Raw genomic sequence first — 144,179 nt, forward strand, 5'->3', positions numbered from 1 at the left:
AGGGAGGGGATTGTCTGTCTGTATTTCTTGCTGCCAAGTTTGGCTCCAGTCTGGGCTCACATTGCAGAGAGCTGGAGAAAATGCAGAGAAAGCCCCCCTCCCCCCCCCCCCCCGATCATTTTTCTGTCTGGGAGAAAATGCCTTCAGATTTTGAGGCATGACAACAGCGCAGGGCTGAAGAGATTATGTAAAAAGATGATCAGGAGGTGTCTGGGTGACAACTTATAGCTAGATCTATCTCCAAAAGCAACTATCATATACTCACTATTTGAAAGCAAACCAGCATGAGGAACCAGCGGCTGCCAGCACACCAGTTTCTTTGTGGACATTTTCAGGTCTAATCCCTGGTAGCCGCACCTCCCCAGGGCTGTATCTGTCCCAGGCAGGTCATTTCCCTCAAGAGCTTGGACTACGTGTGCCACCCTGAAATGCCTGAGATACATGCTTTGGTGTCTTCTAGCAGGAAAGCAATAAAGGCTTCAGTGCTAGAATAAAAACAGAGTGAACAATTTATAAGGCAGAAGTATTTCCAGGATGGAGCCTGGCTTGATTCTTGCAGGAGTAAGTGCATCTCAGCTCTCACAAGGTAGTGCCGCAGCATCCCCGAACTCTGCACCGACTGAATCGCACTGGGAAACAATGAACACTCCCTCCGGCTTTCTAAGGAGGTTTTCAATAAAGGCGCAATTTAGCTGCACCAGTTGGGTGCTTTATACTGGGAGGACGATGCGCAGGACTGTAGGGTAAATAACGGGGTGGTGGAGGGAAGGATGGAGGGAGCTGGCAGCAGGAGGTGAGCCCAGGGGCGGCTGCAGGTGGGAAAGCGGGGCTCAAACGGGGGGCCAGGCTATGAAAGGGGTGCTGTGGAGGTGGAGATGCTAAACATCAGCCTCTGCCCTCCAAAAAATGTTTGCAGGAAGGCGGCAAGGCAGAGTTGGGAGATGGTGTTCCTCCCCACCGCTGCCCCAGGCGCCTCTGCATTCCTCCGGGAGGCCTGCCCTGCCTGCTGCCTGCGCTGCCTGCGCATTTAACCCCCAAGTTGCAGGGGCAGGCTGGGGACTGCAGGCAGGCCAGTGCCGTCCCTACAGCCCGCCTGCCCACCCTGCAGCCTTGGTGCATGTGTCCCCTCTCCCCACGGTCAGGGCAGAAACAGGTCCGGACTTGGATGTTTTGCTTCTGTTGCAGTACGACTGCCTGTTATGGGGCATGATCTCCGCAATGAGTCACGCTAAGAATCATTTAATTAACACTGATGGCACAGAAGGGCCAGGGCAGCACTGGGACAGTTTTCCAAACTGCCTTTCTGGGGTGGCATGGATGCTTCACAGAAAGGCTTTCAAGGTTGTGTTCCTTAAATGCCTACACCCTGCAGCATCAGTTCAGCGGGGTGCCTTAGCCCCTGCTTGCAGGTGGCTAAACTCAGTGAGGGAAGGGTCACCTGGCAGGGCACATTGTGGGGAGGGGAGAGCAGCCACAGGGAATAACCCGAGATCCCAAACAAGAGCCCAGGCAGCAGCAGCAAAAAAGGCTGCAAAATCCCTCAGCTGCAGCGGTTTGGTTTTCCCGAGGAAGGCCAGAGCCAGGTGCCAAACGTTTGGCTGCCGCTCTGGGGCAGAGAACGCCCTTCACCTTCCTCTCTTCAGTTTCTCCAGGTGCCATCAGCGGTGACAGAGACCCTGGTCTCCCTTTGCCGTCTGTCCAACAGGCCAAACACTTGCTTTTAGTGGCGCCAAAATAATGCAGGTGGCTTTGGTGGTTTTCCTACCCCTGCTTGAAAGACTATGGAATAGTTTGTTTTCTCCGTTTTCTACTAAAAAGAGCCTTTTATAAGGACAAGAACTTGCCTGGAGAATTTTCCAGCTCCATTTCCCTGCCTTTTTATCAGCACATTAACACAAACAGCGCCATGACCTGTTTAACCAACATACATGGCCTTTAGTAATCCTCGGCTAGAAGCACTCTGCAGGTCAGACGACATCCTGCTGTCAGTCATTGGCCTCACGTGGCTTCATGGCCTTTGAGTGGACTTGCCAGATGCAGTCAATGCACCCACCCCATTCTTCCCTGCATGTCCTAGGAGAAGCTCTCTGACTAACAGATGTTTTAAAATGCTCTTTCACATGGGAAAATTGGGAAGTATATATTTTTATTGCACCCTTGCTATTTCATCCAGCCACATGGATCTCCAGGGATGGAGACGTACTTAAGAAAAATATTCATTTCTAAAAGCTTCTACAATTTTTTTCACAATACTTTCCTGGCTTAGCCAGCCTGACAACACATGCTCACATTTCTGTTTTGCAGAAATTAGTAAGATCTGCTAATTACACTGCTGTGTATTTAAAGACAATTGATTTCCCTTTTAGCAGAAAACAATTTCCTGTTATACCAATTCTCTTAATCTTCATCAGAAACAGACCCAGGCTGCCAATGCCAGCAACATGTTGTGCTCCTTTATTAAACCACTCTCTTTTCTGCCCCAGTTACGTGTCCCGTTTATTATTCCTGATCAGTGCACTGGATCACCTACAGCTGTTATGAATATATGTATTTCGATTCACATATTGTTGGCACCAAGCACGGTTATTGGAGAGCAAGTCCCCTTAGTCAGCAGCTCGTGCATCTCTTCTGGCAGCGGGAGGTGTGTGTACTGGGAGAACCTTGGACCTTTTATGCTTGGTTTTGGCACATGTAAAAAACTACTGGTAGATAAGGAAGTTCAGAGCCTTAGATATGACTGAGGGCTTTTTCCTTGCAACCAGCCCAGACAGCATGCTTGTATCTAAGAGAGCAAGCACAAAGGCATGCAGTTCATGTAAATGTATATTTCTCCTTAGAGTTATACTGAAGAAGATCAGGTTCTTCAAATAAAAGAACTTCTTATGGCTGAGTGTCACAAGTCCAAACAGAAAGAATATGGATATTTTGCTGATTATACTTAAGCCTTTCCAATTAACATGTTCCTTTGCTGAATGAGCAATTTGGCAGCTTAAAATGGTATGGCACAGGCAGGTGAGCATCCAAGGAAATGTCCTGGTTGTTCAGTATCATGGGGTATTTTTGATGAGATTCCTGTGATCAGAATCTCTCACGGGTTTGGGCCGTGTTCACCTCACAACAAATAGAAGCATCCGCTTGACTTTGACCAAGTTTCCAGTTTCTCACTGCCAACGTGAAGGCTGGCAGAACAAGAGCCACCAGGACACCTCTCTGCCACGTTGCTACACCCAGGCAAAAATACTCCCATTCATAGACCCCAACAACTTATAAACCCAGGACAACCTGCTCAAACCCTCTGACTACACATAAAACTAGAGCTAATTTTATACGGAAGATGATGCTGGCTTGCAACTTAATGGGGCTAAAAACAGACCTGAACTTATCCAGCCAAGGCTTACGTGAGTGAGAGAAGTGCCACGAGACACAAAGGTTGTGTCTGACTCGGGGCCTCCTGGGACAGATGTGGTTAGTGAATCGCAGAATGCTTTGTGGTACCGGAAAGCCACTTTAATCAGGAAAGGGAAAAAAAATCCCACCTTTCCTCTGTGTGTCAGGCAAGATCTCTTTTATCATCTGGGCTGCAGACGAGAGCTCTGATCCTGTTCCCTCCTGTGCGGAGATAATGCTCCAGTTCAGCTCTTCTATTGCTATGGCTGGGATGTGCTGAATAATGCCTCTGATCTACTGTGATCAGCTTCATTCTTCTTCTTTAAGCCATAAACCCCATTTCCATAAAAAAAGTAACACGTCTGTAGTTCCAGCAACATTTTGTAAAGTCAAAAGTGGACATTACCTGGACTGATAGAAATCATCAGGCTAGTAAGTATATTCACTACTCAGGTTCTGGTGATAGACCTGGCTTCACATGCAAGACTTCTCTTACAGCACAGTCCTTTGAGACAAAATTAGCTCAGAACCAAACAGAAGGGAACTGAAGAAATAACGCAGCAGAAAAAGCATCCAGCAAAACCAGCGTATGTACCGTTCCAGGTTGGTAAATATACATAAATAAAGCCAATCCCCACTCTGTAAACTGCAATAAGTATTGCAAAACTAGAGAAAAACCCAGTGACTTCTCCCTGTCCTCATTTATAGTCAAGCGTTTAGAAAAATCTTACATACTGCAAACTTCCCTAGGAAAGAACAACCAGCAAAGTGCTAATTAACATTCTTTCTAGTTCACGTTGATTGTAAAAAGTTTAGAGAAGAGGAATAGCTTTCTGTGAGGCTTTACACTGAAGAAGGAGAGACAAAGAAGAGAGGCTGTGTGACCTGCATTATCTGTGGAATTTCCCCCTCCACAAGAAACAAGCAGGCTTTTACAAAGTCCGATCAGAAAAAGCCATCATTAACCAGATGTCAGTTCTGAGGCATTACTCTAATCCGGTAAACGGCAGAGAGAGAGAGAGCACAGATTTTATTTTGCACTAAATCTCCATTTTTGGATTCTGGTGAAGGACCCAGAGAAATACAGGCTTGTTCAGCAACACCGTCGTACAGGTTTGTCTGAAGCATAGGTGGGGCAACGTGGCCAGCAAGTGGCCTTAGCTGGTGCCCTAAGCTGTTAACGTTGTTCCTTAATGTGATGCAAAAAGCCCCACTGCCTTGCTGCAAAGCAGCATTGGTGTGTCCGGGTCATCTTAGTCACTGGAGGTGGCTACTAAACAACCTACATCTGATAACACATTTTTCTACCCTGTGGTTTCTTCCAGCACATTGCACTGCCCCCATCCCCCCAGCATCTGAGATCCTTTGCATGAAATCAACAGCATCAGAAAAGTTCTTAGTAACCTTTCAGAACTTTGCCAATTTTTATTTTTCCAGCATCAGTGTTTGAAGGCTGGACATTTTGGAAATTCAGTTACATGAACGATTTTGGGGTAGAAAGCATAATCGTAATTCTTTTTAAAATTTTGTATTATTTAAAATAGAAACCTGATACAGACTGGATCAGTGCCATGACCAGTCTTCTATCACCATGAGCGACAGGATGCAGGGAATACCCCTTCCATGTCGTGGATCCGTTTCTTGGGGTAGTTCGTCCTGGGTCTATCCCACTGGGTTTAGCAAATCTCCCACATCATCTTTGGCTTATCACTTCATGGACTAAGAACAGTGGCACCATATCCATTTCAATGTGCGTGACAAACAGTGCAATTTGATTGATTGCCCGTCAGTGCTTTTCCTTTTCACTCCTCAAGTATCCCTGCCCAGATTTAAATCTCCCATACTATTTAGCTCCTGAACTCCTCAAGGAGTTCTTGACAATCTGTGACAACGCTTTATTCCACCTTCAGGATAAAGATGCATCTGTACTGTGACGGAAGTAACAACTGTTAAATAAGCAAGAGGCGTCTGCAATATGTTATTTTAAAAAGGCTTCGTAACAGGCTACAGCCTGTGTATCAGTGTCGGTCCCATCCAGGCACAGACCAAACCTGTGAGTCACAATTATCGTTAGACAAACGGCAATTGTGCTTCAGGGCAGGTCAACCTTATGAGACGTGTCAGCAGCTGTCAGGACAACTGCACAACCCCACCGCTGGCGCCTCTGCCATCTTTCAAACATACACTTACCAGGGGATGAGGCTCTGTCAGACTTACTGCATCATCTCACTCACTTTTTCACCGCCTGTTTTGTATCCTTTAGACCACACCGAATCTCAACTTGCTGTAAACGCGCTGGTGTGACTTCTGATCATACACTTTTTGTGCCACTGCTGTTCACTACCTTTCCCTTTTTAGCACTTATGAGTCCATTCCTTATTTTGATTTTTGCCTGAATCACCAAGTGACATCCACAATTCACTTCCTCTGGCAAGAGCAAATACCGGCCAGTGCTAACAGCAATAAACTCTGTGGGCTGCTGCTCGGCCCTGGAGTGACTGCAGTTTTGTTTAAAGGCACCATAGGGCTGCTGGACTTACAACATCTTTCTTCATCCTTGCAAATTTTAAAAGGTTTTATTTACACTAAACATGTCACCTTCTGCCCCCAAGAAAAACGCTGTTAAAATGGCTCCACAGGGTGTGTTAAACTTTTATACAGAAAAAAAAAGCAGGACTGTGCTCTGCTACAGATTTTACTTTAAAAGATCTCTTTCACAGTCCTTTTAGGGGCTTCTGAACAGGAGTTCTATGAATTTATAACAACATATAGGTCAGGCAGACACTGGAATTCAAATTATTTTAACTCCAACTAAAGGCCTGTGTTTCAATCTCTGAATGCATTCCTTTGTGGCTAAGATTTTTGGAGTCTTAAAACTGCGAAGACCGTATCTCCATTATAAATATTCCATTTCTTAGTCATTCTTGTGTCAAAGGACTGCTGGAGAGAAAATCTGCACAAGTGCGGTCCAGGAGGAAGCAGAAATCAGAGGAGTTTTGTTGCAGAAGTAGGGACATGTAGAGCTGAATCTGGTCGCTGAGCCTCACATCTCTGTTACGCAGCTAGATCTTCGGTACCAAAACTGCACAAAGCCAAAATGGTAGATCACACTGCAGTGTGATCTATCTTGATCCTAGCTGCTTAGAATCTGTTGGACTTATTTACTGTTACATGGGATATTTTTGTTGATTTCCTTTTAATCTAATACACATTCTGGGTGACTGCTGGGCTGGAGGGTTAATATAGACCTCTGTATTTGCCTAGCTGGTTCCTATTGCCGACTTCGTAACTGTCAGAATGGCTCATAAATGGCTGACTTATTGGATGACTTAGTTTAATGGCTGTTAAAGAAAAGAAATTCTTACACAATGAACCCTGTAATTGTCTCTTTGGAAACCCTTTTTCAAGCATTTGCTAAATACACTAAACATTTCCATGTGGATATAACAGCAATAGAGTGTACAAATAAAATGGCTGAAATGAGGCATGAGAATGGCTTTGTGTTTTATGAAAGTCTGATTGATTTTTAGAAACATGATGTCTATTTCCACTTCATGAAGCCCTCGAAAAAAAGAAAGAATTTTGATTCACGTTTTATGATCTAGGCACTACAAGAACTAGGAGTAGAGGCAAAAATCATGCTGTCTGCCTTCACTGCTGCATTTCCAGCAGCCAACTCATCCCTTATTTGAATCCTCCCCAAAGGTCTCTGAGGTGGCTCATGCGTAGGAAATAACTGCCATTCTGCTCCGTGCAGAAGAAACAGCCAGCACTTTGCTGAAGCTGAATCATGTATGAGCCAACAGAAATATGCCAGTGAGGAAGGAGGATCCTGGCTAAGGCAGGGATTGGCTAATTAATCTGACCTTTTTCTTGGCTTGGCTCTGAAACGTAGGTGACATGCATCAGACCACCCTAATTCTGGATACCTGCTGTGCCAAAGGCCACTGGCCAGTGCTAAACAAATCCTTTTTAAAATTAACACTCTGTAGTAACATTTTCTCACAACTTAAAATGTTAGTTAACGGTACAGTACCCAAACATGAGATATAGGCAGCAAAGACTGATTGTAGCACACCTAAATTTTGGTGTAGCACATACTCAGGGCGGTTGTTTAGTCCTGGAATCATATTTAGGGCTTTGCATTTTAGCCAAGCCAACTTTCCAATAGGATATATTCCTGAGGCTGACACTAAAACCCCTGCGCTTTGTATAATTTACATTCTGTTACAATCGTTTAGTTCTTCTGTGCCTCCTTCTCATTCTCTCAGAGAATACGGGAGAAACAGCATCTCACTGTGACCCCATAAAGAAACTTTAATTTTGTCCATTTCTTCACGCCGGAACGAAGATTTAGCAGCGACCTGATTTTAATAACATTTCTTCCCCACCGTTACATGAGATTTAAATAACCATAACTGGTATTTTTGAATGGGTTTCATCTCGAAAGATTCCAGTTCCCTTTAACAGCCCAGCAAAGCCTTTGCTATTCTTGCACTAAGAAGTTGATAAGGGCAGTTCTGGGAGACAGAAAGGCCTTTTTAATGGTTCGTCCCTGGAGATGCTTGACTCCAAGTTCACTTTGAAGAACTAGTTCATGGACTTCTTCAAAATTGCGGGCTGCTTGCTGAGGCACAAAAACTTTGCCACAAGCTTTGTTATTGATCTGAAAAAGACAGACATGAAAACAAGAAAAACAGAAGTTACTAGGCTGATGTGCCCCATTTCATTTCCTGAATCCAATCCATCTCATTACACATGGGGAGAAAATATGGATCAAACTCTCTTCTCCAACACCAGACTTTCTAAGCAGAAGATAAAATTCTCCATACCTCCTGTCCCTCTACCACTTAATAAAGAGAATGAAACTCTGACTCATGATACTCAAGGAAAATTGAAGAAGTGGCTGAAGGAAGTCTCAGTTTTGAAGATAGCAAGCAGCATGTGACTATGCAATGTGGCCATCTTTTCATCTTTTAAGTTTAAAAACATGATAGCTACACAAACTGAATAATGATAGTGAACATAATGGTTTGTCAGGTGGGGATCTTGGTTTGTACATACATCTAGGCTGCAATTTGGATTCCTTACAGCTAAGCGATTCCTTACTGAGATTCAAATCCAAGATTTATTAAAATAAAAATATTTGTGGCTGAAAAGATATCTGAAAGATTCATCATCACTTACTTTTACAAAAACAGGCATTAGCTCGCTATAGGTTGCATTCGTACTAAATGCATGACTCATTAAGCCAACACCGACCACAAAGACGACAACCACTCATAAGGTAACACCTTCCTGTGTGTGGCTGGTTTTCAGAGCAGCTTCCATACTGGTTTTGCATCAGCAGGGCAGAATCATGTAAGAAAGCTGAGTGAGGCCTTCAGTGGGAATCACCTTAATTTATAAAATGGTCTTACAAATCTTTTCTGTCATCCAGCAAGGGTAGATAACAGACAGAGACTACAGAGCCTTACTGAGTACCTTTCTGGAATTGGCATAAAATTAATTATTACAAAAGCTTTCAGATTTATATGGAGTACTTTCAGTGGACTAATGAAAAGAATATCAATCCCACATTTTAGCAAATGAAATAATTTTAATTTTTTAATCCAGGTCAGTCAAATTGCTAGCATAAAAATCTGCTGTGGGTACAGCAGATCCTTGATCGTTAGACGTCATTGTAACGAGCTTTCAATCATCTAAAAGGAACATATGTTGCTTCATACAGCTTAGACATAAAAAGGCACATAGCTTAGTTTTCACCTGGATTTTTTCCAGGATACAGGTATGCAACATACCATGAATGAGAGACCTACTTCACTTACCTACTTTGTATTTTATTGAAAATAAAATAACCTGTGCAATTCTCAGAGAGTGGAAGTTGGGACAGATTTTTAAGGAACAAGATGAAGTCTCAAATGCAGCTGGGATGAGTCATTTCTGTTTTTTGACTAGACTTGGCATCAATTTGCAATGATAACATAGGTAGGCTTTTAACTATTCCTACATGCATCCATAACCTGGCTGTGTTAAACTTTGCCTTTAGGACCTCATGCAAAGTAAATCCATTGGAAAACACAGAAGAGTTCATTTTTAAAGCTTTTGTGAAAAATAAATACGAGTAGTTCTTTTTGATAGGTCACTTCAGAGAAGAAATACATTCCACAGGAAAAAGAAAACAGTAAAATCCAAATGGATACAGTTTTAGTGAGACTATAAAGCAAGCTTGTGAGTTTGCTGCTAGGACACACAGCCTACAGTTCAAAACTATGCCTGCTTAGTTAAAATGTCATTCACTGTCCTCCACGATGCAAATTAATATTTCCCAGTGGATGGATGTTGCTGGGGGAAACTTGCCACAAGTAGCCTATTTGGTGCTGTTCTCCACAGAAAAGCCAAGCGGTTTAAATCAACTTCTTAAATAAATGACTGCTAGCGGTTGTGTTTTCCTAGAAACCTAGGCGACCTGACACTATGTACCTTCCCACAACATCTCTCCTGATCTTCCCACACCGCACTGCAAGCTGAGTCCAAAAATCCTATCAAATGGCAGATTGGTTATGATCTCAGCACATGTTTGCAGAATGACTTTCATTGTATCGTAGGTACCGTGATGCAAAGCCAAGTGTATTAATGCCATTCTTAAAATAAGCATCTGCAGATTTAATCACACACTGTACGTAACATGCACCCTATTCACATACTCTTTTAGTCGAGGGGTTAGATTCTCATCAGGACAAATATCTTCTGCTATGCCTCCATCTCTCTCTTTGTATGAGCATAACCCTTGGCAGCTCCACGTAAAGGTGCCAGCACAAGCAACTTGGGCGCTGGCAGCCTTGCTTCTCTGAAAAACCACAGCAAACTGCAGTAAATGAGGCTTGGGTCCTTTCTTCCCCTGAGGAAGAAAGCTGTTGCTTTTTCATTTCTTCTTTTTTTGTTTTGTTTTGTTTAATCATTTGACATTTTAGACTATTTGGGATCTAGAGGGAGCTAGAGGGAACTAGAGAAGTTATGAAGGATGAAATGAAATCACAGAAGACTGAGAAATAAGCACCTGGAGGCTGCAGAGCGGAATTTTTAGCTCAACTCAAATATTTTTTTACCATTGATGCATAATCCTTCTGAGAAGTAAAAAGGAAAATAAATATCTGTGCACTTTTAGGCCTTCCTCATATGCCAAAGCAAGAAAAATGACACCGACTTTTTTTTTTTTTAAATTTTATAAAAACATCAGTTATAAGACCACAGCTGCTAACAGTTCTGTGCCACCTAGAAAATGTGAGGAATGCTAGTCAGAAGTGTGTTCATAGGATGAAATGCATGCTGTATTCAGGTCAGATTTTTCACAGCATTAACAATATACAGTATGATTAAAAAATATTCAACTTTGCAATAACATTTATAATGTCAGATACCCCACATATCCAGTGAATTTAGATGTCTGTCCTGTAGGCAATCTGTATGGTATCAGCCAAGGATGCAGTGAGTTGGTTGCTTTTGCTGCTTTGGGTTAAATATGGAAAGACATAACTCCAGCACAGACAGGAAATAATGAAGTATTTTGTGTCAAGAGAAATAAAACCATAATGTCTCAGCAGGCAAATCCCTGGCAGCCTGAGGCAGTTTGATGTCTTGAGAAGAATAGGGTTGTGGCCCAAAGAGTCTGTGTGACTGTGCAGCCTTGAGAAGAGACACTGCCTCTTTGCAACAAACCAATTACTCCATATGTCGAGTGTTTCTTGGTTTAATGAGGGTAATTTATTTTTACAGCCATACAAAAACCTACAGTGTCCACAAGACTTTAAAATATTCACATTTATGATGTCTTCGTCCTGCTCCTCTGTATTTCCCTTTTGCTTTACTCTTACAGTAGAAAGCCAGGCACACCCCAGGCACTATTTTTAAGAATTATTCCCAGTTCGAAAAAGGTACTTGTCTCTCTGGTCTTCCAGTCACTTCTTTCTCAGAACTAAGGGAGGTGTTTACCTACAACATACTTTTCCATGAATATATGACTGAGAACGCTGGGGTTGCTTTTTCTCTTATTACAAGACTCCTACACAAGGCTTACGGCTTTGACAAAGTCAACCAGGAAAAGAAACAAAAATAACTTTCATAATGGTTGTTTAAAATGAAATTAAGTTCTATTCTTCCGATTTCTTTTTCTGAGAAGGAAGTTAACGTTAGCAGAAAAATATCAGTGAAGTGTTTAAGGGGTTTTATGTTCAGTTCTATAGACTTAAAAACATTGAGTTCAGAGTTTCCCCTGTATTGCTGAAGTTTTTATTTTAAAGATATATTTAATAACATGTTTGCTTTAACCACAATTGCAAAGAAGTTTCTATAATTATACAATTTCTCATTCATGACTTCCTTATAAACTGAACACTGGAATTTAAGATGCTTGCTAGCTGTGCTTGAAGGTGAAGGTTTATTTTAAGCTTGAGCAAAGTGATTATACCTGAGCAAAGATTTTTGTGGAGATATGACCTTTTTACTGGTATAAATAAATACTTATCACTTAAGAAAAAAAGAAAGAAAAAAAGCAATAAACCCACAGTGAATATTAGGCTAAGTCTGCTATTAACCCCAGCTGGCATTCCAGTCCTTCTCCTCGGTTTGGGAAAAGATGCCAATTGAAAATTTCCTCCAAAAAGACATACCCTGTGGTCTCTGCTAAATGTGTTTGCTGAACGTTAGAAAAATTAGGTTTTTAGCAGCATTTCTCATTCTGTTCAAGTGGACTGTGACTGAGAAATCTAGCAAGATATTAAATCATTTGCAAAGATACTTTGATTAAGGAAATCTGCAGCAACACAACTTCCCTTAAATCCAACCAGACTCTTCCCTCCTCAAAAACCCCAAATGAACAAAATCAACTGAGCTTATTCCTCCTACCGAAAGCAGCTAACATAGTAAAATAGGTAAAATAGAGCTAAAATGCATTGCTTCTGTTCCCTTACGTACACCCATGCATGCGCACACATACGAACACAGAGCATGCAGTTTTACATGATCAAATGACATTTCTTCTAGAGGCTCCATCTCAATGTCCAGAAACACAAAAAGTATTTAAGCTGAAACATTTAATTTAAGTTAAAACATCTACATTATAACGTCTGCGTGGTATATGAAAGGTTATTCTTTGGTGAGCAGTGAAAAAAGCAGAAGTCCTGCAGATCTAATAGTATGCAACTATGTAATTACAGACTGCCATAATGCCTGAGCGTGAAGCATTTGAATGCAAGTTACCCACGAGCCAGTCGAGGGAAGAGCTGAGACAATACTCATGGATCCCACCCTCTGGCTCCAAGCCCCCCCATCTCTCTATGGCCTACAGTGGCACTTGCTGCTACTGTGCCCCCTGTAACGATAAAGCTTGATGATGCTGAATACAGCCTCGTTGATTAGAGATGCAGGAAAAAAGACGGTAAACTACACTGTGCATGCACACACACGCATTTTGGAAAACTGCAGGTGAACTAAATGTGCTTTTATGTCCACTCTTCTACTGAATTGCCAGCTCTTTCCCTAGACAACAAAGGTGTTAGAGCTCAAAGAGAAAGTGGAATGCAGTTCTAACATTAGGAAAGATACCTGTTTTTCCTCAGCCTCATTCCTGCAAATATGCTCTGCTGAAATGTGCCAGAAGGTCAGCCTGAGGCAGATGGGAAACATTGTTTGGCAAAAACCACAGCAACTTAACCCAGCTTATGGTAAGTTGTATTAGGCAACCACAGCACTACAGATACCACAAGAAATGGCACCTAATTATCCATTTTTGTACAGGGCCAAGATCTGGCAGGCAAAAAATGTCTGGAGAGACCTGTATTTTGATCACAGTTTGTACTGACCTTGCCCACAGCTGTTCATTGGTCAAATCTCCACAGGTACTAATATGCAGACACTCAAAAAGATGTTCAGCTTCTATTCTATCTGACCTTTCACTGAGCCACCTGAGGAGGGAACTTACTTCCACAAAAGCCAAAATTTTGTCATCCACTGAGCTTGTAATGCATTAATTGACCATCACTGAAAAGAAATGAAAATGCTCTCACCAGAACAGACATCTCCACAACATCTGATGGCTGAAGGTACTCTGGGTCTACTTTGGGCCAGGACTGATGCAGCACATCAACATCCCAGTGATGATGAGTACAAAGTTTATTCTGCATGTGTGCCAAACCTGGAAAATGAAACCAGTCAAACTTTCAGCTGTACTGTAACCAGAACATTCAATCTCTGGAATTTGTTTGTTAAATAAGATGAGAATAAAGTTGACTTTAAAAGTAAGTCCCTTAGGAGGAAATAACGTTGTTTAGATTAGCATACAGCACATTATAAACAGAAAGATACAAATCTTTGAAGCACTTGTTTTACACCATGTGTAGGGATGCTAACATGAACAATGTGGGCACATTCTAGGTTTGGATTAGCACTCCAAAACTTTGACAAAAACACAGAAGACTGTTGTTTATTATTTTAAATTGTAATATTGCAACACAAAGCTGACCTCTACTTCTAGAAGTCAATCTTAATACTGCGTTTTTTCAGTATCACCACCAGTTCGATTAAAATTTTACTAACAACTCAATCAAAATGATACACAAGTATGGCTTATTATTTTACCATCTGTAACATGCTGGGTAGTTTCTAAATTTGCAAGCCAAGCTACTGGCAAGATTTTCTCATCTTTTGTGAAGTATCTATTTTCTCACAAATGAAAGGTGCTGTGTAAGAACACTTCGCACAGCTTGCTCTCCTTCTTAAAATACCTACATTCGGAAACGCTTTGTGCTTTGATTTTATTTTAAAAAACTCCTAAGATGGCTGTAAATGATCTTTTATTAAATAGGCTTTGGTCTCCCCAAGACAATTAATTCCTGATTTGTTTAAGTAATAGGGGAATAGGATGCAATTCACTCTGAAGCTGCATTCTTTAACTGAATAAAAGCTTCTGCATGGGATTTATGATGCTGTTTACTCCAGCTGTAGGACAAAATAAAAAGATTTCACTTAACAAAAGGCTGTCAATTGTGATCAATATTGATGATGATTGCTCTTGTGATTCTCACAAAGCCAGGGGATTTTAAAATTAAAACATCCTTTGTGTATGAACTAGAATACAGACTAAAACTTTTTATAAGCACATGCCTCATCCAGAACTGCAAAATGTATCCGAAATCTCATCTGGTTTAGGGAAACTCCAGCAAAAGCATACAGAAAACTCATCAACACAAGATTCACTGTTCAGGTTGAGGTACATGAAGCTGTTCAAAACACAGCACAACCACAGACACAGGAGCAAAACCAATCCATAAATATTCATTAATACATACATGAATTTACCTAGCTGGATTGTTTAGACCAATACAGTGAATAACAACAGAGACATAAAGAGAATGCAACTTCCCAGAAAAATCTGCCAGATTTTTGTCAGCACTTTTTCAGACAAAGCACTTAGGTAAAATGACACACAGCCTTGCTATTTGCTGAATGATTCAGAAAGGGGCAGTGGGGTGGACCGGTGGGAGCTATTTCTAATTGCAAGCAGGAATGTGCACATTTCCTAAGAATAACAACTAGGCCACAATCTGATTAGGTAAATATGATAGGTGTTGATTAAAACACTTTAAGGGATCCGGATTTGTGTTTTTTTTTTTCTCTTGCGACAGTAGCTTAAAAACTGAAAGAGGAAAAGATAGGAACTTAAGCAGAAAAAAAAAATCTTTGCATTGGTGATTCACTATCACGTTGACTTTAAAGACAACAGCTGCTAGATTCTTCCCTTTCTGGCTTTTGAACATCCACATGAGCTCATTTCTTTCCAACTGATCACATGCCTTGTGGCAGAAGCACGCATACGGGCCACTCCTTATTTTCCTGTTGAAGTGGATTCTTCAAACTATTTAAAAGCCACTTTCTGATAGAAGTCAAGAGTGTCTGTCTATGAAAGCAAAACCAGGGTCACTTTTAATCCCTGTGGAGGCTGCCAGTCCTAATAAACTTACTACTAAAAAAAAGTTAAAAGGTATTCTGAAGCAGATAAAGTGTGACTAAGAAAAATGTCTACCGTTTGATTAATTTTCTTCCTACAAAATAAGCTATGAGCTCATCCATACTAAAAAAAAAGTGCAAAAGTCAACAGAACTAGGTGCAGAAAGCAGAGTTTGACAGGAAACCAAAACGAAGGTTTTAGTTACATTGCCTGTTTGGCTTCCTGCCTTAATTCACATTTTCTGAGCTGTACAACACGGAAAATGCAATAATTTGGTTTGCATTTTGAAAATGCAACACACAAAACCAGAACCTTCATCACTATCATTAGAAATGGCAATGGTCCACTTCTCAGGACCTAAGCAGAACCCTCCTCCAGCTTTCCCTCTTGATTCTGAGATGGTACACAAAAGTGCTGTTCAAGAAGTCAAGAACCAACAATTTCACAGGCTTTTATTGTGAAGACATAAAAAACCTGATTTACTGTCTTACTGTACTGGAAAGCACCCAGTGAAGTGCACACTATGAAGCACTGTGTGTTTTCCTTTATATTTTTTAACATATTTCGCTTTTATGGCTATAGATTCTTTTGCAGACATAGGACAGAAAGCCACCTGAGGACATTTTTACTTACTGTAAGCAGTTTACTTATATGTACACATCTGTACATCCATACAGGACAGGTCAAGAGCAACACTTGTGCTCAATCTGAAGCACTGATCCTGCAATTGGATCTGCTTCAATGGACTTTTACTGACTAGCAGGCTAATACTAAAACAAGATTTCCCTAACGAGTAACTCACAGCATTGGAGCCCAAGTTGAAACACCAAGTTAAATGTGTATTGCTGGAGCGTGTCCAGAGAAGGGCAACGAAGCTGGTGAAGGGTCTGGAGCACAAGTCTTATGAGGAGCAGCTGAGGGAACTGGGGGTGTTTAGCCTGGAGAAGAGGAGGCTGAGGGAAGATCTTATTGCTCTCTACAACTACCTGAAAGGAGGTTGTAGTGAGGCAGGTGTTGGTCTCTTCTCCCAAGTTACTAGTGATAGAACGAGAGGAAACATCTTCAAGCTGCATCAGGGGAGGTTCAGATCGGATATTAGAAAAAATTTCTTTCCTGAAAGAGTGGTCAGACTTTGGAACAGGCTGCCCAGAGAGGTGGTGGAGTCGCCATCCCTAGAGGATTAAAAAAAACGTGTAGATGTGGCACTTCAGGGCATGGTTTAGGAGACATGGTAGTGTTGTGTTGACGGTTAGACTTCCTGATCCTAGAGGTCTTTTCCAACCTCAATGATTCTATGAGTGAGTTGAGAGAAGAAGGGGACAAGTCTAACAATGTTTCAGCTCGTGGCAATGTTTTATTAGCATTACATTAGTATTTCATAAGTGTAATACTTCCCCTAAGGTGTTATTTGGGGGGAAAGAGCAGATTCTCATTTTAAAGAGATTTAAGAAGGAAGATGTGGAAGCAATTGTGTATCAGCAAAGTAAATCAGGACTTCAAGGTAAATTAGGACAGCAAGGTAATTCTAGTCTTACAGGAAAAAAAGCACTAGAAAAAATTATCTGTAAAATTCCAGCAATAGTCCAGCTAGGTTGACCCAATGTTATGTAGGCAAGAGAAAAAGATGTAATTATGGAGTAAACTGAGTTAAGAGCTGGCATGGGACAAGAGCCAGCACAGTGAGGTTAACAAAGCAGAAAAGGCAAGGAGGATGGAAGGCTTAATGGGTGATAAAAGGAAGTTAATGAAGGCCTCTGAAGCAACGCCAAGTATCAGCGTTTAGGACTAGGGATTTTCTAACAGGACATACAAGAAGATCAGAGCAGGCAGTATAAGGTGACTATAAGGATGCATTATCCAAATGCCGATAACTTTTGGATTTAGCTAACTCAAAACTATAGAAATCTGTGTTGAGTAAAAATCCACCACACTAGCACGCAAGCAGATAAAGTTTTTAAAAAGCTCAGAGCAGGAGTGTGTAAGGCAAAGTGGAGATGCATTCTGTGTGAGGCCTCTGCAGCCTCTTCCAAGCACAAGATTGTTACCATGTTACTTTGTTCTTGATAGGCTTTTTAACTATTCAATGAATCTTCCTGTTCGACAGATTCGGGCAGGTTGTGTATCCAAAATACTGTTCTGCAGTCCAGGAGGACGATGTCTCTCAGTCGTATGTGAAATAGTCTCCAATCTCAAAGAAATTATAGCAATACAATAACAGCTGCTTCCAGACAGCTCTGAGGAAAAACTGTACTGTACTGTTGGTAGAGTAGTACAGAAATGGGCGAAGTCAAGAAAATCTACATTTACTCAATTCAGTGCTAGGCAATTCATTTTATACGTTCCCCAGTGACAGATGTGGAGCACCAAGGAGGGTTGTAAAAAGCCTGGGTTACTAAAAACTAACTCTAGAGCATGTTTCCAATTCAGCAAACTCCAAGTGAATCCTTTTAACATTCTGAAAATGCTCTGTCTTCTTCCATTTGTACAGACTTACTATCCTTCACTTTGGGTTATTACTCCTGGATGAGAAAAATATTTTTAATTCCAAATAGTGTTTCTTCTTGGATTTGTGAAGGGGGATTTCTGCATTCAGATTTCCAATTAAAATCTGCAACATGAATTAGCTTCTATTCAGCTCTGTTCTTTACAGAAGCCTTCTTGAGCAAGCACTGAATTCAGAAGAAGAGATTCTTGCAATAGAGCTATTGTAATGGCAGTTAAAATGTTGCTAAGACAATTATACATTACAAATTCCAATAATTAGGTTTCATTTCAATACATCTTAAGATGTGTTTATCATCAGTGTATATCTTTCATGTGCCATCTCTAATAAAAATTTAACAACTCACAATAAGCAGTTTCATATCCTTGTCTGGACAGCGAAATACTGTACTACTACAAACAAACTAAAAAAAAAATACGTCTCAAACGGTGTTTGTATATTCCTCAGATACAAGGTTTCAGGAAGGAAACAGATTTCCTCATCCTGTTAGTGTTCATAAACTGCCAAGATATCAGCCGGATGAACTCTTCCCACACTGAGGGGCTACAGTCGCTTTTTACGCTATTAATCGAGAAACCAGTGTATTCACTGCACAATGAAGACCATTAGGTTGACACACCAAAATACTGAAAACTGTTCCTCCTCTAAGCAGGAGAAAGAACTACTTCACACACAAAATAAAGCACTGGGTTACTATTGTTCAGCATCTGAAAGGTGAGGCACTTATCAAATGGCATTCAAGTAGCTTTTCCCTTAACTCAATCTGGAAGTATTTACTGCCCATAATGAAGTATGCTCTTCAGTATCCAGCTCACAAAAGCACCAAACTCTTCATTCCTACCTGATGCTTGAAAACAAGATGGTTACATACAAACTAAACCCCATGGGAGAGTAATTCTTCAGCTGCACAAGAACAAAAATTGCTCTATCTTGACTGTACCTAATTTTACTTTAATTGTACTTAAAAGTTGAACATTAGATCAGAAGCATCCTTAGGATTTCAAACAGGTTCTGAGTTTGCAAAGTTTATCAACAAACTACCAAATAAAACATAGTGGACTAAAAAGCTAAAATTCCAAACAAGCTCTGATGCAACTCCCCTGGAGCAGGATAGCATTATTACAATCAAAATTTCTTATACCACTGATGCTAGTCATTACTTAAAATGTCAAGCAAAGCATCTTTAATTAACACTCTAAAATTATCTTTATAATATTCCCAATATTTTTATTAGTTGGCAATCATTAAGATAGACTGATTTGCAGTTAAATCCAGCTGCAAAGAACTTTTTTGCTAATCAAGAGGAAACCTACATATATATTTATACACTTACCCAAGTTTTAATTTTACAGGCTATTGTATTAGAATACACTGATTTGCATTTTTTAATATTTCATTGTAAAGCATTTTTTTTTGCTATTTAAATATAAACGTATTCAGGATACAAGTATTTAAGAAAATGTTTTAGATACTTGAAATTTATCATACCAAGTTTTGCAGTTAAATGTGGGTTTTTTGAGCAAAGGAGACTATTTTATGTAATTACTGAATAAAACTAACAGTATCAGATATTTTTGGACAACAGATCATTCAAGATTTTAATGTTTATAGATGCTAGCCTCTTCTGCCTAGCTTTTTACTCCAAAACTAGAAAAGGTAATAAGGTTGGTTGATTTTTTTCAATTTCCAGCACACGTGTCATTTAAACTGAAAAAATACTATTTGCAACTGCAGAAAAGCTTCCAGTTGTCAGAAGTTATTAGCTCCACAAAGCCTCATTCCAGGTGCTTAGCCAGGAAGTTTTGTAGCTCCGTGGTTTAATTGTCTTCAAATCTTTGGCAGAATTAATATAATACAATACATTAAGTCAGGGTCTTATTGTAGGTTGTCATTATTACACATTCAGTTTTAAATTCCATTCTAAATTCTTCTTAAATGTTTCTTGGTCATAATCAGTGATCAGCATAAAAGCATAAAAGGAGAGATTACAATGCAACAGTAGAAGTATTATTCATCCTGTGAAGCATAATGCAAACAGTCAAAATTAACGAGAATGCTCTTTTCTTCTCTCTCTCTTAGGGCTGTAGTAAAATTAATATCAGGCATATATGACTATGTAGTAAACTTTCTAATGAGAAACACTAATAAGAAAGCAAATCCTTTTTCTTCCACCCCCAAAAAAAAGCTTAAATACACATGGAAGTGCAATGTGGTTCAGGGTGAACACAAGTTAACACAGGGTTAACGCTGTTCCTATCAACCTTCCTACTCAACAGCAAAATTATCTGTTTAACTACAGGGCTTCCAAATTTCCCAGTTTTATTTTCCCCTGTAGAAAGAGAAATGCTCCTTGTTTTAATCACTAAGCCAAACAAAATGTAAAGGCTGCATACAAGTTATTTTAGAATGAAATGTCAGTATTTAATTATAAATAAATTGCTTATGCATTCTTTATTATTGGCATTACAATAGCAGACAGAGGCTTCTATCAAAGTGTGGAGGTCTGCTGCTATAGGTGCTATTTATAAAGCTAATAGTATACAAAGTCCTTTTCCTGACTAGTTTCCGAGAGAGGAAGCAGCACCATCCCTACATTTAGATGCAAAGCCAAGGTGCAAGAAGAGAGGCTTACTCTGAGTGTGTATGGAGAACTAAAGCACAAAGAAAACTAAATAGAGTATTTAGAAAGCTTAATTTTTATATTGAAATTATTTAAAATAAGGAAGCATCATTACGTATGCATAATAAAGTTTAAGAAATTGGTTACACCAGAAGAACAATGAGACTTGGTGGAACCAGAGTGCAATTCAGAACATTAATTTGGGCAATCTCTGTCTAGACTACAGTTGGACATCATGACCATTACTTCCATTTAAGTATAATTTCAATTGATGGTACTTCATAGTGTAAGAGAATACTGACCAGAAGTAGCTGTCTCCAAATGGATCATGTCTGATGCCACTCTTTATTCTAAATAATTCAGCTTTTATTAAGACAGCTTAAAAACACTGTAAATGAAAACAGAAAAAAACCCACTCTCCCTAATACATCTTGCTGTTTCCAGAGTCTCTGCCCCTATGCTATTGCTTTGAACAGGAGCAGACTTTCTTTGGCAGTGAACATTATGCCATGCACAGCTCTGAAGTAGAAGCAATTTAGTAGCTCCGCTCTGTAAACACTTGAATACACAAAATGTTAGGATGACTGTTGAAAATAAAGCTGTTAAAACAGAATCCAAAAGCTAACATTAGGTCTAAAACCACACAGCAATCTGTGGCCAGTCTTAATGCAGAATATATTCCTATCTTCCCACATACATCTTGGGACTTCTCCCAGTAAACCTTAAAAGCAACTGCTGAACTCTGGCATGCACATCCCTTATTTCACAGGCTTGAACTGTAGGAGCACCGTGCAACTTAGCCCACCTGGGATTCAGACTTCAAGGTTTACAATTGTGATAGATCTTAAAAAAAGATTTCCTGTCTACCATTCTCACTCTCTGTGAGAGGTTAATTTTCACCATAACATCCCTCAGTCTCTGGAGAATTTAACAAGAGTAGGATTTTTCCTGAAGACTCCTTTAGTCTTTTTAGTATACAGCCCTCCGACATGGCCCTCTCTGCCTGAATTCCTGAAAGAAAATATTTGTATCCCAAAGACTCTGAAACAGTTGTTTGAATAAGGGCTGTTTCTATCCTCAGGTTCAGCTTTAAATACTACCATCCACATACAGAAGCAGCTAGCAGCTGACATACAAATTCCTCATGCAAGTCCTGTCTTGAACTTTTCCTCCTTCTCCCTTTCTCTGCCTAGCCTCAAGAAACCCACCCTTTTATGCAAAGGGAAAGAAACTAAACGCAGGCAGATATGGGAACACCACAAGGTCCAAGTTTGTTTAGGAATTATGACAGAAGGCAACAAGAGAGATGCAGAATTGAGGGATAAATGACACATGTCTTATATTAACTTTTTGTCTTTTTTCCTGCAACATCAGTAAAAAGCGTGTTTCTAGAAATACCTTTCCACATCTCTGATGCAATGTGCGGAGCCATAGGTGCAACCATGATGCAGAGCGTAGCCAAGGCATCTTCAAATTCTGTGCTGTGGAGAATAAGAGGCTGAGAAGCTTGCTAAGCAAAAAGACAGAAGGAAAGAAAATAGTTAATATAAATATTCTACGGTGTCAGGGAAAGTAGATTAAGAAGAAAATGCCTTAATAAAATAAAAAATCAATGTCTATGCTCAGGACAGCATAATTTCACAATAAGTTAGAAACTTATTAAAAGTTCTGGAGAATTAAAACCCAACTCTTGGTCACAGAGTGCTCTCTAAAACTTGGAAACTAATCCTGAAGGGGCTGATACAGACCTTTGGGGATCTGCTCTGGTACAGGAGTCTGAACACAGACCCATGTGGACCACACTGGCCCTCAAAAAAATTGAGTGCTGCCATTTCTAGAAGTGCAATCTTAGATAAAATCAGAACTATTTGAGAAGCAGTGAAGTACTTGTCTAAAAGAGTCAAACTGCTGAATGCAGCATAATTTTTGTTGGGATAAGGTTCAGTTGTATGGTATCCTAGAATGGCTTAAGTAAAACTGAATTTAGTAACAAAGTGAGGTTTTAGAGCTGAAGGAAGGTTTGGGAATGAAAAGTGCAGCACAGCCTTTTAACAATTCGGTGTTCAGATTGCTTTTCAGCAAAAGGTGCCGGACTGACAAAATTTGAACCTTCATTCCTCTTTTATTGTATCTAAATAGAAAAGATACAACACTAAAAGTAGTCGGATAAACTTTTCCTTTCTTTGCCTCTGTTTTGACTCATAGAGATTACATCCCACAGTAAGTTCAGATTCTGCTTTTATTTTGTAATTCACCTCTCTAATGAAACAGCACAGAAGAATGTCAAAACACGTCAGCTTATGAGAATTATTTAGTGGGTGTGATGAACACCCACTCCTGTCTACTAGAAAATTGTCCAAACCCAGATCTTTGTTTGACACAGACCACAGAAGACCTGTCAGATGGCATCTTCTTATCACTGATACTAATGAGGTCAGTGCAAAATAGATTTGACTAAGTTTTAGTAACTACTACCTTTTTTTCTATATTTAATTTTCATCCACCTCCCCACTTCCTTCTTTCAAATGGGACTGAAAGAGGAAGTTGTCAGCATGCTATACGGAAACTTGTTCTTGAAAGATACTGCACGGAGTTCTGTGGTCAAGAAATATGTCAGCAGTCAAACATCTGTGGGACCCTGATTTTTATTTCTTTATTTTTTTAACATTCACTCATCACCATCCACCAGCCCAAAATGCATATGAATCACTGAGCTGGAGATAAAGAACTGTGTGTCACATTCCTAACGCCACACGGTATCCCAGACTTAAGTTGTTTCAGTGCAGCACTTCTGGACACCTTACTGATCATTTTGTTAAGTTCCTTGACTTTGCCAATAATGCCCTTGGAATCCATAAGATATAAAATGGAGTTTCAATAAATAAGTTGAAAAATAAAAATTTTTATTTGATTTCTGGTCCAGATCAGGTTACCATTATACGCCTGAAGGATTGCTCAACCAGATCCAAGAGCAGTAATAAAAATAATGACAATAGTTTATTGTATTTGATGTATCTCCACTGGCTGCTAAATAACATAACCTAAATAAAAAATGCTGAAGACTTCAGTTATTTTTATGTTTGTTTTAGAAAGGTGAATTTGCAAACTCTATTACTAGCAGCCAGTTCAGTGTCTGAAGCTAAAGCTGTCTCTAAGGAATATAAGATTATGTGTGATTTTCCTTGTAAAGAATAACCCTTTCCTTTAAATCAGCATGTCTGGTAATTCTATAATGTACTACTATACCTAGCTACCTATGCAACTTGTTTTAAAAACAAAGAGAACAAAGAACAGAGCTCAACAAAATGCATCCTTTTGAAATTACAGGACGCAGATGTAAACATTAGAACACAGGGGTTCTAATACCGTCAAGCTCATCCTGCAAAACAATATATTTCAGGGTTACGGTGATACTAGAATGTACTGCTTTTGAACTGAATAATTCAATGAGGCTCTTGAGTTAGTAGCAATGTTGATGACAGTAAATGACTTAGAGAAAGCTGGACCTATAGTTCAGGCACCTCTTGCTTTGTATAAAGACTTACAGGAACAGAGTCTGAGAGAAAAATGCCTTCATTCATATCGCATACTTACATGGAGTACGTTAGTGAGGCTCATCAATCGAGAAATAGCTGCATTGAACAAATAATCCTTTGTGAAGTACTCTGTTACCTTGTATTAAAAGAAAAGGTTTGTCAGTAATTACTTAAAATTCTCAAACATGGAATATTGGGTTTTAAAATGAAAAATAATTATTGCTAATCCATTCAATTTGTGAAATATACCCATCTTACCTCTTCCATGAAAATCAGTTCAGTGTGCAAACATCATACATGGAATCACGTGTGGATGGGAAAATAATAATAATCATATAGAAATCCATTTAACTAGTTCCCCCCGTTTCAGAGTTTTGAAAGTTTCAATCAATGCCAATTAGAACTGTGTATTAGTAATCACCCTCTATTTCCTTTAATAAAATAACTTCCCTTTGCCCCTGAAGAGGCCTTAATACTTGTAAATGCAGTTATGCTGGTGACAGCTTGTCTGCCCATGACAAGATTACAATTCCAAAGTTTGTTAAAACACCTGGAAGGTCCCTCATCACAGGATTTAAATCAGGAAAGTTTTTATTCGTAGGAAAATATTTTAAGTTAATTTTGCAGGTATTTATGTCTCCTTCTGAGTCTTAGATAATCGAACTGACACTAATCACAGCATGAGACAACACATAAGAAGAGATAAACGAACATTTCAATAATTTTTTTTTAGGATATGCTAATATATTTTCCCCAACAACTTCTTTTCATTCTATACGAATATCATGATAATGAGGTGTGAAGCAAACAGATCAAAAGGTCTTGTTAGGGATAACCAGCATAACTCACCTATAGCTTTGCTACTGGAAATGGAGTTACTCCAAACTCAGACTGATAATATTTTAATGCCGTAACACTTCGGCCTTTAAAGGAGGTACACAGCAGAGAAATCTTGCCAATCCAAATTTTACTATATTGCAGGAGTTCTGTCCCATAAGATTTGTAGGAAAATAAAATTACTTATACAGATAATTAACTTTAAAATTATTTTATGAGTTACTCATCTGAGGAACAACTCTTGACTCTCTAATGGAAGCACACAGTTTTAGCATGAGCAGCATGTTATTTAGTCATTTACAAACTACATAAGTGGTTTTTTTTAACCTCAGATATCACCAGATTCTTCTGATCCCAGATCTTTCTGGCTTCAGCCTTCTCTTTCTTATTCAGAAGCCCAGGATTGGGCACAGCTCCTGTAGCCCTTGCTTCAATAAGTTTGGTTACAAGCATCCAGAGGCGTGTCTGCCATCTCAGAACACCTGGCATAGCATCGGCTGGGATTAATGAAAGATTGCAGAAACAAATTTCAGTTACAATGAACAAATCCAAAACTTTAAAGAAAAGCAAAAAGGAAACTAAACGCTAGGGTTAAACTTTTTTAAAAAATACCCTGGCTTTTAAATGAAAAATGTCAATGCAATTAAAAATGCCTTTACACATGCCAGGTTGCCTTAATGGAAAAAAATCAGTAAGATAAAACAAAAGTATTTTCCTGCAATGACTTTATAACATACATATAGCAAGAATATTTGCTAAATCAGTAAAGTAACCCAATGTTATGTCACTGTCAGAATGTTCATCTCGTGTTTTAATGACTCATGAAAACTGTTGTTCTACATGCTCTCATTTTTCAAACTCATGGAAGAATACAAACGTATATATATTCACACACACGTATGCACAAATTTTTTTTAAAGAGAGGTTTCTTCTAAAATTTGATTTTAGAAATTACATGCACTTTTAGAAATTACATATACTTCTACAGAGGATGCTACTGTGCTAATGAGTATATGCTCTGATCCTTGATACCAACCTCTGACACAGCTTAGTTTGGAATGGGGACATTATAAAGCCGTTCACCCTGACCCTGCAGGCATCAATCGTGCACCGTGGATACTCTAAGAATGTGTTTCTGTGACCTAGGAACCATCCTACAGAGAGACCCAAGCTACTGCTGGTCACAGCCAGGTCCTCTGCATGGTTTGAGCCACTAGGGAAGGTATGGCTTGAGGTGTGGCACTGATATGGCTTTAGCTTGCTCTCCCACTTGTGTTGTGTTTATACTTGACTGCACAGCACTACATCACACTGCACTGCACGGTATCAACATATCCTAACATGTTCCAACTGGCAGGAGCTTCCAATTGTGCTCCAGCAACTGGGCTTGAAAAGACCGCCAGGCCTACTACTAAACTGGGAGAAGTGAAAGACGTGACTGCAATACAGATGGATTATCTGTCTGATTGCACTAGATGAAGTACTACATGCACGTCTAGGAACAGCAAAACACAACCTGATTGACTATGTCTCCATGATCCTCATGAACTCTCCTGGGTGGTACTGGGATTATGATGCTCTCCCCAAACTTTACATCTCCTGTTCATACCAGAAGCATGTAGATCATCTAGACACAGTAGGCTTGTCATTATCCAGACTGCAGTAATGGTGTAATAAGCTGCTGGGTAAGTTTGACCACATCTAGTCTTGCATAGTCTGGGAGATTGCTTGCCCACACCAGGGGAGAGGGGGAGAGAATGGCATGAGGCCCTGCCTATATGTCCACCACTGAAAAGACAAAGAGTCTAGTCTGGAGGGCAATCCTCAAGAGGCTATCAAAACACATTCAGTGAGAAGAAGGATCATGGCAACTGAGAACCAGTATTTAATATTCTCCAAATAAGACAATTATCTGTACTGGGTTTGCATGGCAAGGTTTTGGTACTGATGGGGCTAGAGGGGTGGCTTCTGTGAGAAGCTGCTGGAAGCCACTTCTGGAAGTCACATAGAGCCAATAAAGCCAGCTCCAAGTCAGACCAAGGCCAAGGCCAAACCCATCAGCAACAGTGGTAGCACCTCTGGGATGACATATTTAAGAAGGGGAAAAAAACCTGCTGTGCAACGGCAATTGCAGCTGGAGAGAGGAATGAGAATATGTGAGAGCAACAACCCTGCAGACACCAAGGTCAGTGAAGAAGGAGGGGGAGGAGGTGCTCCAGACACTGGAGCAGAGATTCCCTTGCAGCTCATGGTGAAGACCATCGTGAGGCAGGCTGTCCCCCTGCTGCCCATGGAGGTCCGTAATGGCACAGATATCCACCTGCAGCCCAATGAGAACCCCATACCAGAGCAGGCGGATGTGCCCAAAGGAGGCTGTGACCCCATGCTGGAGCTGGCTCCTGGCAGGACCTGTGGCCCCGTGGAGAGAGAAGGCCTCGCTGGAGCAGGTTTGCTGGAGCAGTCTGTTCCTGAAGGACTGCACCCCATGGAAAGGACCCACACTGGAGCAATTAGTGAAGAACTGCAGCCCATGGGAAGTACTCACATTGGAGAAGGTTGTGAAGGACTGTTTCCTGTGGGAGAGACCCCACACTGGAGCAGGGGAAGAGTGTGAGGAGTCCTCCCCTTGAGGAGGAGGGAGCAGCAGGGACAATGTGTGATGAACTGACCGCAATCCCCATTCCCTGTCCCCCTGTGCCACTGGCAGGGAAGAGGTGGAGAAAATTGGGAGTGAAGTTGAGACTGGAAAGAAGGGAAGGGTGGGGGGAAGGGTGTTTTTAAGATTTGGTTTTATTTCTCATTATTCTACTCTGATTTGATTGGTAATAAATTAAATTAATTTCCCCAAGTCGAGTCTGTTTTTCCTCAAGATGGTAACTGACTGATCTCCCTGTCCTTATCTCAACCCACAGGCCTTTCGTCATATATTTTTCTCCCCCTGTCCAGTTGAGAAGAGGGGAGTGATAGAGTGGCTTGGTAGGCACCTGGCATCCAGCCAAGTTCAAACCCACCATAACTTACTGATTTCTTCAATTTAAACATTCACTGTTTTGTTGCCATTAAAAAATTCAGAACAAATTAAAGACTTAAGACATGTTTTACACCTAATTTCCACTTTTTCCCCCTCAAAATATCTTTAGGCTGCTAACATCTCCTTTTGTTCATGTTTTTCAATACACTTTTAACATGACATGACTCCAAAATCTTTCTTTGTATTTCTCAAGTGGTAAACAGATTGGTTTGAATGACTAAATGCATTATTGCGAGCATTATACCTGCACATGCTTAGCTTTCTTAAAGAATGTTTAACCACCAAGCTCTAGTATACTTTGCAACTACGAATTTGTACCCACAGTTCTCATACTAATTTAGTTATTCCATTTTCAAGATGGAAAAATAGAGCAAAAATATTCTGTATCACTGAATTAGCAGCTTCAGAGGGAATTAAGTACCCATATATGTTAGGGACACAGGAATAACAGCCTGATTCCAAGTGGTTGGTTTTTTTAAGAGGCATTACCTCTTCATATGCCTAGCTCTGTACTGTTATGATTAGATGATAACAGAAAGCCAACTGAGAAGAGTCATATAGCACACTCCTCCAGAACATGCAATAGTGCAATAATATGTAAATAAACACATATGAATGTAAAGGGTGACAGATACCGACTGAAATAATGCTTAGTGCAGGCTGAACTAAGTAGCAAGAAGCTAAAGCAAGAAAGAATGAAGAAATACACCTTTTTAAACCAGGCTTTAGCCTTATGCAACAAGAGGGTTAGATTTAAATGTATGCATAAGACTACATTACAATGTATGAACCACAGTAGATAAAAGAAATGAATATCTGTCAGTATGACAAATTGCATGATGGCAGTAAATAAGTGTGTAGGAGGGTAAATCTTACCTTATTCAAGAACTAAGCTCATAAAAATGTCACGGGTGTACAAATATTAGTTACTAGGAACTGCCATTATTTTCTAATGAGATTCTTCTGAGAGGTATTTCATGGTCCAGCTTACAAAAGCCATTGCATAAATGTGTAAAAAAATGGAAATAATAAAAATTGCAAAGTTTTATCTGTCATCTGATATGATTAGAAAAAACATCTTATAATGAAGAAAATAATCTTAAAATAATAATTTTTAGTCAATGAATCATAGCTAATAAAAGCCAAGAGAATGAGGTCCAGGTTTACTCTATTATTTCAGAAGAAAATACCACTTGAGAATTACTTTTCATACACATGCTTGTAGCTTGAAAGAGGTAAGCTACTTGCAGTAATCTTGCAAGCTGCCTCTCAGTGATAGCTTTGTGACACCCTCTTCTTTAAAAGAAACAAACAATAAAACCTGCTCATTATACTTTTTTGATTCAATTGTTTCAAAACTTGGGCATTAAGAACTGTATTAATTTTGCGTTTAAAATATAACACACTAGGAAAAAAACCCAACCCAAACAAACAACAGAAACAATTTGACTTACTTTTAGCATCCCACAAAATATCTTGTTCTGGAGGAGCAGCAAACAGAATGTAAAGACGTAGGGTGTCAATGCCATATTCTTTCACTAATTCTTTAGGGTCTATTCCATTGTGCTTAGATTTGCTCATTTTTTCCCAAGCAACTTGGAGCTTCTCACCAGTTTTTCGGTAAACTGGTTCAGCTCCTAAATATTAAGACATACACAAAACATTAAAACAAATTTTGCTTATTTGTAACAGCAATGAATTTTGTTCCCCAAGTATAAGAAGAAACAACTATTTCTGGTAGCTTTTTTTTTTTTTTTGGTTTCCAAACAGTTTAAAGAGGAAGAGCTGCTGCAAATGTAATAAACCTTTTTCCTCCCAAATTCTTCCTACTTTGATGTTTTAACGCAATGAATATCTCAATGCTTCCATTGCATCATGACAAAGTCTCTTTATACTGTTTGGAAGCTGTACCTGGCACCCATCCTCTATGCTATCTTGATAGCCCCTGAGACTTAAGCATTGTTATAACCATGACATTTAAAACCTCCCAGATAGGTGTACTGATTTGGTACAATTTTGACCTGCACTTAGCTTTTATAAATACCAGATTTCAATTCATAGGTTTCAATTGCAGTAAGTTATCCTGACAAGAACCTGCCTTCTGATGCATGAACTTAAGAGATGGAAAGGGGCATTTACACTGATAAGGTGCAACTGAGTAAAACCACCTGCTACAAAAAAGCCCTAGATTTTCTGGAAAAAAATAGGATAGCAGACAGTGGTAAATATAAGGGTTTTTTTGGTTCGTTTTTTAACTGGCTTTTGGGGTTTGTGTGCAGGAGAAGAACAGGGTTGCACGAGAGGAATGCTTAAGGGAGGCAAATATGACCAAGCCACTCTCGTTGCTACAGCTCCCCAAACAAGGGCTGCTGCTTTGGCTTATGCAGTGAAGGCACTGGACAGAACCTGAGAAACAGCACTTTCTCCTATACCTGTGTAACACATGCCTAATGTCAACTGAATACACCAACATCAGTGTAAGCTTTCCCATGGTGTTATTGTAGGTTGTCTCTTTGCTGGGAGTCCTCGCTCTGATCAGCAAGTTGCTGAGCACTGTTGTAACAAAACTGACTTCTCGTCCTTTGGACTACACTGGAGCTAAAATAACACCATAGCACTGTTTCTGTGCTTGGATGCAAATAAAAGCTGCTAGGTTAGTAGGGTCTCTGAGCACTCGGAGTGGATATGAATCCAGAACTCACAGAGGCTGCTCTCCGGTTTAAATATTACAAGGATTCCTTTTCTCTTCCAAATTTTCCCATCACTGAGACTTCTATGCCAAAGCAGTCCCTGACTTTCTGGATGCACCTGTGCTGGTCTTCCCATGCAATCTCTCTTACCAGTGAGATCAACCTCCTCTCTCTTCAAACACTGGCCTGTTGTTGTTAGTCTGAACGTCTGATTCTTGATAAGACCTTGAACCAAGAGCTTATGGAAAGGCTCCCTAAGGATGGAAGGAAAAAGAAACTTGGTTGTTGAAAAGAGCTGTCAAAAGCATACCTTATGATAAGCCTCAGGAGTTGAGCCAATCAGGCACAATTATTTAATGAAAAAAGATTTCAAGTTGACTACACATAAATGGGTGTCACCTTTGAAAGAACATTTGTGCATTTATTCATGGTGGCTGGCTGGCAAGTATAAGTATTTATTTGTATTCTGCACACATTCCTGCATCCTGATTTAGTACTGCGTTATTCTAAGATCACTTTTCAAATTAGCCTGTGGATAATACACAAAGTTCCTTGGCCACCTGTGCAATTTCACTAACTTCAAGTTAAATCTGCATTTGTAAAAGAGTTCAAGTACCTGGCCTCACTGTCTTACAAATAGTTAGTCCTAATTTCTCTCTGAGGAGCACAGCATTTTGAACAAATCAAAATCTCGCTGCACATTTCTTTCTATAAATGGAGAAGATAGTTTCTCTAACTTAAACACTCGCATGCCCTGTCCCTTTGCTGAACTAGCCATGAAGACCTAGTTGTAAGAAAAAAGAACACTAGAAAAATGGCAACGCTAGGAAGTTCACATCAGTGGATCAATTTTTTAGCATCTTCAACATTAAAAGTTTACTTTTCTATCAAAATTTATATCAGGCAGAGTAAACTCTCATCAAATGTGTGTATGACAAAGCTAAAAAGAGCCTTAAAAGGACCAAAGCTAAGGGCAATGGTGCACTCAGCAAGAAACTAAACACTGCTCTGGTTGACAGATACATTACTGCTGCCACCTCCTTTAATGATCTTACATTTCTAATTCATTGAGTCAGCTGTCTGCCATTGTTTTCACTGAAAAAAAGGCACAAAATTAATCTCTAGAGGTTTTGGTCCCCACTTGATAGGTCAGGAAAGTAAGGCAGTTCTAACAGCAACCCCAAGAACGCTAGGGGCCAGGGAGGAGGTATGCAGCCAGACCCAGAAGGCTTACATAGTCAAGGGAGTCTTCTCATGGGATCCTCCAACACAAAGACGTTTGTGACCACCATTTTGGAGGACATGCTAATCGGCACTTGTTACTACTGACTTGCTAATCCTAATGCTCACATGTGTGCTCAGCATTAAGCCATCTGAATCCTCCCAACCTCCACCTAACAAAGCCCCACATATTTACCAAAACAACTTATGCAAAAAGTACACATCACTTATGTTTACATATTTTTCAAAAAGCTAGAATAAATCCATCCATCTAAAGAAGTAAAAATAGGCTTCCACATTTTACATCACACGTACAAAAAAGTCATAATCCAAAACACTATGCACTTTTATGAAGTTATTTTTGTATTTTACATTATTAGGCAATATAAATTATATGGCAATTTATCTCATGATTTAAACCACTTTAATGTATTTAAAAATATAGTTACAGTATTATTAAATTATATAACACTTATGCATGTTTTAACTGTATTAAAGCAGGTATCTTCCAACTACTACTCTTTAAACCCTTTTGATGACTCTGAAGTAAAGAGATATTTGAAATAGAAGCTTTAAACTGGGAGAGAGAAAGTGACAGGCTTCATACTTTATCTTCAACATAATCATACCTGAACACAAGTTTCCTTCCTCGCATATTTTGTATACTTCTAAATATTGTAAAAGAACTGGCACATAGCGTATCATTCAGTCACCAGGCAGCACTAGTCTCTACTATACCCCCTGGTTTTATTAGCAGTGTTAAGAGTAGCAGTTCAAGCATCTCTATAAATATTTTTCTAAACAATATTTCATAGGTTCCCAGAAAAATCCTGTTGTTTAGAAATAAATTCAAGGAACTTGAGATGACAACTGAAGTAAAATTTAGACAGTACAAACAAGAAAAGGTATTTTAAAAATAATTATCTAAAATCTCAAATAATTTTCTCATATTATCCAAGTGAATTAGAAGATGAAAATCAGAAACAAAAACCTTGTAATCCTATCATCAACAAATGGTGTAAAAATGCTTCAGGAGATAACTATTCAGGATGTGTTTCTTCTACAAACTAAAGACATTACACCAAGGAAGAAGAAAAATACTTTCCCCCCTCATCATTCAGACTTCAGTCTGGTTAAGATGTTAAACAGTTATTAAAAGAGCTTACACTTGCTGCTATCTAGAATAAAGCTAACGAGGTCGTTAGAACATCCAAACCAGACAGGGCTCTTCACAGGAAGTGATTTTTCAAGTAACACTTATTTTTACTGACAAAGAGTTAGTTTAGATCATACGCCAAGATATTAAAAGCTGAATGCAGGAATGAGCATTTCCTATTTTTGTTTATGCTGACAGAGACTACAAAAATGCGACGCAAAATACATTACCAAGTATGGGGAAAAAAACCCCACGTGTTCCTAGTGGGAGACCGCAGGAGAATGGAGACATGCCCAAAATGAGGAAGCCAGAGCCCGACTAATAAACACAGTGCTCAGAAACAAACTGAGCCGCGTACTGCATTTCCCCTGAAGTGCACAGTGATTTTGTCAGCGTTGTGGTGGCTCCACCTCATGGTCACATGCAGAGTTACACATTTATTTACATTAAAACCACACACCTAAAACCTTCCCCTTCGAAGAAGGTGATGTGTTTCTTGACTTCGGAAGGGAGCTGCCAAGATGCTGCAGCTCATCAGGTGTGATGCAATTCTGATCTAAATACTGCCGCACCCACTCATGGCCTGGCATCATAAATACCTCCTGAGCCATACCACTGCGAACAACTGAAACTCAGCTATGTTCGGACAGACGGACACTTCTGGCACAGGAAGCAAAGAGGTGGCTTGAGTTTTTCTGAATGCTCAATCACATTTCAAGCTGTAAGGATGCTGGAATGGAATATGCCTTCACCTGCCCATAAGCCTGTTTGTGCCCACGCAGGAGTATGGGCACTGTGGCCTTAGCCGGGTATAACTTTTGACCATATTTTACATCAGATGGGACCCCACCTGTGAAGTCTGCCTGATGCCTCCAAGAAGGATCAGCTGTGCTAGCCATGAGCTGTGGAATCCATCTTCTTCCTTTCAGCAATGTTCATATACAGGTTCATTTCTATGATAGAGCAACGTCTCTATATAGGAGCTCGCAATGGATGGAGGGGCAAGCGTGACTGACAGATCAGGAACTCCTGCTCAGTGCAATGTTCTCAGGCTCCCCGCTCTGCTCTGTGCAAGGTGACTAGTGGGACGTTCAATCCAATTACAAATGACCTGGCTGGAAGGACTCTGTGGAGCCTTCAACAGTGATAAACAGTGGATTCAGAAGAAGGGATAGCTCTATCAAGGGAGCTCGCTGCATGTATTTGCATCCCACACTTCCAGAAAGGCTGAGAGAGCCCGACACTGTGCCTTGGAGTCAAGTGGTCAGTCACTGTGAGATGAATTCAGGTGCTTGTGAAACCTGCAGCTAGATCTATCTGTAACAATCTGGCAATCCTGTAGAATGGCAGAAGTGACTAGGGGATGTGGGAGATGATCATTTTAGGCAGAAAAAAGATCAAACAATATTGAACGTTCGGATTTTACGCAGTCAATAGCTGAGTGCTTTTACTTAAAATTAACACTAGTGATAAAGTCCCTACTGAACGTAGAGAAGCTCTAACATCCCTCCTTTACAGAATAGGCTATTTCTGTCACACACGTCTTCTTTTATTCTATAATGCAGCTATGTAAAAATAGTGCCTTCTTACTCAACAGATTTGCTCTCTATCACAGTCAACTTTGCTGACTTAATGGCAACAATAAACTTTTTTATTGCTTCATAATCCTTCAGAGAGAGTGTGCTAGTTCCATTTAGAATTATTCATCAGACAGGACTGATTATACTAAAGTCTAGGAAAGAGCCAAATTCCATGTAACTTGTACTTGCAATAGTATAGTTGAGCAGGTGTAACAGTGTGTCAGCACACGCTTGCTATGATGGATTAGGCTGGAACAGATGAGGAGGTTGCTGGCCCCAGCTGCCTACCTGGCCCCTCTCCCAACGGTGGTCACAGCTGGGAGAGCTGACTGGCTTGTAAATTAATTCCAGAAGCGATGCACTTTACAGACCAGATTCCTAAACCAAAATGACATCGAATGTGGGCTTAATCTGTTGTCACATGTACCAATACCCAGAGGGTGCTATTTGTCCTGCCTTGTCATTACTGATGAAATGAGCAGCACTTCCCACCATCTGCAGGTCAATGCATTTAAAAAATAAAATAAAAGATCATGCCCCATCTTCAGGGGATATTTAAACTATATTGACATCTTTACTATTTTAGATGCCTATGAGCATTGCATCTTCTATGAAAGCATGTCTGACATTTGTAAATGAATGGCCTATAATATTTCTATTGCTATAATGTATATCATGTGAAGAGATTGCTTTGAAACTCTAAAGTATGAAATTCTGAACTTTTGTTTCCAATCTCGTTATTATATTAATAGCCATTAGTACAGAATTAAAGACTAGCAGGAAATATTTCAATGGATTTCAAAGCTAGTGGATAGGAGCGAAACAATGAAAATTTCCATGAAGAAAAGCTGTCAAAATGAAAAATTACTACAGATTAATAGGAGAATCATAAAAATGTGTCAGGATACTAGATAACACTTTAAATGGTGGCAGCACTCATTAAGTGAGATGTAGCAGAATTTTACTAATTTATTCAGTGAACAAGACCTGAGCTACTAGAGAAAGATTGAAAATGCACAAGAGGGCAGTGTTTTTTAACATTTTAATGTTTTCCCTTGGAGATGTGGGCTTCGACACCATGACTTTAAGCTTCCTAACAATAAGCTTGTTGTTTCTAATCACCCTTTTCAGATCTCTCAGACCGGCCCTTGAGCAGCCCTACCAGAAGACTAAGCAAAAGTGCCTTCTGACCAATGCTAAAACATATTAAAGACACGTGGTAATATTTACAAAGGAGCTGAGATTTCCATATCAAAACAAAATCCTAATTTGACTTCATGCCTTAAAAGCACTTAATGCTTTAAGTGTGTAAAGCTAAAGCAAGTAAACAATTTTGCACATGATGATGAATTTGTTACAGTCATCTTGAATTCTAAACACATGTATAAGCAGTACATACAACAGATCCTAGGGGCAACGCTGTAACCTATCTTCACATGTGCAAGAGTTCTTGAGATTGTATATGGCCTCTAGTCTTGCAAACTACTTCTAGAGAAAACAACTTTGATTTTATCTTCTATTGTCACTAGACATAGTCAGTGCTTCTTCAGCATTTTTTTCTTTGAAGTTAAGAGGTTTTTTTCTGCAATTTACCGTATTTAGACTATTCTGGGCTCCGTGCTTTGGTGCTACTGTTCTGTCACAGCAGAGTATGAACCAAAAACATTCCAAATTCATACAGCTACAGAATCATGGACTCTTAAAATAATGTAGGTTGGAAGGGACCTTTGGAAGTCATTTGGTCCAACCCCTTTCTCACAGCAGACCTAAATTCAAGTTGCTCAGGGCCTCATCCAGCTGAGTTTTGAAAATACCCAATGATGGAGATCCCACAATTTCTCTGGTCAAACTGTTCCAAGTCTGACTACCTTCACTGTTCAAAATTATTTTCCTTTTATCCAGCTGGACTTCGCTGCAATCTGTGACTCATTTCCTTTCTCTGTACATCTCAGAGAAGAGTCTGGTTTTGTCTTCTCTATAATCCTCCTGTTGTAGACTGCAATTAGACTCCCTCCTTAGCCTTCTCTTCTCTAGGGTGAACACATTCAACTCCCGTAGCCTCTCCTTGTATGACACATGCTTCAGCTTGTATGACACCTGACCATTTTAGTGCCCCTTCACTGGACCCTCCCCAGTTTGGGGAAGTCCCATACTTTGGGGGGCCTCAAAACTGGACACAGTATTCCAGATGTGGCTTCCTGAGTAATGAGCAGAGATAATCAAAGCTGGACATGCTTTTGCTAATGCAGTGCAGTATACTGTCAGGCCTACTCACATCTGACTTGGTGTTCACCAAGACCCCTACAGCCCTTCTCTGTTGTGCTCCTCCTCACACAGTTGGCCCAGCACTGTCTGTTTCCATGGGTAATCTGCTCCATGTACAGGACTCTGCATTTGCCGTTGCTGAACTTCATGAGACTCCTGTCAGCACTTCAGACTTGCTCCTCCAACTTATCAAAGTCCTTTGCATTGCAGCCCTGCCATCCAGAACATCAATGGCTTCTCCCAGTGTGCAATGAACTTGCTGAGGGTGTGCTTTGTTGCACTGCCCAGGTTGTTGATGAAGATGTTAAATACAGTTGGCCTCAGCAGTGACTCCTGAGGAATACCAGTTGCAAACAGCTGCCAGTCAGACTTTGAACACGGACTCTCTGAGCCTGATGGTCCAGACAGTTTTTCCATCCATGCTGTAGTCCACCCTTTCACGCTGCATTTCCATAGTCAGACTACAAGGATGCCATGGGAGAACTTGTTAAAAGCCTTGCTAAAGTCATGGTAAAAGTCATGGCACAGCTCTCTCCTCATCCACAGAGGGAATCATCTCACCACAGAAAGAAGGGAGATTAGTTGGGCATAATTTATCACGATAAATCCTTAGTGGCTGCTCCCAGTCACCTTGTCTTTCATGTGCCTCAAAATTACTACCAGGATGATTTGCTATAAATATTCTTGGGGACCAATGTCAGGCTGACTGGCCTATAAGCACTTTTTGCCTCTTCTTGAAGATGAGTTTTGCATCTGCCTTTCTCCAGTCAACAGGGACATTCCCTGATCACCACGACCTTTCAAAAACAATTGACAGTAACCTCACAATGGTAAAGGCCAGCTCCTTCAGCACCATTGGGTTCATCCCATTTGCTCCCATGGACTTGTACCTGTCTGGTTTAATTAAGTGATCTCTAACTCAGTCCTACTCTACAGTGGGTAGTACCTCTCTCCCTCAAACTCTCCTACTAAGCACAAACCTTGACAGCAAAAGCCAAGGCAAAGATTGTCCTTTGGTATTAGGCTCTTCGTCTGATTTTGTATGAGGCCAACACTTTCCTTGATGTACCTGTCAATGTATCTGCAGAAGTCCTTCTTACTCCTTCACATTCTTCACTAGTTTCAATTATAGATGAGCTACAGCCTTTCCTAATTTTATGCTGCCTACCCAGTAATGCTTCCACATTCTTCCAGGGGTAGCCCATCCCCACTTCCCCTTTACATGCACTTCTTTCAGTGCTTGAGGTCACTCAGGAGGTCCGTTTTCAGCCAACCTGGCCTCCTTCCTTACCTCCTCATTTTATTGCACACCAGCATGGACCACTCACTTTGCAAGCAAAACTCCCCTTCCTTCTGGTCGAAGTTTACAGTGACAATACTTCAGCCACCATAGTTAATGTTGTTTTGGGAGGTGGAAGAATTTGACTAGCAAAAGAACATTTTGCTGCTGTGTGTTACAGCTCCACTAGATGGCTGATAGACTGGGATTGTAAAGTCGTTTGTAGAATTGATAGCCTTGAAATTGCTTGCAAGGAAAAGCTCTGAAATTCTTTGCTTAAAGGAAGAGTGCCAATGACAGAAGGGATCTGCTCTGAGCGGCCCACTCCCTCAGAGAAGGAACAGCCTTCCTGCTGCAGCTGTGCAAGCTGGAGACAACAGGGTGAGACACAGGTACACAAATCATCCACATCCAAAATCTCAAACACAGCTTTCACTGCAAACTATTTTGCAGGCAAGAATGAATGATGAAAACACATCGTCTGTTTTCATCAAATGAGTATGAAATAACTCAGGGAAATATTCTGCTGGCTCCACTAACTAGTCTGTCCTTTTTCTGGTACGTAGCTACTTAAGTTCTAGTTTTGTAGCAAAACTGCATTCAAGAGAGTTCAGTGCTATGTATATGTGGGTTCCTCTTTTACATCAAGTTTTTAGAGTGGATACTAGTAAAGAATGAATGCATACAAGTTGCCAGCTGAGAAATTACTGAGCAGTTCCTCTCATGGGATCACTCATTTTGACTCGATCTATTCAAATGTCTCTGCTGATGGGAGAACTCGACAGACCATGGTGCAGTATTTCACTACTCTGACACTAGTACCTTCCCTGTTGAGGCGTACCTGTGATGGCATTTTAAGGTAAAAAAAGGGCAGAATTTCAGTGGAAATGGGTACATCAAGCTGGGAACCTGAGAGGACAAAGAATAGAACATCAGATGACTCACCTTCCTACCTCACACTTTACCTCTACCCAAAACAGAGGATACTGAATTAGGCTACAGCAGCATTAGCAAAAGAGTAGTTAAAAGTAATTATATTAAAGTCATTAAATAAAAAATAAATTGACAGCAGACACATATACTGCTTTTGCTTATCAAGAATTGTTTTGCACTGTTCAGCTCCAATACTGCAGTGAATTATAGGAGTGCTTATTTTTCTACATATGCATGGTTCCACTGAAATTAATGGTATTACTATGCATAAAGTTACTTAATTTGAAATAATAGTGCTACTCAGAATACCTGAAGTTACTAGTTTATGCAAGCTTTTGCAGGCTGAAAATCTACAGCAACATTTTATCACTTGCTCTGAGCCAGGTAATACTCATGTAATAAAAATGCTTTGTATGTTCGCATACAGAAAATGCAACTGACTGTGAGCAACCAATTAATTAGCCAAGACTGACAAGCAGGAAAATTCAGGCTTATTCAATGTAATGCTCTATCATCATAACAACGTCCACTAACGCTCTTGCTAGTCAAATCAAATATGAAAGAATTTTTTAGAAATATGTAAGTCTTACTTGTGTTTTGTCATCTTTAGGTCATGGCAAAAATGGCTGAGAAACCTTGCATAGAATAAGTGCATAACTGCATGCTCCTTTCCTCCGATGTACAAATCCACAGGCATCCAGTAGTCTGCTAAGTCATTACTAAAGGGTCTGAAAAAACACAATTACAGAAAAAATATAATATGGAAAAGAAAGATCAGCTCTACTAAAGAAACTCATCATACTTGACTAGACACTATTTACTGAGAGCTATACATATGGAATAAAACTTTGATTTTGCTATCAGATCTCAAATTTTTAAGAATTGATATGCTTATTAAATTATAGACAGAATTTTAATTGCTTCTGAAAAGCAGGTCCACAAAAATATTATTTTCGTATATTTTAGGGAAGCAACTAAGATCTCACAGACATTACCTGAAAGAGTGATAAAAATAGAAGCTTGCTCTTTAAATGATTTTGTCATAAATGCCCTGTGGGTTAGCCTTCAAATTTTTTAGTAAATATCAAGTTTTACATACAAATATATGACATGAAAGACAAACTACATGCCCACTCAAAACTAGGGTTTTTTAAATCAGAGGTTTGCATTGTTGCCATTAGGGGGCAATGAAGCAGTTTACTATAAGGTTGCAAAACATTCTGAAGAGTCAGATGGGTCATCATCCTCCAACTGAAGAATGCTCTATGAATTTACAGTAAATTTGTCATTTGGAACATATTTACTATGCTGCAAATGCTTACTGCTTCATTAAATATTATTATGTCTCCTGTAATGGGCTCCTGTCTTCAAAATACCATTTGTATGTATGCTCTTCTTTAATGTAAGCTTTATGGCTCTAACAAATCTACTTGTTTTGTCAGCCTGTTTGATTATTCCATGTGTAACTTTTGTTATAGCAACACTTTTTTCCTCACAGATGAGCCCAGAAGTAAATCATGGATCTGGGATTCGTGTCTTTAGTGGAACAAATCAAAACTAACTTGTTCACAGCATTCCAAAATCAACAGGTTTTCTCCCAAATTCTAGACCTGTGAAATACAACTTATGGAAATAAAGGGTTTACATATACCCAGCTTAGCTAAAAATAACCCAAATAAATAAATTCAATGGAGGTAGCAATCTAGTGCAGAAGTCCATCAAAATGTTATTTCAATATAAAATATATTTAGCTACACTAAGCTGTTACTTTGACAGCTGGATGTTACGTCTGACTATTTAATCTTCAACTTCTGGAAAAGTACCTCTTGGCCATGCACAAATATATATTTTAAACTGTCACTGAAGAGGAATGTGTCCACATAACTTAGTAATATTCATAATAAATGCACAGTATCACTAGTAAATAATTAAAATTAATGAGAAACAGAAGTGTTCACAGATTATATTTCTTTAGTTTAACTAAAAAGGTGCTGCCAATATAAAAAATATAATAATTGGCCCAGCTACAGTAAATCACTTGGTATGTAGTACATACTCAGACAATGCTCTGGACAACAAATAAATAAATAAATCCCCAAACAGCCCTGCATGTCGTATCAATATTTAAAAAAATACAACTCTTTCTATCTTCCTCAGGCTACATAGTAGAGCTGTTCCACCAATTCCTCTTTGGAAAAAACAGTGCTATCAGCAGTGCTACTACAGGCAGACTATGAAGCAGAAAAACAGCTAAATAACTACATCTATCTTCCCACACTCTCCATGCTGCTACACAGCACATGAAAAATCTCCTTTCATTAATTATGCATATAGTCAAAGTGCCGACCCAGCAGGAGCTTGCTGCGATGCAACTTCACTTTAGGTCTGCGCATGAGGAAGTAGCAAGAGTTACCAGAATTCAAAAGTAGAGCAATGAGGGTGCTGTTCGTGGCAGCTGGATGTTACACCGGACTATTCCTCTTCTTACCGGTAGAAAAACACTGCCTGTCTGCATGTGGAAATACTCAGTGTATCGCCAGGGAGGGTACGCTCCATGCAAATTACCACAGTCTCAGGGAGAGTCATGGTAGGCTGTCATTCTTGACAGCATCCTCCACTAAGGGCTATCTTCAGGTCCCCAGCTGAACATTTCCTCTGGGCCCTGCGCCCATAATCCCCTTTCATGCCAACTTCTGCCCCATGCCTCATAGCTCCTGTGCTTACACAGCTGTGTCTACACATCCTGCTCTTGTAGACCTCCTGGGATGGGAGCAATCAAATGCCACATTTTTAGAGCAATTCCTAGTCTACCCTGAGCTGTGCTCAGGCCAGAGCACGGGTACAAAATCAGGGCAGCCCAGGGGTTTACTCCACCTTCTGCAAAGGCAGTTAGAAGCTAGAAGCACCAGAGTGTCCAGCCTCTTCCTTCCCTTCTGTTCTGGGAAGCAGGCTGTCCCACCCGATGGCCCTGCACCTGCAGCCCTCACCTGTCCGTGTTGTGAGGGTCAGTATACCTCAGGTAATACCAGGCAGAATCAACAAATGTATCCATGGTATCGATTTCCCGCCGTGCTGCTGCCTTACATCTGAGCAAGAGAGAAGGAGAAAAGCTATTTTTAGATAAGTGACAAGCTTGGAAAAAAAAACAACCATGTAGGTTCAGAGTGGCCATGAAGCTATTTAGATTGAAAACTGAACGGGTCTGAACAGTCTGAAGAGCGATATGTTTAGAAGAAGCCTAACACAAGAAACAGGGCCCACTCTCCTTCCCTCTCCCTCCCAAACCAAACAAAATGCAAACCAAAAAGAAGCCTGAACAGCTATAAGGAACATCCAGCAATAGCAGAAAACGGCACCGCACCGGACAGCCCTCTCTGTCGTATGTTCGTGGATTTTTTTAGAATTGTCATTTTGAAATAAATGAAGCAAGTCTTAAAGCACAGACAAGGGTACTTTGCCATAAAGTTAATGGGAACTCAATGTTGGAATGGGAAAATATACACTATCACGCTCATTAGGTACTAGCAGACAAATAATTTTATAAACATTCAGCAGATGGAACAGGTGCTTGCCTCACTGATTGTACACAAAGGTTTCTGCAGATTCTGTTTAACATCTCTAGAAAAAATGACATCATCTTAATTTCAGCTTTCTCTGAGATGTAGCGAATCTCTTCTAGACCTCGTAGCACAATTTTTGTTTACTGCAAATCAATTTTTGCTAGGAGTTATATTGGCAGCCCTGAGAAAGTTTTCAAATAAATTTTAGAAGCTCAGGTTACTCTCTACTAGCTTCTCCCTGCATATACATTATTTGTTTGTAGGAGCCATTAATTGCATTTAATAAACTTCCACTTGTTCTAAAATGATCCCTCTTTGAAACTCTTATTGTTAAAACAATGGGATTTTTCTAATATAAATAAAACTTTGCAACCTGTGACAAACTTGCACATAAATACCACTGGCTATGTGTAACAAATGTATGCAACTTATAAATGTATGCAAATTTAAATGTATGTATATGTGTCATAAATATACATGATAAATGGACCCCAGCTATTTCATATTTTCCAACTGCATATTTAGTCTGTGATCAGGCTTGATAACTGAGCTGCAACATGTATCTTCCTGTCTGCCTGATACTTCTGCCTGGCTTGCTGAGGCAAGTTTAGGACAGTATCACCAATTAACATTTTCCTTCTCTCTGTCTCTGCCCCAGGTCTTTCATTAGTCTTTCAGTGGGAATAATGTAGTGAAGAAATTTTACTTCTAACTGCTTTTTAATATAGATTAACATTTTATTAAATTTTACATACAAGCACAGACTTGGCCAATGTAAAATAAGACTGTATTATATTGAAACAGAAAGGCTTTTCAGTCAAAAGCAAGAATACTTTACAGTCATTGAACCATAATTATACCTGCTTCATGCCTCTGATGTTGCCTGTACTCTAAATGGACATGGATCACTGAGACACAGACAGCATGGGCATCTTTCAAAATTTATACAACAGAAACAATACTGTAATCTCATTAGACGATCTTCAGACAACTCACACAATTACCTGGACCTGTATAACAATTAATAACTTGAGCATCTCCTCCCATTTATGATTGCTTACATTATTGTCACTCAAACGCTCACAGACTTTGTATCTTTCCATCTTGCTTTCCTTATTAATTTTAGATATTAAATGCAACCAGTGAAAAAAACCTATTACTGGAGAGAAGGACTGAAGGAAGGGATGACATAATTTCTCAGAGCAAGGAAAACCAAGGAAGACTGCACACACAAAGGCAATAGCTCAAAGGATTTGAAACTGTAGCAGACATATGGATGAGCAATACTGAAGACAGCTGTCAAATAGGTGAGAATTAAGCAGCCAAATAAAGGTGAAAATTAAAAAAAAAAAAGTGAATTTCATCAAACTACCACATTTTAGGCTAAGAAACTAATCCTGTATGACTATTTCTGACTAAACAAATGCCCTTGATTAACGTCTAAGAAGGGCAGTCACAGAAACCATAAGGATTTGCTATACATCAAAAGTACCCTGTTGCCTGGTAAACAACAAAACAATTTTTGAATTAAGGTCAGGAGGAAGCCAGAAGCACAGACAGTGACTTTCAGTAACATCAGGAAAATTTTTCAGTTGAGATTAGGAATCGTAGACGAAGGCATTTCTAGGGATTTTACTGAACCTGTGGTTCTTGTTTAGTAAGGCTTCCCTGCAAGGGTTGCACTTTAAGATACACTAACTATATGTAATTTAAATAGGCACATCTGAGAAGAAATTTTCTATGTGGAAATATGGAAGTAAATGTGTGTTTTACATAAAATACACGTTATCAGCAAAGGCCAAAATACATGTTCCCAGAGAACCACAAAACGAATGTGCATAAGCGACCTAATTAGAAACAAAAAACACACTGATACTCTACCCTGCAAATGTTAAAATACAGTGAGATGTTATGAAACTGCTGCATTATTAGTAAGAGTCCTAATGCCATTTATATATCTGATCCCCCTGCGTGGCAGCCTGATAACGTACTTTCCCCATTTGGTCAGTCTGTTAGCAGCAGCACTGCATTGCACTGCTGCTGAAAAACTTCTGGGATAACTCATGATCTACCAGTTCTTCTGCAGAACCTGTATGCAAACTCCAGTGTACAGAGTATCTAAGCAGTGCTCAAGATTAGTCAACTGATTTTCATGACATATCTCTCACTACTTAATTTAGACTGTCTTATTTCTTAAACAGCTCAACTACAAACAAATATTACAATACTGGCAAAATGCATATACTTACTATCTCCTTCAGAATTAATGTGCTGTCATCTCTAATATACAGTGAATGTGATTCTTCATGATAAAGAATTATATAGCTGATGAAACGCTTTATTGTTGGACTATTGCTAAGAAAATGAACACCATGTTAGTTTACTTAACAAAATTGAATACTTCAAGAATCTTTATAAGCTTTATATGAACTCTGCTGGTGAAAGATAATGAAAATTCTTGTAGTAAATGAGGGGAATTACTCTTAAGAAATGGAGGGCAGGAAGAAAATAATTCTCTTCTCCATTTTTTCTTTCCTCCAACTTAAAAACAGCGAGCATTGCTTCAGCTTGTTCATGAAGAAATAACAGTGGGTGTCTCGGTTGCAAAAAAGGAGTTTTACAGAGTATATCAGAAAAAAACCCTATGCTGGGTCAGACTAATCATTCTGGAGTAGTATCCTGGCTCAGAGTGGTCAGTTGTCAACACTTAAAGAGCACAAGAAACAGGCTGGTATAATGCGATCTCTCCCAGTCTGCAGTAAATGCAGCATTTGCTTACCTCGGACAGGAACAGTTCACCCATTCTGGAGCAGTTTCTAAAGGTGAGGCTCCCTTTCCTGTGAAGGTGGTTACGCTGGGCAACACCACAGGTAAGTCTTCATAAGGTACCGGGACAGCACCACATTTCTGGCAGTGAATGATAGGAATAGGTGTTCCCCAGTACCGCTGTCGAGATATTAACCAGTCTTTTAATTTGTCACTTGTTAGGTCTCCACCTATTCCTTTATTTCTGGCCTGCTGGGTAATAGCTTTTAAAGCCTCCTGACGAGTCATGCCTGTTATCTGATTAAAACAAAAAGAAGCAGAAGAAAAGAGAAAAATACATATTTGCTGTCAGTGAAAATGCAAGAACAGACAAAAAAGTCACAAATGCAATTTCTGAGAGTCAAAGTTTGAGCTTCATATTAATTTTCCCCTTCCTGCTGCTTAACATCCTTCTATCCAAGAGGCTATTCACATACCAGTTACCTGATTCATCTAAACCCTCTTAATCAAAGGGTAATGTTCTTGATGGCCTGAATAGAACAACCCTGAGAAAGAGCCCTGTAGACCCCTTCAGCCTTTATTGGCTCCTATTTGCATTTACTGCCAATATTTTAATGACCTGCTGTATGCTGAAACTTTCAGAACATTACCAACACAGGGCAGAGACTGAGGAAATGTGGATGGTGAAACAGCTTGCTTTCTCCTGTGTTCTTCTAGTCTTGCCTTCAGATAACATCTTAACCACTTGGACCCTACCTGTCATGTAACAGCATATGAGCTTTGTGCCTGCTATCAAATGCATTTTTTGAATACCTGTAACAGCATATATGTTTCATATTTAAATATACAATTTCTTTGTCACTTCATGCGGATATGTTACCAGCAAGGCTTATGCTACATTTCAATGAATATGTGGAGGCTAATATATGAATATTTAGCTTAAAAATTATTGAGATGATGAAATAAGAGTCAACTTTTAACATGAGATCAATTACTCAGTTTCCATTATAAAACTTGGACCAATACTGTAGCTTCTTCTCCTGCACAAAAGGGAAAAAAACCTCATTTTATTGCTACAGAAGAGCCAACATATTTCATCATTAAATTAGCCATAGAAATTTGGTAGCATCAGCCTGGCTTGATTCTTTTTTAAAAAAAAGGGGGAAAAAAAAGACTTTAAACACACAAATCTTTAGGCACCATCATGGTTTTAGCACTCCTGATTTAGTCTGCATTGTTATTGTAAATTGAAAATAACTCCCTACTTGTATACCCACCTGCCCAGAATTAATGACTTTCTCCAAACCATTTGGCAATGTTTCAGTGACTTCAGTGAAAGAAATGCCCAGATTCTTAGCTACTGCAGCATCTTCTGCACTTGTACTAGGTATTCCTAGTGGGGGGAAATTAAAAAAAAAAATTAGTTCTGGGATTGCCTAACATGGATATCAATCATCAATTTGAGGATGAGGATAAACCATTTTATTTCTATGACACTCTCTTTATGATGACTTACGTTTGCCCAAAGGAGTTTAAATATCTAAGAACAATAAAAATGTTTAAATGCTCTTTAACCAGTGAAATTCAAGCAGCAATAACTACAAACACATTTTCTCAGTTTCTCTGTAGACCAAGTATTACTCAATGGCCCACTGCAGAAAAGGTTGAAAATTAGATGGTTCAGAAAACGCCCATAAGTAAAGCTACAAATTTGGATAAATAATAACGTTTTCATTACAATTATATTATCTGAATATAATATATTTAAATAATAAAAATTTAAATTATATTTGCTAATATGAGAAATAAATTCTAAAAAACCAGCCTAAATAGTTGTCTTGTTTCAATAGTAAATTTAATCTCTTTCTAATTTCATGGTTTATTAAAACATACCACACTACAACAGTCTCTATCATTACTATCCCTCTAACTTAATATGAAAGATATTATTTGTTTATAATGTCAGGAAAACAATTCAAATAACGTCAATTTTCTATTTGGAATATAACTACTGAGAGCACTTCCTACTGCTGTTCAAGTCATCCATAGAAGTCATAGGATTTAAGGCCCCTGATGCTATCTCTCCTTTTGCATCTATTTATTTGGGACAGTCATACATCTTGAATGCAGGTTCCTCTTCTAAGCCACATAGGCTTCTTTTTATTATAGCAATTTACCAAGCACCATAAAATGACACATTATCTTTAAATATTTCTTACTCATATTGATAGATGATGACATCTTCCCTCTGATTTTGCTGCATGTATTTTGAAAGATACTTTGTTCTACTTTGGAGAACTGCCTCTCAGGGCCAGTTAAGAAATTTCTTAACTTTATTACCACATGTATTCTGAAATAACATTAAGATACTAACAGATTTATTATCTCCACAGGGAGATGCATCTTCCTACATATTTTTTTTCCTTTCAGTGATAATTTATTTAATATTGTGAACAATCTTGCACACTTGCTGTCATCTTTAAAAGGCAAAGAAGCTTATTTCAACAAAACAATGCCAATGTTATGTTGGTGGAAACTACAGACAAAACTCTCAAAATATTGCTGAGCACATTAGAATTATTAACATACGAAGTACTTCATTCAAAACCAGTTTAACAATCGTCTTTGTTCAGGCAATGAAATGCCTGCTATACATTAACTCTGTCAATATATGGAAGTTTGGAAGCAGGTAACTAAAGAAAACCAAGCAAAACTGCCCCATGACAAGTAAATCCCCAACTAGCAAAATATGGAATCGCTATTTTATCTTTCCAGCACATGCATGCTCTTGCCATTTCAAGGCCCTATTATAGAATATATATATCTTAATTTGTCAGAGAGCCCTGCAGCCTGCAACAGGTGCCTTCACAATATGCTGTACAAATGGGAAAAAAGCAGGCCCCACTCTTTGGTCTTCCTTTTTCTGAAAAGATGATGCTATTAATGTACATTCACAAAGCTCAACAGCTGGCATCCAGAACTTCCTGGGAAAAGCTGGGCTGTTTCCAACAGACATAAGGCCAAGATACGTGCCAGTGAGCAAGCTGGAAGCTTTTAATGAAAAATGTGGTTAGTTATCTCAATTATTTGGCTTCTCTTCCATGAGCAGAGGTTCCAGTTCTCAAAAAGATTCATTCCTGAAGTGTAAGATGCAGGCATGTTTTAAGTAAGGTATAGAGCCCAAGTGAATAATTTCTATCAGCCTTGTGAGAGTCATCCAAGACATTTGTGCAGTGTCAGCTGGTTTTACTCAGTCCAGTTGTTGTGCAGGAACAGCCAACATTGGCAGTGGTGTAGAGGAGAGAGGAGTAGCTGCAGGGCAGGAAAGAAGTATCAACAACAGGGAAGCAAGAAAAGGGACTTCAGGGGGAAGAAGAGATAACAAATTATTTCCTATTAGGACTGGCACAGAACGTTGCCTACTCATTGCAGCTGAGATGAGACCACAGCAAAACACAACAGCAAACAAAAAGCTTGGTGGGTGCTACTTATGAAGATACACTTTGCAGATCAAAATGGACACAATTTTTAGAAGTTAGTAAAATTTCTGATTTTAAATGAAGCACAGTCACATCGTCTAACCATATGTACCTTACTGCCTAAGTTGAGGGGCTAGGCTTCCTACACAGGAAATAAGCTGTGTTCCCCAGGGCTCAGTTTTTGGGCCAGTCTTGTTTAATGTCTTTATCAATGATCTGGATGATGGGATCGAGAGCACCCTCAGTAAGTTTTCAGATGATACCAAGCTGGGTGGGAGTGTTGATCTGCTCAAGGGTAGGAAGGCTCTGCAGAGGGATCTGGACAGGCTAGATTGATGGGGCAAGGCCAATTGTATGAGGTCTAACAAGGCCAAGAGCTGGGTCCTGCACTTGGGTCACAACAACTCCAGGCAACGCTACAGGCTTGAGGAAGAGTGGCTGGAGAGCTGCCTGGCAGAGAAGGACATGGGCGTGCTGGTTGACAGCTGGGTGAACGTGAGCCAACAGTGTGCCCAGGTGGCCAGGAAGGCCAACAGCATCTTGGCTTGTATCAGGAATACGGTGGCCAGCAGGAGTAGGGAAGTGATCGTGCCCCTGTACTCGGCACTGGTGAGGCTGCACCTCAAACGCTGTGCTTGGTTTTGGGCCCCTCAGTACAAGACAGACATTGAGGTGCTGGAGCGTGTCCAGAGAAGGGCAACGAAGCTGGTGAAGGGTCTAGAGAGCAAGTCTTATGAGTAGTGGCTGAGGTAACTAGGGTTGTTTAGCCTGGAGAAGAAGAGGCTGAGAGGGGACCTTATCACTCTCTACAACTACCTGAAAGGAGGTTGTAGAGAGGTGGGTGTTCGTCTCTTCTCCCAAGTTACTAGCAATAGAACGAGAGGAAATGGCTTCAAGCTGCATGAGTGGAGGTTTAGATTAGACATTAGGAAAAATTTCTTTCCTGCAAGAGTGGTCAGGCATTGGAATAGGCTGCGCAGATAGGTGGTGGAGTCGCCATCCCTGTAGGTATTTAAAAGATGTGTAGACATGACACTTCAGGGCATGGTCTAGGAGACATGGTAGTGTTAGACTGATGGTTGGACTTGATGATCCTAGAGGTCTTTTCCAACCTTAATGATCCTATGATTCTAAGCTGCTTCATAGGATGACTTTGAGAAAAGAAGCCCACTCCAGGCGATGCAGAGTATCCTCTTGCAATGCCCTTTCCCCTCCACTTATGGATGCTCAATCCTATGTTAGATGCCTAAATTATGGGAACACTTCCTTTAGAGATAAAGGGTCCAAGATAACTGTCTAAGACTACCTGAAAAGAATTACTTCCTATCTGATTTTACTGATCTCAAGATAAATAATATCAGATAAAAGTCAAACTTGGAAGTTTCATATATTTACTGTCTGAAACATTTCTCTGTAAGGATTCATATAGTTTATGTAAACATAAGACAAAAAACAAGCTAAAAGTTTGGGCTGTTTGCAAAATGTTTATTCTGTTTTGATTAAGAATGGTGAGAGACAGCCAAATACACACTTACTGTAGGTAATCAATCCTCTTAAAATATGCAGATCCTCAAATTATAGCTCATTAAACATACTAATTTTATGATATTTCCATTAAAATTTATCATCCTGTAAATCTCTCCCCCCAGCCAGATTCCACATAGCTACATTTCCCTTCCTTCTTCTCTAATGAAGAACAGTAATGAAGAACAGGATTCCGAAGTCTAGAAGAGAGCCACCATATTCAAAGATTTGCCACAACAGTATCTGGTGCTCCAATACAGCAATTGAAAACTGTACTATTTCACTTACACGTTATATGTCACATACCTATTTTAGTATCGAGAAAATTATCAAAATCGCTTTTTGCTGAGATGACTACTGGAATCTCCTGATTGGTAAGCAAATTCACAGCTGTCACTGAAGTAAGCGAGTCTGAAAACAAATTTAATGATCACAGTAAGTAAAATACGATAGATAATGCGCTAACAACATTACTTACTACTAAACTCTGTTTATCTTAAACATGTATGAAATTTAAATTAGAATTTTGTCCAATTAAGAAAGAAAATGAAAAGCCTTATCACATTTCTAAAAACTTCGGATGTATTAAAATCTTCAGCAAGTCTGACTGATAGATTTTTCATATTTAGAAAACATACTTATAACAAATACCTGAATACAAATGGAATAAGATTTGGACTATAATAACAAAAATAGTGAGCCCTTGACCACTATTTGTGTGCTGCAGAGTTGTATGAAGTGGCTCTAGTAAGCCTGGGATTATATATTAGCAGACATTTCAAAATGAAGGGGAAAAAAAAATCCAGTTATTCAGATGAAACTGAAGAGGCGCATATATACTACACTTATGATTTGGTTTCTTATAGAAGAACTACAAAGCAAGAGAAATATTGACCAGTGTAAACAAAGAAGCCTAAATAACCAATTGATTTCCAAACAGAATATTCATATTCATGTTAGAGATAAGGAACCTAACGTCCACAGGGAAGTGGATAGAGGAGAGAATCAAGGGTGATAAACTGAAATTGATTTACAACGTGTAGTTTTGGTGGCTCGGCAAGAAAAAAGTCAAACTTGAATACTGCAAGTTTTGAGAATTGAAAGCCCATATCTCAGTTTGAACCTGTTTCTAACTTTTCAGGTGCCTTTAAGTTGCTGATAATTTAAATAATTAAATAATCAACATAATTAAAATACAGACTGCTAAGAGCTTCCTTTCACCTATCTCCATAGCTAAGCTGAGGAAAGTCTCAATCATGTATTGCTATGCATAATATCTTGAAATAAAATAACAGCATTTCAGAGATTAGAACTAGTATATCTCATCAGTCTTGTTAATGCAAACAATATATTTATTTATTTATTATTCTACTTTTTCAAATTTCAGGTCTCTGAGATACCCGTATGCTATATAAAATTTCGCACATTCAAACTGCATATAGCTTTCCTCCTCTGTTTAAAAAAATGTACAAAAGAAATTATTTCACTCTTTAAAAGCAACTAAGCAAAAAGCCTCGTGAACAGGATGGTGAGTGGGTAGGACAGTCTGCTTTTAAAAATAACTTCTCTCTTCCACCCAGCAATAATTTTAGTTTTATGCTGGAACCCAAAATAATAACTCCAGTTTATGAAGTCACTATTTCTTTTGCACATTTGCTCATATCATTATTGTAATAGCTGTAAAGAGATGATATTACAGTTAAAAATATAAGAGAGCATATGCATAGTATTATCATGAGATAATGAACAATGTAAGGATCAAATCTTTATCTCAGATACCTCACACTGTCAAAACTAGACTTACCAGATTCTAAATTAACCTAAATTTTGCTAGGCTAAAAAAAATTATTGTTTGAAAACTGGTTGCTCACCTCTATTTAAATAACAATAGCCTAAAATACAGAGGTGTACTCCAAGAATAAAGGTATTAGAACTTTAATCTATTTTGCCATGCATCTTTTTTTCCCTCTCCTAGAAAACATGAAAACATACTCTGCTAATTATTTAAATGAGAACACAGTGAAGAAAGGGAGTTACAAGACTACCTCTGCTGAAAAGAAAACAAAATTTTAATGTCACTGGTGAATGTTTTAAAAAAAATCTTGCTTAATGTGAAAATATGGTGTATCCAAGGCCATCAAAAATTCCTTTTTACTTAAATGCCATTGTTGGCCCTTCACATGTACCATGGCTTAAATGCAAATCTGAAAGTCCATGTAGAAATTCTCCTTTACCTTATCTTCTTTGGAAAATACCAATCCGTCCCTTTGAAATGCTCAAGAAACAGTAAGAAATATCAACCAATTTCAACTGAAGAATGCATAAAGGCATATTTACGAGTAGCAGGAGTACACAACAATAGCAGAGTTACAATTCTGGAATGGTGTCCACTTTAAAGCCTCTTTTTCAAGGTCTTATGGATGTCATTATTCCGGATGAGAGTTTCGTAATTTAGCTCAACCAAAAGGTGACATTTATTGCTAACAGACACAGAAAAAGCCTTTCAAGTATTTTCACATAAAAACAATATACAAATATATTGTAGTCCTTATTAAAAACAAGTTTTGCACCTGTGTGATTTAGCTTAAAGCACAAGATCCAACAAAGACACAGGCACGTACAAGGATGTGCATTTCTGGGGTTAGTGCCTTGATTTGACTGAATTGTAAGAACTGCAAATTTCTTCCTTTGTTCCTTAATAAAAATTCTCCAAACTTTGCTCAACTCTGAGACAAGGGCTCTACATACTCAGCACATTCAGGCTCCATTTTTTTCTGCTAACAAGCAGACTTTATTAAGGTAATAGAAATGAAGCACTGAAAAATAAAGCAGGTTTTGTTCAACCGTCATAATTTCCCACAAGATTCCTGCTGCGTTGCTGTTGACATCAGATGTTACATACACAGTGAAACCACATGTTTAACAGTTAGGAGAAAGTAAATATTGAACACCAGCCTGAAGTGGAAACAAAAAATTTTTCAGTATTGTTGTTATATTTACCCTTATAATTTTCAGGTTTTCCAAACAACAAAAAAATAGTTGGCCTGGGATGCTAAATAAAGGCAGAATTGGTGGTAGGAGACTTCAGGACAATCAACACCAAATTAAGAATTACCTCTTATTTGTATCCTCCGTACAAGTCAGGACCTGCCACAGGGCTACTCTGAATTTACTCCGTTAGAATCTTGTATTAACTAAGGACATGCACAGAAGAGTATTGTTTTGCTATTTATCAATGATACACTTTGCTATGTATTAATGATCTCTTGCCCTCTTTATACTGCCTATGACGGGAAGAGATCATCGTTGGTTCAAGAGTTGGTTCTCCTGTCTTTGTGCTAACGACAAATTACTGTTTAGCCATGCAATTTTCCAATGGGCTGACATAGTCAAGAGTTGGGCTGTTCACTACTGCTACATGAGGAAAGAAGAATCTGTTCCATTGCTTTTATATACTATGATGTCTTACAGCCATTATAAAAGGAGGAATTCTAATGTAGCTGCTGTTACGGTAACTGAAGCCAGGACAGGCTGATGTGATACTGTTTGACATATACGAAGAATCAGAAGACCTGTTCCCTCTCAACAGGAACAGCTCATGCTCTCAGCTTGACGCACATTCTCTGAAGAGAATTCTCTAAAATTGTTACTCTTCTACAACAAAATGCAGCATGAGAAAACTATCACCTTTCCCTGGGATGAATTCTCTCTGAAAGACTTCCTTGAGGCTGCTATTCCCATGCAGCAGTCTGTGAGTCGGTAAGATATACAAATGGGAAGCTCCATAAATGGCTTCAGGTGTATAGGTGTAAGCTGCTAGCTTCTCTTCTGTTACTTTACCATTAACCTGAAAAAGAGCAGAAAATATCTCTGATGAACTTATTTTTTTCCTCCAGTGGAACTGCAGTGGTTTTAGATTCCTCTTCCTTTTTATGCAACCAGCAAATAGCTATCACCCTGTAGAAATACACAATTCTGAATAACAAAGCCAGATGCATTCCCACTGTAGGGAGCTTCCAGAATCAAATCTTGACAAAATTTACTTTAAGACCTTGAGAAAGTTTCTTCAGTTTATCCAAATATATATAAAAATATTTATATTCTAAAATAATTTATAATATTACATTGTGCTACTGAGCTAGATTCGATCCCTGGTTAAGTAACCTGGAATCCTTCTGTTCCCTTTTAATATGCAGCCCCTGTTTCCAAGAAACGGAAATGAGATGTTACCTCTGAAACCTAAAGAGAATTTAAGGTTCTCTCAGCTTCCACACTTTCCACCACACTTCTCTGATTAAGTCATTGCTGCAACTTATGTACAGGAATAGAATAATAAAAGGCGGGACAACATTAAAACAACTGGACATAAAATGAGAGTAAAAAACCCAGAAGACTGCTTAAGAATTATCACCCAGCACTATCAACATGCTTTATATTTTAGGCCAATTAACTGTGGAGTGTATGGGGGTCTTAGGAGATTTTTCTACCACAGGTACTGATATACATTTTCAGAGACAATTGACAAAAACAACTTAAACACAAAAATGCACCTTCTAGCGCTGTGCAATTCAGAGGTATTAAGGAAGTTTAAGCTGTCTCAATTTGAGGTTCCCAAAAATTCAGTATTTTAAAATAAGAGGTCACTTTTGAAATGTTAGACCATAGTATATGAGCACAATAAAGCTTTGAAGCCCAAGGGCTGAAATTCCATCAGGGTCTCTGAAAATCTCTTCTGTCAGTATGATATTCAAAAAGCTTTTTGCACCTCTTCTGAAGGACTACAGATTTTACCATGTTTCTCTAGATAGTTATAATTCTCCTAAGGTTTCTGCTTCCTTCCTCTCCCTTCTTTCTATCCAGACTTCTCTGTAGCTCCATCACTGCCTAATTGTCTGGTTTTCATTATTTTAATTACTGTATGTAATAAATGAAGTAACGGACAAATATCAGTAAAGTGGCTTGCCTGAGGTCAGACAGAGAAGGTGCTGCGCAGAGCGGAGCTAAAGCCCATTTAGATCCCAGCTGACTTGTGCAATGCCACTTGATACTGCTCTTGGTACTGCTCCCCTAAATGTCCTGGCTTTCAGGAATGCTTATTAGCTGGTGTGTATTTTGGCACAAATACACACAGCTAATTTGCATCCGATGTTGCACTTAAACACACAAACCCTTTTCTAAGGAGGACAGCAGGGAGTATCTCTTCAACCCACAAGTGGTGTTCTTCAGGATCTGTACTGATCTGGGCATGAACATATAATAATCTTTTTCAGTAGGTTTCAAGCTTTTTAGATCTGAAAATCCATTCCCATCACACCTTTCAGGGGATGCAGTTAGCCCAACCAAGACAGCAGCATTGAAATTTCTGATTTACCTTTAGCATGAAGTCAAGAGAGCATCCAACACAGTCACCTATCCAATTTGCTTGCATTTCTTTTATACCATACCACTCAGGGAGATCGGACAAAGCATCAAACATAGCCTGATAGAATAAAAGGAAGAATTAGAACATTCAGCTTTTGTCAGCATACAAATTAAAACTATAGGCTTAATTATAACTAACAGCAAAATGGTACGGTGCTGGTAAAAACATAGGAAGAGGTGTTTTTATACTGCTACTGCCTCAAATTCATCTCTCTGAGAACAGAATTAACATAGCGCAAGCCAGAGGTATGACATCTCCAACAGAAAACCTACTGTTATTAAAAGAGGCCTTCCTTTTGAATGGACTAAACTTTAAACAAACAAAACCCTTCGATGAAAACAAACACAGAAAATATTCCCAGTGGGTGTAAATTGTGGGAAGCGTAAGTGACCTAATGAGCTGAACAAAACTTCTGACACATAAGCGATGTGCTTGCAGGTATGAAGCCTGCATTTGGATTAGTTGCTTGAGACAATAGGCTGGAGATGGCAGTCTGACAAAAGACATTTACATGTCCTAAAATTTTCAAGCTCTGACTTAAAATGGCAAAATAAGAGTTTTCAGCTGCCTATCTGTTTTTCATATTTCATACTGATATTTTACCAAGCACAACAGGCTGTAAAATTGGGTGGGTTCTTTAAGTGATATCATCCTGTAAAAAAAAAACACAACCCAAACCCATATCATAATAGAAGGGTTAATATTAAACTTAAAAAATATATTATAATAATAGTATAATACATTATGCAGCAGAGAAGAAATGGTGTTGGCTTCTTCATTAGTCAACCTGTAACTTCTACGTATATTTATACTCAGCAAGAGATATATCCATACATTTACATGCTTTCTAATGTATGGCATAGAAGCATTACAGACTATTCCGAGTCAACTAGTATTTGCCTAAACCATTTGCAGAGTATGCTTTTAATAAAAGAAATCCATAAAAAGGTGAAGACGTACAAAGGAATTGATAACTCAAAGCTCATCACATTTTTCACTTCATAACACTTCACATTTGCATTGTGAGTACTCCATGACTGTCCAAAATCTTCACTTTGGCAGAAGTGCCGCCAGAGGCATGAGTCACTCAGACAGATGGTGGATACGCAGAACAATTACAGTTAAAAACTAAGAGAAAAGCAACATGGTGAATAATTTTTCTTTCAGCTGTGACTCTCAACCTCAAATGGGCAAGCTCTTTATTATCTCATTAATTGGTAACAACCTGCAAAGATGGACAGTAGCTATATTATGTGCTGCTCAAATTAAATAGTGGGTAGTTAGATAGTTAGCAAATATACAATTCATTCTTTTTCAACCCTTGTGTTTTAACCACATTCTTAAATATTTTCAGAGTGAGATGCATAAAAGATGTTACTTTCTAGTTACTGCTCTATTGTATATCTATCATTCAAAACACAACAAAGCGCATGTCCTTTGTAAATCATAATATTACACTACCACTTGGGATTAGTATCGCTTTCTACACCCTTAAGAATCAAGTTCATTTTCTGATGATTTATAAATAAAAGAATAGTAAGGTTTTGGAAGGTTTTTAATCATACTGTAACTCTAATCAGCTGTAGCTCACAACTGCAAGTATACTAAATCAGAGAATTCCAAGTTCTCATTATTAATTTTAGTGTTCTAGAGACTACTGAGATCTATCTGTCATGAATAATCCATGTACATATATACCTACAAAAGAATAACAATTAACGAGAGATATATATAGATATACAGATATATATAGACACAATATTTGGATACATTCTTTGTAAGAATTTTATTCATTTTAGGAAGGATAAAATTATGCCAATACACACAGACCGGCTGGACACATTAGCAGATTTTTATAAATTCTCCTGGTTGGATATCCATCCAAGTCTACATTAGATTTTGCTGGCAGAAGCAGCTAAACGTGCATGTGCTCTGCTGAAACTGTACAGTCAGTAATTGCCTGCCAGCTAAACTTTCTAGATGTTTTCCCACTGCAGGATTAATACATCAAGATCCTTAATACCAGTGTGATAATGATTTTAACTCTAGTTAGTTGGCCTTATTAGAAGCTATAGGCTACAGTTTGACTTAGCCCAATTCTTCTCTTGATAACGCAATTGCTTCATGCACCTAAATACAATAAGAGGCAAATTAGCTTCACCTGAATGAAGACAACAAAACTTATTCTGCATGAAGACACAGCCTAGCAGAGTTTGCAAATGCAAACCCTTCACATCTTAATATGAACAGTTGTATAACATGATTAAAACAAAACAAAACAAACTTAAAAATTTTCAGTATGGATTTATGATTTTCTCTTCTTTGTAGTCAACACACTATTTTGGTTTCTTGTCAAGGCTATGAATAAAAAGTGAAGTAGAAAATGAACAACATGTAAAATACAAACACTTTACATCGTGTTACAGAGGCAAAAAATACACAGTATGTATAGCGCTAGCATGTTAGTAAGTGTTCCTGGATGGTAAATTAACTTAGGATACTCACTAACAGGAAAGTAGAACAGCACATTAATTCTTACACACATTAATGCATTGTACATTCAAAATTCATCCATGCAAAGTAGGAGGTTTTTAAAAATTGCTTAAGGGAAGCCTTTTTTAAAAATGTAATTTTCAAATCCAATTGTGCTACAGCCTGCAGCAACATAAATCTATAAATATACATTAAAACTATTATTAATTTTAAGAAGTTATATGTAGTCTGTTTGGACATATGAAACTCTCAAATTGAAGCTGACCAATGCTAGCATAGAAATTCCTGAATGTTATAAATTAGTCTTTGAAAAGTTAATACTGAGCTCCATGAATTTTGCGTCCACGTTCTTTTTTAAAATCACTGCCATGTTTGGTAAAACATTTTATGAATCATTAAAGTAGTCCCATAATTGTGCTCCAATTTTTATTCTGCAATTACTGATAGGATTCCTTAAACAAAAAATTCTGACGCTTAAGGGCATGTACATAATTCCTAGTCTTCTGTGCCACAAGTTTGTTAACTAGGTAACACAGAAAAGACAATCAACAAGAAGATTCCCAGCACATAGGCAAATAAACAAAAGTAAAACCATATTGGATTCTGCAAGGGACAAAGAACAAGAGTAATTCAAGACCTTACTATCCAGCAAGCAGAGAGTGATAAACTTATCGAAGAAATTCTATTTTCAAATTTCTGATGATGACTTAACAGTGAGAAACTTGGAAGCATTAGGTAGCAGAGTCTTTCTACTTTCACTTTTCATGTCTCAGGAAGAGATGATAAAACTTAAAATGCAAACATCTAATTACAGGAGAAATTACTCCCGTTTTAAACAAACACAAGTCAAGGTAGAGCATAAATGCATTTTGGCAGTCTTTCAGATCTGAAGATAGACAGGCTCAGGAAAAAGCTAAAGAAATCAAAGCTACATTCAGGGATGAGAATGACTTCAAGGCTCTTATAACCTTTAGGAAAGCTTGACTTAAGTGCTGGGGAAGTTGAAGACTGAGGATAAAGTAATGTTTCCCAGGACTTCTTTAGTCTTCCAGAACACTTAGAAAATTCTGGCACAGCTAGAAGATGAAAGTCAACCAGTCCAGATGATCAGAGTCACAAAAACCAAGATGAGTTTGCTGAAAATTCATCACACACGATGACCAAGCCTGAAACTAGAAGTAAAGCATCTGGAAGTGGAAAACTGAGCTCACATATCCAGCAGCTTAGTCTGTTGAAGATTCATAGAGAAACAGAACTTCAGTTTAGCAATCTTCACACAGAAAAAAGTATATAAAATCCAAGAACAGGAGTGCTTTACAATTTCCCAAGAGTATCTCAGTCCCCTTCCTGCTTGTAGTTCAAAGGAGGAGAATTCTGCTGAGCATCTAAAACATTCAGTCTCTGACTTTGGGAACTAAAATTTTTAGTATGATCAATGGCTGCCACTAATTTCATACTTAGTGAGAAGATTTCAACTCCTCCATGATAGTAAATGAAATATAGTGAAAAATTGAAATATAAACTATCAAGTCAAATGATTAGTCTTTTTTCAGTAAAGACACTTTAATGAAGTTTGACAAATTTGCAACATAACAACAAGATAAAATAAAAAGCTCAGCCAAAGATTTAATTTCAAAAGCATTCAATTAATTAGCGAAATAAAATTTTCTTCACTAAATTGAAATAAAATTAAAATAAAAAGCTCTGCTTCTGAGGAAGAGTAGAAGAAATATTCAAGATCTGTTTGGATTAAAATGAAATTCTTCACTTTATTTGATCAAGCTCCCAGAAGAGTAACCTAATATAAACTAAAGATTACACAAAATCATTTAATACAACTTAATATATTAACTAAAGTACAGGAAATTAAACTTAGGCTGGCCACTTTTTTATTTTGCACTCTATTGCACAGTTCCAACTGTGATTATACAGTACAGCTTCTGCTGGTATTTAATCTCTTCTTGTTTCTTTTCTTTTTTTTTTTTTACCTTCAGTAGTTTCTGCCTGTACTATCGTAAGTCACTCTTGACTCTTATTTCCCATGTGTGAAGTATACTGAGAACGTACATTAAAAAGGAGCAATAACACAGATACTGTGTGTGCTTAAAATTATTTTTAAATTCTTTCTCATAAATGTCTGAACACTTGGAGTTTTTCCCTTTCTTTGTCATAAAATTTATGGTCAACAAACACCGTTGGTTTGACTATGTCAATTGAGGCAAAGAAATTAAACCTCAAAAGCAAAAAGTAAAGTCAGCGTTCCTCTCCAGATTTGCTCTCCAGAGTTGTTCTCATTGTAGCAATTACCAAAGAGAAGATATTGCCTTTCCAGTATAATGAACCATATCTTTGGGATAAATGAGTAATTGATTCCATAAATACAAAAGCTCTTTAAAACATTTGTTATAATTTTTAGTAGCAATGAGCATTCACTGTTTTGATTAATATTATACTAACAGGAACTTAAATTTATATTGCTGTAGCATCAAAGGAGATACTGCATTTAAACTAAGGTGAAAAGATCAGCCTGGTCTGGATATCCACAAAAAGTTTCCTGTCTTGCCAAGCTGACAAAACAGGTGTAATTTTTTTTTATTAATGAAGTACGAAGCAAGCTGTGGAGACAGTGCTTTTGGTCCCTGTCCACAAGAAAGCCCTCAGCCTGACTCAACAGGAAGAGTTTCAAAGCGAGGTTTATCAGACCCGTTCTGTTGGAAGAAGACAACTATGATCTAGACCACAAGTGTGGTAAATGAAAAAAATCACACATCAAGCATGAAAAACTAAACAGCCAGCATTTCTGTTGTCCTCAGTGATGAGGCATTACCTCATGCTATGAAACCCAAAGTACTGTCAAGACTCTTAATACCCTAAAATACAGTACTTCAGTTTCATTCCATTTCATTACTGTTCTGTTTAATATCTCAGAAATATAATAGAAAATAAAAAATCAAGCAAAACATTATTACCGAATACAATTCCAATTCTATTCAGACCAAACAAAGGGGCTGCCAGATGCAGTGCAAACCAAGATAAAACTGGTACATCTGTCACTGTTTTCCCTTCACAGAGGTAGCACCATGCTAAACATCTAAGTTCCTGTGCTTTGCAGAATGTGAGAAATATTTGTCTCTAAAAGTCTCTATGAAAAAAAACCAAACTATTAAAAAAAAAAACCAAAAGTACTGCTTATCTGTATGGCAACTGTAAATTAGAGTGGCAGAATTTTGTAGGCCTTTCCCCAGTATTTAAATTAAACATACATATACTATCATACTGCTGTGCAAAATAGGGAGATGACTTTAGGCAAAACTTGAAGTTTCAAAGTTGTTTCTATTTTATTTTGTTCAGAAAAAGATTATTTTTTGTTTATTTGGGTGATTTTTTAAAAGTAAAATATGGAAAAAATATTGTATAAAATTAATTTAGGAAGGACAGGGACTATACAAAGACTAACCTTACAGATTCTCATTTGAGGACTCTGTTGACTATGCATTAAAAAACATAATAGCAATTTACAGGTACACACAGAAAATACTAACATTTACAGATAGATTTTTCCAATGAATCTGCCTACAGATTCAGCTGGGTAACCATGGCAACTAAATGTTTTAGCTTAAACATCTTAAATGCACAGACAACAATTTGAATAATAATGTCATCAGTTAAGGCATTATACTTTTATCAAAGAAATCTGTCAAAAGAAAAATGACAATTAAAATGTCCTTTAAAAATCCATAAAAGCTGCTAGACCATTTCGTATGTACTTCACTGTTTAAAAAATGGGTCATGATTACTTTAGTACTTTACATAACCAAAATGCTTTCTGCTAAGTGTTTGAAGCATGGTCAATATTTTTGCTCTTTGAAAAAGATTCATTGCCAATGATAAATTGCCATGTGAGCAAACACTGCTTCGTTTGTTTGCATTTTTTATTTCAAGAAAGGACTATGAGCTGGTGCAGTAACAATAAAGAAATCAAAGCAAATCCACAGAATATGATTCCTCTAGACACAACAGAAATGTAAAGAACAGTATGTGTAGGAATGAAATCACACGAGGTGATTTCACAGCCCATTACTGATCATGTAAGTCCTTGTTGCTATTTGACTAGTAATTTAAGCATTGCAGATGTATTTATAATATTTATTTTTATTAAGGTTGTGAGATAAAGGAAAAAACATAAAATGATAAATGGGTGAAAGAGAGGAACACAGGTGACTAGAAAGATTATCAGTATGCAGTACAAAGAGGTTGAATAATTACAACAAAATAATTTGTGGATGATCCAAGTAGAAAATAAGTTGTATGCATACATTTTCAGCCATTATTGCTAGCTGGTAATTTGCATGAACAATTAAGGGATAGCAGATTCATTAAACATATTTTAAATGGAACCTTGTCTATGAAACATGGTTATGAAATAAAGACTTCCATTTTCCTCTAAGCCACAAGGAAAAACGTCACTTACCAGAAATAAAGCTTTTTTTTCAACATGCTTTCCCACTACATCAACTTAAAGAAAATTCAGGGATAACTTCTGGAAGGAATAAGGAACAGATCTGCAGAGAGCCTTGTTGCAGAAAAAGGGCAAGGAAGGTGGAGCTTTCTGATATTTGGTCTTGAATTTCTGTAAACTTTTCAGAATAAATAATAGTCACCATGGAAGGTGCAAGCAAAAGGCGACCAGAATCAAATGGTTTTCCTCATGAGACAGCAAAACCAGATTAAGACCTCACTGGAGAAAGATGAGTGGGAGAAGTAGAACACACTTAAAGAATACTAACCCTCTTAGTCTAAAAGTAGCCAAAGTGGGAAAACCGTCACGTCTTCCCCAAAAGGCGCAATGATTAAATTACTATCAGATAATCTCTTAGTGCCTCCCATTTTTTAATTTCAAAATAAAAAGCAGTGAAATTTCAGTGGGTAACAGAAATCTAGCCATAAAACTCACTGAAAGACTGATCCACTTAGCGCTCTGCCTTTTCCCAAACCTGGTAAGAACATCTTGCACAAGGAAGGAATAAATCTGCTCTGTGCCTATGAACTTGTCCAAGCTGTGAGACACAGGAAATAGAAGGCCAGGTGAATTCTGATATGAATTCTGGCAGTATGGCTCAAAGACCTAAAAGCTACTCTATACTGACAGAAAGTGTAAGTCTTTGGATCAGACTGATTTTGACCACGCTAATCTGGCCCCATCTTGCCTTAGCCTTAGCCTTCTGGAAACCTTCAAAAGAAGCAGAACTAGAAAAAAAGATGTTCTACAGGCAATTGACTCAGAAATAGGGAATAAAGACCTCAGGGCCAAGCAAGTTCTGGAATGGCAAACTTCTATTTCTATTGTTTTATTAATACAAAAAAAAAAGTTGACTGAGGATTTGAAATCCCCAGTGCCATTAAAGATACTCTTTATAATGTCCTCTCAGTTTTCGCATTTACAGGAGTCTGGCATATAGAGTACCATAAGTAACCTTCACCACATAAACCCAGCTCGGATAAAAATTCTCCTTATAGCTGTAGCATCCTGAGCTTTCAGGTACCTGAAAATAACTGCAGAGAACATGGTATACACATATTCATGGTGAGCCCCAAACAACTGAAGAAAAAGCAGAGGGATCTATAAAGAACCTGGTATTATTCTAGAGAGGTATGTTCATTGGCAAACAGTCAGATAAGGATAAAGAAACCTAACTGTTGTACTCATTTATCATTAGAAGCACAAATACATGAAGTCTCTGAACAGCAAAGACCTTCAAGAAAAGGAAGTTGTACTGGTATTGGTTCTGGTTCGTGATGTAAGCCAGGTAAATCTCTTTATGGAAATGAGTGTCTTCAAGATCAAGAGACATGAAATATTCCCCCCTGCTGAAGTGGAGATATTATCACCACTAATGTTATCATCCTATGGTCATATAAGTGATTAAAGATTTTTAGTTTCTTAACGTTAAAGACATGTCTCTATCCTCCATACCTATTAGTACTAGCTCTGTAAAATCTGGACCCTCCACTCCGAGATGAAAGGCTCTGTAAATCATATAGGTAAATGAACATTCCTCTCTCAATAAAGCCCAGTCTCCAGGCAAGGGTTTTTGAAAAGAGGTCAGGACGAAGGCTTGAGGAATAGGCTAGGAAGAATGACGGCTGTAACCATGGTGTTCAACACTATGCTATTTAGGACAATATGGATTCAGCTCAATGTCAATAGCTTGAATCCAAAGAAAAAGTATACAAAAGAAACAGATTTAGAAGGAGGGACTCATGTCTCTTACCACTCCTTGAAAAGTACTGGGATGACTACTGTAAGGCGTGAAGAAATGTGTGCAAAGTTGAGTTCTGAGGATAATTAGTCAAGATATTCAGAAAGAGGAGCCAAAGTTGTAGCATTTAAGATCTGGCTTCTGTCAAAATGCTGTTGTGAAGCTTCCTGGTTATGTCAGGGTGGGCACTAAGTCTCTAAGAGATTGAAGCACTTGTCCAGTGTTAGCTCAGAGAGCCTCCCTCTGATGGACAACCTTCAGTTGCGGCTTGCAGTTCATGGGCTACTCAGAGCTGTACGGCCAAAAGACTCTTCTTCAGGAAGTAAGACACAAAATGCTGTGTTATCTAGCCTCTTGTAACTTCAAAGAAAAATTGAGGACCAAAAAAGGGAATTTATTTATCTTCACTTTCCAAAGCCAGAAATCCATCTTATATCAGATATTGGACTTAGAATAACAGAGCCTGGTAATCTTCTATTCTCTTTTGAAGGTCTGGGGCAGGGGGAAGGGGTATTTTTTTCCCCTCTACAACCAAATGTTTAAAGCCCTTGCCAAAAGAAGCAGAGTGAGACTGTTCAAAATGTGCCAGAACCACAGCAACAAAAATGGGAAGGGTGAGTAAAAAGGAAAATCCAAACCACCTGCTGATACTTGGTAGCATCTGTCACTGTACAAGAAGTGGGAAGTTGGCAATGCTTGCCAAAGCACTTGAGTTGGAAGCAATATCGCATCATTCATTGACCTGGTTGTATCAGCTAGCATAGACCCTACAGAGTATCAGTCATTCACAGAAGAAAATTTTGGGGAACCTTTGCAGAGATCTGGAGGGTAGCCAATGTCACTCCAGTCTTCAAAAAGGGCAAGAAGGAGGACCTGGGGAACTCTAGGCCAGTCAGCTTCACCTCCATCCCCAGAAAGGTGATGAAACAGTTAATCCTGGAGGTCCTCTCCGGGCATCTACAGGAAAAGAAGGTTATCAGAAGTAGTCAAGATGGATTCACCAAGGGGAGATCATGCTCGACCAACCTGGTAGCCTTCTATGATGGCATGACTGGCTGGGTAGATGAAGGGAGAGCAGTAGATGATGTTTACCTCGACTTCAGCAAGGCTTTTGACACTGCCTCCCATAACATCCTCACAGACAAGCTAAGGAAGTGTGAGTTAGATGAGAGGACGATGAGATGGATAGAGAACTGGCTGAACAACAGAGCTCAGAGCATCGTGATCAACAGGGAAAAGTCTGGTTGGAGGTCTGTAACTAATGTGTTCCACAGGGGTTTGTGCTGGGTCCAGCCCTGTTCAACATATTCATCAATGACCTGGACGAACGGATAGAGTGTACCCACAGCATGTTTGCTGACGATACCAAGCTGGGAGGAGTGGCTGATACACCAGAAGGCTGTGTTGCCATCCAACGAGACCTGGACAGGCTGGAGAGCTGGGCTGAGGGGAAGTTAATGAGATTCAACAAGAGCAAGTGTAAGGTCCTGCACCGGGGGAGGAACAACCCCATGCACCAGTAACAGGTTGGGGGTTGACCTGCTGGAAAGCAGCTCTGTTGAGAAGGACCTGGGAGTGCTGGTGGACAGCAGGTTGACCATGAGCCAGCAATGTGCCCTTGTGGCCAAGAAGGCCAATGGTATCCTGGGCTGCATCAAAAAGAGTGTGGCCAGCAGATCGAGGGACGTTATCTTCCCCCTCTACTCCACTCTGCTGAGGCCACATCTGGAGTACTGCATCCAGTTCTGGGCTACCCAGTTCAAGAAGGATAGGGTACTACTGGAGAGAGTCCACTGGAGAGCTACCAAGATGATCAGGGGACTGGAGCATCTCTCTTATGAGGAAAGGCTGAGAGACCTGGGTTTGTTTAGCCTGACAAAGAGAAGACTGAGGGGGGATCTTATTAATGCTTATAAATACCTAAAGGCTGGGTGTCAAGAGGATGGGGCCAGACTCTTTTTCAGAAATGCCCAACGTCAGGACAAGGGGCAATGGACATAAATTGGAACACAGAAGTTCCACTTAAACATGAGAAAAAACTTCTTTACTTTGAGGGTGACAGAGCAGTGGAACAGGCTGCCCAGAGAGGTTGTGGAGTCTCCTTCCCTGAAGACATACAAAACCTGCCTGGATGCAGTCCGGTGCCCCCTGCTCTAGGTGTACTTGCTCAAGCAGTGGGGGTTGGATGAGATGATCTCCAGAGGTCCCTTCCAACCGTTGCCATTCTGTGATTCTGTGATCTGTAGAGTACTCAGCTGTCCTCTGTAGTAATGCTTAAATGTTTTGTACAGGTTGATATAAATGCTCATCCCCAAATGAAAAGTAGAAGCAGCATGAGAGCTGATGCCACTAAGATGCTCAAGAACAAAGGGTTTGCACTTTTGCCCTTCATGTAGGCAGGGGATATGGTAGTCTCCTGAGGTGACATCTTTGGGGGGAAAATGAGGGGATGCTGTGGAGGCACAAGTTCTTTCTTGCCATCAGCTGATCCTATTTACTGCAGATGATGTGGGAGACATGATCATCCTAAGAGCTGATTTCCTGTAACAACATTTCTTAGGTCAGAGACTAAAGACAAAAGATAAATCCTCCTCCCCAGAAGAGGGTGGATATTGAGCAAGAGGCAATAATCCCATAAGTCAAAGGTGTTTTCAAGGTTACTGAAAAGCTCCTCAGTCTTGTCTTTTGGTCTTTATGAGTAAAAATTTAAGGCTGATTCACCTCTCTTAGAGAGACTTAAGTAAACACTGATCTGGTGCAAGCATGGATACAGCCCAGAAATACTTGTCATTATTTCTTACAACCTCTATAAAGACAATAGACAAAAGATGTATCAGTAAAGGTAGAAAGTGTAATGAAGCTCCAGCCTCAAACTGAGGGAGACAGTCAGTTGGGGCAGACCCTGAAATATCACAAAGATGATCATGAAATCTGGTGACAAGAGCACCAAGAAAAAGCTCATAACGTGGTGATTGTTTTGTGGTTGTGCAGACATACTCCATTTTTCCTTCAGTTATAGCAAATGTTCCCTCCTTACTGGCAGAACAGGCAGCATAGTCAGAAGACATGCATCTCAAGTACCCTCTCTGTGTATGAGGAATCAAAGCGTCAGGCAGGATATCTAAGGTTTTTCTCTTCATTATGAATCAATCTAGAGTGAGACCTGGATTTCTTCTCCCTGGATGATGATGGAAATTTGGCTTCTTGAATCTGAGGCTCAGAAAAAGGGTCAAAGGTGAATTTTTAATATTTTATTGGGAATAACTTTCTCAATCTGTACTTGAAGTCTCAAGACACGGACATTTGGATGGAATAAAAACTTTACCCAGACAAAACAGGAAGTTGATATTTTCATCTCAGAGAGCATAAAGCCAAAAATGTTGTTGAAGAATTTCTAGGTGCGGAAGCTATGCTGTTCCATCACAACCAAAATTTGAGCTCATGACAAAAAAAGATGTTTAAATAACTTGAAAATATTTTTAAAATTACAGATAATCAAATACACTATGAACTATAATAGAAGATCCAGATGATCTTCAGTAAAGAGCAGTTAATCATAAAGTACTATGGTTTAGATACATGTGGAAATAAACGCCAGGTGACAAGCTGTACTCCATTGCTTATACTATGCCCATTAAGTCCAACAGGTTGACTAGGTAAACAAGTTTCTAGTTCAAAAGATTGCACAACTGTACGCTCAAAATATGCAGAAAAGCACTTGATGGTAAATATGGGATGACAACGTATGAATGGACAGTTCATTCATTCACCTATAATTTAAGGTTTTTTATTTCTTCAAAACTTAATCCCATACCAACTACTTAGAATTCTTAAAGATGTGAACAGAAAGACTTCAGGGATAATAATTTTTTATACACACATACACAGGGAGAGATCACGTATGTTATTATATAATTATGTAGTACACAAACATGCATATAGAAAAGACCGCATTCAGCTTGATGAATAGTTCTGGATGAAAAGTCACCTCTTTTAAGTACTTTTCCATAGCACCATAATTTCAAAGAACTGTATTCTCATACCTTTGCATAAGCAGTAGTTTTGATAAACCACTGTTTGAGGTATTTCTGTTCCACTTTTGCTCCTGAACGCCACGAGCAACCATTGTCATCCACCTGTTCATTAGCTAGAACAGTCTGATCCACTGGATCCCAATTAACCAAGGCCTAAAAAAAGTTGCAGGAAGAAAAAATATTTTCAGCAGCCATTTCCAAACCAGAACCTTACTTTTCAGACACTAAAAGAATTATCTAGAAACATTCCTTAGGCCCCTGAGTTTTCTACTTTTTATAACATCCATTTCAATCAGTGACATGGCCTGAACTGAAGATGGATTGAATAATCATATTCTCAGAACTCAAAAAATCCAAGAATGCAGTTGGCAGCATTTGCCTTGATTGATCATCCTAAAGGCACAGGCTGACACGTGAATATTAAATAGGTAAGTGTTCCAATTGACCAAGCTGCAAACAATGTAGTCTGATGCTTAAAAACTGTCCACCACTAATCCAAAAGTGTTGAGTCAGACTGAGGGGGATGAATAACTGAGGATCTGCGACTTGAGAGGACAGAATCACAAAGAAATTTTATAGTGGTCAATTCTATTTCAATTGAAAAAGCTGATATTTTCTGCACATAACTTCTATCAACTGTGTGAATTACTTTTGAAATCATCTTTCCTTATCAATATAAATAGATTTAAACAAAATTTAAAGCCAAGTAAATGTTGGTGTTCAACTCTACAAACCTTGTTGTTTGAGGGCTAACTGAAATACCAGACATAACATAATGGGGAGGGAGCAAAAATGAAACTCACCCCGCCCTACTGCTGAACAATTTAACTGATCATTTATCATACAGGATCTAAGACCACAAAAGAATCCTAATGGTCATTCCAGAAGTAGTATTCAGTGCTAGACATTAACTTGAAAAACTGAACAGAAAGAAAAAAAATAAAAATCATAGCAATAAGGAAGAGTGATCCATTATTTTAAGTGTTATGCAGTATTTGAGCTAAATCAAAGTTTAATCAGCCTGACTGAAAAACAGCAGCTCCAGCTCCATAGCATTCTATTACATTACATATTATTTGAAAACTTCAAATGTCTTCTTTGGGTATGGGGAGGCCTTAGTACGTCAATTGAAAAAACTAATCACTGCCTTCATATTACTCACTTTACATTTTATCTATCACTGATCACCTTCTGAAATGCTCCATTTTCCAAACAACTGATATTGCTTAGTTTTAAATAAGCTACATATTCTTAGCAATAGTAAATATCACAACCATTTAAAAAATCTTACAGTGAGGACAGCAGAAAGACAGATGCATGGATTCTCTTCCTTAGGAATACTGTTGCTGGTTTTGTTATCATTGTGTGGTATATGCGTGTGTGTGCGCAAAGTCTGACTACCTACATCAATCTATAAAAAATTTATTATAATGAAACAAAAGAAAGTCATTCTTTGATAAAAACAAACTCACTTTCAAATTAAGCTTGTGTGGATTCACCATGTCATGGCAATTCAAACTCTTTACAGTTTGCCTACCTTTTATCTGTTACCTACCAATGACATCACAATGGTTTTTATAAAAGGCTTCTGAAAATTCACTGGGAAATTAAAAGCAATCAATATATTCTACTATTACAGATCTACTTTGTAGAATTTAAGAACACACAACTTCTTCAGTAATGATATAACACATTATGAAGTTGGGTCTAAAGTAATGATCTTTTGATTTGTAAGTTCTGAAAAAAACACCCACACCACTACAAATTTAAAATAACAGCTAAAGAGAGATAAATCAGATAATAATAATGAGAAGAAGTAATAAAATGCCAGTTGCATAAAGCAGTATTAGCATGTGCTTATATTAAACTGGCTATGACTCAAAGTTGAGAAAAAATACTATTTCTGTTTTGATGATACTGGATCAAATTTATGATTAAAATTTTCAAAGGTAACTGAACTGATCTATATGAATATAATTATTTAGCATAACGTATTCTCGTTATTCACTACAGGAAGATTTATCTAAACTAATCATGCAAAACAAAGCAAATACGTATTTAAGAACCCGTAGCTGAAAGGTTTTATCTGTGAATTTCTAGAGTTGCATTTTGTTCCTTCCATTTCTCACAGCCTTTTAACTAATATCCAGAACCTGGATATTAAATTAAATGCTTAGTTCCTACTTGTACCTCACACAGGCAACTTCTTGACAATGACAGCCTCTGAAACTATGGACCCAGGAAGCCACTAAATGTCATCTACACAAAGAGAGTACAGCGGAAAAGTGTATAGAAAACACATTATTTAGATCTCCTCACTACACCAATGTAGACCATATGCTTTTAAGACAGCATTAATCTCATCTAACTTCAGGTATCTATAGCATTAGTATCTATCCCCAGGTTTGGTATCTATGGTTCCACTACAGTCTAGATACCTAATCAAAATAACAGAGTCTAGGCAGAAATTAATCTCAACCTAAATAAGACACCCACATCTGTCCAGGTCAATAACCTCTATAATATATTGACTAAATCAGTATTGCAGGAATAAGGAAAGGATTTTGCTATGGTGAATAAAGACACCTTCTGTGGATGCTGCAGCACCCAGACAGTCATTGTTAATTCTCACTCATTCCAGCTCCCAGATATAGTGAGTCTGTGTCTCCCTACCAGGGTAATTTCTTGCCAGACACACATACTCCTGGAACAGAGCGATAACTAGACTAACACTCTACATATATTATTCTTACCACCACAGTAAGGCTATGAATTATCTATCAACTTGTATCCAAAAAGAAATTGTAAGACAGAAGACTTCATGCTGTGCAGAAGCACTGCCTAACATATATTGCAAGTAGGCCGAAGACATGGGATAAATATATGCTTTAAGTATATATTACTGTTTGAAGGGACCCAGGGTTACAGGCTATCTCTGCCATCTGTTTCCTGCCAAAAAGCAACTGCTTTATATCCACCAGAGATTATATCCCCTACAAGTTGACAGATGCTGATTTAAGTCCTCAGACTCATCCTTGACTCTTAAAGAGGGAAGCAGATCCAATCACTGGTACCCAAATACCTCCAGGATCCCACAGTACTGGGAGCCCACACGCAAAATTTTTGTATATCGTCACTGTTTCTAATGAAGCAGAAAGCCTTCTGCTTTTCAGATTCACCTGGGATCACTCATCAAGGAAATTTACAGATAAAAGTGTTTGTTATGGCAAAGCCAGGGATTTAATTTTTTTATTAAAAACACAGAAAATAATTACGGGGGTGGGGGAAAGAAAGAATACCCTCGCCCAAAGCCAGCATGTTAGGACATATCAAACATTGAATCTTTTTGCTGGTTGTCATTTAAGATCTCTGAATATATCTTGCCTATGAAAATAGAAGTAGTAGTTCAGTAACACCCTGCCATTCCAAATACTACCTTTCACCATCAACCAGAGAATAATTGGAGTACATCCCTAATTATATCCTATGGAGTTTCCTGGTTTCTACAGAACACAAATAAAACATCAAAGCATATTTAAGAAATCTTAGTTTCCATTTTAAGTTAGAAACATTCACTAAACTGTAGCTTGGTTTAGGTGCAGCTGTTCAGGTGTTTTGGAACTGCGTTGCCTTGGCTATACAGAGAGTTCTTTGGAATGCTCATTTAACATCTTTGTTTCATCTCCTAATGAAATTGTTAACTGAACGCTTCCCTTTTCAGATAGCCTGATATGTATTGTTTACAAAATCTTATAAGGTCAATATTTTCTTAATGTACTCTAGCAGAAGAACATCTGTGATAGTCTTATAGTATCTAATATTTCTGTAATATTTTAGAGATCACAAATAGGGTCCAGGAATTGGACGATTAGGCACACAATCTCCAACTATCCTATCCAATCCTATCAGTTCTGAGACAGCATCACAGTGATGTTATACAGTTAGATAATCTTGCTGCTGAACAGACTCCTCATGATCACATTATCTTACATGTTTTCATGAGAGGGAATTTAAGACCTAGAAAATTCTTTCTTAAAATCATCAAATAAACTAACAGTAGCTATATTCTGATCCTGCAGTCCAGTGGAAATTACTAACAATAAATATTTCTGATTTGACTTGCTACAATACCCATTCATGTTAGTTAGTAACATGTAAAATACATCTATATGTAAAATTCAGTTATATATAAAATTAATTATGATTGGCAATGACTTAAAACCAATAGAGCACAATAAATACTCATCCACTTAATGAATGTGAAGGGATGATCCAGAAATGTGCCACTGACATAACGAGTGAGTTGAGTTAGTGCAACTGGAAAGTATTAAAGGTCAAAGTTTGTACCTACCTCTTTTTGATACACTATCCCAGCCTCGAAAAGCTTAAGAAAGAGATATTGTGTCCATTTGTAGTAGTCTGGTAAGCAAGTGGTTATTTCCTGCAGAAATGAAATAAAATAAAAATTCCTGAAGCTACTCGTAGAATTTTCTTATGGTGTTTTAACTTAACTAACTCGGGAGTGTATAATATATGCCACAGAGAAAACATAAACGCAATTTTGGGTAATGTTTGTAATGAGTGATATTCATCTGTACACAAAAACAGAGAACATGGGCTTTGTGCGGGTTTGATGTGCAAAGAAAAGTTTCCCTGTTAACACGGAATATAAGAACCCTGTAAAATCAGTGCTGATAGATCCAAGAACAGAAGACAAATGGAAATGACCACAGTTCAAAGAGCACTATGGAACTACTTGCGAAGTTCCATATCTCAAATGTTTGTTCTTAAAAAAACCAAATTTGAAATAAACACCTCAATATGTAAAGATGACTAAAGGATTACATTATTAGACTCCTAGTTTTCTCCATACAAACTGTGTTTTACAGGCAGAATTGATACACATACACTTTCACCCACATATTTTACAGTTTGGCCGAAGTGAAAACAACTGTGTAACTCAGTATTTAAGCTCTAATTACATCATAAATATGCAACAATAAACAGATCACATTTGCCTCCTCAACAGCTTTCTTGTTTAACTTGCATTTGTTTGAAAAAGAAACATTTCTAGAAACTTTGTTTGACCACATTTGTACTTATTGAAGTGGAAGATGACTCCTACGCCAAATTTCAAATCAACAAGAACTTCTCCTGATTTTAGAGTTACAGGGTTGACAGCAAGCCACTGATAAAATTTGTTGCATTTGCAAATAGTTGTCAGCTACTTGAAATAGCTTCAAATGTGAAATGACTTTCACCCAGGCTTTCCTATCATCTAAGTGTCTCACTACACATGCCATCAGCAATATCATCTGCTGCTCAAATGAGATCTGAAACACTCTAGCATAAAATTTTTTTTCTTTTTCTACAACTTTATACTCCAGGGCTGAAATGTTGCTTTGAACGATTACTATGACCTTTGAACAGATATGCCTTAAATGTGTGTATAAGAGGCTTTCAAGACCAGAACGAGACATTTAATGGCAAGTTTTCAGCACAGCATGTGAAGACTTAGTAATGAAAAATAGTTGCTTGATTAAACCCCTGTGCTCTGCACTGAAAAAAAACACTTGATAAAAGTCTGATTTCCATCTCTCCAACTAAACACTCTCCTGTTAATCATTTCTATTTTTTTCCCCCTGCTTCTCCACACAGTGGAGTAGTTCTGCCAGTGTGATGCCACTACAGGCAACAGAGCTTCATCACTGTAATATGAGAGGCACAAGAGAGACAATCCCTTTTGGTACAAGATAAGATTATGTGAGCAACAGGCAAACACGTAGGACGACTGCAGTGAGTTGTCAAATGAAAATAGTAAAATGGACTGAGATTTGTCCTTTTGGCCCTGAATGACAGGTGTCTGTTAATTGAAACAAAAAGAGATGACGTTTCTAAGTCTAAACAGGTGTGCTGAGGACACTGTACAAGCTAACTCCTGGGAACAGATTCTCATGTCCGTGCTCTCTCACAAATTGTACATTGACCTTTTTTAGAAAGAAATGCAGCAGACTGTTATCGCTGAAGAAAATTTGTTGTGTGGTCATTGACCTGCAAAAAGATCACTCAAGCTCATCATTTAACTTTATAACCATGAAGATCTGAAGTAACATTTGAAGATAACAAAGAAAGAGAAATTACATCACTTCCAAGTGAAATGAGCTGCTGATGACAAGCCAGCAACCTCTTGTCAATCTCAAAATGTGTTTGGTTTTTTTTCCTACCATTTAGCACATTAAGACTTACAGTGACAAATAATTTTCTGTGTATGCCAGTTACTGATCTTGATTAAATAAATGATGTCTGGTAAAAAGTTTCCATTAGGCTGCTATCATGCTTAAATTAAGGTGAATGTTAACATTTCTATTTATACTTTATGAGCATGGCAAAGATTCGCATTGCATTAACAGAATGCAATGACTTAACTCAGAAATACAGAAAAGGATTTATAAAAGGCTTTGCAAAATAGCATGATGGAGCCCTTCCACCCTGCCAAAAACCGTAACTTTCTGCTTCTCATTTGTGAGATGAGACTAGCATTACAGAACCCCATATCACAGAGCAGTTCAGTGAATAAACAGGATATTAGCATGTTTTCTTCAAAGATAAAATACATACTAAAGATCAGAACCCTTTTTACAGATACGAAATACGCTGCTCAGCTGTCCACTGCATGTCTCTTCAGTGCTCTGTGGCAGGTTCAGTGATACCCCATCACCCCAGCATTTCAGAAGGTACTATGCAACGGGAGGGACAGCACCTCCATCTTCCCCCCAACCATTTTCCCTTCTCCTTTTGTCAGCTTACTAGTGAAAAGAGCATCTGATACTGTCACCAAAATGCATCTTTATCATTGGTTACTGTTACTGCTCCTTATTCCTACAGAAATGACGCTCATTCATTAAAACAAACCACCCTTAAAAGTCGCCTGCTTTTAAAAATAGCAGATATTGCCGAGGTGTGTAAGAGAAGAATCCCTCCCTTACCAAAAACTTCCTTCCTTAATCCCTTTATCGCAGCACAACACTCTGTTCCTAACAAACTGCATGATGGAGGGTTTAGTAGCTTATTTATTTTTGCAAATAAATTCTCAGTTACAGACTAAATAGCAGTATTACATTTTATATTTGACAGCAGTGCAACTTGGGAAGCAAACGGTTCATGTTAAGGTTAAAGGGATGTTCATTATTTGAAAATCTGATAAAAAAACTCCAGCTACCAAAAATACAGAAAAACCAACAGTAAAGAATCCTGGATAAACAAAAAAAAAAACCCCAAACTGGATGGAAGATTTTGGTCACTAATAAAACAAAAACTAATTTACAAATGCCTTGTTTTATAAGTCATCATTTGTTCTGAATTTGTTCCATTCTTACAACTTCCTTTTATGTAGCTCTGAACCTAAAACTGGGTTTTGTTTGTTTTTTTTGAGAAGGTTACATCTTGAAACTACTTTCATGTGTATTTTTTTTAAATAAGAGTAACATTTACAGGCTGCGTATAACTAAAACATATAACAAGACTAGAGAGAAGTAATTTCCTAGTTTATTACTAATAATTTTATTTCTAGCACAGTCTTACACTATCCTGAAGACAGCCACGTTGCACTTGATACTTATTAAAAAGGTGATAAGGAGAAAAAGTCTGAATGAATTTTTTCAAAATGAGGCAGGGAAGATGAGGCAGTCTTTATTATTTGCCTATTTTGGTATTAAAGGGCATGTACAACCTCATCTGGAAGTATAACTACTTGATTTTCAGAGCTTTAGAGCTAGACTAAACTACATTTCTAAATTCATTTGAATATTTGTATTTCAAAGGCCCTTAGTTTCATGCTTTACTATTTACAAATACAAATACCATTCAATGCCTACACTTTAGAGCACTAATATCTTTCCTGGAAAAAAGTAGCCTTGTATCAATGGTTTCCTTTTTTATTTGATTACAAGCAAGGTGACTGATTATCAGTGATACGTGGATAAAAAGAAAATGTAATAGGTAATGCTCTCTATACTGTTACAGTTTTATGCGCGCTCAGGCAGTGCACAAGAATGACAACTTCAAAACTAAACAGGAAAATATCTGCACAAAGAAAACGTACCAAAGATTTCATCTTTTTTTAATGTACAGAGTAGAAGGGGAACATTACTCTTATGCAAAAAATTATGTCATTTGGCATGCATGAATTGAAAAGACTAAAAAATGTTGGCAGTACGAGCTACCTTCTAGAAGCAAGTTACAGATTGATAATACCGTGGTGAACTGATGGCTTACTGCGAACATGCATTCAGTCTGACGGCACTCTGGAGCAAAGAAAGGAAAAATATTATATGTTCTCCATCCCTTGTTGCTGATGATATGAATCTTTGAAAATTATATTGCCTAATTCCCCTGAAAATAATGTTTAAAAGAAGTGGCAGGCAGTTTGCTATGCTGTCTGGGATGGTATTTTGGAGAAATCTCATCAGGAGGAATGCCCAAATTATTGTTATCTCAAAACCAAAACATAACCACACTGGCTTTTTTTTCTTTATTTTCCATGTGTTTTTAATGTCTCTCAGAGGTATTTCTTCCATCCTCAAGCTGCAGCTTTTTAACCCTGGATTTGACAAACATAAATGTTCAGAATAGAAACGTTCTCTCTCTAATTATTTTTAAAAAATCTCTCCCCCAAATCACACCATTTTCAAAGTGATTTAAAAATATAACATTTATTACTTGAGGCACTTAAAATACCTACAGGTTTCAGGGAAAAAATATCAGATCATTATTAGTATTCAGAACTACTCTAAAGCAAAGTACTTACAGAACTATTTTATGCATTTAATTACATTTTTAGTTTGCTTACATTTTCTATTTAGGAGAATAATTTTCAAGTGTCTTTGTAACCTGGCTTTCTGAAATAATCTAATTAGCTTTTAATAAGACCTTATTTGTGATGCCTTACCGGTTAAGTAATTTCACTGCTACAACATAAAAATACTTTTGCATTTTGATTTGTAAGACAGAGAGAATGATGGAAAAAAACCCAGATAAATAAATGGAAACTTCTAGTGTCCCAGATGCACTGGGATTTGTTCATAATAATTTTACCAAGCAATAAAACTACAACTAGTCTTCATATTCCTGGACAGGACTTTCTTGAACACCAGACATGACTTTAAAAGCAGTCAGCTTCTTCAGCACAGCTACATGCATGAGGTATTAGAAATGTATTTTTTATTATTCTCCCACTTTTTTTTCCTTAACATTTGTAAAATGATAAAATTTAATTAAGTGTCCTCCACATCATCTAGCTGGCCACAGAGGACAAAGACAGTTAACATAAAAGGTTCACACTTCAAAAAGCAATTCACTACACACTAAAATAGGGAACTAAGGTAGGGGAATGGGTTCCCTCCAGTATATATTTGCTGGGTACTATATGCTCTAGCACAATGAAGGAGCACATTTAAGCAACATCAATGAAAATAAATTAAAACCAAAGTCCCGTTTTATACAATAGTTCTCTGTTAATTAGACTAACCTGTATAAAAAGTGGGTTTCTTGCATTTTTCATAGGAGTCACTAACACTAGTGGGTTGGTTTGCATTGTCACAGTATTTTGTAAGCCACTGATTTAGTGCCATACTAGTACAGAATAATAAAAAAAGATATTCCTTACCTCAAAGAGCTCACTTTTAAGATAAGTACCTGCACAGTGCAGTGCATTGCTGTCCAAAGATGTTTGAGTTAGCCCAGAAGCAGTGCAGCTGAGGCAGTAAGATACTCTGCCCAGCCTAATTAGCCTTGCAGAGAAGCAGGCTTTATCAGCCTGGAAAATACACTCTGCCACAGCTTAGCCATTCCGCTTCCAAAGGTAGCTCTTTCACAGCTAGCTCAAATATCCATGCATTTGCAGATCATGTAATACAGATATATTTCAGGCATCATATATTTTTTGCAATGAATAAACATATCTATTTCTAATGGTTACCATTCAGGTCACTCTTACTCCAGTTAATAAGGCAGGCTCTCTAGGTAAAATAAAATTTAACTAATAAGCTAAGGAGTGAAAACTCCAAAATTCATTGTGTTTCAAGGAACACTTTTTAGCTGTTTTAAAGTCTTACCTTTCAAAACCACAATGTACCCCTAGACTGTTCTAAATTATTTTAATTACACAACTGTTCAAATAAACTTAATTGTACAGTGTGAAAGCCGTTTCCACAAGTATCCAGAGACTTCTGAAAGCTCAGTAACCAAAACATGGCTTACTAGAAAAGTGAAGGCAAGCCTCAAAGAACAGGCACAGAGATGAGAAATTACTTTCCCTTGTATACTTATACATCCTGCCATGGTTTTCAGTACTGCCAGTTCTCCCATCTCTTCTTCAGAATGGAAGGGTTAAAGGAAAGTCCACATACAGAAGTGAATTTTCTCAATTTTCTTGAAAGGCCCTCTGCAACATTCAGCTCTGGTGTGCTCCGTAATACATGTAGACTACACGTACAATTTCACTGTTTTGAAGTATTGCTGTATTACATACACAGCAAATCTCTGAGATACAAACAGTTTTAAATATAAGAAAATAATTGTCAAAAATGTGTGCAGTAAACCTTCCACAACAAACCTTTTCTTTTCAGAGCAACTTTTTGGCTATCAAGAAAACTAAAATCATACTAAAAGGCTTATACTGAAAAGCTTGCCATACATATGACATAATGAAATATGGTTTTTAGATGTAAGACATACAAATAAACAACTTCACCTTCAAGATTAAAGAAAACAGATGGCAGGTCTCAGACTGCCAGAAGACTAATCCTTTTCCTTTTCAGATCTACAATACTGCTATAAAAATCCAAGATTAGCATCTCCGTCACTCTATGCAGAATCATATTAAGGTGATAAGCAAGAATTATTCCTGAGAATATAAAGGTAGTGACTGACTTTGATTCACTGGTAAATGCAATAACCTTACATTTGCTTCAAAAATCAATTTCGTTTTATCTTGAAAATGACATTAGCTTATGTCTGATCATGTTGGTAAGGTTTTTAAGGTGAACACCTGATTCTCAAGCATTAGTGCTTTAAATAACATTTCTATTTTCCAAAACTGTCATGGTATGAACACCTACAAAAATGCAGACCTATGCGTCAAATTTAGAATAACATAACCAAACCACTATTTCAAGTTACGACCATTAAACTCTTCGCTATATTATAAAAACATACACACTGAAGAAAACACTCCTCAAAACATATATATACCTTAACACGAACACATGCTGCTTCATAAATATCTATTTAGACTATTGCCTAAATTCTAACACAGAAAATTGCTACTTTGAAAGAGCCGAAAAAGCAGAGACATAAATCGAAGCGCAAAACTGAAATTACTTTCAAGAAAAGAAGGATTCTCCTAAACCTTGAGATTATCAGATGATGTCAGTGTATCAAAATTAAGAGAAGTTTGACAAGAAGCTTGAAAGAAGCTCAATTTCCCAATTTTTTAAAGTGTAATTTTAGTGTTTAACAACTTGAACTGGTCACTTTCAAAGACTTCTATATTGTCATAAATAAAATGGTGAAATTCCGTGTTTTCCAATGTTCCATCATACAATAAAGCAGCATCCCTTAAAAAATGAAAATCTTACCCTTTCCCATGTAAAAGACAGACCTAGTGCATCAAACTGTTCCCTCATGTGTTGAATATTACTGTAAAATAAAAAGTTAAAAAATTTATTAACTTAAAAATATTTCTATGACGAGATCGTATTCAAAACCAGGTGCTTATAAATTTCTGAGAAATCAAAAGCACTAGTTAACCTCTAAACACTATTATCTCATTAACAGTGAAACTCAAAGAACTGTCAGAATACTCAAATAATAATTTTAAAAGTCATTAGTGTATTCTGGTTCAATTTCAATGTCTGTGTGTACATGACACTGATTTTTCTCCTCTTGATTCCAGCACAACTGAAAAGCAAATATGGCACTGCAGTTTGAGAAAACCATTTCTGAAGCATCACTTCTCATTATTTTCTGTTATTTTTACAGCAATTGAGCCAAAGGGCACTCTGAAATCTTCACAACGCACTAGGATGTACTTCCACAATTGGTTTAATCCTGCTCTATTCTGGCAATGCTATCTTGGCTGTATTTTGCTTTGACTCTGGTGATCGTGTGGCTATAGGATGAGTTGAATCAGCTTATCCATTCAACTGAAGACGTCTTACAAAAAGTTCTCCAAAAAACCCTTGCCTGTTTTCTTGCTTCCCTCTGATCAACAAGCTGATCACACCAATACCGTGAACACAAAAACAGCTGAGCAAACACAAAGGAGGTGGTGGGAACGTATATCCTGAGGTGACAAGGAACCCCACTAAGCTTCTGGTGGCAGCACAGCCACAGAGAAACTGAAGTCAGCTGTGAAACTGTAGGGCTAGACCATGTCTCAAATGGATTATATTCAAAATGGAAAACAAGATATATCAGAATATACAGTGAAGCTTTAGTTTGAAAATCTACTAAATACAGTTTACTAAAATACTCACACCTACACAATATTAACTAGTGACCCAGTATGAATTAATTCACATACTTCAAAATTGCTTTAAATTTCTTATGGACTTTTAACTTCCTACTAAAATGCATTATGCCAGATAAAGTATCATCTATCCTCCCACAGTGGCTAATTTGACAGTCATGAAACCAAGCATTTAATTCTGATCCAGAACAAACTTGCACTGCTGAATAACTGCGTAATGCCAGTATCCCGTACTAACAGTTGCAGTGCTGCAGTTACACTAGACAAGGCCTGCCAGTGGGGTCATAATACTATAGGAACCAGGAAATCCTCTTATGGACTTACAGCTTCTGCTGGGAGAAACTGTATTTTCAGCAGTACTGCTTTTATTGAAGTGCCATTCAAAACGAACTGTACTAATAAAAAAAGTACAAATTTGAGTGCATTTTCACACAGTAAGAGTTACTATAGTGGCACAAGCTAACAAAAATTTCTGTGTGTTTTGTATAAGTAACTCTGTATTCAATTTGTTATATGGTTTTCTTCCTAACTTTAAGAATATAAAAAGTAATAGTCAATTGGTACTCATTTTAAATCACCTCTAGAGAAAATCATGATGCTCTAAAATTTGGTTGTTCACTCCTGAACCAAGTAAGTTGAAATGGGTGGCTGGCTCTGCTCCAGGGATGACTAAAACAGGTCAGGTTGCTATCACACCATCACAGCTTCACATTCAGTTCAGTCATCCCTGCTGCAGGCATGAGAAACATTCAGGACAGGGACAATGGAGAAAACGAGAGACAGCAATTACTTCAGTGGTCAGAATTTAAACAGCTGGTATGATGAACCAACTCCCCTCCTTAGCATGATAAAAAACAAAGGAGTATGCAAATAATTTTCCTATTTGGTTGTTATTATAATCAGTCTCAATGATGATATGCTAACTTGTCTCAGTTGTTGTAATATTATTCTTTAACTCTTAAAACTAGACAATTACTTTTTTCAGTACTAGGGAAAGTTTCAAAGTAAAATTTTCTTCCAGTATAAAACGTCTTGTACTTGTAACTACCAGCTGAACTGTTTTAAATGTATGGAACAACATGCACCTATTTAAAAGAAAAGAGAAAAATAGCAGAGCATGGGAGGTAGCAGAAGAGAATCAGCTCAGGCTGTGCCCTGCCACAGGCTTTTTGATATGACCCAGACAAACAGCTTAGATAAGACAGGCTGAGCTGATATGGCACTTTGCTATCACAGTCTTTCTGCCCCACACACTCACTGCTTTTCTGTTGAGCCAGTTCAACTCAGATTGCAGAGCAGCTTTCTTCTGAGTTAGCAAGCTGAGTCAGTTCAACAAGATGTCCTACCAGTGCCAAAGCTAGTACAATAGGTGAGGAGGGACCATGTAGTAGAGAGGAGGGGAAAACACTGACCCTTTTGTAGTCACAAGTATTTAATCTCAGCCTCATTGTCTCAAAACTACAACCTTCAGCTCTTTGTGCCTCATTTGTCATGTAGGTAAGGATCACAGTAACCCTCCATCTGGTGAAGGTTCCATCAAGATAATCAAGGCAAAAATGAGGCACTCAGATAAAATAGATCTGTGAATTTGTTTTACAGCTGAGCTTCAGTAGGCTTATTGAAGGCAGAGAGAAATCATCAGTTTACTGACCATGCTACAATATAACTGATGGCGCACAACACACTGTACAGTGATGTTTCACACTCTCAAAAGAACAAAACCAGGTTTTTGTGTCTTGATGGTAACTGGTTCTTACACATATTCTCATATAAACCATACATGAAGGAAGTTTTCTACTAACTCGGAATTTGTATGTAGTGCACTCATGCATTCTCCCTAAGTAAAATCAGTTGCCATCATATTTTAGGTGGAAAAGTATCAAGTATCTAACATTGGAGCAGAAGCATGAAAAAAATTTAAAAGAAACAGCATTATCAAAGAAAGAAATGGATCAAGGTTCAAAAAGATACCACAGCTGGATTACTGCACCCAGAGCACAACAGCCAGCTTCACTTAAGATTGGTTTCTGAGTAATTTATAGAAATTAATGTTTACTTATATAACTTTCTACTAATTTTAAAAAATTAGGGGAATACGACACCCCATTCTGTGGTCTAAAGCCCAACATTTTCACTAAAATCAGCAGCAATAATGGCTGCTTATCACTTCCCAAGACCCAGTCTCAAAAGAAAAAACAATCTTCCTCTTTCGCATGGTACTGAAAACTACTTGTAAATCTAACCACGTAGCTCATAATTTTCAACTGTGTATTCTATACTAAGATTTAACTCACCATAATGAAATTCTGATTTATTCCTTACTCACTGATTTGGGTGTTTGGGAAATGTCACTCTTTCAATAATCTACCTTTTTACAAGTTAAAAGTAATTGAGATGAAAACCTTGAAAATCATCCTGATACATTTATTTTTTGAAACTGAATCACCTGCACAGTCTCATAAAACAATGGCAAATAACCCTGGTTCTTTCTGTACCATCGTTCTTCTACTTCTACACTGCTTTTGGTCTGTTTTGCTGGTTTATGTGGGCCACAGCATAGGCATTCGCAGTGGAAATGCCGCATTACTTATATTCATTAAAAACTACCTTTGTGTCCAGCTTGCAGGGTGAAGCCCATGCTCAATTGCAGCATTTTCTGCCGGTAAGCCAAATGCGTCCCATCCCATTGGATTTATCACCTGCAAGCAAAAAGGAAAAACACAGTCTTATGTCACTTTCTGGAATGGCATCAACAACACACACAGGCCTCTAAATAATGAATGGTGTTTTGCATCCAAATAATGAACAATGTTTTGCATTTCAGCACTTGCTTTGTCTGAATTGAACCTCTTCAAAATATGCCGCTATGGCTAGGTCTGCTTTAAAAAATGAATATGTACACTTGCTATGTACAATGTGATGTTAGAGGGAGCTTAAAGTATTATGCGATAAATCCTCATGACTATTTCAACACCAGGTTAGCCATGACAAAAAACAATCCTTTGCAAATTTGTCTGGTGGTCAAAATTAGCAGTTGATGCTAAACAGAATCAAATATTCATCCTAAAGAAGGAGAAGAAGAAAGTGAGCAAAACTAATTGAATCAATGGTTTTATAACTGTACTTGATGTATAGCCTACTTTTTTTTTCTTTTTGTTCAAGAAAAAGAATACCCTCTGATAACCTTGAATCCAACAGATAAAATGAAGAGAGTGGGGAAAACTGTTTTAGTCAAATTTTAATAAAACATCTTTTGTAAATATAGACTGCAGATAGACAAATTGTATTTCATGACCACAAATAAATAAAAGTGGAAAAAATGTTACTATAAAATAACACGTAATTTATCTTGAAATAAATATATCCATATTTCCTATTAACATCCAAATTATTTAGAAAAATAACCTAGCAATACAGTAAATATTCAAAAACCTGTTTAATAACCAGGGAAAGAAAGGCTTGTGCTTAAGACATTGTCATTAAACTCACTTATGTTGGATACGTGATAAAACCAATCCCATTTCTTACGCCTACAAATGTCCTATAAATTCAATAACTATGATTAAAGTTACACAAGTTTAACAATAGCAAAACATGATTGAGGAACATTTTACGGGTTGTAAGAAATCAAAATTTTTACCCCTAGAAATATATAGAACTTGTTCTTTAGCAGCATGCAAGCAAACAAGCAATAACAAAGCAAGCCCAGCAATACTAATCTCATAAGCTATCTGCATGTGAAAAACCTGTTCGTTTCTGAAGCATAAGAGCTACTTTTGTCACTGGTTTCAATTATTTTTATTCTTCTTTGCCACAACCTTCCAATCCTCTGACTTCAATGGATTCCTTCATAAAAAAAATATTTTATAGACAGGTTTATGAAGGTGCCCTAGGCACCAGCTCAATGTAAAAGCAACAGAATTTAACAGATGTGACTCCTCAGCATTCTTGTTTTCAATACTGAGCTAAAACTAAACCTGCTGTATATCATTACTCTCCTGGTGCAGCAACAAAACCAGAAGTATTAACCTGTGATCAACTGCGATTCAAGCCAGTACAGTAAGAGTCCATGCACAGCACATTTTTTATGTATAAATCTAACAGAAACCAGAACGCTATGCTGTGTTACGAATTTTTGCTATGATCAGACAGATTATTGTTCCTCGTATCACAGTGTCAGAAAATATGAGAGTCAGATTTCCTAACTCCCTACTTCCTCACATTATAAGCTTTACATGGAAAATCTCATCTGGAGCCTAAAGCACTAGTCAAGGCCCTGTTGAAGCACACCTCTCCCCAGCCCTTCTCCTCTCCCTCCTGGTACCAGTAATCAAAATTATTGGTATAGAAGAGAAAAAAGAAAGGTAAACTTTACATAAAATCTCAATAGAATTTTTTAAGGACACACAAAAATATTAGTTTCTGCAGCTCAGCTCTTTCTGACCACTACTATTGCTGACCACCTGTCTCTGGACAGAAATGACGAAATAAACCAGATTTTTTTTCCCCTGTATAATACAAATTTTCTCTTATTTAAACCTGTTTGTTTAGACAACTGCCCTACGTCGGCATCCCTACAAATGCCTTATTTTACTACAAGCTGATGCACATTAAGTGAGATTAAAAAAAACAACTCTTGATTAATTTTTATAAAATTTGCCTTCTGAAGATCTCCTGGATACAGGTAGGCAGCCAAGGCACAATCTCATTCCTCACACTCATGATCAAAAGGATGTGGGAAAAACAGCTTCGCTACCAGCTACAGGCTCCCCAAAAGGGCTGACTGATGCTCCAGACAGCTAATGTGCAGACATTTTATCACTGTACCATCAGCTCTAGCAGGAGTTATCTGCTCACGCAGATCTTCCCAGTTCTAGCATGTATATTAAAAATATCATACATTCACTTCTTACATTGAAAAGACAGTTCAATTTAACAACCAAGAGCATCCCTCAAGTTAAAGGGCTGAAGAAATATGCTAATTCAAGTTTCAATCAGAAACCTGAATTTAAAGAGACATTAAAAATATCCTCAAATTAATCTCCAGGATAGATCTATTTATGTAGTTGCTATAGAGATGAATGTAACATGCAGTGGTTTAGGAAATTATTTCAAGTTTATTGTCTCTTTTACTTCTCTACCGTGAATGGATTTGAAAGGTTTGTGAAATGCATTTGTCTAAACAATAGGTCATCTGCTTCTGGCTGGAATGTATGTTACGGATCTACAGTTAAAATGCCACCGTCTCCACAAAGCACTCGGTGTTACATCTTAACTCTACTTAGCTAACGTAAAACAAAAGGCTGAGATTAACTGTATAGTTCTAAAAAACATCAAAAATCTCAAGACACATGGAAGGTGAGAAGAAAATATATTACTAACATGTCAGAATTTGGCACAAAGAATAAAGGAATAGTTCAACCATTCAAAACAAAGAAAAATTAGGAAGAAAGCAATTTTGAAGACAGAAGGGTATTCCTTGTAGCTCCTTGATGGGTTGATCGTAGGCTAGCAGAAAACACAGCTGCCCTCTCCAGCATTACAGACAAGCAGAAGAAAAGGAAAAAAAGTCATCCACTTTCTTTAATGCTGACTTGATTGCTTCTGACAGCAGTCTCTAAACCTTATGCAACTTAGGGATCAGTTCTGCTCACTAGAGCGACCATTCTCCCAAGCACTGCTTCTCTTACAGACAGTATTTTCTCTAAGCCGCAAGGAGAAAGAAAAACAAATAATGAACATGCCTTGTAGAGAGAGGAGGCCTGCATAAATCTGAGGATGATGTCCATACCTGGTAAAAGGAGGCAGGCTATAATTTTCCAAAGGCAGCTGTGTGTTTCTGGTCTTCACAATGAAGTAGACAGTTAAACTCTTCCCAGTTCAAACTAGTAAGGTTAGTCTTGAACACAGAGGGCTTAATATCCTCAGAAGTTCACATGATCTGGCAGGATCAGCTATGAAAGACTAGCATTTTCTACCGCTCAGCATACTATGTTTTGCACAGAAACATGAAGTTGCAAGGAAGTGATTTATTAGTGTATGGGGAACAAAGTGCTTGGTAACTACCACACTGAGCGGTCTTTTCAGGAGCAGTTATTAAAAACAGTTGCATCTTGAAACATTTTAGATCCCAAAGACTCTGACTTCATATTAGCTTGAAGCACCAGTGTAAGAATCATTTCACAGCATGGTCAAAAATCTGTCATTAATGATGGCTAGAGCTCTTCATGTGACTGAGGGACGAAGCAGAGGAAGAAACAGCAACTCTGTTAATTAATTTCTGAGATCTCAGCTCTTCCTTTCAGATGATTTTCAACTATTCACTGCTGTAATAATCAGCTGATCTCACTGACATTAGTAGGCGAAATCAGCAGGTACTATATTACATAAAGTTGACAATGATCTCGTAACACTCAGTTCTTTGCCTCCATCAACATAATTAGGACAGATGATTCAGTGAAATTTCCTTAATGTTTTTAAGGAAACAAAGAACTTGTTTGCTCTCCTGACGTTCTCAGTATGTCTCGAAACTATGACCAGGGAGCTGACGTGTCTTTCTTACATGCAGATCAATGCATTCTGAATTTTAAGACAGACAGCAGAATCAGTGTCAAAAATGCCTGTAAATGAATAGATTTGTTTCAGAGAATGTGTGATAAGAGAACCAAAAATGAAAAAGGTTTGCTGACAGATTACTGTTTTTAATCAATACAGTAAAGCCTACATTCTTGTCTCTAGTTATATCCCCATGACATACTCAAAGTGAACAACCAAAAAAGGCTGACAAAATAGGTGACCCATGGTCACAAGTTCCAGCTGCCAGAAAACACCCCTGGCTCCAGCAGCAACTTTCTGTCATCCTCATTGCACTTGACCTCACAACTGCAACCACACACAAGTGAGACAGTAAGGACACATGCTTGGAGAGGATGAAGGACAGAATGGCTGCTCCTTCCATTGGCCACCTACAATTAGGCTGAACATATTGAAAATCTCATTTGTACCTTGATAGATTACAGACACAACACATTTTAAATACAAGATGTCCACCTGAATGCAGCCTAGATTGTCTTTTAAGTGTCCTAGGTAACAAACACTGTTATGCAGCAGCTAAAAATTACCACCACCAACAACAACCAAAAAAACCCCAAGCAGGCAAGGCACACCTGGAAATAGATGAAAATAATGAATTTTTGACTAGCATGTACATTCTAGCAAGGACTATTTCAATGATCCTCTGCAACAGAATGCTGCATATTTGTATTCTGATGAGGCACTTTCAAATTAAAAAATAATCAACGCACACAGTTTTCTATCAAAACATAACTCTGCTTATAAAATGCTCTCATTTATTTCATGTTCTCACAAGATATAAAATATAAGAAATTATTCTACATGCACACACTACTACATTTAGAAAACAAACGTGTCACCTCCTTAATTTCACAAATTCTTTTATAACATAATTGCATTTAAAATAATATTTTGCTCTCTCTTCCTTTCAAAATGAAAGAGTGAGCTAATTAACACTTTCAGTACTTGCTACTGGAAAACTAAATTTAAATAAGATTCAACTCACATAAGATACTTGTAATATTCTCCACTTCATTTATACCACAGAAAATAACCTGGCAAAAGGACACAACGGCTTCACGAAAAAAATGGTGGAGAATAGCAGCTAATGATGATTGGAAAATGGAACTGTATTAAAATAATTCATCCTACTGATGAGCTCATTATAAAGTTTAATTAAAACTTGCCTGTCTTTCTTCCATACCATTCACTTTTGCAATTTCTAGAGTATTACGATTCACTGCTGAAAGGGAAAACAATGAAAAGACATCCAATTTAAAAAAAAGATGTTCTGAATAAAACAAAAGTGCTCTTTAAGTAATTTTGGGATATTGTAGAAATACCACTGACAATATTCCAATCCCATCTATCAGGAGCAGTTTAAGTATAAATTAAGCAATTTGATCCTTGTGTACAGGAACTTCACCCTGAATTGTCCAATGATCATTTGCATTTCTGCACAAACTGCATATGCCAGCCTTGCTGTAGCATCAATTACAATTCAAAATTTTATTAAAAAGGTATCACAGGAACGGTCAAACTGAATCACTCTGTTTACTGATTGCTAAGGGAATTCTTCTCAGTCCTCTGAGAGGCACAAATTATCCACTTTGGAATTTATCAAAGACATGATAATGATAGCGTGATACAGCAATGGTAAATACTTTTTCCCCAAGCAGCAGCAGGCTGGAAACTTGCCATGGTGAAAATCACCATGACTATCTCTGTAATTTGTGCATGGCACTCTCAAATAATGAATAGGAAATCTCTTGACTTCTTACAAAACTCATATATTTGAATTCACAACATGCATGTAAATTTACAGAGAAAACACAAACAGAAACTTCACAGTTTAGTTCTGGATTGGTTTACTAATAGATACAAAACTGTAATTTAAAATCTAGAAATTACTTTTTCATAGCATTTTAAAAGAAATATGTTTGTAATAAGATCTGTGCCTAGAACTCTCCATACACAAAAATTCTTTTAATTGCACTTCAAGAAAAACGTTCTCCTTAACACATTTTTGAAGGAGACTAGCTCACTGCATTCATGCTAAGTAATCTATATAGTTTACAGTTCCCACGCAGAGAATTCAAACTTCATCTTCAGCAATTAGCATGTAAACAACTTATCTTACAACAGATGTACTCTACAAATCATTTACCCAGCAACCTAATCCAAGTGCATGACAGAGTTTGTTTCCCATGCACAGCTTACAGGCACTTGAGGAGTGTTGGAACAAGACAACGCTTCCCTGGTCAGATCTTCAGATAAAACAAACAGGACTTCATCACCCATTGGCACAAGCAACGTGCCGGCCCCGTATCGATACAACTCTGGTGATTACCTCTGTACTGCAATACTCAAATTCATGCACCTCCTACTGAAAATTCTGTGAAGCTTATCACCCATCAGTACATTGAAAAAGTGACTGCCTATTGCAATGTTACACTTGCATTAAATCCTACCTCTGCCCACCATTTAATAAATGACCAGCCAGGCATGTATTGCAGAAAAGGCTGCTGCTCATTAGGCAATCTGTTCGCCCATTTTCAGTGTCATTAGTCACCAGTATAATCTACGGCTTTATGTTCAAGCAGTATTTCTTCCAAAAACAAGGGCGGAAAGAAGAGCAACAAATACTTATTTTCCTGTTTAAAATGCTGGTGAAGTACAGGTTTCTGGCAAATATCAGTAGATTCAGTGTGTACTACCTATCTGGAATATCTGAACTGAAACAAAATCAGATCCTATCCAGCTAGAAAAATTAAATACTAGTGTTCCATTTTAGAAAAACTAAAAACTGTCATCCAAATGATTTAACACTTTCCCAGTTAAGATTTCAAACTATCTCCAGTACAAAGAAATTACTTGAATGCATTCTAAAGAATGGTTCCAATTTACTAAAGGAGCTCTAATCCCTTTGTAATGGCATTCAAGCTTATCCTTACTTAAGTACTATAACAAATAAGACAATTCTTGCCTGTTCAGATTAAATAAATATGAAACTAATTTACTATTTTCTCTTGAAGGCATTCTCTAAGAAAAATATCTCCACCTTATTCAACATACATTACTCTCTTACTCAACCATATATACTAGTCAACTATGTACATACCATATGTATTTTCCCTGACATTTTCCCTTCTGTTTATCAGACAACAACAAATATACATTGTAGTCTGAAATTTCCCCTGGCAGCTGTAACTATGAATGGTTTTGCTTGTATTTTTCATGGTAGCAGCCCATCATCCCTCGTTGCCTTCCAAACACTTTCAACTGACCTCTATTCCTTCCAGCAGTTTTATGACCAAGGTCAGTTCTACATCTATATGTAGAGACACAGTTCCTAAGATTATTTTCAATGACTCTTCCTTTCTGTTAGTTTGGAAATGATGGAAGCAATTACTACTCAAAAATCTTAACCTAAACTTGCCTTGAATACCTGAAATGCATGTACTTCTGCTTAGAATGTTGACTTGGGAAAAATTAGCAGTCCCTGAACTTTCAAACAAGCAATATTAAAGCTGATGTTCCAGAAAGGAAAAAACAAAACAAAACAAACAAATGAAAAAAACCCAAACAAACAAAAACCCCTCAAACCAAACCAACAGAATAACTTAAAAAATATGCATACAAATATTTTTTTGTTTCTAAAGCATTCTTTCTTTTTATGACCTGAAGAACTCTGGTAATTCCCTGAATACAGGGAAAAACATTTTTCTTGGGTGTATCAAATTTTCTGTATAAGACATAACCATGTCATAGCCTATAACCATCACAATAAAGAAATCTTTAACAAATTGGACAACTGTGACTATGGCCAGAGAAAACATCTAGAGGCTGATAAATTAATTGCGAGGAGAAAATCAATTATAAAGACTTTAATTCTAAGTGTGGAGAAATTAGCATGGCTATTAAAGAAAAGGGTTTTTAAGGTAAATAGAAGTTTCAGCAAGTTAACGTACATCACTAACACAATAGCTTTTATTCTGACATACTCAGAAAATCATTTGAGAGATCTTTAATGTCTCTTCATTGTACATGAAGGTTAATTTCTTTGGCTGCCCACCTCTAGTCATAAATAGATGTTCAAAGTGGTTAACACAACAGAAGATATATGTATTTATAGAAATTCAGCATGTTCTACAGGCACTCTAATACCCTTCAAAGTCATGAAATGTAAAAATAACCTGAAATGCAAGATCTAAAGACTTTCAAAACTTTTCTGGAAAAAATATGCAATCATGGAAATAAAAACTTGCATTTATAGTGCCTCTTGTATTTCATTGCTATTATATTATCTTTTCATTTTCTCCAAAGGTTCCTACTAAAGGTGCTTACTTCCCTTCTATTCAAAAGCTAACACGTACAGCATCCTACTGGATGTAGACAATTAGTTTTCATCTCTCGGAACAGAAATTTAGTGATCTCCATTGTTATTGATGAAAGATGAGCTATGTCCTGAAATAACACCTCCAGTGGCCTTAACATCAAGCAAGAAACAAAAGTCCCTTCATGACCTCCGTTGGCTCAATATTTTTAATGAGATCTAAGTTCTGGTCACTCAGAAGAGTTAGGAAAGATCAGTATTAACAGAGACATTGGGGATTTTTCTCATTTGAAGTCTAGTTATTTCTTTCTCCTGTAATTTTAAAAGCACGAAAATGCATTTCTGTAAAGCAACAGCACATATTCAGTGCATGGGATGTTCATCACTGGCATAAAATACATAGTATTTGGAAAGGCAGCACACTGAATAATTCAGTGACAATACCTTTAAGAGTCTCATGGATGGTGATAAATCCAGGAAATGCTACACTTTTTCAGCGCTTGTAGCAAGGAAATTGCACTTAGCACCACAAGTAATTAGCATTTATTTCTCCATTTCATCTTCTTTGTACTCTTTGAGAGTCTGATTCCTATATTCTAGAACTGCTCCTTCTCCCTCGTAAGTTAGAGAGAATTCCTCTCCATGTCTCACCCTAGATTCTTGCCTACGGCCATCTTTCCTTTTGTTCCCTACTGTAAAATTGGGTATTTTCTTTCCATATTCCTCCTTCCTACTGTTCCCCAGATTCTTAACATTTCCCCCCTACCAAATATCTTCCTCTTCCTTAATAGGGTTGTTGCTCAGGCCACAATTCTCCCACTTTCCTCACATCCTTCAAGATTTACCTGCCAGTCTTTACTGCAGAACACCAGTTGGGATCCCACCTGTAGACTGCAGGTACTAGGCTCTCAGCTATACCTTCTACCTACTGCAGAGAGAAGGGAGAGAGGGAGAAACGATGGCAGGCATGGGGCAGACGGAGAAACAAAGGAACGTGGGAGGGAAAGTGTGATTTCTCCTTGCAGATGTGGCAAGTAGTTAGTCTTAGCCTACTTCAGACTTGCACCCTCAGGAGACAGTGTTTCATACGTATGAGCAAGGCAGAAAGAGGTAGTTCAAAGGGTCAGCCTTTACAGAACACAACTTCTACAGTTACACCCAGGTGATGTGATGTGACAGGACCCCGTTCATCTGACTTACAGCAGTCATGAGAACGGGTTTCTCTCCAAGCTGGCACAGAGGAGCAGGATGTCCCCTCCAAGTCTGACAAAGGACATCAACCTTTTGTCAGGAGCAGAAGAGGTGAAGGGAGTTAATTTCCGCGGTGTCGCAATCTCCTCTTGGCAGCTATACGTTTTTCTCCCCCATGATCCCACCTAGATGGCAATAGGGTCTTCAGTCTCCTCTCATAGAAATGGTGCATCCCACATGTCCCATCAACACTGTGCTGTACATCAATAGATTCAGGTAGCTGATACAGCATCAGTTGTATCACTTGAGATAGCTTCTATTTGTTATCAACCGTGAGTTCTGAACACCACCTGTTTTTAAAAAGTCTCAAATTTCAATAACCAAAGCTCTGCAGGTCATTATCGACGCATTTGTAGCACATATTCCAACTAAGCCTTCACTTTCATGGATTTTGGAAAATACTGATTTCCTAAGGAATTGTGATATTAAAATATAGAAAAACCACCCAGTCCTACTGATTATCTTTTCTTACCTGCATCCCTCTCATTTTCTGGAACCGAGCTACTGCATCACTGATGGTGTAGACACGAACATGGCCCATGTGAAGCTTTCCAGAAGGATATGGGAACATAGAAAGCACATAAAATTTTGGTCTTGATTTCTAGAAAGAAATTTTTAGACAATTATAACTACATGATTTAGCATTTCATTTGAATAAATACATGCCCACATTATGAATTGCACAGTGCCATGAAAAGACACAAGGTTCTGCTAGAACTGATCCAAGTGAGCACTGACAAAGTTCCTAGGATCAAATTCTTTGGGGCTGTAAATGGAGATGTTTCACCAGACTTTGCTGCCATCTCATCAATTTATATTGGTATTTATATGACACTTGAAAATTATTTGTAATCAGCTTTTACTCAACAAAAGATAAAACACAACTGCAGCTTAACAAAGCACCATTCCCTACCATAGCATGTTACCTACGTGCTCCTAATCTGTCCCACCAAAAAATGAGTGTTTTACTTTGTATTTACAACAAACATGGAGCTCACTCAGGGCCAGTTGCTTTTTTGTCAGCTGAACTGCAGTAACTCACTGAGTGACTAACTCAATCATTTGCAATTGCAAGAACATCCACTGAAGCAAACTGTTCAGTTCCACTACGTGTGCTCAGGTCCAGAGACATCTTACAACCAGTCTCTTGCATAGTGAAAAGAAAGTTAAAATTTCATCGAGTAAATTGACAAGTTATAAAGAAATCAAACATTATTTCTCTCACATAAATTACCCTAATACATCTTGGTCACCACTGAATTTATCACTGATACATGCTTGAGAAGTTCCTGCATTATTTTTCTTATGTTAATAATGCAAAAAAATTTATGGGCAGCTTTTATTATTCTGAGCCAAACTCTGTTCATATTTATCAAATTTTACTTCTTTATCATTTTTGTCCAATAATAGCAAAATTAGACATAATCTGAATACTATTTGCCTCTTAAAATGAGATGTTATTAAATTTACTTCAAGAGTAAGGATAAAAACAATATTAAAAATAGAGTTTAGAACTTAGCAAATGTCTGACATATATGACATCTATGTATACATGCATTGTCAGATATTAAAGACACAAGCCTAAATTAATGCTTTCTGTGCTACATATATGCATACACACCATTTTCACCTCAGTTTTCTTCCTCAGAAAAAGCATGCCCCTTTTTCTCTCTTTGACTCTTTGATAGAATCAATCTTTTTTTGGAGAGGGGACACATTTTAGGAAAGAAGAACAAACAAGCACAAAGGGGCACAAAAATGTTTTTACACCTACAGGACTGAGCATAATTGTGAAGGCAAAAAGAGTCCAGAGACCAAGATTACACTTGTTTTCAAGACCTTTTATTGCACGGAAAAAGTTTTTTTTCTGCAAGTCACTCATTATTTCTAAGACACTGTAAACCAGAAAATATTCTTTAAAAATCATCTTCTCGTAACAAAGATTTTAATGAGTCACAGTGTGTAGAATAATAGATTTGCCATAACCACTGGGAACAAGATCTTTAGAAAATTAATTGTTTACAAAAGTTAGGAACGTAGATGATGTTTCTTTTAATACTTTAAATAATTAATTTCTAAATGTAGTATAACATACAAAGAAAGAATTGATTACTTGAACACTTCCTAAATTTACAAGCTCGTAATTTGCTGATAGTGTTTTTCCTCAAGATTTTTTATTATTATTTTTCCACCTATTTAATGAATTCTTCTTAATAATCTACTATAACATAAAAGTATTTTCCCCTGAAATGTAATATACATCTTATAATTATAAGCCAACTAAGTAATTTTCAATTAATTTCATTCTGAGGAAGAAAAAAAACCATCAAATGTAATTTCCAAATTTCTCATAATGCTTACATCAGTTTCTGAAATTTTGCAGAACTGATCCTTTATTCTTGGGAGCCACCAATTTTCAACTCTCTTTCTTGTCTCCAACCCATAGCTTTTTTCCCATTTCCCCGTCTCACTGTAAATAGTTCTGACACAAGCAGGAACCAGTCTTCTCTGCCATTTAATTAATCCCAGGAAGCCATTTAGTTGTCTCTTCAAACATAAGGAGCAAGTGCCAACTCTCTGACAAACCAACTGCATTCTTAAGGTTATAATAGCTGAAAAAGACAAAAACATGTATTTCAGTCTACAGTATCTAAGAGGAATTCAATGGTTATTATGATTTTACAGAAATTTGGTAGCTATGAAACATATTTTAGCCTGATTTAGATTACTTGGCTGTTTTCCATGGTACTTGCATTTTATTGCCATGTGTTTGGATTATAAAAGTATTTATTTTTTAGCCATGAGAAGTAACTGTGGCCTTTGCACAGAACAAAACTGTTCTGTTAGCTTTATTCTCTGATAAGATACAATTCTTGCAATTCAGTCTCCCATAGAGCAGGATTAGTCAACTGAAGGTTCAAGAAACTGACGGAACAGAATAAGATGGCTAACGGGGTGTTAGTAACAATCTAGAATGAAAACAGGGGGAAGAGGAAGTTGGATGAAAGGGGGAGGATGACTATAATTAGTAGATTTCAACTAGATATTCTAAACTGAGTATTTTGCTAAGGGCTTCCTCATCAATGTAGTTTTCTGCATGAACTACATGAGAAACTTACACTGTTCAGACAGATATAATTTAACAAGTCAAGCAAATACAGCAATCCAGCTCTCTTTCAACTAAAAATCCAGTTAAAAGAACTCCTCTTATGCTTTAGAGTGAGTCTTCTAAAGAAAAACTACTCAGATGTGAGAAAGATCAAATAGTTCACAAGTCCGGGATTGGCCTCAATAGGATATTTACTGATTTTACTTCCTACAGTAGGAAATACGGCATTAAAAAAAACCCTATGCTGAGAAGAGTTCTCCCCATCTTCACCCCTAATTCCTTTTTTAAAAATCCTGTTTATTTATATCAGTATTTCCTATCCTCTATAGTTGGGGGTTTTTTTCAAATTCTGGCCTATAGACTTGACTGTTGTACCAAGTAGCTATTTCAGTCAGTTCATAATTTTTCCTGCAGTTACATCAGTAAAATCTCTGTGTAGATAAACTCTGTAGAAGAAACAGTTTTATTTATTTATTTCCCATATGACAGCAACATAATCAGTGGAAAAAATTGCTATACCACCTAAATTAGGTCCCCAGTATAGCTAGCGGGAGTTATACTTCTTTTACATTCACCACATGCACTAGCCCTCATTGCCTGTATCAATACATATCTGAAGAATCGCACCTTCCCTATTACTTATCAAACAGGCTCTTTCAAACATTCTTCAATTACACAAGTCATGCCAACGCCTTGAATTTTTTGTTGCTACTCTCTAAAATCTCTCATATTTGTAACAGTAACGAATCCAGGACTGAACTCAGGATTCCAAGTACAGGTGCACACAAGTTATTCAGGAGTCACCTGATTTCTCCCCCTCCATAACCTTACACTTCTTCACTCAGCTCAAAATTCGCAAGAACATTTCAATACTTCACTGTTCGGCCTATTTTTATGAATTATTTCATTATTACTTATTTCTATTACCTAAATTTATTTAACAACAGAAAGGGGCACTTCCCTTTCTTACAGCAGGCCACTTTCAGCACTGCTGATTTACTATGTATATATTTTAAAACATGAACAATACATACATGTTAATCCTTCACTGATGACAGAAAGGAAAGACACAAGCTAGACCCCGCGTCTGCACGCAGCTCAAGAGAAACCCGCCTGCCCAACGTCATGCCTGCCAGGGCACATCTGGGTGACCTCATGCCCTACAGGTCACCACAGCAGGGATCAGAGCAGTAGATACGAGTGGGAAAGGGGGCCACAGCCTGGGTCACACCATGATAAAAGCAAAGCTCATTTAAAGACATAGACTTCCAGGATGAAAAAGATCTGCAGTCTCTTTTCTGCTCCCCGACCCCCTCGTGCACAAGATGTGGTGATCAGCAAGTCACATATTGGGCCAAGCAAGGACATGTAGCACATGGAAGAGATGTGGCCCCAAGTGGTTTTGCCATTCCAGGTTTCTGTGTGTGGGACTAGGACAAGAGGGGTGCTCCTCCCTGCCCCAGTTATGCACACCCCAGCCCACTGCTGCGTCGGTCTTCAAAGGAGCACATTACAAGCCAAAACTGTCCAACGTGGCAAGGTGTGCCAAGAAGGGAGGAAGGGGCTGGCCTGATAGAGGAGCAAAGGTTGAGGACCTGCCTTGGAAAAATGCAATAAGCACACAGGAGAAGAGGTCTTTACTAAACTATGGTACTGAAAATTGCTTGATATGGGCCAGCACGTTTCACTCATCCTGCAAGTGAGGCAGGCAGTCAAATTCCTTTCTCTTCCCTGCGGCTCAAACTTGAATGAAAGAAAGAAAAAAATCTCCCTACATTTTTGTCCCCTGCAGTTTATTAGCAAAATCCCTGCGGCGGTGGTCCGCTGCTGGAGAAGCGGGCAGTGCAGCAGGCAGCTCCCTCGGTGGGAAGGAGCGAGCAGGAGAGCAGTCACGGCGAGACGGAAGCCTTGGGTAGGGGTGCTGCGGGGCAGAGGGCCGGTGAGAGGGCCGGCTACGAGGGACCACCACACTAACACAGCAGGCGAGGAGAAGCGCGGAGGGGCGCCGGGCTGGGGAGGCAAAGGCCACCGGCAGTAAGCGTGAGGAGGAGCAAAGACAGGCGGCCATTAGCGCCGTTGGGCTAAGAGGAGGTGAGCCCTGCGCCCACTCCCGCCGCCGGGGAACCGTTACCTGCGCGCGGGAGCCCGCCGCCACGCCTCACACGCCCTCAGCTTCCCTTCTTCGCCTTGGGCGCCGCCATCTTGGTCTCATTTGGGGGGCGGGCGGCCGTACGGCGCATGCGCGGCGTCCTCACGGGCTCCCGCGCATGCGCCGCAGGGGCCGCTCCCGGTGCGTAGGGTGGTTGGCGGGTGTGCTTTGGGCCGAAGTGAAGGGTGCGGGTTCGGGTGCCCGTTGGGGACAATCGGTCCGAAAGCCGAAAAATCTGCAGGAAATATTGCGTGTTTCCTAAGGTCCGAGCCTCCCCGTGGGCAGGATGGGAGGGAAGCGCGGCCCTCCGGAACGGCAGCCTTTCCGAAGGCCCGCGGGTGCGATGCCTGCTGAGATGGCTTCCCCTCGGAGCCTGCACTGGAAACTTGCCCTGCAAAATCTGGGGCGAAAGTTGGAGTTTCAGCAGCGATGGTCAGTTAACTAACCTACCAGAGCTGGGTAGCAACAGTTTTAATTAATGGCTTTAGGTATAGTGAGGCATTTTAGAAGACCAAGCAGCACTGCAGCACAGCAGAGCACGTATGCTGCATTTATATGCTATAAGGGATTACCGAGATGGCCGCCTTTGCCTTGGGAATTTGTGGCCTGGTGGCTCTGAAGTCGTCCACCTCTCAGCCCTGCACACGTTTTTGTAGGTGTTTGATGAGGAGGATGGAGGGCGAAAGCAGGCTCATCGCCCAAGTAATAACCTAAGGGTTATTACTCCTAAGGTCTGAAGGGTCTTATGCTGGGCACCATGAGGCTGGGTTTGTTGCTGTATCTTTGTATTTCAGATAGTTAACATGCGAACTTAGGGAGTCAACAGTAAATAAAAAGATTAAATTAACTGGGATGGAATCTATGTGTAAGTCACACACTGTTTGATTAATTTTGCTGGCCTCCACACCATATACAGATACTCTAAAGTGACCATACACTTTAGGGCTAGATCTCTGTAGCATTTTGTCTTCAATAATTTTATTTCCCTTCTGTAATTTTTTTGTTTTTTTAGAGGGAGATTCTGAAATAAAGCCAATAGTTGTTTTGTGATGTCATTTTGACTAATGAAAAAAAAAAGCAGAAGTCAATAAAGACAATCTAGAGCAGCATAATTAATTCTACCTCTGGCTGGAAAACAACATCCCATCAGTTGTCAACATTGTACAGTTCAGAGTTGGTTTTAATTACTGCAAGTAGCTTGTGGTAGCCTCCAAGGAACAAGAAATATTTTTCTTTTTCCCATGGATTGTGCCCTTTTGCTGCTGGCAACTGTTGATTCCTTTCATTTTTAAGTCTTTTTCTTCACTGCTGTGTTTCCAGTACAGTTTAAACCAATGCATTCTGTTTATACAATAAAATGCCTATGGTAGGGTGAACCTTTTTGTACCTTTTTGTACTCTAGAGGTAGGGGCTTCTTATATGAGTACAAATAAGTATTAAGTTTTCTGCTTGGTTGTGTGTACCTGTCAAGTAATCTTAAATTATAACCTTTTTGCTGCAAAAATGAACTGAGAGCAGCTCTGATGCTTACCCTGCTTTTAAACTAGTTCAGTTTCACCAGGACTTTGCATAATTTTGCCCGGCTTTCATGTTCTCCCTTTCAGTAAACGATGGCGACTTTGGTTTCACAGACCTTCCCATCCTAAATCTCTCTCCTCTGAAACCCTGCCTCAGAATAAATGAGAGCTTGTGACCAGCGGGGACATGTTTTCATGTGGAAGGATGATTTCCCTCACACCAGCCCTGATCCTTGAGCTCTCTTGATTCATGTGGGGCCATTTGAGGGCTTGTGTCCCCACTCACTCCCTCCTCTCTGCAGGGGTTACCGCCTGGTAAAGACAGATGAGCAAGCAGTGTATCCAACCCCTGGCTGGCCTATTGAGATGAGCCCTTGTTGAATTTAACTGTCATTTGTATGGTGAGCTATGGCAACTCACAGTTGTGATTCATGGTCCCTGTTGGATTCAGCTCAGGCACCTGAGAGGTTCCCGCTTCTAAAGAGAAGGGACCTCACATGGAAGAGCTGGCTGTCCTTGTCTTCAAACTAAAACCTCTTTACTTTGTCTGTGTAGTGCTTTTCATCTTGACTGCAGATAACATGGTAGAGCTCAAAGTTAGTGGAGATAGTAAAATAATGACAGAATTATTTTATGTTTTCTTGAAAACATTTTGAAAGTCCAATCACTGTCTCGAATATAGAATTATGGGGTTTTTTTTTAAATACATTTAAATCTCTGGGCTGTTGAAGTATCTAATGTTAAACATATTGACCTATATTTCTCAAAGCCTACCATCAAGGTTATAGCTGATTGAGTAGTCAGACCTTTGTTTTATCTTTTTAATCTGTTCATTTTGCTAAAATATTGCTTTCTCATCCTGGAAATCTACTTATGTATTTAATTTGCTTGAAGCTGAGGATAACCTGTTTAGATTCATACTAAACTAATCCAATCTTAAATGCCTCCAAAGAAGTTAGATGGATGCTATACACAAATGCAGACCTGCTGTACCTCAGGAGCACTTGGATTGGGGCCCATGTGGAGCCTCCAGCACTTCTGTATTCCCCATATTATGCAGTGACCCAAACTGGGTTTTGCTGAAGTCAGATGTAGCTTGTCATACTGCTAAAATGCTGGAGGGGTTTATAAACTGATGGAGGCACAGTATCGTGCCAAGTCTTGGCTATAGGTGCCACTTTGCACCCACTATTTAAAAAAAAATAAACTGGAGAAAAACTAAAAAACAAAGAATATCCTTTTCTATTATTCCTTATTTTCTTCTGGGAGGGCTTGCTGGTATAATTTTGATTAGCTGCTAAAAAAAAACAAGTCAAGGTTTGAATTGTGAGTTACTTCAGGACTTGTAGAAGATGTCTTCTGTCAAGATTCTGCTGGGAACTTACTCTGAGAATATATTGAACTCTTAATTTGTGTCACTTTCCTATTGATTTTATTGAAGTTTATTGTGCTGTCTGGATTCCGATAGTGAGGAAGGCAGCCAATGTCAGATTAAGCTAAACAAGGTGCAAGATTATCTGTAAACAGAAATTAAAGCTAGGTGAGAAAAACTGAGACCAAGCGGAAGCGTACTCAGAAGGAAAGAAGAGCAAAGGTATTTTGAGTAGTGTGATAATCTACGAAGATCAAAACCCATGCAGATATACACTGTTATTTGGCATTTGAGCTTGTTTATTGGCTTACTCATGGTAAGAGTAGTAGTGAGTTGCCTGTCTATTAACCACTAATTGTTTGGCATCACTGTTTTAAAAACACCAAGATCCCATGTCAGCAGTAAGTCCCAGAAATGGCAATGAGTGATTGTCCCATGGTGTGAAGAGGACAGCGAAAAGCACACCAAAGCTTTCCTCCGAAATCTGATACTGACTTTTTTTCTGTGGTCTCATCCAAGTCTGCTAACCTCTTTCAGATATTTTCTTCATCCAGCAATGAGAGGTCAGATTTTCCTGCCTGCTGTGCCCTGTCTGTCTGTGTGTATGGGTGGAAGGTTGGCCAGGTTGTGAAAGGAAGGTAATTCACCTGCTATATGTATGACAGACAGAAAAAGAGTCCGAGAAAATGACATGGGGAAATTACACTCTTTTTAAATAAGGAGCATGAGATATCAGTGAAAATTGCAGAGAGCTTAGAGACTACTATGCCTCTGCTTTGTTCTTTAATTTCGACATTCAAGAGCAGCCAGACGTGCCGGGGGCTTAAGTCAAAATATCAAAATGTAAACCCCACAAATGGTGGGTTGTACTGTAACGGGATGAACACAAGAGATCCTCACACTTTTCCAAACAGGGGACCTACCCCATTTCCCCACCTTCCCCATGTGGGTTTTGCTTGTTAACATGGGCTGTTTGCTCAGTCTCCTCTCATTATGGGAAACTAATGATGTAATGACATTTGTATTTGCCTTAATAATAACCTTGGTAGTCAACTATTTTCCATAAGGCTGATATTCTCCTGTTTTCTTTTATAGACTTTATACTAAATTGTTTGTTAGCATTTTTGTTAATCAACACAAAGCCTGGAGATGATTAAATAGTTGGGTAATTATTAGTTCCTGTATGGGAAATGTGCAGAAGTGCCCCAGTTAAACAGACATGCTTCCCAGATTTCCATACAAATACAATTTTGCCTTTGTTGTTAGTTACCAGAATTGATGCTTGTGTTTCCTGGCATCGTTCTTTTGCTCCTGCATCAACAACATGACTAGTATTTTTCCAGCCTCCTACAAAAAGGGGATTGAAAAACAGCATTTGGAATACAAAATAATTTTTATTGCCTGCATACTTCAAACCCCAGCCCCATTTCATGTAACTAAAGAGTTTGCTGGGGTTTTTTTGTATTAAACTTCTTTAGAGTGGCTTTTGCTCCTAAGTGTCATTTTGCCTTAGTTTACATATACATGGATTTAGTGTTTTTCCTTTAAAATACAAGGTCAGATAAAAAAAAGTTATCGGATTGCAGGGATGTGAAGAATAGCACTCAAGAATATAAAAAAGCAAGAAATTAATAGACTAAATTAAAAAAAATAACCTCTCAAAGTCATGTCCACCATCTGAGCCTAGATCTCAAAGGGAAGAATTCTGAGTGACCCTGTGAAGATCAATAGAAGCTTCATTTTTGCAATAGATTTTATTTTAAAAGCACTCAATATTGTGGTAATGGAAGAATAAACTCTTGAAACAGATAGAAGAGGTAGAGTTATACTTTTGGGATAGAGGAATGGATTTGGGCAAGACCACTCACACTACTAGGGGTGGAGCTTAACCTGCTTATAACAGGTATTACATGATACAGTTGATGCCCGCTCCAGCCGGGCACTGGCCTTGATGGCAGAGGAGGCTTTTGTTATCCAAACCAACACAGGTTTGTCATTCTTTGGTTTTGCAAAATGAAGAAGAACTGACACAATGCATCAGTGGAAGAAGAGATCAGCTGAATAAGAAGTCAACAAGCTCCCCTCCACCCATCCAGGGCTCTGTGCTCGGTGACCAGGATGGCCCTGTTCTTGCTGGAAAACCCATGAATCTGTGTCTGTCCCTGTGCTACTCATTAAATCACTGAATGATATGGAGGGATTTTGAAAATATGCCAGAACCACACGTGGTGGAATTGTATTTACCAGCGTTGTTTTAGCAGGCTGATGTTGGCTCCTAAGCCTGGAGCTGGGACATGGGGCTGAGTCCATTTTGAGTCCTAGGTGAGCCTTAGACTGAGGGGATTTAGTGCAGCAGCTCTGTTGTGCCGAGTGTTTGCAGAGGGGTGCATTTAACCCAAAATGCTCATCCTCGATGTTCCACACAAAGGTATCAGACCAGTGTCTCTGACGGTTAGCAGCTTCTTACTTATTCAGACTAAAGTTTGTGAGTGGGTATGTGCATGTAGGTGAGAAGTTCTCAAAATCAATGCACTTTTGCTTTTTTGCCTTTCATCAGCAGTCCAGTTTTCAAGCAATCTGTGCTGTGTTTTCATCTTTGCCATTTTCTTCTAATTCACTTGTACAATTTTGCTGTTGTTCAGAGCTAGTTATACACAGCAGTGAGCAAAATTACCCCTTTGAAGCATTCAAAGATCTACATTTCTTGCTTTTAATGTGGAAAAAGCTGCTTGTAAGGCTGTTTAAAGTTTTAAACTTACAGTCATGGGGCTAAGAGCCCAGTCCTCACCAGCTGATGGACTCTGGTTATGGTGATACCATATTGTCATTAATTTATCCACAACTCAGACACATCTGGGAACATTATGACTCCTGATTATAGATAGATATGCAAATGTTGGAAACCTGGGTTTTCGTGCTCTCTTTTTTGAGGCCTGTCATTTGAGGTGGCAAGTCAGTTGTGCACTAAGAGGCAGGTGATTCCAGCTGCTTGAAGCCATTAGGGAAGGCTGCCACACATACACGCTGTATATACGTGGCGGAGAAGATCATCTGCCTGGGCAGCCACCTTATAGAGAGGCGCTGTGCTACCATGTCAGACAAGAAAGAATAACAAGACGGACACCCATTAATTAAACCTTTGTCATGTGGTGGTGTTTCTTTCATTAAAACCCAGGCCCTCATGTTTAAAGTAGGTGGTGAATGGACGTTTTCCATTCACCATGACTATTAAAACAGCTTCTTACATTGACAGCCAAACTTCATCATTGCAATTACCCAACAACTAGATTGCACTTAAACTTTGTAATGATATCTGACAGCAGGAAATGGTTTGAGTGCTGGGTAAAATCATCCTGCATACTGGGTCTGTCTCACTGGCTGTCAGCTGGCTCCAGAAGAAAAACGAGTAGAATAGGAGGAAAATATCTACAAGTCTTAAAATTAATGTGCATTAATTGATCTTTATTATATGGAAAAGTTACAAAGCTAGTATTTACTAAAAAGATCAAGGCAGCTTACAAACTGTTGTGTATACATATTTACATATATCTCTATGTGTTGTCTGTGTTTATGTATGAACACATAACATGCATATGCATATACACATATGTAAATGCGTTTTATATGTATATACATATAAATATGTCCCAGATATGGAACTAAGTGTGATTTACCTAATTTTTTTCTGTATTTCTACACATTATGCATACACATTTGGTATAATTACCAAAGGAGAAAGAATGATTAAATTATTCTTTCTAGTTAAACAGAAAACAAAATGAAAGGAGCCTGGGTCTGCCAAGGGAACACAGTGCCAGAATAATCTGATAGCTTTCCTTAAATGAGGTAATGGATTTTCCAAAATAGAAAATGCAGTAAATCTCATTTGGACCTTAGCAAAGCACTTGATACACTCCTAAATGGGAAAGTATTAATGAAGCAAAAGAAGATGGAAGTTAACAGAGGACATGAAAGCTGGGAAAGAACTGACTGATGGAAAAGGGCAGAGGAAAAGGAGTAAAAGAGAAGAGTCAAGAAGCAAGTTACTGCAAGAGTTTCCCAAGGGTCAATTTTAGGATTTTCTTCATTAACTGCATTAGCGTATGAAGTTGGTGTGCTCTTGAAATCTGAAGATGAAGGGAAGAAAACTATCATATATTAAAACTTTTCTGACTCTGACAGATAAATGGGAAGAAACGTTTGATTAGAACAGAATGTCAGGGCATGCACTTCACAGTTAATGAGGAATTTCTTCTCTAAGGGAGACAAGGGATGACTCAAGCAGAGAGAACTCTGGGTGTCGTAGATGATCACAGGGTGACAATGAATCAACCATGTGATGAAGCCATGAAGAAGGTGTACATGCTCATAGCATACATCAGACAAGGTACTTCCAGCAGAAGGAGAAGGTTTCATTGTAGAAGGCATGGATAAATGCACATCTGCAACACAACTGCTGTCACATTTCTGTAAGAAAAATGAATTAATCTGCAACCAGTGCAGAGAGGTACCACAAAGCATGTCATATGAGAGATGACATAAAGTGCTGCTTAGTCTGAAAAATAAAGGGTATGGTAGGATACTGATTCTTTCTACGAATATATTGGTTGTTCTAATACTAGGAACAGAGAAGAGCTATTTAAGGAAAAGAATAAAAAAACCCCCAAGTGACAATATTACATTTAGACTGGAAAGCAAGAGCAGCTTCTCACTATTGAATCAGAGAAGTCCTCTAAAAACCTTCTGAAAGAATGGCAACAGCCTCCGCCCTCCAATAACTCTAGCAACTTTTAGGACAAAATTCAACCCATTAACAGAAAGATGACGTGGCATGATCTCTGTGGAGAGCCAGGGCCCTGGTCTACGTTTGGTAACGCAGGTGGCCTCCTGAAATACTGTAACTGGTCACTCAAGTCCTCATTTCCCTGGAAAAAATCTAAATTACCTTGTGAAGTAATTTTTAAAATGGGAGCCTTGCTCGCTAGCTGTTAGCTTGGAATCACAAAGTGAGGCAGATACAGGCATGCTGTCCATCCTACAGTACAGTGGGAAACCTGAAGGTCTCATAGATGTAACGCAAAGTTGGCATTTCTGTAAATCTTTTTCTGCTTCCCCTTCAAAACGCATTATGCTTTAATAAAAATGAAAATTTAAGTTTCAACAGCGGGAAGGTTCTTCTGCGCATTTTTCAGAAGAACTGCCTGCGTGGCTTGCAGGCATCCCAGATGTACCGGATAAGCTCACTCAGCATTCCTTACTCCCATTGAAGTGGCTTGCTACAGACAGGCAGGAGAGGACATGCCATGCCTGTGGATCACTTTGTCCCTGGTCCAGTGAGGAGCTGCATGTGGGAACCCCACCTAGTGTCCTCTGGAACCTGCCCCGGACATGGGGCTGGGGACAGTGTTTACCAGGGCCTATTTTAGCTGAGAAAGGCTTAGCAATAAGGGGAAAAGTTCATCCGTTGGCAGCACAGGGTACCCAAGTCAGACCCCTGCTCTCTCCATTGACTACAGAAGGAGCTAAAGAAGGGAGCTAGCCTCCCTTAGGATAGCATTTGTAAACACCTTGCTCATCCGTGTCCTCAGGGCATGGTGGGCTGTGGTAAAGATATGAAGGCTGCAGGACATCTCTGAATTTTAAAATTAATATTTTGTGTTCCTTTACCCATCTGCTGCTTCTCATGATACCGGGACAGGGAGGAAAATCTGCAGAAAAGCCAACAGCGCATAAGAATACCATGATAAATTGAGTAAGAGAAATTTCATTAAAAATTCGTGTGATGTTTTGTCCAAAACTGGTTGACACACTCTACTGATTCAGTAAGGGCTCCATCATCAACAAACACAAGAGATGATAAATGGGAAAGTCCTAGGAGGAGTGAAGTTGCTCATATCCTGCTGTCAGACTGTCAGCCCAGTAGTGAAGCAGATCAAGTTGGGCTGGGACCCCCAAGTCCCAGAAAGGGTTCAGACCAGATCTGGGAATGGTGAGGGTTATGTAGCTAGGGGAGCTAGGGGAGCCCAAGCAGGACCAACACAAGCACAACTAGCAACTGGACCCAGCAAGCTGCTCTGTCAGGGAGGTTATGAACAGGGGAGGAAGGACGCCTGCTCACTGTCCAGCAGAGAGACCTTTGTGCTGCTTTAGGATATTGCATGTATTACAGCTGGGAAAATTATGAGGCTATTACGATCCCCTGCTGTCTCATGCAATTGCAGATATCTTATATTCTTCATTAGCACTATTTGCAGCTCTGAGTCCTGTTAAAGGAATTTTTAATTTAATTTTCTTTAGAAAGGAAGCAAAACAGGATTGGTAAAGCACTGTGGATGCTCTTTTAAGTCTGACAGTCTTTCTAATGATCATCTACTATGATTTATCTTTGTCCTTTTGTTTTGCTATTTTTATTAATATATTAATGTGACTATCAAACATATTTAATGCCATGTAGACTACAAAGATATTAAGTACATTACATAAAATGGTCTTGGTTGTTAGCTATAATGCATACGCTATTCAAATCCATTAGTACTAGACAGAAATCCTTTTGCTTCCCAATGATTAGATAACTAATAGGACAATTGAATGCTCTGGACTGCAATTCCTAAATACCAATTAACACTTCATTTTCAGGATTTGATGTTATAAAACCTGCCACTCATTTTCTCTCTGTAGCTGAAATTATAGGAAAAGATATCACAAAAACTGTGCAAAAAGTGGAGTATATTGCTTCTTAATAGATGATGTTTGAGATTTATATGATATATCTAAAAAAAGGGAATATATTTTAAATGTTCAGTAGTTATATTTCAACAATGTAAGAAGTTCTGCATGAGCACAACTTTTCTTTTGATTTGCGAGTGTTTCTTTGGAGAGTACGGCTCATTTTAGATTCTGTTGCCTTAAATAAACTCAGCAATGCCAATTTATATTCTGGAATTCAAAGCAAGTTTTGCTTCTAGCTATGCAGACCCACGGGGATACTGAGGTGACCTGTGTCCTGGCATTGTGTCCTACGTGAGAAGTACAGGGTTGCTTCAGTAGCCAAATTCCACTTTTTTTTTTAGTTCAGCTTGAAATTGTGAAAAAGAATTTGCATGAAGTGAACAAAATACCAAAACACCATTCAGGTACTCCGTATATACAGCCCATACAGTTAGATTCCTACTTTTCATTCTTATTTCTAAGGGGTTTTTTTGATGTATTTTTTTCTGTTAACGCGTTTTCCCAAGTCGATGCAGAGAATGTAATGTTTGCAGTTTTTATGTATGCTTTGCAAACCTAATACTTATACTGTTAACCTTATGCTAATTTAAATACTGTTTTCTACTCTTTAACATTCAAAAGCCCACTAGAGAAGTTAAGATTAGAAGGTAGCTTGACACCTAGAATCCCCAGCCCACATTAGCACTGCTTTTACATGAATGCAATGCTAAGATTTCTTAAGGCCTGTCCAGGATTTTGAGTGCCTGTTCTTTATTAAGTGCTTTGCTGTATGTGGAGGAAAAATGGCCTATCATTTGTACAAAGAAGGACAGAAAAGTTGAGGAGTACTTCTCACTTGCTTTCAGGCTTCCATAGAAGTACTCCTCACTTCTCTTTGTCCTAAACCAAGGGCCTCTCCCACGCTGTCCTGCTTGTGGCTGAGGTGTTAATCCAACACAGGACACTTCCTGCAGGAGATGGAGAATCATGCAGCAGCAGTTTCTGGACTGCAGGACATGCTGGGAGTCACAGCATGCCAGGGAGCAGTGACACCGCTTGCACGAGTGGTGGCACCCCCGAACACCCAGCATCACAAATGTACGTTAGCATACTGACAGCATTCCGTGGCCTGGAGTGGCGCTGATGAAGGGTGTTGAGTGCTGTCTCCAAAACATCTTCCTGATGCAGTGGAGTTTCAGGGGCTTCTCTGTGTGCTGAGGGAGCCTGGAGCTAGGAGCCAGCACAGACACTGGCTGCACAGATGTGCTGGGAGACGGTTATCACAGGCTGTTATAAGTCTATGACTTAGCAAATTGCTGGTGGGAAATCAAATGTCAGTGCTTTCCTGATAGAAGTCTACCAAGTGACTGTACTACAGCTTGTTCACAGGTTGGAAGCTGGTTAATGGCTGCCTCTCTATTCACCTGAGCTTTGACAAAACTGGAGAAGACCAACTAGAAAGAAAAATTTACATACCAACAACTTTCCAAAAGTCTGGAAGGAGTGACGGAGAATTGGGTGGGTAAAAAGATGTATAAGAAGTCTGTATCATGCCTTTAGACATGCCATTAGAGAGAAGAAAAGTAATTCAGTTTTGGTAAAAGTTTAGACACTCTAAAATGGTCTGCAGAGCATATGCAGAAGCTAATTCTGGGGCAGTGCTATGGCTCAGTATTTTGTGAAGTACCAGCTGCAAACTGAATGCTTTATATCCCCTAGGAAAGTAGACAGTCTTGGCTTTCTGATGATACAAAGCAATCCATTCCTGCCTTAATGCCTCCAAGGGTTCCTGTCTCGAGCCAAATTCTGTTTCAGTGCTGTGGACTTGCTGTTTAGGAGGGCTGCAGTCAAGTGTAGTTTTTGGAGATTAAATTCACATTTTAGGAAAGACAGAAACCTTTGTATGTCTGGCATGTTGTTTTGTGTTTTAAAATTGTAGCTATGCTTTGAAAAATGTTGGTGTGAGAAGCCACCATGTGGTGTGTTCTTGTTGGTGCTTGTTGCTTTCCCAGGAGAAGTCAGGAGGCCAAGGTGCATGATAAACGGAGCTTATTAGACATTTAGCTGATTGGCTAATGACCTACTTTCTGAACTGAGTGTAACTGAGAGTGCTTTTTATTCCAGTCTCCTGGATATCACATGGTTAAAACTGACCGCCGGGCTTTGTAAAACATTAGTCATCAAACTTCTGTTGTGAAGGATGTTGGCTTCTTCATCACTACAGATTTCTTTTCTATTTCCCTTCTTTTCCCCCAAAATTTGGGAGCAGCAGCAGATTTTCCTGAGCTGGAATTGAGCACTTAAGCAATTAGTCCAGGATTTTCTTGGTTACAAAGATCAAGAAGTAGACAAAGAAGTAAAGGCCTTTTCTTACAAAAAGCCCTTTATTTAGATGCTGAGAAGGGGTAGCACAGTACACCATGCCTCAGAAACATGGATGCTTTCCCCAGCACTGGCAGTAGTCTACAGGATGGTATCACATTAGTTATATCACTTTTGGGTTTCAGATACTTGTGTCCCTCTTATCTCATTTTTAAGAGGGTCCCCATATCCAGTGACTTACAGCTGAAGAGTTGAGACTCTGCATAACTTAACAAGAAGAGAGTGAACTACTCTAAATTTCAAAGCTTTCCTTGAGTCTGCAGGAACACATGAATGCCTTTTTCAGCCAGGGATTTGCAAAAGCAGTCTAGACTTTGTAAAAGCAGTTATTATTAGTATGAGGTCTCATCTGAAGTAATTTATTGGAAAACACTGTATACACAACAAGGGGAAAAAGAAAGTTCTCAGACATGACAGGATTTCCTTTATGCTTTGATCGTTGGTTTTATAATCTGTAGGAACTAGCATACAAATCAAAATGCCAGCCAGTCTCTTCTGGAATTCTGGATTCTCACAAAGATGAGCATGTAACGATAGCATTGCTTTTGCCCAAATTGGCAGCTTTTCTGTCTCATTGTTTCTTACACTGCCTCACTTTCTGATTGAGCCGCTGCAGCTAAAACCTTTCTCCTCTTAAACCACTCTGATGACTCTCTCCTTTTGACGTTTGTGATTAAAAAATACGATAGGAAGATGCCACATTACAACAGAAGAGGGTCCCCTGTGAATTACCCTCTATAGCTATAAACAAGCAATGATGGTTTCTTCCCCAGAGTTTATAACTAGGCGAGGCAGACCAAAGGAAGCAGTGGTAATGTTTTTCCCACTAACAAACCTGAAACTACAAGAGAGAGGATTTACAAGGTTTGCTCAGAGGAGATAAGTAGCAGACCTCAAAACTGAACCCAGATCCCCTGACATACAGCTCCAGATATAACTGTATGGGCACCTCTGCTTTGTGATTGCCAACAGAGGGGTGTAAACGCAAGCAAGCAGTGCTGAGCACTTTCAGCTCCCACCAAAGTAAGTAGGACTCAGAGGTGCCCAGCCCCATGCTGCCCTCGGTAGGAAGGCAGCACCAGTCCTGCTCAAGGCCAGCACTGGTTCAACCTCCACCACCCCCAGGCTCTGCTACCTGCCTGCGTCAGCCACCTTCTCCTATTTCTCATATGCCCCTAATCCACCAAACACACATGTGGGAGTATCTAAATTAAAAATAGCAACCCAGAAAAAAAAAATGCTGTGCAGTCAGGGAGCTGATTTGCAGCTGAATTATTCATCTCCACATATCCCACTCATCCCAGGATGACAGTACCGGGGCTGCACAGGTGCAGCCTGGCTCAGGGACTGGTGATGCCAAGGAGAGACAACAACTTTGCAGGCATCTGTCCCTGTGGTCCCTTGTCAGAAAAGCTGAATTCCCCACTGGTCAGCTCATCTGTCTTTTTATATCAACTGCCACATGAAAACACCTTAAAATACTATCCCACTCCCCGCTACACCACCTCCCTTCACTCATCACTGAATAATGGGACTAGTGCAGCTCAGCTCTCACAAACCCAAACAACTGAACTAGTCTAACCTTTTAAAAGGTTATAGGAACATCCTGTTCCATTAACACCAAACCTTAGTGCAGAAACACATGAAAAACCTGTTCCCGTGCATTTATTGGCCACGAGTGAGCTGGGGTGCTTTGGTGGGTTGCCAGCGTGCGAAATTGCAATTTGCTAGAGACCATGAGTGATTTTCCCCATGTATCTGCAGGAGTGGCCCTTGGCTTTAATCAGTGCTCTGGTATCTGTGATTGCAGTGCACATTACAAAAATTGCTGGCAGTTAATTGTCAGTTTTTCACAAGGAATTTTTGTAAATAACGTATTCATTCCCACAGAGAACCATTCAATTACCAGAGCAACCATAAAAACCTCCAAAGTCAGAACATCCTGAGACATGAAAGAAGGACAAAAAAAATGGACTTAACTTCAAAGTCATCTTCGTGGTTCCTGGCTGGCATCCTGCTTCCATTGCCTGGTGCGGCGTATTTGGCATGGCCTCCCTCACTGCCGTGGTCCCGGGCTGCAGCCTTGCAGGACCCTGCTCAGGCAACCTCCCCGAGGATCTGGCTCTGCTGTGAAACTCACAGGTACATGAAATCTGAATGATATAATAACAAGGAAGAACTAAGCATTTGGTAGTGCCACTTTGCTTCTGGCAGACAAAACCTCCCAGCTTAACCAGTAATATAAGTGAGGTGTTAAAAGCTTGTATCGCACAAAACACAGCTCAGCCCCAGACTTCTCTGTTCAATGAGGGATGGTTTCCATGTCTGCATGCTTCTCTCCATCAGCTCTCCTGTCTGTGGAGTCTCAGCCCTGTTTTTTTTTTTCCTTTCATCATTTCTGTAGGATACCTAGATAGGTGTCACGTTCCCTGTCTCATTCCTGCAACCTAGTTTCACATGCCACCAACTCATTGACAGACTAGCTGTGGCTCCCTTGAAGGTGTGTCAGTGTCTTAGCAAGCTAATCTTCACCCACAAAACTGCAATAGCTTGATTCTGAATTACAGCAAATTGTAGCCTGAGAAACACATAATGGAAACATGAGTATGTCGAACATGGTCCCACCTCACTTTGCTGCTGCAGGCATTCAAAAAGCAAGATAGCAATGGCTGCAGTAGCACCCTGCCTCCTCCCATGGTCCGGCACATCTTTCCAGCTTCCAGTTGAGCCTGCGTCATTGCACAGGTGGAGCAGGAGACCCAGTTTGGCTTTAGATGTTAGCCAAAGCGATCACGGGACTGAAGTGACCAAGAGAAATGGGAAGACATTCAGCAGCTGTAAATCAGGGATTGTCCAAGGAAGCACTTGCTACCCAGATTGGAAAGCTACAATCTCTCTCTTCAGTTTTCTGACCTACTTCTGCAGCTCAGGGATACGTGAGACTGTGCCAGACATCAATCTGGGCGCTTGTCTCAAGGATTCAGCTTTGCTTTCTTCTACTAGTTGGCACTCACCAGCATCATGCCTTCACTGCAGGGACCCATTTCTTCCCAGTGGGAGCTGCTGGAAACAGGTCTGCTACTCATACACACCCAGGCGTCCTTCACTGGGACGTAAATGCCCAGGCTCAGGCACTTCCAGAATACAGCCAGAAAGAAGCCCTCCAGTTTTCACAGCTCTCTATTGCTTTTGCTAGATTCTGTATCACCTTGTCTTTAGCTGAAAATCTCAGCTGGGAGGCAACTGTTCACTAACCACTGAAATGGGGCCAATTTCTCTGAAAAGGGCCATTCAGTGACAGTCCTGCTACTTTCTGTATTTATGCATATCCTCCATGCACTTCATTTTTGCAGCTAAACATTAGCTTCATATGAAGATTTGCTGAGCAGTGAAAGATAAAGCAGGCTGGAGAGAGAAGAGAGCCAGGGAATGCTATTCATATGATGTCAAAAGAGCAGCAGATTTTACTGTTATCTCTGATGAAATGTTGAAGGGCAAGGTGAGAAAACGGAATTTGTTAGCACTGATCGTAGTTCCTCCTCGGCTGGACTCACAAAGCAGCAAGGACTAGGGAAAAGAGAGAATTTTGAGTGGCATTCAGCTGTACATTTAAGCATGAATCATCCTCCATCTATTGCAAAGCCCTTTTTTTAAAATGTAGTTGAATTTTCATGAAGGAATATATGAACTTTGGCTACAACAGATGTCATCTTGGAGGTTTGGTTGTTTGTTTTTTTTTTTTAATATCTGACTCTAGCCTCAGTATAATAGGCAATATTGGGCTTTCATCTTTCACCACTACTAGCTATAAAATCCAGAGCAGATGATCATTAGCATGCATTACTTAAGAGAGGTACAGCACTCAGTGAGTCAGGGTACAGAGCAAGAATTAATTGTTGAAGAAATTCAAAAATAATCCATTGAAGAACAGACACACTTGAGAATATTGCAGTCTGTCCAAACTCCAAATAGCCAGTGCACAGTGAAGATAGCTGTGGTAATGTGTTCCCCTAAGGCTACCCTAAAGGGACGCAGGGAGAATTTGTTGGGAATGCAGTGGCCAGTGGGAACATGGCAGGGGTCTGCAAGGGAAGTTCTGGGAATGTGCTGCAACAGGAGTGTGGAGGGTGAGGTTGGACGGTGGCAGCTTCCAGCTCCAGGCTTGAATTTCCATAGGAAAAGGAGACACTGACTGAGCTGAAAATGGCTGAGGTGGCTGCTGGAGAAGGGAGCAAGAGCTGGCCAGAGTGTAGGTTGCTGGAGCCACCTTTTAACAGGCTGCTGAGGAGCAGGCTTCAGTTTTCATAGCCTGCCAGTATGGACTGAACCACCTGCAACAGGGTGGTGGACTATGGGACATGCATGCTTGGAAACACATGGAGAAGTACTGAAGCGGCCATGCTGTGTAGCAGCATCCTCAGGCATCGCCCAGCACCCAGGGGCTGCAGCTGAAACAGAGCCTTTAAGTAGCTCCCTGCACAATTGCCCTGCTGAGCTTTCTTTCAAAACACTTAAATATCTCCCGAACAACTGTCTTGGTGGCAGAGCCTAACCTCTGCCGTGCTTTCTGGATGCTAGGAGTTCTTTGTTGCTATTATTATTCACCCTGCCCTTTATGCAATGCCAACGCTGCTGCTGATTTATCTGCTATACTCAGGGCTTTTCTCAAGACCCCAGTTTCCTGTGAGAATACTTCTCACAGATTTACATGGGCTGTAGTGGAGCAAGCCATTAGGGACAGAAATGGCCACACAACTGGCCTCAGCCTGCAGGCTGCCTAGCAAGCTGTGCTGTAAAACATTTATGAAAGAGCTGCTCCATAGTGCTGGGTTTTAGGGGTGGAAGGACAGGTCCAGCCAGTGCAGACTGTTTCTCTCTTCATCCAGAGTAATTGTAGTTATCCATGTGGCTGGGATTTCTTAACACTTTCTTTGATTAGATCACCATTTTGTAAAGACATTCTTTTTGAAACCGATCGTCATTTTCTTCCGCCAAATTTCCACAAATTCCTCCCAACTCTCTCCCATACTGCATCATGCATGTGCTGTCCAGACTATGCCAGCAGCTAAGTTTCTGTTGCTTTCACGCCTTTTGTAGCCTGGGGAAGTCACAAAAAACAACCCAGACCACAACTATCTGAAACTAGACTAATTTAAAAGCTCAGATTCTGCCATCTCATGTTCGTACCCAACAAAAAGTGCCCCAAAGCCCATTCTTCAGTAGAATTGATGGACAGAGGATGCTGTGCCCAGAGCAGAGCACCAGGACAGTGCTGGTCCCCTCAGCTGGCTCCCTGGTTGCCTCCACTCAGCAGACTCCCCTCTGCTTTGCTCAGAGTTCCAGTGTGAAAACTTTTCCTTCTTTTGTTTACTAGATTGGTGCTAGGACATGCATACAGGTAAGAATGACAACTTGAAAGATGGAAATTGATTTGGTCTCTATGTGTCCTGCTCTCAGAAATCAGAGGAATGCTTCACATTGTGTTCACTCCATTAGCTAAGACTACAAGATTATTTTTTCCTCCATGGACTTTGTGAAGTACAAGACTCCAGAAATGCCCTGTTGACTCCTGACCAAGGGTGGATAATGGACTGTCCTTGAGCTCTCGCTGATGGCACAAGGAGACATAGGGCATGGGAAGACATTTTCTCTGTTTTCAGTGCCAGTTGTGATTATTTCTCTGATCTGGAAATCCAAGTTGCCAGATGTTTTGGGTGCCCCCATTAGAAAGCCATAATTTTTAGAGACAAGGTTGGCCCAGCCTTAAAACCAAATAGGAATCTTAAAAAACCCTTTCAAGTTGTTTCCCTCAGACAAGCCAGAAACCAGGCACTTCTGCAAATGAAGGATTTCATTTGTCACAGTGAGACTTAATGACTAAGTATGACAGCAGAAGTAGGGGGTTAAATGGTAGACTATTTACTGGTTATAATTTTCACAAATTATAACTAGTTGACCTTTTTATTGCCTTTCTAAGAGGTTCTTGTCCCATTTCTCCCCCTGCCTCCTGGCCACAGGTCTCTGCCCTGTCAGTTGTGCCAAAGACTGAATTGTCCATCTTTTTATGGCCTGTTTCTAACAGGGGACAAAAACCTCCTCCCCATGTGGGTTTGTGGGAAAGGATGATAAGTGGCAGTTACTGTTTGTGCCTAATGTATTACTGCCTAGGCAGCATTTACAAAGGTAGCAGCCCTGTCTGAAGCTAAAGCAGGGGTGCAGCCAGGAGCTCGCTGAACTGTGCTGGAAATGGTCCCTTGAATCGGCGATGGCTGATCTGCCTCTGGGAGCTTTTTATTTGCTCCCATCAGTTTCTCTGCTGTGAGCTAGGGATGGATTATTTCAGATGGAGAAGTAGACTGAGCACAGAGCAGAAGTGATGATTCTTTTCTGTGTCCTGCAGCACTTGTGACGTGAGTGGGTTGGACAAGAGTGACAAAAGTCCTTTCATTAGAGCAAGTGTATTAAGAAGTTGGTGTCAATTTAATTGTCTCTTGGCGACACAGAAGACCTAGTGCTACAAGAGAGACCAAAAGAGCTGTCATATATTACTTTCTGATGGTAAGTTCTGATTTACCCCCTTGGTTAGTGTTTTGCAAAATAAGGTATGCTGTGCCATTCAGAGCATGTATAGGGGCTGCTTGTGTTGCTCCCAAGGATAAAGAGAAAGTCCAATCCTGCCCCTTGGTCTGACCCATGCTACCTTTCCATTCCCATCTCAGCAGCTTAAGTGTCTGTGCCATTCCCCTGCCCCTTGCTATCAAGGCTCCCCTCCACCGTTTGAGCAAAAGGGAAGTTCACACCCACCAGAGGTGAATGGAGCTGATACCATCAGCTGGAGTCCCTCAGATCCCTCCTTCAGGAGGTCCCAGCCAATGGTCACAGCACTGTTGTGGGACTGGGGTTCAAAAGCTGCATTTGGGCTGGGAGGGGATTAGCACCCTGCTCCATTCCCATGGCATTTACCTTACAAAATGGTCATAGATTTGGGTTGTTTTCTGCTACTAAGTAGAAGAATAGTTTTAAAGCTACATGCCATTTCACTTGTAAGAGACAGTGCTTATTTTTAGAAGAAATTACTCACAAACAGTAGGTTTTCCTGGTCATATCTGCTGATAGAAATGTCTGTATTGCAGATGGCAGCATGTCTAACCCTCATGAGACAAATTTCCTGGAACTGAACAGAAGACAGTGTGAGTATCACAGCATCATTTAAGTAACTGTGGCTGTTTAGTGGAAAATCAGCCAGCAATACGAAACAATTATTCAAAAAAGCAATGTCTCGGACATCCATTGTAAGTTGTACATAAACAGCTCAATCTTTCTCAAGCTAGTTGTGGCTGCAGAAGTAAGATGGCGTAATGAAAACATTGTTTTGAACTGGAAATTAATGAACAAGTTACCCACTAATCACAGAGATGTTTCTTCACTGGCTCAGCTAGATGTCCTCTGGTTTCTTTCCCTTCTTGAGCCACTATAGTAATGAGACAAAATAAAAGCAATTACTTTTGGGGGAAATTACTAGCTCAGAACTAGCTTACAGCCAGCAGAAGAAGAACAGGGTCTTGAAGGGCCTCCTGTCAACTTTCTCCTTGTTCAAGCTGAGTGGACAGGCCATGAGCTTTCATAGATAGGCCATCAAACAACCAGAGAGAAACACTACAGCTCTAATAGGACATGCTTATTAGTGAAAGGCAATGCCTGATGAACAAAAGCCTTTCAGATTAACCTTTGCTAGGCAAGGATATTTTAGAAAAAAAAGATAACTGTATAAATAGTTTGAGGAAGAAAACTAGCAGAGAAATAAAACTGAGAGATCAGGACTATAATGCTGGTGTAAAAGGCTTTCATATTTACCTTTAACATTGCTTGAGAACTATGAACTCATGAAGAGTAGGAACCAAGAACACCCAAGCATGACCAGTGCATTTGAAAACAAAGTATTAGCTCAGGTGATGCATTTCAAAGTGATCTGTTTTTCAGTGGAAGGTATGTGGACCTATCTATGGGTACAATGAAAAGAGAAATAGGATTTAATTATGTCTGAGGTATGTATTCTTCATATTTCTAAAGAGACTCAATCCTAAGACCATTCTAGAACATAGCACAGGGTGACAGAAGGAAAGCTTCACTTCTTCATGTCTCCATCTCAGCAGGTTGGGCATATAACCTTTTAATCCCAGCTTCATATAGTGGAAGGGGCCTGAGACATTTCTTCCTTAGTTGCTCTGCTCTGTGTCCTTTCCCATCTGAAAGCAAGAGGTGCTCCACAAGTGGGAGCAAGACCACACCCAATACATGTGTGATAAATATTAAAAACTTTTGGCAGCACAGTCTGCTAGCAGAGGAAATAAACTAATATATTTATGCAAATCAGTATGTTCAGCACAGATAATACATGACCCAAAGGCTCTTTTGGCTTTCCTAGGTGTAGGTGGGTGGAGGGTTCCTTTGTGCCTCCAACAGAGCAGAAAGACTAATGACTCTGGAAGAGAAGGAAGGTAGGATGGACTGAATGCAATGGATGAATCACTGGAGCATGACCCTGAGGACAACCAGACATCTCAGGCCTACGCTGCCAGGAATGCAGTGGTGCCTTCCTTGTGTATGGGATAGAAGCTGCTATTGTTTCTGTTACCTAATTTGATAGAGGATAAACAGACTTTTTAGAACTTTTAGAAATTATTCATATTGTGAGATACTAAACAACAACTGAGGCCATGTGGAATATGTAGGAATTGTATGAAGCTGAATTTATTGCACCTTTCTATGAAAAATAATTTGCACATCATTCATACTGTTTGAGTTATGTCCTCTGTCACTACAGTGAATTGCAAACGTTTGTAGATGTCTCCCTGTGTACATCTGTGCATATATTTGTTTATATAAAAGAACCATCTTCAAGTGAATTGCTGGTGTTCAGTACTTCTGGCTATGGGCTCAGCCTAGAAGGCTCTTGAATCTAAGTCAGGAGAAGAATTCATTTTTAAGCATGAATCTCTCTTCTCGATGTTTTCTATCACCAGGATATCTCACATTTTAACATACTATATTCTCTGTGGGGTGAAGGCTGGGCAAGGGGACACACGAGAATAATCCCTGAGTGCCTGAGCAAACCACAGCCCACAGTCAGGAACATGAAGGAAGCCTAGTCTTCTTTCAGCATGGCAGCTTTCCTGGAAGAGGAATATTAAGTCAACAAACCACCAGCTCTGAAGGCACAGTCAGCTTGCACCTTTAGTACTACTCCAGTCACTTTAACCAAAAATATTCCATCCAACCCTACTGTATTGCATATATGGAAAAGGATCTCGCCAATGCAATTCATCACCATCAGAAAGAACATGTATTATCTGGATACAAGCACCAACTGCAAAGCCCTTTGTAAAGCTCCTCTTTGTGACCAAAAGAGCAAATGACCTCTTTCCAGTCTCCCATATCACACTTGCACTATATTTTCCCCCTGGCTCTTTCCCAGGCATTCATTCATCCTCCAAAGGGGTTGGCTTTACTCAGTGTTGCCTCCACTGACCCACACAGAACTATATGGCAGGCAAGTTTTGGGAAGGAATTATTCACTTTTGGAAAAATCTAGCAAAAATAAGGTGGAAGGCCTGTTCATACTTATCTGCCAATCTCACTGAAGACAGAAATAATTTTTCTTTCACCTGCATTGAGCTCTTCCCCTGTTCACACACGATAGATCAGTTTCCACGTTCTTGCAGTCATTTGAAATAAAGGTCTCCTCCTTACTTTCCAAAAGGCAGAAATACACCAGTGGGCTGATGTGTATGGAGACTATTTTCTTTGCTGGACCAGATCTATATACAGGCAGAGCAGACTGCCTTCCCACAGCCTCACCTCCGTGGCCTCTGCCAAGTTGCAGTCATGGTCGGAAGGGCTGCATTTTGCCTACCCTGCCGAGAAGCCTCAAGCCCTGATGTTTTTTATGGCAATGGTGAACTCAACCCATGGGACTTCCAAGGCCAGAGTGTCTCACGGCTCTTACATAAATGAGATATTACAAGGCACGCTTTCTGCGGCAATAGCAGTCAGCTCATCCACAGATTACTTTACTATGTATTAATCATCTGTGCTTAAATTCCCCTGGCAGTTTGCATCACCATGTGACAGTCTCTGGAAACGGAACCTTTAGCACCAAAGCAGCCCCAAACAACCCTCCACATGCCTCTGGTGAGTGATTCCAAATGTTTAGCAAGAGGAGTGACTGTAGAGTTTTTCTCTGACTCCTGAGCCCCAGCTGCTACTGCAAAAATCAAACAGACAGCAAAAAAGACTCACGAGTAATGCTGCACATAGTTGCCATAAGGATAATAGCTGGCATTTGAGTCTCATTGGCCAGTTAAGGATAGCATCCACCATGCCGGAGAGGTCACCATACCAGGCCCAGGATTCAGAAGCAAGATTAGAGGCAGCTGTTCTTTTATCAGTGTAAAGATGAAAGCTCAGGGTATAAAAATAGAATGCATCTGATCATCACTTTCGTCGGAGGCCGTAGCCAACTTCAGCAGTGGCTCTTGCCTTAAGCAGCATTGGCAGCATCATGGCATGCCCATGCTGCCTTTGTGGAGGGCACTTGAGAGCGTGCCCCTCAGCCCACTGCGGTGGCTGCTGGTGTCTTCAGGGGAGCCTCCCAGTTGCCACTGCTTTGCAGCTCCCTGGAGGGATGTGCACTGAGGAGGACAGCTGCCCTACAGAAAGGTGTTGTTTGGAACAGCTTTGCTATTGAATAAACAGCCGTGAACAATGTTTGGATCTGGGATGAAGGGCGCTTGCTTTTGTTTTAATTTCACAGCTTCACTTTTCTGTAGTGAAAAGCATCCGTGTAAGTTGCAGGCTGGGGAGGAGCATCTTTCGTCTTGCTTCCAGCCTCCTCGTCAGAGGTGAACAGAGCGGGGCAGAACTGCTCCGCACCCAAGGTGATCTCACCCAAGTCCAAAGGGCCAGGGGACAGCCACCACGGAAATGCTGAAAATCGTGCTGTATGGGCCAGGGCAGACATGGATTTTCCTACAAAAACAAAAATGTAACTCTCACAATGCAAACACAAAGTGAACTATTAAAAACCAGCTGATCCTAGTATGCCTTCATCCAGGTAAGCTGTTTTCTTTAGAGCATAATAAATCATAACTGTTTCTACAAGCTGTGTCTGTACAAGGAGATGAGAACAGAATGCAAAACTTGGGTAAAAAATTTCAAAACCTTAATCCCAGAGTCCCCAAGAAACGGTACTCTTAAACGCTGCTTATAAGTTCTGCAGTATTTTATTAGAGAATTATTAACTTGTCATTTGTTTAGAAAAATCAGATTACTCAAACCAACATAGCTTAAAAATATGTCTTCAGTGAAAATGTTTTCCCTCTGTGAGTATATCAGATTGCCGTCATCAAGTTGCACAGTGAAGCATTTATTTTTGGCCCTCAACGTTTGAGATGTTGAGTTACATATACCCTCTCATCCTGTGTCACCACGCTTTTTTCATCACCAGATACCACTGTTAATCATACTAAACAGTATGCTGATATAATGGGTTCTGCAAGCATAGATATGCTGCTAGAATAGTTATGAATATCTAAAAAGAATAATCTTCAGGAAGGGACCAAGCAATGAAAAACTTCATTCCCCAAAGTGATTGCATCAGAAAGTTATGAGCCCCTCAAAACTGTGGATTTTACTGACACCTTCCTAAACTACTGATGCCTGATCTGTTTTATGTACAATCTGATCATCTGCCTTGAGAATGTATCACCACTAGTCATAAGTCATAAATATTTCACTTTGTAACTGGGGAGTGCTGGCTTTTTAGACAACTCAATAAATGATTACCAGATTTCTAGGTAATGGACTTTCTTTTAGCTGGCACTTAAGTAATTTATTAAAACAAAAATGCCAGGATTGTGTCAGGTAATTAAGAGAACGATACTTAAGTCCTCATATTGGTTCAGTCCTTATGCTAGCCTTCATTTACTTCAGTTCTGAAAAATCATCAAATCTCTAGTTCCCAGTTCTAGCGATATGCAGACTGACACGGCTGAAATTATGTATTTGATCATTCTGTAGAACTCTGGAGCCCTCTGCCATGCTGCTGTTGGACAGCTGCAAAAAAAAACCTTGAGTACTTTCTATAAAATACTGGGAAGCTTTGTGGAGTGTGCGTTAATCTTTGGTCTGAACATCAGAACAAGCAGGGAATCAAGCGGAAAACAAAATGAAAATGTCAAGAGTGAGGAACCTCAGTCACTTAATTCTTCACAGACTCTTTCTTGCTCATAAATTAGATTTAGCAGAGTGTCTTGGTATGTAAAATATACATGAAAGAAAAGTCTCCTAACAGGATCAGCAATTGTAATTGTCCTCATTTACTTACTGCCTTCAACTAGTTAGAAAATTGCAGGCAGAAAAACAGGACTCTTACTAGAGGACCAGCAGATCTGCTGGGCTCTTTGGCCACGACAGTAACTGTATAATGTCCTGGGAGAGGTATCATACCAAGAGGCGGGGGATCAAAATGTGCTTTCCATTACTTTGGTCCCTGCTCAATTCAAGGACCTTGTGCAGTTTAAACAGAGTGAACATCTATTTGCTTTGTATGCACAGCATGTACAAAAAAAAAACCCATAAACCAACTGAACTCCCCAGGTTTGATTACCACTTGCATATTTATGCAAATCGTCCCGATGAGTTCTGTGGAAGAAACGCAAAGCAGAAAGGTTTCCTACAGTTCATCTTGGAGGAAGGGGGGGTTCTTGTCTAATCACCCTGAATAGGTGAAGATACCAAGGCACTTGCTGATAGTCGGGTGTGTATCATCTTTCCCGCTGGATTGTGCCTGTCCTAATGAGTGCCTGCTTGCTCTCTCTCTGCAGAAAATGGTCTTCCCTGTGCTAAACAGCACATTTAACACCGGCACTTATCCAGAGCCTAGGGAGCATCAGCTGTATGCTCTGCCTCAGTTCCTTTCCTGCCAGGTAGACCGGTATATGTGATCAAGACTGCATCTTAAAATAGTATGCTGGAGACTGTGCTGCTCAGCAGTCTCCAAATGTTAGCTAATTGCCGCAGCAGCCTGGCGCAGCACACGCCTGGGACCTGTGGTCTGCACTGATTAGGAATTCGCACACGTGGGGAAGAGCGTGGGGGAGAAGGACAGCAAGAGGCAACAATAAAGAAAAAGACGATCAAATCAGACAGACAAACAGGAGGGAGAGAACAAATGGTAGGTAGAGTTAGGAGTATCAAGAATGAAGGCAGTAGCTCCCAGAGGATGCACAAGTGTTACAAGCTGAAGGACAGGAGACAAAGGGTTTGATTTCCCCTTCCTTGTACCAGCTACTGCTGCAGTGCGATGCTCCTGATGGTGCCAATGCACATGGTGGCCACTGAAGAAAAAGACCAGGAGACGACAAGATCAGCCTGTTCAGAGGTGACAGCACATCCTACAGCCCAAGAGGGGACCTCCAGGGAAAATGATGGCTTTCAGTGAGAAACAGATAGGCCAGGCTGCAGTAAGAAACCAGGAAAAATGACAAATACATCTGCAGAGCCCCAGTGGGAGTCAAAACACACACAACCATGGCCAGTCACCTGCCTTCATGCCCTGCCTTTCCATATGGGCAGAGAGCCACCTGGAAAGCCTTCAGACACACCACGCTTTGTGCATCCCCTCTGTACTTAGGAATGAGGAGACACACCTTGCAGGCTTTGTTCAGCCCTGGTTTAGGGCTGAAGTGTCTTGAAGCCAGGCTTGCTAGATCTCCCACAACTCTGTGATTTTGGGCTTATCCATCCCATACTCACCATGGCATGTTCAAAGCATTTTGTTTGAGAAGCTTTTCTCATCTGCCTTGTCAAAGATGTGCTACACACACTCGTAATGTCACACATTGGTGTAACTAGACTCTCACTAATAAATATTAAAGTTAGGCATGTAGTTAGTATGGAAATGGGCATAACTCCCAGCTTCAGTCACTTTCTGGCACATAATATTTGGATTTTTGTGCTCTTGAAAAACATAATCACAAAACTCCCATTACCTTTCTACTGAGTAAGCCATCATTTTGTTAAGATACAGGCAGTGGAGCAGCCGATGAAGATGCCTGTGTTTCCAAAGAGTTAGCCCTTGAATTGGTGTCAAGAAGATAAAAGAGGCCTAAAGAGCTAGAAGTTCTCCCCTAAAATCACACTTTGAGAATCCCTGGCCAATTTTGCTTTATTACCGTGTTTTGCAAGAGTGAAATTAAGCTGCATAAGCATGATGGAATAGGGAAGTTCTGCCTCACTGAAGAACTCCCCCACGCACCTGTTCTTGTAGAAACGGAGAGAAAACTTTTTTAAGAGACGAAATATGAATCTGAAGCATGACATCATCAGAAGTATCTCACTCGTATAAGCTATGAGCAGGTTACGGTTACCTAGCAACTCCTGCAAGCAGCTCACGTCAGTGGCAAAGCATTAGGGTTTAAGTGGCAGACGCGTACCTGGCTCTAAAGTCCTGCTCTATTCATTGGTCGAATCCAGTGTTCAGTGGCAGCAATCAAAAAAGTTGGGAATATTATTAAAGACCTCCACTGCAGCCTCCAAAGCTAACTTCTTTGGGGGTCCACCCTGTTGTGGTACTGCATGGTAGATTACAGGCTTTTTCTCCAACAGAGTCCGCTCTGAAAGGCAAGCTAGGAGACGCTGGTGAGACAAACAGGTTAGCAAGAGAGTACAGTGAGTGTCTCATAGACCTGCAAGGGTTGCTTTTAGATGGCACTGGATGCTAACATCCATAAAGTTCCCTCTGCAGCTCTCTATTGATCCTAATTGCGTGTGTCCAGCCAATGCTCACGATCTAGGAAGACAGCTGGTTTTAATTGGAAGGCACCAAGCACGGAGGAATTGACCGTCTCCCGCATTCTGCAGCAGGGTGTCTGTGAGCTGCCCTGGGAGTGGCTGTGCAGAGTCACCAGGAAAAATGGTGCGGAAAACCCTGAGCATACCAACTACCAGCAAAACTGCTCCATAGGCTTCAAAGCCATTGCCACTGACTCAGTCAACTGAATTATATGTTTATTTGTCTTCAAATTGCCAAAGAAGAACTGCATGTCTACTTGCCTTTTCCAACCCATGTTGGCATAGCCTGAGCCATTCACGCAGTCAGGATTTCACCCAAATTTGCCACATATATTGGCATCTTCAGAGAAACGAGGCACCTCCCATTTCTAGAAGTCAGTGTCCAAACTGTCTCATTTATGGGGCAGCTAAGAGATAGCCAACGTCTGCAGCAGATAAGGGGTGAACTGATAGCAGTCTGTACTGAGTAGCTGAGGAAACATGAATATATGATATTATTTATAATGTCATCAGGTTTTTCGTGCCTTCAACTGCTTCCTCTTCAGATTGTCATTTCTATATGACAGTCACAGCTTCTATTTAATATTAAGGTGCTTTTTGTTTTCCCTGTCAAAACATTGCAATTCTAGGAAATGCATCTATCACTTAGGTGTCTAGCCCTTTTGATGGACTGTTCTCAGTCAATCCTTTCATTAAAAAAGAGGTGAGCTGTGATGTTCCTTCTGGCAATATTTTCATCACAGTCTCCTCTCCTGCAAGCTTGTCCTCTGTTACAGGATATTGCAGTCTTGGTTAAGATGGGGTGATAAATACAGATGTAGATAAACTCCCCAGAGCAGCACAGAAGAGGAGCCCTGTGGAGGTGGTCTGGACTCACCGGGGGCACCCACTGACGCCGCTCCTGCTTGCCCACAGGTCTTTAGGGACCACCATGACTGGTGTATATGGGTGTACCTCCCTGTAAGAGGAGGGCTTCTTTGTTTTGCAGCAGTATGTGTATAAAGATAAGCTGTATCATTACGGGGGTGAGTTTGGAGTCATACAAAAGAGGTGGATGCTGAGGAAGGAAACTATTCCCTGACCATTACACCCAGTGGATTGGGCTTGTGTTTCACCAGAGCCAACTCACAGCTGCCTTGCTGATATTTTGATGTCTTTGGGGGAGAGGGGGAAGAGAGATTTTCTCTGCATCTACATGTGTTAGTCCTCGGTCTACTGCTTTGGCATTAGCGTATCTGAAAAAGCTTAGTGCCCCCAGAAAATGTTATACAGGTTTATACAAACAGTCTGAGGCCCAGGAGCAAGGTGAGCTATCCATGAACATGCTGCCTAACATTTACCAGTTAGTAGCTTCCTAGGTGAAAATGCAGGAACTACTATCAAGGAGCGGGTGAATGGGCCACCTGTCACCATGTCACTGATTCTTCCATTCCCCAAGACTGTAGAGGAAGATGATGAAAACCAAATAGTAAACAAATAGACTTGTCTGCTAACAGGGGAGGGAGACTACGTCTTCTCCTTATGCTAGTAACTTGAATTCTCTAGACACAGAAGCTTATAACCTTACATTAGATGGGATAGAGAAAGTATTAAACAAATACTTTAATAATTTATACAAACATCTAATCCTTTATATAACCTTGCTAAGTTCTTCACTTCAATGGTTATTGTACGAGGTTAACCATACTCTCTATAAAATTGATTTCCTTTTATTAGATTTCAATTTGTTGCCTTTAAGTTAACACCTTGTTCTTGTGTTATATGAAAGACTAAAGAGCAGCACCCATTTTACCTTCTCCGTAACGTGCATGGGGAGGGGGGGGATACAACTCTGTCACATCCTTCTTTTCCATGCCCTCTCCAGACTCAGTGTTGCTAATTGTTCCATCCTTTTTTCCTGCAAACACTGTTCCTGGGCACCAAGGCAGTCTTTCAAGATACCAGCTTCTCTTTTATCTGCCCTGGTTCTTTCAGTGTGGTGGTCAGAGCTGCAGGGCACTGAGGGAGGATGTGCCATTTGAGTCTCGCACTTTAATGCTGTTGGGGCATCTAGTTCTGCTCAGCTGTCTTGGGCAGGTCTGGCTTCACCTGGTGAGGCTGGCAGAAATTTTGCTTCATTGATGAGCCCATGACTGGGTTCCCCTAGCAAAGAAAAAAGTCAAAATGAATGCTGCTGTCCTGTCTAAAGCCTTCAGCAATCCTAGCAAGGAAAGGGACTGATTGTTCTTTAGCCTTCCCTTTTTCTTCTCAACGAACTGTTAAGGAAGAGTAGGCGCTGCTAGAGAGATAACAAGAATAACAAAAATCCCTGCAGTGCAAGATGTGTGGAGGCTCGGAGAGTCGTGGTACCATCTGTGCCTGTCTATTTACAGCCAGAACAACTAACGCCCAACTAATGGTGAAGAGAAGCAGAGCATCATGTCATGGAGACAGCTAGCTAATCTTATATAAAAGCAGCTTTCTGAAAAGCCTGAAGTGTTCAGATGGAAAAAGGAACGGTCACAATTTACACTTAGGAGGGTTTATTTATGGAATGGTGGAAACACCTCTTTGTTTGAGCCGTGTCCTTTGAATGATCTTCACCTGAGAGTCCCAAGCAAGTTTGGCCAGAGCTTTTTCAGCAACACAAAGTTTACTACACACATAACATGGCATTACAGATAGATCCATGGTTACAGCAAAAGATCAGTAATGAGGGGGGAAGCAAGTAAGCTGTGAAAGCAGTCTGCTTGTTTTGATTAAAAAACCAATATTTTTTTTTATTTGGTACAGCTGCTGTGTGAAAAGAATAGGTGTTAGTCAAAGGGAATGAGCGGGCTCTTCCCTTCATATTTTTCAATGAAAACATGTTTTGAAAACATATATATTTAGGCTGAAATTTCTAAAAATCATCTTTGAAATATAAGGGGACCACAGAGTTAAATCCACTGTATGTACCTCTGTGGAGTTGTCCTCAGGGATAATTTTAGACCCTGTGATTGGACTGGAAGAAAGTATCGTTTTTAGGTGAAATGGTTGCAGGCAATTATCCACCTAATGTATGGAGCTGAGCGCACAGGGCAGGGGCAGGGACAAGGTATATTCTGAAGCAGGAGACACACCCAGGAAAAGGAGAAGCTGGGGACCAGAGAAAGTCCCAGATGAAAGAAATAAAAGGTAGAAAGGAAAGGAAAATAATTCAGATGGGGGAAGTCCACATACAAGGGAAGAAAAGTTCTATGTCTATGGTTAAAAAAAAAAGTTTATAGAAAACCAAATTAGGTTTCACTCAAACCTCAGCCTCAGAGGAATGGATACATGTAAAGAAGTCTCTAAAAATCAAAGACTTTTTCAGATTCATAAAATGTATGGGTTTAAGTGCAAAACTTTTGCTATTGGAAATTTTAGATGCTAACAATAAATAAATGTCCACCTAAGTGACATCTGAAGTTATAAATACTACCAGAAAGTGTGCTAACTTTGCTTGCTGTTCTGTCTCCATTGACTTCAGCAGGGAATTACCCTTTCTGTCCCTTTATATATCCTTTTATTTATTTACTTATTTCAGAACAGGTATCTAGACCTCTGAACATTCACAAAAGTATAATAAGAAAGGAATAAAACCCACAATACAACAGAAGAACAAATGGTCACCATTGAGGCTGGGTATGCTCAAATATAGCCACAGTGGAGTGGATAGAGGGACTATGCCGTTACCATCATCTTAACAAAAGTCCTGGAAGAAGAGACGAGTTTTTCAGGATTATGTTTGTTCACAGAAACAGGCTCCTGCAAGAGGTTGGTCTTTTTCCCTTCTGATTGTCAAGTTTCAAATGATGAAGGAAAAATAACTCATTTTGCTGATAAATTGCAAGGCTATAGAAATGTTCTGTGACCATCCAAATTACCACCTCAAAACATCTCTGGAGACATCCCCCAGCCTCTCAGTACTCTAATATGTACAGCCCAAACCTGCTAATTAACAAAAGTGCCTCTGAAGATTGTACCACCAAATAGATGCAAATTACTCCTCTAATTTCTTTCTTCATTACATTCCTTGTTTCCTTTGATGCTGTAACGCCTTTTTCTCCCCATGACAACACACTACGAATGGCTGATAACATCTTGAAAGTAATTGCTAACATTTGAAGTTTTATTTTTCAGATTTAGTCTTGTAAGGACTTTTCTTTGACCATATCTGGGGTTTCTTCCTACACCTTCTTCAGTTTTCTCCAGCCCTCCAAAGAATGGATTCCCATTTTTTCTGGAATTCCAGGACTCTTCGTTCTTGTTCTCTACTTTTCCCCACCCCTGCTTTCTTCACCCCCTCTTTTTTTGAGCCAGCTATGGCAAATAGTTATCAGACCAAATTATGGCATTTGTAAATAGAGCTTCATCATGTATTTTTTGTAAGGAGTTTATGCCCAGCTCTTCTGTGATATGTTAGGTACCAAATTCCTTTTGACATCAGAGTTTCCTAAATACCTTTGAGGAGGTGGACCTCTGACAAGGATGCCAATGCAACTTGCTTACACTGCATAACAAAATGTATGTTTGTTAGAAAAGGAATGGAAATGCCCCAGCAGCTAGTCAAAACCAAGTTTCTTCCTATATATAATAAGTACCTATATATATCTCTCAATATGTAGGTATGGTTATTACACATTCTTATAAAGAGAATAAGATTCTTTTATCTTCATATATGTCCTATAGTTGTTGAATAGAAACAACATTTTGAACTCTTACACAGTTTTACACAAACCTAGGAAAATGAAGACATTTGGAATAATTTGTTTTTATGTGAGCTATGAAAAGTTTCCCTCAACTATCCAGTTGTCTGCTTTTTACATATATGGGTTCTTGGCAGTAGTGCATTTGGCATCCAGCAAATTTCCCTGCTTTTGGCATTTCTTGGTTGTTTCCCTTTTTGCAAGCCAAAGACAATGATAGTAAGCACAGGAAAAGATTTGCGCCTTTCATTTGTTAAAGTTCAAAATCAAGCCTGTTCCATAAAGGAAGCGCAGGATGAACTGCTGTGGCGTAGCTACCCAGATCCCACACAGGAGTGTAATCAGAGGAACTGAATGTCCTACGTGGGCTAGAACTAAAGAATGTTTCAAATGCAGACACTCAAATAGTGCTATAATTTTTCTACGGAAGAGGTTGTGAAGACATTCCTTTGTTTAATGGACCAGAATATATCAAGGATATGTTATAAATTAAGTAACACTGACTTAGGTTTCAGAGTACTGCCAAAAATAAGTATACCAAATACTCTTAGAATGGAGAATGAAAACAAAGGCAGGATTTAACCTGATGGTAAAATGAGATATTACTGAATCTATCCAACTTAACAATTTAATCATTAAGTAAAAAAAAAGTAATTGGTAACATGTACACTAAATAAGTGTTTATGCATACTACAGAAGAGGTGAAGGCAAAAGATGTCTTATTACAAAAATCAGCATAAAAAGCAGTATCTAGACTGCAGAAAAGTATCATGAAATTGTAATAGGGATCCATTCAATGTTCAGCAAATCCCCTTAAATATTGGCAAACATTTCTGGGTCATGCAACTTTTCCCAAGTATAGTCATAAACATGTAATATGGTATGACCGCAAATCTGTCTCTTTGGGAGAATTATAGGAAACTATTTACCCTACAACACTGAAATCACAAAGGAAGGTTTTATACTCACAGCACATCCAGAGGAAATGGGTAGGCTAAAAATAATAACTAAATCCTGCTTTCATTCTTCAGACAACCCTTAAGAACAACATTGGGGGGGTGTCACTCATGCAGGGACGTCTTTGTCTTGGGTTAGAAAAACTGAATAAGCTCTTCAACCCTTCTGCATAGTCATAGAGGACTGACTTCAGAGAGGTCTTCTTTAGGAAAAGGGCCATTATTTTCCTCTGACTGTGGCAGAAACAGCTGCTTTACTAGGTGATGGAGGTGAGCCTGGTCACTGTAGACTGAGAATCATTTCTCTTCTAAAGGAGGAATGCTCAGGCCATAAAATATGCATATACATGTATGTATATACACAGACATTCAGTTTGCAAACAGCTGTACCATTCCCAGCTGCCTATCACCACATCTGTGTTGGAGGTTGCCAAGCGCCCCAGCTCTGCCAGTGGAAGGGACATTGGGATCACTCCCTCACCTGCTTCAGGAAGAAAATGTTGGTGGGGACATCTTGCTTTTAAGGATGAATATAAGCTGATAGTCGCAGAGCAGATCAGGTAGTGCTGACACAGCAAAGCAGTGGGCAGACAAACAGATACCTCCAGGTGCCGGGCAGGTGCAAGCTCCAGGAGAGCCATGAGCAGGATCACGTTGTCCTTAGGTGGCATCACCGGAGCCAGGAGAGAACATCTGCCCAGAGCCTTGGGGAGATATTGGTCTCCTTGACACAAAAGATGACTGTGAGCTCCCTGTATAGTTGGCAGCATCCTGACCACCCAACAGTAATGACCCTGTTTGGAAAACTTCTCCAAGTCAAACCTGGAGCATTTGTAGTGATCTATTAAATCAAGCTGCCAATGTCTCTGTGAACAGAGATGGAGAACTTGCGTTAACCTCACCATTGGTTCTGAATTAAAAGGGGCAATATCTAGTATGATACTCCACTCAGAAAAAGCATGTTATATAATAATTTTTTTCAAAACTAAGATCTACCTACAGTGATCAGACAGGCATTCATTGATTCCCCTATCCTTCCATATTTTCCCTTTAACCAAAATCAATGTAATTTTAGATTTGATTCTTCTGTTTTGCTCTTTGCATTTTTTAAAATCCACTGTTTACGTACAACGTGTGTTACCATGTAGGTTTCCGATTTACTAAACTATAAATAGAGATATTTCCTTGCTGTGTCCTGTGCAGTTACTGTAACTGCTCAAGGTTGAATGTTTGGTGGTGTTGATGGGAACTCTGCAGGGTGATATAAATATACAACAGGAGATCACAATGTAGGAAAATGTAGGTAAGCCCATCAAGAAATGCACAAATATAGGCATTAGATTAGGTAAATCTAAATATAGAATTAGAGTATTTCTTCATATCTGGTTCTGATGGGATACAAACAGGTGTGTCCAACAGCAAATGTGAATTTGTGCTTAGCATACATATTGTTTCCTCCTGTGAGGGAAGGGGTTAAAGTTTAGAAGTGGGTCTGAAGAAAAATATCAATGAATGGAAATGAGAGCCTGGATTCATTAGGAGGTTTGACATCAATGTTAGTACAGTGACGACTGTCTCAGGTTTCACAAACTCTGCCCATATTCCAAGAGTGAAAGCAGAGACTTCATAAAGCCATTTTGTTAATGAGATTCCTACAAGAATTTGTAGGTCTTTGATTACCTCCCATTATGAGCTTTCCTTGAATTTTCAGCTCCAGAAGTGCCCAAGTCTAAAAAATGGAAGTGAATTGATCACAGATGACACCTGCGCTTTACTCATGCCCTCTGAGTTTCACATTCAAATAACACAGAAAATATTTTAGCCAGCAAAACTGGCACAGAGGCAATACAGGTTTTCGTTAAAAGAGCTGCTTTCCTTAAAAGATCCTGCATAGAAATTCTGCTAGTCCCACCTGATGCTAGACTCTGATTAACAGAAAGGTTCCCTGCTGTCTGTAGATCTGAAGCTAAACTTGAGATGAATGGAGCTAAACTTGAGTTTCTGAGGAAAACAGATTTCTGTTTAGCTCACCTATAATAATAATTCCAAGGAAAACAGTTCTGAGATGAGGTCACAGACTTCACCCTACAGGAGATTATTTCCATCTCCTTTGCTTTGCTCCAGATCTGTCAATCCTCATGCAATATGTTCCTCCTTCTCCACTGAGGGCTCAGGTATCACCACAGCTGCACAGCCTTTCTCCATCTTTGTGATACCATGTACTGCATGCCCAGGTTGGCTTCACTGGAGCTCGGCAGAACAGCTGCTCTGACATCCTGGGCTGAGAGAGACGCAGTAGCAGTGCTCCATATGCACCAGGAGCTTCCTGGTGGGGCTTCATGCCCCTAGAACCCTTGCTAAAACATGCATGTCGCAGCTGCAGTGCTGCAACTCTTGTCATCCCATGAACCAACACATCCCTCCTGTGCCTTGATGTCTCTGTGTGTGCCTCTAAAGCAGTCAATACTGCAGTGCCCTCACCAGTGACTCGGCATACTTGTTTCTCCAGGACGAAGAAAGGTTTCAAGCAGGCAGGAAACTAAAGCCACCGAGGTCTCAAATCAGCATGACCACTTAACTTGGTAGGTAACTCTAAGCACCTGACCAGTCCTCTGCAAGTCCTGCTGCAAATGTGTTCATCTACTTTGCTAAATTGGGGGGTTAATACCCTTGAATTTCACGTCATAAACACAAATGGCAGCCACCTGGAGAAGGATCAGCCATAGAAGTGCTGAAGTTTGAAGAAGTTCCTAAACCAGAATTTAGGCTTCATGGTCTGCTTTCTGCTAAGGTCACGTACCTGGGCAGTGTCATATTGCAACCCTCTCTCTGCTATGAACTCCCCTAAATTCAGCAGAAGTTCTGAGTCATCGACTGGAAATAAACCCTGCTCTCCAGGGACATCTCTCCTGGCCCTGGTGACAAGGCAAGCTCTTCCAACCATGAGCCTTTTTCTCCATCAGGGCCTATTCCTGTCCCCGATCCATGCTTGGGAAGCCACCCCTGACCCAGTGCCCTGCATGGCTGCAGTGCCTTGCCCTGTGGCAGCAGGGGCACCTCCAGCCCTGTGTGGCCTCCTGATGCTCCGTGCCAGCCTGCAGCAAGCGCAGGGCAGGTCTAAGCTGTGACTGTTGGCTCAACAATTGGAAAGCTGAGCTGCAGAATATCAGACAGGCAACAGGAGACCAGAAGTATTTAAAAAGCCCTTGGAAATCAGCTACCAGGTGTTTTATTTTCACCAGGGGGAGAATTATATGCTGTTTTCTTCTTCCTCCTCTCATACCAACAGTGAGACACAAGGAATCCTACTTGTGCCACACCTGACTCAGAAGTGGAGAAGATCTAGTCCAAGCACATATAACAACTGGCAACAGTGTGAGCTGGTTTACTTCTTACCTCCTCACCCCTCTCGGTTTTCCCCTTCCTTTTATGATTTCCTAGAAATGGGAAGCAGCCTCAGTTGCAGCTTAGTGTCCAGTGAAAGTCTGCAAGTCTCAGGCCCTGAATAACTTTCTTGAAAGGCAAAGATATAGGGGGGTCTTTGGCTCCCCTGCCCTTTCCCCAGATGTTTTTCATCTGACCCTTCTGCAGCAGCAAAGTCATCAAAGAAAATGAGGCAACGGGAACTAAGATGATGAGAGTTTAGGAAGTTTAGGGGTTACAAATTATTTGACGGGGAACAATTTGATTGGATTTAACATTCTGTACCGTAATAGGCTGTGTGGGGTGATAATTAAACCTGAATGATGGAGAAGTAGCCAAGCAAGGAGAGAAAGTCCAGCACAGCCACAGATATTTCTGCTTCCCACATCTCCTATGAGATGCTGCAAATCATTGCTACTTTGACAAGGAGGTCCTCTTGCAGAAAGGAGGGAGCACACATCACATGGACTCTGCACACCACAACCGCACCTCTGCATTTTCCATCCATCCATTGACTAAATGCTACAATGCTCCTGATGCCTTTCCTCCTGCTTAAGGACTAAATAGTTGGAGAAAACTAGCTTGCCCTTCCAGTCAAAGGAATGTTCTCAAACACATTTGAGTTTGAAAGAACTCAAAATGTTCTGTCATTTCTGGGAGAAATTCTCAGTCTGAACTAACCCCCAAGTTATCCAAAATATAACAAAATAAATTAGCTCATGGTGACCAGTATTTTGAAGTGACTAGTTCATTATCTCCTTGCCTAGGGCAGAGGATTGACGAAAGGAAGAAAAGATCCAGTTATTTTCTGGGTTCTTCCTTGGGATAAGTTACAACTTTAATTAAAAATGCTGCCTGGGAAGATGGCTGAAGTGCAAAGGCTCTGTTGGTGCCTGGAGTGGAAGTCTCTCTCCTTGAAGGAGAGCTATGCACATGTAATTTATTTATTGCTTTCTCCGTCTTGATTTGGAACAGCGAACTGGAAATCGATTTATTTGTTTACTTTCAAGGAGAAATTTAGGATTGTGGCTCCCATTCAGAAGAAAACCCACTGCTAAAAAAACAATGAGCTCACTCACTGTCTATCAGCCATGGTGGGCATCTCAGGTGCTGGGAGAAGCAGTGCTGGTCCACAGGCAGCCCCTATGTCATCAAGCGGCTGATGGCTGGAGTGAAGGCCTTGTGTTCATGCGCAGTCTAAACTGCCCTTTTGAGAGAGATTGCCTTCTGCAAAGAAACCAATGCCAGGATCTGGGATAAATACATCATTTGGAGTGATTGCACACGTGCTGCAAGCAGCACCCAGTGATTTCATTTCAGTGCAACTTCCCACTCAAGTCATGTGCAGTGTATGTATTGAGTTAATTTGTGTTGATTTGGGGATAATTTTCTTCACTTATAAACATGGTATTTCTGGGTAGTACAAGCCAAGGAATGGAGTACAGTCTGGGAACAGTGAATGGGCAGAACACTCCTGCTCACCTTGAGTGCTGGTTTAATAGAACCAACAGCACTGTCACCCAAAAGACCCCTGAAGAAATTAAATAACATATACAAGGCAACAACGGCTATTTTTTTTTTCTTTCCAGAATGTAAAATGCATTTTCTATTTCTTATTCCCTCAAAATTTTTTCAGTGATTTCTGTCCTCAATCTGCTTTGCTGCTATCTTCTCTTTCTTCACAGATAATGGAAACAGTCACAGCACCTCTTTACAGGGGCAAGATTGCTGGTAACCTTCCAGGCCATTCAGGATGTGACATGAATTCCTAGGTTGATTCCCTCTGCTTGTATACTTAATAAAGTTTGCTCCCAGTGGGCAGTAGTGATTGTTTGTGATAGGAATGCCTACTGCATTGGCTCTTCCTTTGCCTAGGAATGTATGCTTTAGTGGCCATAGATGTACAGTTAATACCTGCTAATCCCTTCACATCATGAGGAGGCAGTTGCATTCACAAGCCCCCCAATCCCTTGAGGCTTACTGGTTTCACATCCAGCATAACGCTGCTATCACAGAGGGTCCCAAGGTTGTTCCTGAAGCAAGACCAGTCCAATGTGGTTTAAAAAACGGGAACTAAAATGTTGATCTCCCTTCTCTTCTCATGAGATGTCATAAGTGAGCACAGCATTGGATTGTGTATTCACTTGCTTGGTCTGACAAGTAAGCTATAGGTATTTAATGTGCTGGATCTTCACAAGCTCAGGAATTCCATTCACATTCAGCTCACTGTACTAAACATGCTAGGAAGACACAAACTATGTGGCTTAAGGCCAAACTCAGGGGACATGGGTACTGGAGACTGTTCCCCACTGTCATGGATGCTGGTGTGTACTGATAAAGGCTCCGGAAAGGGCTGTCTTCTGAACGCCTTGTCACCAAGTGAGTGACAAGTGGATGACAGATACCTCTAGAGAAGCAACGGTGATATTACAACTGGTAAATTTGTAACACAAGCATTAATGCTATACACTATATCCAAATTATCAAAACATCTGTTATATTGGGATGTCTTACAAAAACTGCATTCAGTCACTCAGGTGGCAGCAGGTCACCTAGCATTTAGTATTTAAATAATTACAAAATCACAAGTTTTTGACTGTAAATACAGAAGGTGCCACAGATTATAAAAGGAAATAATGGGGGGAAATCTCAATTCAGTAAAATGTGACCTTCCAGGAACAGAATTTGTCTTGCATCTTACTCAGTACAGTATTTCCACTTAATTTTATGACTTTTTACACTACTTAAGACAAAAAAAAAATTGGCATGTACTCATCTTTGAGGTATCAGGTTATCCATACGAAGATTTAACCTAACATAGTCTTTTATGCTCCATCGGGCACAGATATTCCAGTGAAATATTGCTCCTTTCCATTCTGTAAGTCACTAGCAACCAAATACAACATATTTTCTACCCTCTTTTCAAAACACAGATATAATTGATGCTATTTCCTTGAGACAACAAAAGGTTAAAATAAAAAGAAGCCAAAATTCTTGAATTAGGTGAATCGGCTCAGGCTACAAGTTTTAAAGCCTTTTAGTGTCCTGGATCACTCAGTTAATCAATACTTCACTGGACCAAATTAGAGATAGGGAACTAACACAAAACTGAGCAAAGTTTGGGTTCAGATTCTCAAAGACACTTCATTTAGCCTCCACAGTTCAATCCTGATATGCTCAGCCAGGAAAGGGCTAACTGGCTGAAGTGTTACAGTGCAACATAAAAAACTCTGTTCATAACAAGCACTTTGTATGATACAGACAGCTTTAATTTGGTGTGGGGCACAGATAACCCTGCAAAATAGTGGGAACAGAGTTCAGAAAAATTAAAGACTGAAGGATCAAAGTTTTTGCTCAGGATATGACTCCAATTTATGCCCTTTAAAGTGGTAGAGCTGTAGGATATCAGTAATAGACCACATATCTTGAATCCTAGCTTGAATTGAATTTTGGGCAGTCAAGTAGAGAGAAAAGAGTTCTTATTTCATGGGAATATATTTCTCCATTTCTCCGTAACTGCTGCCTGCAAAAAGGCTCTTTCCCTTTCTGGTCAGAAACCTGCTACTTTGCTGAGTAATACAGGTATTAAAGGCCCCTCCACACCTTCCCATCCAGCTCCGACCTTTGAACGAAGCTTTGTGTCACAGCACCCATTAAAAGTGGAATAAGTACCACATGATAAAGTGTTCAAATGATACATCTGAGCGACTGTAAAAGCAGCGTCATCATCTTTAACCTATTAAACCCAGGAGGTTTCAAAAGGTACACTGAAGAATGCTACTCCCAGGTCTGCCATACCACATCAGTGCTTGCTTTTCATCCTCTGCATTGTTGAGGTTAGAGCTAGTAAGATAAATCCATTTTGGTTTGTCCATAGGATAACTACATGAGCCTTAAGCAAAGCATTGTCATAGTTTAACCTCAGCTGGCAAGTAAGCACCACTCAGCCATTTGCTCACTCCCCAAACACTGAGATAGTGGAGAGAATCGGAAGGCTAGAAGTGAGAAAACTTGTGGGTTGAGATAAAAACAGTGTAATAGATAAAGCAAAAGCTGCGCGCACAAACAAAACAAGGAATTCATTCACTCCTTCCCATCAGCAGGCAGGTGTTCAGCCATCTCCAGGAAAGCAGGGCTCCATCACATCTAACAGTTACTTGGAAAGACAAATGCTGTAACTCCAAACATCCCACCCTCCCCCATTCCTCCTTCCCCAGCTTTATATGCTGAGCATGACATCATATGGTGTGGGATATCCCTTGGGTCAGTTGGGGTCAGCTGTCCTAGCTCTGCCCCCTCCCAACTCCTTGTGCACCCCCAGCCTGCTCGCTGGTGCGGTGGGGTGAGAGGCAGAAAAGGCCTTGACTCTGTGTAAGCACTGCTCAGCAGTAACTGTTTTCAGCACAGATCCGAAACACAGTCCCATACTAGCTTCTGTGAAGAAAATTAACTCTATCCCAGCCAAAACCAGCATGTTCTCCACCCCTTATTCAATACCATTTAAGCCACGTTTGGGTCCCACACTGTCCAATACATCCTCATTAACCACCACCCCCTGCCCATCCTTTGATATACAACACAGATATCGTTCACATAGTCTATGGACCATCATTGTAAAATGTCTATAAAATAGCCATAAATGCCCACAGAATGTCCATTGAGTTAATTTAGTCCATGACTTTGGGCTCCATCTGTTATGGTGATCACTCAGGACAGGAGAGGTAGTGTGCTATGTGGAGACACTGGGCACCAAAGCCAGCTCAGGTTGGGTCACTGCTGCACTTGCACTGCTTCTTGTAAGGCTTGTCCTCCATTCGTTCAGGTCACTCCTGCTATAGTAATTCCTATAACATGCAACTCAAATCATAGGTTACAACAATTTAAAGGTATTTCCATTACAATCTCCACCCATGGTCCCTTTGGACCAGACCTTTGGGTTTAACAGTGTAATGAACTCCTCCCCTTGCCCCTGCTCCGGCTTGGACTTATTCACAGAATGCAGTCCCTTAGGGTTGCACCTGCTGCAAGGGGAGCCTTATCTATGTGCCACAGTCTCTTCAGAAGTAAGCCTGCTCCAACATGGCCTTACCCATGGCTGCAGTCCCTCCAGGGCAGTACCTGCTCTGTCGTGGGCTTATCCATGGCCACACACTTTGAGGTGCTCCAGCATGGCCTCATGCACAGCCACTGATGCTTCAAGATGTACCTGCTACAGAATGGACTTATCCACAGCCACGGATGCTTCAAGGTGTCCTTTCTCCAGCATGGACTTATCCTTGGGCCACGATCCCTTCAGAGATATACCTGCTGCAGCACAGACATAACCATGGCCACAGATACTTTGAGATGTACCTTCTCTGGTGTGGAATTATGCACAGTCACAGATGCTTTGGGGTGCCCTGCTCCCACGTGGACTCATCCACAGGTCACAGTCCCTTCAACTTGAGTTCACACTCGAGGAGTGTGAACAGGAGTCCCAGCCTGTCTAGTGCAGTAGCACAGAAACAGCAGTGATGCCCTGGCCATCTGCCAGCCCAGGCGCATGGCCATTGCTGTTATCAGAATGTTCCCAGACACAGCAGAGTCAGATGATAAGCAATACAACAGTACAGCAAGCAGAGAAAGCAAAAAGCAGCCACTAACAAGCACTACACTCTAATATACAGTAAGGCAAGCAAGCCCCATTGCAAGCACAGGAACCTGGCAATTACTAGCTAAACAGCAATAAAAGCTATAAATTCGATCTAGCACATTCCATCAAATCTGTCATTACCTCAAACCCTTTGAGCCCAAAGTTGGGTGCCAAAAGTGACTGTCATGGTTTAAACCCAGCTGGCAAGTAAGCACCACCCAGCCGTTTGCTCACTCCCCAAACACTGAGATAGTGGAGAGAATGGGAAGGGTGAAAGTGAGAAAACTCGTGGGTTGAGATAAAGACAGTTTAACAGGTAAAGCAAAAGCTGTGCACACAAACAAAGCAAAACAAGGAATTCATTCACTCCTTCCCATCAGCAGGCAGGTGTTCAGCCATCTCCAGGAAAGCAGGGCTCCATCACATCTAACAGTTACTTGGAAAGACAAATGCTGTAACTCCAAACATCCCACCCTCCCCCATTCCTCCTTCCCCAGCTTTATATGCTGAGCATGACATCATATGGTGTGGGATATCCCTTGGGTCAGCTGGGGTCAGCTGTCCTAGCTCTGCCCCCTCCCAACTCCTTGTGCACCCCCAGCCCACTTGCTGGTGGGGTGGGGTGAGGAACAGAAAAGGCCTTGGGTCTGTGTTAGCACTGCTCAGCAGTAACTATAACATCCCTGCATTATCATCAGTTTCCAGCACAAATCCAAAACATAGCCCCATATCAGCTCCTATGAAGAATATTAATTCTATCCTAGCCAAAATCAGCACAAGCATGCAAAAAAATACCCATTTTATTTAATGATTTGTAAAGTGGTTAGATCCAGAAAAAAAGGGGCAGCTTAGATCATGTTTCTAGATAACCTGGGCACCATTTTGCAGCCTCCACTGGGATAATAGCTCAGTTGCTGGTTGCATAATTCATTTTTATCCTGCCCAGCTGCATGCAAAGGTTAAAAAAGATATAATTAGTCTCCTTCTCTGTTCCCACCTCTGGCCCACACAAACCCTGTCTCTTATTCAACCTGTCATTGTTAGCAATATTATCCAGGTCTCCTGAAAAGAGACAGCAGTGAAAAAAATTATGGTAATTTAACTCAGAATGATCTTTCCTTTGTAGTTTGAACATTACTTTTGCAGATACATCTATTAATAACCTGTAGGAATCAGCTTCTATTTACGTAGCACTTTCTTCCCAAAGGGTCTCTGAGTGCTTTGCTAACCTTAGGGATCATTTAATTCTTTCCTGACAAGTAAGGCTCAGTTTCACCTTTATGGCAAACTTCAGGAAAAGGATGGGGAGAGAGGAATACTGAGCCAAGCCACTCCTACAGAGCCCCCAGCTCCCAAAGTGGGCTGCTAGAGACCAGCAGCAGGTCTCCAGTGCCTGAGGCTCACTTTGTCCTTCTCTCCCTGCCTCCCCTCTGGCTGCACAGAGGGAGCTCCAGCAACCAAGGAGGTTCACACTGTTCCTGCGTGGTGATGCTCCCAGTTTCTACTCCATTGGCACTGAGGTCATCTCAAGCAATGTCTATGGTTTTAAGTGAATTATTTATTCAATTTAATTAAGAAGTCCTGGAAGCCTCTGGGAATGCTGGGGAGAGAACTCCTGCATGATTGTTACTGTTATTCTCTATTATTTTTTTAATACAGGGGCACCTACAGGCACCACCAAGACTAGTGCTCATTGTGCTAGGTGCTGTAGCGGTACACACTGAGTTGTAGCTTAGTGTTATCCAGTTGAAGGACAAGAGGCAATAAGCAACATTGAAATACAGAAAATTCCACTTCAATATGGGTGGCACAGGTTGGCCAAAGAGGTTGTGGAGTCTCCACCCTTGGACATATTCAGAACCTGACCAGACACGGTCCTGAGCAACCTACTCTAGTTGACCCAGATTAGAGCAGGAGGGTTGGACAAAGTGGTCCAGTGGTCCCTTCTAACTCAAGGTGTTCTGTGCTTCTGTACACTTACATAGAGCAAAATGCAGAACATGTTCCCAGCTGCTTGCAGGCACAGGTCAAAATTGGAGAAAGCAGTAGCAGAGTGAAGCACCCTGTTCCATCCACCGTTAACAGGCAGGTTAATTAAAGAATTAGGATTCACCCAGGGCCTATTCTGATGGTCCATCCACTGGACCATGCTGGGGACAGAATATGGAGGGGCAGGAACTGCCTCCCATTCAGAGCTCAGTTGTTACAATGGGCTTCAACATTGCTCAGTCCATGTCTGAGTCTGGCTTTGATAGAACAGTCAATGGGAAAATGAAAGAGATGTTTCCATCTGAACATAATATTATCCATATACAATATATAAAGCTTCCTTAGAATCATAGAATCATTAAGGTTGGAAAAGACCTCTAAGATCACCAAGTCCAACTGCCAAGCCAACACCACCATGCCTCCTAAACCATGTCCTGAAGTGCCACATCTACAAATTTTTTGAACACCTCCAGGAATGGTGACTCCACCACCTCTCTGGGCAGCCTCTTCCAGTGCCTGAACATTCTTTCAGGAAAGAAATTTTTCCTAATATCCAATCTAATGCAACTAGATGCGTTAATCTAGATGCATCTAATGCACCCCCTGATGCAGCTTGAGGCCATTTCCTCTCATCCTATCACTAGTTACTTGGGAGAAGAGACCAACACCCACCTCAATACAACCTCCTTTCAGGTAGTTGTAGAGATCAATAAGGTTCCCCCTCAGCCTCCTCTTCTCCAGGCTAAACAACCCCCGTTCCCTCAGCCACTACTCACAAGACTTGTTCTCCAGACCCTTCACCAGCTTTGTTGCCCTTCTCTGGACACGCTCCAGCACCTCAATGTCTTACTTGTACCAAAGGGCCCAAAACTGAACATAGCATTTGAGGTGCGGCCTCACCAGTGCCGAGTACAGGGGCACGATCACTTCCCTACTCCTGCTGGCCACAGTGTTCCTCTTACAAGCCAAGATGCTGTTGGCCTTCCTGGCCATATGGGCACACTGCTGGCTCATGTTCACCCAGCTGTCAACCAACACCCCCAGGTCCTTCTCTGCTGGGCAGCTTTCCAGCCACTCTTCCTCAAGCCTGTAGCGTTGCCTGGAGTTGTTGTGACCCAAGTGCAAGAACTGGCACTTGGCCTTGTCAAGTCTCATACAGTTGACCTCTGCCCATTGAACCAGCCTGTCCAGATCCTTCTGCAGAGCCTTCCTATCCTCGGGCAGATGAACACTCCCACCCAGATTGGTGTCACCCTTACTGAGGGTGCACTCGATCCCCTCATCCAGATCATTGATAAAGATATTAAACAAGACTGGCCCCAAAACTGAGCCCTGGGGAACTCTGCTTGTGACCAGTCACCAACTGGATTTAATTCCGTTCACCACAACTCTCTGGGCTCAGCCATCCAGACAGTTTTTTACCCAGCTAAGAGTACACCTGTCTAAGCCATGAGATGCCAGCTTCTCAAGCAGGATGCTGTGAGAGACTGTTAAAGGTTTTACTGAAGTCCAGGTAGACAATATCCACAGCCTTTCCCTCATCCACTAGGTGGGTCAGCTGGTCATAGATGTGTGTATACATATATTAGTGTATATGTATATACGGGGTCATCCCACTCAGGTATAGGCTTTCAACTCTTGGAACAGTTTCGTGGACTACCTATATATAAGAGTACTGCCAGAATTACCATCCCTCAGTTTTTCTAGTGCCTTTTGTAACTTCTTTGCAGTGAGCTGAATGGATCCAGGCGCAGCAATACTAGAGGTATACCATTTGTACAAACAATGATCGTCTTCAGTGCTGAGCTCCCAAAGATGTTCATTCAGTGCTGACAGTCCCTGTGGGACTCTGGAGCAAATACTTTCTGTGAAGCAAACACTTTTTCAATGGATTTGACTTCAAAAGCAGTTTCTAGTAGCTGAAAAACCTGGCCCAAAAAATAACTACTAAAATCACAGAGAATACCATTATTTCAGCAGATGCCTGGCCATATTGCAATCAAATTTATGGTCTCAAGCCTCTCCACTCTTATGTATCTTAATCAGAAATAACTCCATCAAAGTCAACAGGATGATGTTGATGTAAAACCTGTATTCAGAGGAAAACCTGG

General features: G+C 39.7%; 1 protein-coding gene across 2 annotated transcripts; it reads right to left on the reverse strand.

Moving 5' to 3' along the window:
• Positions 1-4,780: 4,780 nt before the first annotated feature.
• LARS2 (leucyl-tRNA synthetase 2, mitochondrial) lies at positions 4,781-98,607 on the reverse strand. Of its 2 annotated transcripts, XM_075083433.1 has the most exons (21): positions 98,510-98,607; positions 95,631-95,881; positions 93,742-93,870; positions 83,717-83,808; positions 80,217-80,277; positions 72,932-73,021; positions 68,590-68,733; positions 55,743-55,850; positions 54,059-54,218; positions 50,678-50,782; positions 46,646-46,761; positions 45,382-45,665; positions 42,030-42,128; positions 39,633-39,770; positions 30,759-30,862; positions 29,373-29,555; positions 25,215-25,384; positions 24,109-24,186; positions 21,913-22,024; positions 13,452-13,579; positions 4,781-8,053 (listed from the first exon to the last, which is right to left on the reverse strand). In XM_075083433.1, the coding sequence occupies exons 2-21, from the start codon at positions 95,862-95,864 to the stop codon at positions 7,874-7,876; spliced, it is 2,715 nt and encodes a 904-aa protein (XP_074939534.1). In that variant the 5' UTR covers positions 95,865-95,881; positions 98,510-98,607; the 3' UTR covers positions 4,781-7,873. The 2 variants fall into 2 exon arrangements, with proteins under 2 accessions (XP_074939534.1, XP_074939535.1); XM_075083434.1 differs by lacking the exon at positions 68,590-68,733.
• Between the last annotated feature and the right edge of the window lie 45,572 nt (positions 98,608-144,179).

This window comes from Phalacrocorax aristotelis, chromosome 2 (assembly GCF_949628215.1).
Source record: "Phalacrocorax aristotelis chromosome 2, bGulAri2.1, whole genome shotgun sequence".
Lineage (NCBI taxonomy): Eukaryota > Metazoa > Chordata > Aves > Suliformes > Phalacrocoracidae > Phalacrocorax > Phalacrocorax aristotelis.

Bases quoted from the DNA above. Each gene is read 5' to 3' on its own strand.
- LARS2 (XM_075083433.1), bottom strand. From the start codon at position 95,864: ATGCAGTTGGTTTGTCAGAGAGTTGGCACTTGCTCCTTATGTTTGAAG. The intron at 55,851-68,589 runs GTATGAGAATAC...TTATTCTATCAG, and splicing joins AAACTACTGCTTATGCAAAG to GCTATGTTTGATGCTTTGTC. The intron at 24,187-25,214 runs GTTAAAAAAAAC...TTTTAATACAAG, and splicing joins AGAATCTGGTGATATCTGAG to GTAACAGAGTACTTCACAAA.